Source organism: Adiantum capillus-veneris, chromosome 10 (genome assembly GCF_014529385.1).
Source record: "Adiantum capillus-veneris isolate H3 chromosome 10, ASM1452938v2, whole genome shotgun sequence".
In the NCBI taxonomy this organism is placed as follows: Eukaryota; Viridiplantae; Streptophyta; class Polypodiopsida; order Polypodiales; family Pteridaceae; genus Adiantum; species Adiantum capillus-veneris.
In genome coordinates, this window is record NC_140940.1 from 117,413,547 (window position 1) to 117,557,725 (window position 144,179).

The window sequence follows — 144,179 nt, forward strand, 5'->3', positions numbered from 1 at the left end:
TAACTGCTTCTTGACTATCTTATATACAAAATACTAGAATGATAGCTCATTTTCAGTATGATGTACAAAAGTAAATCAAAGGCTACCTTATTTTTTTGCTAATTATTATTCTTTGTATAAAGCTAGCTATCTTTTGAACTATTATGTTCTTTTGTGTATAAGCATGAGTTTAAAAACAGCAACACACATCCTAAAAACAAGGTTCTCCCAGAAAGCTGGGAAACCAGGACGCTAACTTTGAAGATTCTTAACTATAAGCTTTTATGGACCCATTGTGTATAATTCATTGTTAGATTGACAGGTGTAAAGGTGATGTTCCCTTGTCTATAGATCGGATTCTTGCTCACAATTATTGTAGTCTTTGATTTTGCTGGTTTTAAGTTACATGTTAATTCAAAATTACTTACCCTTATGTCATTATTTTGATTCTTATGAGTTCAAGAACATTTTACCTATAAACAAACTACTCTTGGATAGACAGTTCGTTTGAGGACTATCCATAGAAATTTGTTGAAGCATTAAATATTTCTACGACTCTCTATGAACAGCATCCATAATATTCTCTTCTAGCTAACAAAGCCTTAAAACTCCAACTAGAGTATAATCCTCTTTGTTAACATTGTCACTTATAGCTCCAATGAGACTCATTACTTTTCTGATATGATATAGCTCTTTGGCTTCAGACGGCTATTCTATTCTCATCAACTTGATGAGGTAGTAGGCCCATACTCAATGGGTCTACTACCTACTCATTGAGTATGGTGCCTGGGTTAGGGCAGGCACGTGCGCACGCACACACACACACATGTCACTTTCATGTGTGGCTTACTGTTCTAAGAATGGATACTTGCTGATATTTAACACTATTAGAAATAAGTTAAAAAGGTTTTAAGTAGGACATGGATAACACTTGATACGTTCGTTGACACTTGTAATATGTATTCAAAGCTAATGAATCTGTTGTCTTGTTTATATGAATGCCAGTGATGACAAAACTTTATAACAAAAAAAAATCAAAGCACGACATCATTAACACCATAAATTTGATTCAAAACACATTAAAAGAACATCCTCCAGAGGAAAAATCTATGAGGAAGAATGGTCTTCCATAATCTCCATGTGGCCAAGAGAGGAACATGTGCCCAAAAAATCATATGAAAGCTTCTCTATCTCTCACTCTCTCATTCACTTGTAAGACATAGAATCCAAAGACTTAAGTGAGGGATGGAAACACATCCATATCCCCAACATGCAAAGCCTCAGCAAGGTCACCGCCACTAGTCCCAGCTTGGGAGCCTCTTCAATCAACACTAGACGAGATTTACAGCAATCTCAATCCTAACCATTTATAAAATGGATGTAATATAATATAGTGGGCAAGATGTTGTAAAATCATAAAGTCCCAAGGGGGAAATAAACTCCCATACATACAAAGTAATAGCAAAGAAGTGAATGCTTTGGCTTAGGATTTCTATCCAATTGCTAAAAGAATCTAAAATGTAATAATTGACCTATTATCACGGAGGGTTACAATACTTACATTAAAAAAGAGGACCAATAGACTAATCAGCACAGGGAAGAAAAAAAACACGGTACTCAAACGGAACCCTTGCGGTATGGTAGTGTCATAGAGAGTTGGAGAAGATTCCATGTAGTGCAAAGGTATAGGTCCACTGTAACTGGAGAAGAAGAAAAATGAGCAGAGAGAGAGTCACAAGGCATTTTACGGCAACCCATACTCCTACTAGAAATTCAATGGGTGAATGTCCTCCCAAGTCCAAGCCATGCAAATTTGACATTGGAGTAAGACATTAGCATTGGGAAAATGACAAATGCCCTTCAAGTTTAGAAGCACCCACCCCTAAGAGTGGTAGGGGAGAATCCCACTAAGAGAGTTACCATCACCAGTAACTTATTACAGACCACCCAACATGGAGTAACTTATATTAATGGTAGGCGCATACTGGTAAGGCTTCAAATAAAATGCATTAGCTAGAAGATGCCGCAAAGATTCCTTCCGCCTCATTTCCTTGCCCTCACCTTCTCTGCCCTCGGGCCTCATCGCCTCAACCTTGCATCCCTGCTGCCTCCGATCCATCTTCAAAACCTCGACTTCTACTTTCCCTCACCAAATCGAAGAGATACATTCTGCGCCATCTTGCCCGCAATTCACTTCACATGGCTATGGAGAGAGAGAGAGAGAGAGAGAGAGAGAGAGAGAGAGAGAGAATCTACGTACACGACGTCTGCGTATAAGCGTTCCAGGTGAAAGCATAGGCGGTTGCGTTTGAGAGGGCCTTCACTTTCCACCGGCATGTGGTGTGCAGCCAATGTGAGAGAGAGAGAGAGAGAGAGAGAGAGAGAGAGCTCCATGCAAAAAAGCAAATGTCACCATGCAAAACAGGAGGGGGAGAGAGAGAGAGAGAGAGAGAATCTACATACATTCCATGTATGAACGATTTTCCCAAAATCGTTGGGACATACTAGTCACAAGAATATAAAATTGAAAAAGACAATAGTAGACAATATTAATCTTGGAGTGTCCAACCCAAGATGTGCTCAAGGTAAGCAACAAGATCAAATCACAAAAAACCAAGATCTTAACTTACACACTAGACATCTTTTGCAAGTTCAAAAAACATAAGAGATGGCAAAAAATTGCCAACATCCATGGCTCAAAGGCATCTGCCCAAAACATTGCCGATTTGCTGATCACTGGACCAAATGAGAGACATATTGCTGAATTTAAGGCTGATTTGAATGCTACTTTCAAGATGAAAGATTTGGGGCTGTTGATCATTACTTGGGTATACAGTTTAAGCAATGTGATGGTGGTATTGTCTTGTGTCAAAAAAGTTACATAGAGACATTGCTATGTAAGTTTGGACTTGAGGATTGCAAACCTATTGCCACTCCCATGGAAACAGGTTTGAAGTTGAGTCTACATGATGTTGGCGATCCTGCTGATGTCACTCTTTACCAAACTATTGTTGGCTGCCTTATTTATGTATGCAACACGAGGCCAAATAGTCAGTTTGCAGTCTCACAGGTCAGCAGATTTATGCATAGCCCAGGGTCTAAACATTGGCAGGCTGTCAAGAGGATTTTCCGCTACTGTAGTGGCACTTTACATCTTGGCTTGTTTTATCCCAAGGGGGGATCATTGCCGCCAGACTTACATGCTTTTTCAGACTCAGATTGGGCTGGTTGTTTTGACACGCGAGTGTCCACAAGTGGTTTTTGTTTCATGCTTGGCAGTTCATGTATATCATGGTTGAGCAAGAAGCAACCTACTGTGGCCACTTCGAGTTGTGAAGCTGAGTACAGGGCAGTCTTCACAGCTACGGTTGAGTGTGTATGGCTCAGACGCCTTATGGCTAATTTGGGTGTTGGACAGGACACTGCCCGCACTATCTACACTGACAGTCAGAGCGCATTGGCAGTTGCGAGGAACCCAGTTTTTCATGCTCGCACAAAGCACATTGAGGTGCATTACCACTATGTCAGGGAGAGGCTCTCAGCAGGAGAGATCAGCTTGGCTTATGTGCCCACACAGGACAACCTTGCAGATCTTTTCACAAAGGCATTGTCTCGTGAGAAGCTTGAAGCTTTCTGCAAAGCTTTGGGCTTACTCCCCTTTGTGGATTGATCATGTCCTTAGGGCATAGCACTTCCCTTTACTCATGTGCCAGCTCTCGTTCACAACATCACTCCAGGGGGGATTTGTTACCATATACATGTGGTAGTGATGTGTGTGAACACATTAGGACCGCTGGGGCATTTTTTTCCCTCTTTAGGAGGTTTTTTCCCCCGTGCATTGTATATACGCCCATCACTCTAGGGCTATCGATCTTTCCATTGCACACTAAGTAATACGCTCTCTATTGTGTGCCTTGAGCTTCCTTCGTCTTCTCCAAGCTGTGTGCATTTCTCTGCAACCCTAATTCCAACACAAGCTCGACTGTGTGCAATGCCTCTAACCAACATTCATGGCATGTTCGACCCGCACAAACCTTTAAGGGAGTGATCTCACTAGCTGCGTGGTGAGAAGAGCATCAATTTTCATTTCTACATTGCTACAAACTCATCACCATTTGCGGCGCTAGCTCTCTCTCTCCCTCGCTCAAATTGCTGCACACTATGGCCACCATGGGTTGAACTTGTTTTCACACACAAGGTCATAATATCTATTAAGTTTGGGCTTTTTGGGGTGGCAAAGGGTGTGTTCCCCTGTTGCAAGGTAGGTTCCTCAAACAAATTATACCATCCAATAAGCTTCGAACCAAGGTAAGGCGTTGTAGTCAAAATTTCTTGGGCCCAATTCAACAAAAACAGAAAATACACAACAACAGATGTTTCTTTGTTTGGCACTGGTCTTCGAGGCTTGATGCTATATATCCATATGATCTTTTCACGAACAAATACATACTAAATTTTTCAAGTTATCAAAGCTTGTCATAGTAGTAATCAAGGCAAGGTTTTCTATTTACAAAGAGACTTTCAACAAATTTTGGCAAGTGTATTTGAAAAATTGAAAGTACTACAAGTTCTAAGGGCTATCCAACAAGGTTATTTGGTGGAAAGGCCCTTTGGAGGATTTGTGACATTCGTAATTGCATCGGATACACCACATTTGGCACCAAATTCTTTATGAATTTCATGACAATCGAAGTGTAGGGCACCCAAGCATAAAGAAGACATATGCACTTGCATGACAATAGTTTTGTTGGCCAGGGTTACATGGGGATGTTCAAGACTATGTCTTGCATTGCCAAAAATGTCTAATGCAGAGCGCATAAAGGCAAGAGGTCTCTTGCACCCTTTCGAGATTCCCAATGGTAAATGCGAGTATCTCTATGGATTTTATTGTGGGTCTACAAACCAAGGTCATGAGTTAATATGGGTGATTGTAGATAGATTGACTAAATTTGTAAGTTATTCCAACCAAGTCCACCATTAAAACTCCAAAGTTAGCTAAGTTATTTGTAGGCAATTTGTATAGATTATATGGATTGTCGAGCAATATTGTGTGATGGTAATCCCAAGTTTCACAATCATTTCTAAAAGGCTAACTCTAAAAGTTCCTTGGGTAAAAAGTCTGCACCAACAAGAGGTGACAAAAACCTATTATTGACAATGTAGGTTCTTCAATAGGATCTATTCCAATTCCAAGATATCTGGTTTTGTATTAATATCCATATCATTCTTGTTGTATACTCATCACTAGAATCCCTATGGTTGCGAAGTTTTGTGGAATCATGTACTTGATTTACAAATATTGGCATTTTTCTCCTTGCCAAGCATTTTAGGCCTTCCACTTCATGCGTCCGAGCAACATTAGCAGCCTAATAAATTGTTGGCCTCGAGGATTGTTAGCACAACTTGCCACCCTGTTTTTTTGGGAATCTTGAACTTTATAAAGAAGATTCTACTCACATTGTGTTGAAAATATGTATGGTTCATGTGTTTTCTATAATGAATTTGAAAGGTTGACTAAATAGACACATGAGATTTTTTGTCCTATTGTAACATTGGTGCCTTTGTATGCAACAGAAAACTAAACGACTATCAAAATAACCTACCAATACACATAATTTATATAATTTAAGGTACACTATGGTATAAAAGTTCACCATCACCTACTTCCAATTAATAGCTAGTTCATATATAAGTGCTAGCCTAGATTGCACCAATATTGTTACAGCTCAATTTTCAAACCGTGCATAAGCTAAAGGTGTTGCACGACTCTTCTTAAGAACTTAAATCCTCCACTGGCTCTACAATCCCCACTCGATTGGAGGGCTTGAATATTTGGTAGAGGCCTTGGTTTGGGTACTTTTATTTTTGTTTTTGTCTACATACATCTATGGCTATTGGTGGTTGAATCGTAAGTCCTCAAGTCAGCCAATTCTTTTTGAAGAATCCGGATGCACTCACAAGCACATAGTTTGGTATGCCTTCCGTTTTTCGAGCTCCATGCCCATTGCACGATTCCGTAATCAATTTTTTGAATGAGCTAAACTTTAGGAGAAGCTTCACAAACGTTGATAGTTACTAATGAGTGTTGTATTGTACTCGAGTCCAAGGTAGTAAAGAAGACATACTTAACATTGACAAATGAGAAATTAATTATGTAAATATGCCAAAAAGAATGCATTACTCTGCACAATAATTTTGAAGATTCGAACTAATTAAGTTTATGCTTACTCGTAATAATTTTGAGGCTTTAGCTCGAAGAAGACTCTTGCGCTCATTGTTTCACCCGTCATTATCTTCATACCAACTATTACTAAGATCAACTGCCATCATCACCACCATTGAAAAAAGGGAAAATTACCTAAATGCCTAATTTGTGAAAATTTTCAAAATATCCCTGAAATTTCAAAAATTCCCAAAGTACCCCCATAATTTGTCACAAATTCCCAAAATAACCTTCAAATTTTCAAAATTCCCAAAATACACCTTGTTGTGAGAGTAGCTTTTCATAAGAAGAGTGATTGTCTACCATACAGGATGCTCAAACTAAAATTTGAGTTGGTTATGTAGGTTTTGGAGATGAATTGCTTCATTATTTTTAGACATCATAGCCTTTTTTTGCAAGGTAATTTGCGACAAATTACATGCTAAGCACTCAAAAACAAATCTCAATTGTCAAACAAGAACAAAGATTAGAAAATCTCGAAGAAACCAACAAAAACAAATACAATGGTATTTTGGGAATTTTTGAAATTTGATGGGTATATTGGAATTTCCACATATAAGAGGGGCATTTTGGTAATTTTCCCAATAAAAAAAAATTTACATTGAATTGTAAGCCGTATAGTTCACTTATTCTCACACCAACTTGCATGAAAACCATTTGAATTTTGCAAAGATTCTCATTAAGGCCTCAATAATTTGTATTCGTTTGTAGCATGTCATGGTCGATGGGTTTTATGAGATATAGATATTGGAATGTCCACTCATCTATTTCGGTTTATGGGCATCTTCAATCTCCACAAATATGCAATTGGTTCAAGAACTTCCTCAACTAGTAATCACACCTGCTATGTTTCTTATGGTCAATCATGGACAAAAGCCCTTGTGCCTCCCCATGAGTAACATTACATGACCAAGAAGTAACTCAATTGCTAAATGAATACCTCATAGCACCCACGCACCCCCTGGGTGATGTCTTTGATCTTCCCTTCAAATAATTGAGCATTAGTAAGAGTTTATTGAACAATCCTCTCCTTAATGGTTACACACTAAAGACCACAATATCAAAACCTCCCCTTGACACATGTTCCAAGAGGGTGTAGGATACACCATAGAGGATATGAGCCAATATGCCAAGGCATTATAAATCAGTCGTTGTATACTTTGATGTGTGTCCATACTTCCAACACCATAAATACAAATGTGGCATTGGATTTTGATTGCTTGCATGGACAACATTGCCTGTGTTTTGCAAGAACCTTGTAATGGTGAGCATAATCCATGGGGTATACATATCTTGTTTGACTCTCATTAGTACTGCTTTGGTTAAGGTTAAAAACCTACATCTTGCCACATAAAACCGGACCAACCAAACGGGCCCAATAATCTGAATGGGCACGGTCTCTACCAGTGCTTGATAACTGGCAACTGCCGGTTAATGGGCACACCCATTAACAGTCAAGAGCTTGTGAGTAACAACATTGAAGGGAAATTGCCAATGCGATTGTATCAATAGCCAAACCAAATGTGCAAAAGTTGTTGCCATGCAAACCCCAATCGTACTCCAATGTCCATGATAACCATAGCATAAAACAACGGGACAACAAACAATGGCATAAAGAAGCTCATCATCGACCCCTTAGTTCTAGCAAAATGGAAGTAGCTCTCATGGTGATGGACCTTGATTCAAACCCGTTAGTCAGCAAAGACAATACCTGAGACCATAAACAGAATCTAGAAATGTGATCGAAGGCCGATGGTGGTGCCCTTGAGCTACTTAGATGCCCTTGTAGCTAGCTACATGATAGCGAGAAAGATGAACTTGGTGCTTCCTACAAAATACATAATTGCAAAAGTTTGTCAAAGTAGCACAGCATTGCTTCTTACATATGACACCCATTTGTATGTCAGGATATTTCACTAAACAAACCAAGAAAAATCTATAGGTCCCACACAATAGTGCTATGCTACCATGCAACATGAAAACTCCTAGGAAGGTTCCTCCCACTAGCAATAGTAATCCAAAACCTTTAAACATATACAGGCTGCATGGTATAAAGTCCATCTATAAAGACACACACATGTATGTATGTATGTATATTATATTATATTTATCTATTTACTTATTTCTATTTATATTTGTATTTATACATATATAGTTAGCCAAATTGACATTTTGCAATGGATTTCTATACGACTTCTTCACTCGACATGCGTTCGACACACTTCACAATTTGTACCTAATCTTCTTCATAGTAGGATGCTTTAAAGACAGGCTTCCTAAGAGAACACAATGCATATCACAACACAAGCTTACAAAGGCAGCGGACACTGATTTTTGCATTGAGGCTATAATCTTACAAGAAAGGCTTGGGCCAAAATTTCCAATACTGCCATGTGAAAGGGGAAACTGACAGCTGACAATGATTGCAAGCTAATGATACATGTAAGGCGTTGATTCCTTATTTCTCTCCCCAAAAAAAATTGATCAACACAGAGCTACAGGATCCTATTTTGTACGAAAATCGTGCCGAAACAGTGTTAGATTTTGTGTGAATTTATCCCGGTTTTTGGGTTCTAGTGTTCTGGCTACATCATTCATTAACTTGTCAAAACATCCGGCTAGACGCTGCTGCTGATCAGGAGGCTGCATGGATCAACACAAGCAAGTTTAGGAGAAAAGACCAGTAGTGTTATGTTGAATTGTACAAGATAACAATTAACATGAACCTGAGAGGACAGAATTTGTGCTTTCAAATCATTAAAAATCTGCAATGTCAGTTGAAGAGCATTTTAATGATTGATTTAAAGCCTTTCAATCAAATCACAGAACAACGAGAATATAGAAAGAATACACAATCATGTCCACTGGGGAAGCATATGAAGGGAATTACATCACGCCAAGAGTCTAAACAGCCTGATAGGAGCCGAGTGCTGGAATCTTCCAGAGAGACCATGCTAGCAGAACGATGACAACCCGATTTCTCAAGAACCGCTAAGCAAGGATTTACACCTTTAAATTACGTGAGGAGCAATGGTGGCTTTGAGACCATGCCAGGGCCATATATGCCACATGCAACCCCAGGAGTCCCTGAAAGGATTCCTGAGGGACTACCTGAAAGAGCTGTTATGTCATACGATGGGCCTAATGTGGTGAAGTATGCAGCTGGATGTACCAAGATGTACTCACACATGTAAGTAAAGAGGGTCAAATAGTCTTATGGCAGTACAGGGGCCCTATAAAAACTAGAGACCATAAATCTTAAGAAGGTAAACACTAGGATAACCTATCAAATTTACTCTGCTTGAAAAATCAAAACAATTGGCAAGTATAGCTAAATCTCAGCTTTTTGCTAGATCACACATACTAAATCAATGCATCCAATTCATTGTAAACTTTTGACCATTACCTGCTCATTTATGAGGATAAGACTCAGCATTGGTCTACTCAAACTCCATTGATTAGCACAGTCTTCAAATAAAACAATTTCGAAAAGTGATTTTAATATCTGCAATACCCCACAACAGAAAAAGGAATAAATTAGAGACTTTTTTATTGAAAATTCTTTCCAATGGAATAAGAGAGACAAAATAACCATGATAGCAAATAGTATCCATTACTAAACTTGAAAAAGCAGGTGAAACAACAAATCTGACCTCAGGAAAAAGTGTAGGACAATCAGATATATGTCTTGCCATTTGCACAGCCGTCTGAGAGTTTGGATTCTCCCCTGATGTGATGTTGTTGAAATAGAATGCTGCCAGATTATCGACAGCAGATGCACACTGGAATGCCATAAAAGCATTTACAAGCAGTGCTAAAAAGCTTGCTTGATCACATTTTTCGACTTAAAAGAGATTTGCTCACTTGTGTTGAGATGCTAAGGTCAAGACACTTCAAGCCAGCCTCCAACGAGCCAACAATGCGTGTAAACGTCGAAGTTTCCAGCATTACAATCACACTCGTGTGATTATGGCATAACACCTCCAAAAGTGCAAAGTAGGCCCTGGCAAGCTAGCACACAAGTTGCAAAAGTCGGTCCACAGAGAAAATCATCCTTTGGCTTGGTTGCTTAGATACACACAAAAATTGCATGCATTCACCACCACACTCAACATGCTTTTACCTGAGAGAAAATAACAAACAAATAACCATATCGGAAAATCATAACGTGGAATGGGGAACCGAAAAGGCCATGAATTGCCATTCGCTGTTAAGGACGGGAAGTTGAAATGGGAACGGGGAACGCGAGCCTGAAAATGGCCATTCCCTGTAACTATCCAGATAACGTCCATACACACTTGTACAGATAATCACAGTCGTAAGTACAGTTTAGTGCCTTCTAGAATAGGACGTTTCAAGTATCTACATTCCTAGTGCTGCAAGCCCAGATTGCAAAATTAGGAGTTACAAGATTGTTGTGTATAATATCTACAAGTGTGTACAACTAGTTTCAAGGTTTCTAGATATTTGGTGATAAGTAAAGGGTCTCAAAGATTTACATTGGCCTTGACATAGAACTTTTCTTGCACAAAAGTGGTCTAATTATGTCACTGCGTATAGAACAAAAGAGCGAAAATAACTCTCAAGGTGGAAGAGATGTAACAATAGCCAGCAAGGAAGAGCATGCTTCCATCTAGGGCTACTACCTCTAAAACAATTGTGAGCACCCCATCTAGGTAAAATGTATTCTCCACAAAACTTCGCTGCCCTTCAAGAGAGAGTGAGAATGTAGAGCAGCTCCCCTGGAGGTGTGAGTAAGCTCCTCCCAGACCTCAGCTCAGTTAAAATATGCTAATAAGACCAATCTGCACCTGTCTTTCCATACACAGCCCACAACACTGAAATCCATGTTCACTCTCTGAAGGGTCCTCTGCCAAAGCAGCTAAAGGAATGCTACCCACATCCTCTAGGGCGCATATAGAATGATTTGGAATTCCTAGTAACATGTAGCACCTAGAGGCTAGCACAAAAGCGTCCCACCCAAATCTAGAATAACTCCCGCAAACAACTCTCCAAATCCGACAGGTGAAGTTGCACGACCAAGGATAATGATTCAAAATGGTCAAGAAAGCTGTAGGACACCTCACACACTCCCATTGAGTCCCCTTCTACGCTAGCCAGCTACCAACTGCCAATCCCTGGAGTGCAATCATCAAAACGTACAAGGAAGAAGTAAGCTTTCTCCACCACTATGAATCCGCCTGGACTAAAGCTCTGGAAGGAAAAAGAGACATTTTCTGTTCTTAAAGAGGACCACTCCCTCTGTTCGTACAGTACAACCCATCTCGCCATATAAACGAATGAAGCCATGGGATATTGAAGAAAGACAAACAGCTATATTAACACCTTTTGAAGACCAAAATGTCCATGTCACAATTTTTTTAAAAGCTCCTGAACCACTCTAGAGCTCCAGGCCACAAAGTGATAGGAGCAGTCTCTGCTCAGCACAGGATCTCCATCAAGGGTTGGCTTGAGAGACTCTCTCCAGAGTTGTCGTGTATTATTATTCCAATGGCAGGCTCATGATGACACGTCCTACATTATATTGTTTTTCCCACACTCGTTCTACTAACCTCCTCCCTCCTTTTTTTGCCTTTCTTTCAAAGCGCCTACCCCCCCCCCTTGAACAAAACCTCTCATGCTTTCTTCCTATAAGCAGCCCATTTTATGTGAAAAGAAAAATTGCCAAGTGGGGAAAAAAAGGGATCACAAATTTTCTGTACATCATTTCCACAACAAAAAAGTAGTGATATTTGACCATGAGGTGATATTAAGTTTGTAACTTTGAAGGAGTAATCTCCTACAAGCATATCCAAAGACCACTATCCTGCATCAAAGTAAATCAAACCACTTCGCCCAAAAAAATCTTGAAGTGCCTCAAGTAAACAGAACATTGAGTACACAGGTCCTGTTTGCCCAAGGTTCCATGAAGCTAACCTTGCGAAAGCCCATTATGTCTTCCAGCGGAATCCACAATGAGATTTTCAAGCCGATATCCAAGGCATCTGCAAGGGCACGGTCTCCATAGAGCTCAAAAACCCCAAAATTCACGTAGTTTCCTGCCAGAGCTGCATTCAAGACATTTTAAGCAGGTCAAGTTATTCTTTCAACCTCAATGAGCATCACCACAAAACAAACAGAACCACAATTAGAACAAAAGTATAAAAATCACATGTCTAAAATCAAGTGGCAGCCAACAGAACCACAATTAGAACAAAAGTAAAAGAATCACATGTCTAAAATCAAGTGGCAGCATTGTAATTTTTTCTCCATTTTCAATTTGAATTCTCATTTCCAAAAACACAAAATCATGTAACAGTGATGCAAAGGTAAACATTTGTTGGCCACATACCTCTTGTTAAGATTGTCAGCATTATCCATATTCCTTTGTACTTGAAAGAATAGGGATCACTTGGAGTCGGAAGTGCCATTATTCTGGTACCATAGGCAACGATCAGCTTGCTTACTTCACGGAAAAGAAGAATTCCATTTGGAGAGGAGGAATCAAATGTCAGCCGTTGACTTTTATTGAAGACAAACTCTGCCATGAACTTCAACAATGGTGTTGTCACCTGTTGCACAAATAAAAATTTCATAAGTTTAATTTAAAAATCCCTAAGTCAGATATAGACTAGCACCAAGGGTACCTCCATGCTCAAAAAAGTCCACCACACGAGAAAATCTTCTATTGAAAATAAACATCTCAAGGGCATAGCCTCAAGATAAAGGTACAAAGATCCGATCACTATAGAGGATTGATCTCATAGTAAATGACCAAGACCACTTCTTGGTTTTCAAAAAAATCCTCTCAGATCTCCTAGCATTTACATTCTTCTATAATCCAAGAGGAGGGAAGTTCTCAAACAGTGCCATACGCACGGCAAGAGGAACATCATCAATCATATCATTGTCATAAATACATGAAGGAGCAGGTGTATCCCCAAGTACTTCAATGGGCTCAAGAGAAGTAGGTAGAATCTATCGAGGAAAGAGGTGTAGTGGAATCTCTTGGACCCCTGATGGGTTCAAGAGATGTATGTGGTATCTCTGCTGAAGAAGATGAAGCCTAATGAGGTGGAACCCATAATGGCACCCTGCGTCTATAAACCTACATAACTGAAGGCCCCTTTTCCGCCTTCTTCTCCTCTTCTTTGCTTTTAAAGACGTTAATAAACCATTTCATTTCATTTCTCCTCCTACTTCTCTCAGCATCTGTCCTCATGGCACCAATCTTCTCTCTCTCCTGTACCAATGTTTGTTGTCTCTGCTCTGGACGCTCTATCCTCCTAGTACATCCAGCAGCCAGATGTCCTCTACCACAAACAAAACAGGTCCTAGTAAACCAATGAAATAAACTTTGTTGTGTATCTCCTTCACAGAAGGTAGGGAGATATCTGAAACGAGGACATGAGAGAGGGGTAAAGAATCAATCTAAGAGTGGGGGTAGATACAACATCGGACAACGCACCTCCCTCAACACCAAGACTACTGCCAATCTCTTAAATGTGCCGGTGAATGTAACAAGACGGCACCACGTGCCAACCGAAAGAGACTTCGCACGAGACGCGGAGTGGCAGAGTTCCACCACCAGAGTGAACTGGCCCCAAATTGTGGCGTCCCTTTCAGTATTTCTTTATATTGCCTCAACACGGTACAACACTGGCAGCACTGCTCTGCATCTCCTGCGGGTAGAATGCCAGAGCCCGGAACGTTTATTTAAAGGCCCTTGGCCTACTAAAAGTACTTACATGAAAAAAACACTTCTAAAAGCGTCTGGTCCCAAAAGCATGCGCCCCATGGGTTGTCTGTACAGTGTGCCACATCAGCACGTGTCACCACAAAACGCGTAGTCGCCCGTACAACCTGCCACGTCAGCACATATTGCGAAAATCCGCACAGCATGCCACATCATCAATCCTTTACACAAGTTATAATGTGGGTGTGTGTGCGCTTTAAGTTTAGGCATTGACGAGGGCTAAATAAGTTGTTGGGGGTTAACATTTTAATCCTAACCCATAGGCCACTCGGCGAGGATCTATAAGTTGCTGAGGACTTCTTCTTCTGCTGCTTCTACTAGGGTTTAGGCCCCTCGGCCGGGATCTGCAAGATGCACTAAGATTACGTACCCAAGCAATCTCATTCAAGTAGGATGGCACATCACGATGCAACACAGATGCTTACATATGCATGTTACAAGACACAGTCGCCGATGAGCATCACCATCCAAGTCCGGGTCATGAGCTATTCAACAACTCCCTCATCACTCCTCCCGAAAATAACCTAAAAAGGTATGGGCCATGAGATGCTTACATATACATGTTACAAGACACAGAAACATGTAGTCGCCGATGAGCACTCCCTCCGCAAATAACCATCCAAGTTCTGGTCATGAGCTATTCAACGACTCCCTCATCACTCCTCTTGCAAATGACCTAGAAAGGTCCAGACCATGAGATATAGAGACCTTTTACAACCAAACGCTCCCTAGACCGCAGCATGCGTCGCTTGGAAGTTCCAAGTGTAAATACTACTCAGACTATATCCAATGTCCTTTTTAATACTCCTTCCGGAAATAAACAACAAATGAGAAAAAACACCACTTTTCAATCATTGAATATTGCTCCCAAGAAAGCCCGAGCCATGAAATATTCAGACATTATAAAGCATCAAATCGTCTCTTCAGTATTCCTCTCGAGAAAGCCCGAGCCATGAGTAAAACACAACTTTACAATCACAATTTCCTCTTGAATACTCCGCGGAAAGCCCGAGCCATGAGTATCCAAAAGTGTTCCCCAAACCATTGAAACCGGTATCAAAACCAACATCAAGCAATCGGCACCAAAACAAGTTCAAAACAAATAAAATCCATTTCAAACAAATTCCAAACAATTTCTCAAGCAAATGATCCTCCTCATTGCAAAAGAGTGAATGTCTAGCTTCGTGCTCCCAAATGCTGCCAATATTGCCTTTGATTTGATAAAGCATTCAAACATGATTTTGACCCATTTTGCAGGAAACCCTAGTTTGCAACTAAAAATCCCTTGTTTTTCAAAAATCGTCAAAATCGAAATCTGATTGCCTCAATGTGTAGGGCTCGTCGAGAGGATCAACTTTGACTTCTATTGCATACTCTGCAACACAAAAACGATCTCCTCCTCCTTCTCTTGTCGTTTCTTCTTCATCCAACCCCATAGCTTCCACCTGTAGGTTCATATAGGTCCGGTTTTCTCGCCGAAAAAGGGAAAAAATTTATGTAGATTTTGGAAGCGTTGTCTTGCTCTATCTGCTCTTGATGGACCGGTATGTTTTGAGGAAAGCACACGCTTGAAGCTCTAATACCATAGGGCACTACGTACCAACGGAAAAGAACAAGCTGAACAATCTTTAGACGCTTCAAAACAACTGAACTGAAAGAGAAAGACTTCACACGTGACGCGGAGTGGCGGAGTTCCACCCCTAGAGTGCACTGGCCCCAAACTAAGACACCCCTTTCAGCATTTCTTTATATTGCTTCAACACGGCACTGCTTTGCATCTCCCGCACGTAGAATGCCAGAGAGAGAGCAAAACGTTTATTTAGAGCAGTTACATGATAAGCATACACTTCTAAAAGCATATGGTCCCAAAAGCATACGCCCCATGGGTTGTCCACACATTGTGTCACATTAGCAACTGTCAACGCAAAACGCGTAGTCGCCCGTACAACGTACCGCGTCAACACCTATTGCAGAAATTGTCACAAACTGCTGACGTGTGAAGTCACTAAAGAGCGGAGCCAACTTGCAAATCCTGGCCGAGGGGCTTAAACCCTAAGAGGAAGCAGCAGAAGAAGTTTTACCAACTTACAAAGTCTTGCCGAGTGGCCAATTTTTAAAGAAGAGTCTCCACCAACTTATAGGACCCCGTCTGATGGGACCCAAGTGACATAAAGGCATCAAAATAAAGCAAGACCACACACACACTCAATTCCTTGCGAGCAACTGATGATGTGGCACTGCTATACGGACAACCCAGAATTCACGCTGACATGATGATGTGGCAATAGTACGGGTTTTCACATTTTGCGCAGGCAGGTGCTGACGTAGCAAGTGTACAGATTTCCGTAATTCATGTTGGCAACTAGGCTCAACGTTTTTGGGTCTGATGCTTTTGAGTTTGTAGCTTTTCACGTAACTGCTTTGCATAGGCCAAGGGCCTTAAAATATGTGCCATGGGCTCGGTCTTTGTCACTCTTCCGGGTAAAGGTGCAGAGCGCGAGTGCCGGCATTGTACCGAGTTCAACAAATATAAAGAAATACCAAAAGGGAAGCCAAGGATTGGGGCCAGTGCTCTCTCAGGGTGAAACTCCGCCACCCCCATCTCGTGTGATGTGCACTCTCTGTTTCAGTTCAATGTTATTTGAAGTGCTAAAAGTGTTGAGTCTATTCTTTTCCATTGGCACGTGGTGCCTGTCTCGTGAGAGAAATCCGTATTGCAAGCCACTTCATCAGTCCTTCACGCAAGTTATAATGTGGGTGTGTGTGCTTTGAGTTTAGGCTCCATCGCCCAAGGTTCCATAAGTTGTTGGGGGTTAGGATTTTAATCCTAATCCATAGGCCACTCGGTGAGGATCTGTAAGTTGGTGAGGACTTCTTCTTCTTCAACTTCTGCTAGAGTTTAGGCCCCTCGGCCGAGTTCAACAAGTTGGCTAGGGTCTTCAGTGACTTCACACTTCAACAGTTTGTGACAATGAAACTCTAGCATTACTCTAGATCGAGACTAGCTAGATCTATCCCCTGCCAGCATCTGTATGAGTATCAATAAGATCTATTGAAGTTAAGGGGATTCAATGCCAAGCTAGACTAGCCTCATCTGACGTCTCATACTAGACCCTATAGAAACCTCTCCCGAGTGGAGAGACCATCACAATCCTAGGAATGGGTGGCCCGAGTAAAAAAGCTCTAAGGAAGTCCTAGCTACCTAGATACACGCATATCATTATTGTAATCCCTGACTATATAGTGTGGTACCCATAGGCTTAAACATTGGAGGAGCAAGAAATAGGCAAGGCAAGTGGATGGCGGTTGCGCAAAGCAGCTTGTGGCCCCCACACGGAAATGCAATCGCTCTAGTACTGCAACGTGAAGCCCTACCAAGGCAACAACATAAGAATTGTCAATTCACTGAAACCCTAATAGGGTAATCTACTTCACATGCGGTGACACAGCTCAAGCCCTTGGAATGGACTTGAAGCTAGGCGGTCATTGCTGCAAGCAAACAAAGGCTGATAGTGGTGAGACGGCAAGGCACACTGTCCAAGTGGTAAACTCGTATATATACCTCTTTCTCTCTCTTTCTTTCATCGTGTGATGTCCAGCAAACAAACGGTGATAGCGGTGAGACGACAAGGCGCAGTGTCCAGGTGGAAAACCTCTTTCTTTCATCACAATACTAACATCCGAAAGTACTAGCATTGAACGCTTATGCAAGTCAACCCTGAGTGAGTGAGGAGATCATGATACGCACAATTCAGCACATATGGTCTGAACAAAGAGCGGCTCCCACCTTTTCGATACACCCAGACTCACCATTTATGTGCATCTCATATAGTGAGACAAACCAGATCCTTAGAAAATATCTATGGCAATTATACATCGAAGAGACATGGATTACACCTAGACGGTCTCTTCCATCGCATGTGGTGTATTTCATACAGCACCGCATGACTATTCTAGAGGATGGATTCCTCCAACGGTGATGACATATGGACACATATATGTCACTTAGTGCTAGAGTGGCGATTGGACAACTCAAGGTCTCACCTCACAAACTAGAGATTGAGGTTGGGCGGTTAGGGCAGCAGCATAGATTGACAAAGACAGGAGGACATGGGAACTAAAAAGAAATTAATGATGTGATTTTAAAACTAGGTTTTACTTTATATTCATATTTACTAGCTTGTAGATGTTGGAGAACGAGAGGGAGAGCACACCTTGAATAGGTTTTAGAAGCATAAGAGAGGGGCATCATGCATGAGAGGGAGAGACTAGAGTAGAGAGCATGGGAGAGGATCCAAAACATTTAGTATCATGGATGTGAGTGAGAGTGACAGAGCATGTGCCATGAGTCAGGGTCCAAGGGTGATGGCTCAAGCCTCATACCAATGTACCATCGTGAGAGAGCATGAGAGTGTGACAGGAGAGCGTGAGAGAGTGGCAGAGATTAGATGCCCAAAGGGCATGGGCATCCAATGGTTCCCAAAGGCTAGACACTCGAGAGGATGCCCCAATGGTTCCCTTTGTGATGCCCAAAGGGCATCCAAAGCATGGCTTAGGCTGCCCAACCATTTGCAAAATGGTCATAGGTTGACTGCCAGTCAATGGTCAAGAAGGTGTTTCCACCAATGGTTACCTGCACCAGCAAGTACAAGAGCACAAAACAGGAACGAGAGCATGGAACGAAGTACGAGGTACGGGACGTTCCGTACCTGGTACGAGTGCAACACTGCTATGTACATTGTATATAGATGTCCAGCACATGAAAGCATACCGGACCAATAAACAGCCCTTTTCTCAGTACTGTAGGAATCCGTACTAAACATCCCTCAACGGCCACACTTAAGAGTGTTGTTGGAGTGGAGAGACCAGAGACAACTTCCTACTAGAGTGTCAGAGACAGAGAGTCTCCTCGAGTCACCCACACACACCAGTAAAGGGCAATAGTCACAGCTCGCTACTTCTTTCAGACAGCTGCCCAGTTCCATTCAGGGAGGGGTCACACTAGAACAAGCACAGATTGTTCGAGCCCATAGACGCCAGAGCACCAAGACAATAGGGCCAGAGAGTACACCAAAAGGCCATCTGAAAGTTCCGACTACAACCTGAACAGACTAGACAGAGGGAGATAGAGTGGGCCTTCTCAGACCCTGCTGCTATGCTGCGGGGACTCTTCACTCCCTACCTTCCTATGCATGCCATACTACACCCCCGGTTTGGTATTGGATGGAGCTAGCTAGTGCTTTGCATATGATGGTTATCTCCTCTATACATACAGTTCCACATCCATGAGAGTTGAAGCTCAATACCCCTCATTCTCATACACATGTAAACAGAACCCCATGTCAGTCTATTTTACTTTATTTTGTAGCAGGTTTATTTCAGCACTTCTGTCTTCTTTTCTGAATACACAGGGACACACATGTACACCATTTTGTCTTGTAGGCCGACTTTGGTCCCTAGAAGACATTTAAAAAGCTTTCTTCCGTTCTCTATACACCCTCACATCAGTCTATTTTATTTCGTAGAATGTTCATTTTCAGCACTTTTGTCCTTTTTTCTGGATATGAAGAGGGCACACACATGTACACCTTTCTGTCGCATGGGCCGACTTCAGCCTCCAGAAGACGGTAAGAAAGATTTCTTCCTTTCGCCCTTCGTTCACAGAACTCACTTGTAGAGTCCTTCAGCAGAATAGTAGGTCATCATAATAAAATAACCAAAATATTTGTCTCACCTCAGGTGTGTCAGTCCAGTGGCTGATAGCTCTGAGAAGCAAAGGCATATGTGCAGGATAAAGCCAATCAAAAAGTAGACCATGAGTCCTTCGACTGTAAACAACATTAAAGATCAATCATATATGAGCTATGCTAATTCAAGCTTTTGTGGCGCTTGTGCTTAGAAGCTAAACATAATAGTGTAATACCTATTTGTCGCCATAGCAATGCCTCTCAAATCACGCATCAGTCCAATCAATGTAAACTTTACCACGTCTGTCCTGAATGCGCTATCAGGGGTCGCTTCCAACGTCAACAAAACCTACTTACACAAAGAATAGGAAATCCGTCAGTGTCATTCCCACAGAGAATATGTTAAAGAGAAACAAAACTAAAATATGGGGAAGTGTCGCACAAGCAAGCGAAAAATTGATAAACCTCAAGCAAAAAAGAACATCTTTCTTTTGCCAGAAAAGCAGAACCGTATTATGAAGAGTACAAGGGGGGCCCACTACATAGGAACAATAGTCGGACACAAGAGGACAGAGCAAGCAGAAAAAAAAGCACCTTGTCACAACACGCACAAATACCAGGAATAGCACCAGTATGCAATTAAGGAAGAGAAAGTGTAGCATCAAAGACAAATGCAGGAAGAGTCACACCTGCTGTATTGGTTCCATTGCAGGCTTGAACTTTATAGGACTGTCTTCTGAAAAAAGCAGCCGTCCCAAAGTAGCGTAAAAAGTGGTTCGATTTTGAGAGCAGCTAAAGTCATCCAAGAATGGAAAATACTCCCTCTGCTCAACACGATAAACATCCCCATGTAAAAAAACGCAAAAATTATGACTCCTTCAACCTCTACAGTGACTTTGTCACATAGAATAAGTAAAATCATGCATTAAAATATTCAATCTGCCTAGTAAATACAGCAGAAAAGTTCAAGAGCCTGATAGGACCATCTACATCCGACAAAATTTGCAAATCCTTCAATATTTGTATTTCAACCCCATTCAGGATCTCAGCGATGCACTATGCCAGATTTCTCTGAGCAAGTTGGACACAGGCGAGGTACCAATGAAAGCTGCCGCCCAAGCTTCTCATTCATATGGAGGGCAAAGTGTTTTCACATCTTCGAGGAGCGGCCCGGGCCGTCTGGTGACTCTGCGGAGACTGTGCAAGCCTTCCAGGTTGAGCTGATCCACACACTCACAGAACAGTCTGACAACATCCAGGGCAGCTCAGACAGGGCTGAGAGGTGGTGCCAGGTATTCATTACTCTGCGGCTTCCAGGACCTACTTTCACGGCAGAGCAGTCTTTGCTCGCACCATAGGCCTCCTGTTTGGCTTTTCCCCTCTTTGTACAATGTCCCTTCATGGCAGGAGTGATGTAGCCCCTAGACAAGTTTAAAAACTAATACAAGGATTTTCTTTGTGCAAAAAAAATGAAAAGGAGATCTGAGGATTTGCGTCGAAGTTTGGCACTTTCTCCATATCCGTACCGGGAAAAACAAATGGCTAGTGTAGAGGATGCTAAAAATGCGATTCGCCTAATGGAAGGCTATGGCTCTAGCACCAGTTGAGATTGCTAGAGCGCTCATGGATAGAGAGAGGGAAAGCACAATATGAACGAATTGTAGAGATCTCATTACCTTTTGATTAACTCTAAAGCCCTTTAAATAGAATTGATACAAGGCATCTCGGACTTTCGGCTTCCAGCTCGCAAGGGTATCTTCAGTTACATCACATATGATATCATTGGGCTTACATCATGCTAGGTTGTGCCTTACCCTAGAAGCGGTTTAGATAGATTGACGATCACCCCAACGCGAAGGACCACCATAGGGTCTAATTAGAGAGTTCTTCTCAGAGAAATCCAGTACCAGCAGCATTCGAATGCTCCTCGTTAGGACATTCTATCAGCACCTTGCAGACAGAAACAGCCTCAGTAAATAGGGGTGTACTGTAGTAGTATGTGAGAGAAATGGAGCAGCTGCAGCCAGGGCTGTTGAGGTCTGGTAATTTAGGGAGAAAAGGAGAGGGTTCTGTTGCGAAGTAGAGGACATGTAAGGGTCCTTGTCCCTTAATTATGACTTCACACAACGAAGCCAAAGAAGAAAGTGACTAGCAATGATGGTCTTTCAGGGAGTGAAAAGAAAAGAACCTAGCACACAAATAGCAGTATGTCCATGGTCAAGGACATGGATACAAGCCAGAGTGAAGGGTCTGCTTTTATTCCAACAAAATATTACCGACACTCTTTGAGAAAGAGTGTATACCACTTGGTGCACATCTCCTGTCTCATTGCCCAAGCCATGCACTGACTACAGCTTTTCCTCAGCATCTTACTTACAAAAATTTGAGACAGGTTTTACTTACACGAACGAAAATACTGGCACGGCAGAAACTGAAACCTACCGGTGCCATTTTAAAGTTTTCATACCAAAACAAAGTGACCAATCATCAACATTCTCTACTAAACCAACAGCTTGTCCTTACTGTGTGATGTCCGAGGATAAAATTTACTGCATCTAGCTTCAGCAGCAGCTTCCCACTCATGTAACTGCATAGAAGCCACAGTCAAACAATACAATCAGAATTTTTCTCAAAGCTTGAATATCTTAGATATGACTCTGTTGATGAAACACAGCCCCGGTGGTTACCCAGCTGCCAGCTCTTGGAACAAGTGCAAAGTCTGCTCAATAACATCACTAGCCTGGGCACAAGGTATCATAATTTCATGACCATGTTGCGCCTTGTTCCTCATTTCACATTTAAAACCACAAATCAGGTTACCTGTGTGTAGCACTTCAGATTTGTGGCAATTTTTCCTACAATAACATTCAGAACAAGCAAATGATCTTGCAAACCCAGGAGCTCCGAAAGGCGTGCATACAGTTGCTGCAAGTCAAAGTCAAAAACAAGTCTTTTCAATTTCAGAGACAAAATGTGTGCCTAAAACATCTGAATACCTAGCATTAAGAATCCATACCACCTTGGATGAGTGCATGGCCTGGTCTCCAACATACACCTTTTGAAAGTTTTGAAAAAAGCACAGCATTGCCAAGTCAAGTCTCTGCTTACTTCTTTGGCCATAGCGCTGTAAACAATGACCTGGTATTAATAAATGGTATATTGAAACAAGAAAATTTGAATTGACTAGTTGCTGTTAAGCTCGTCTAACAGCAGATTATCCAAAACTCTGTACATCACGTTTCTAGCATATCCAAGCTGCAACTGCTACACTACCGTAACCTTCAAGATAAACGCACACCAATTTAAGCGCACACCTGAATGTGAGAGCCTGTGTCTGTCACTTGAATCAGCTGAAAAACACGAGCTGCAAGCTCCCCATCAATAATTTCTTGTGATTCTGCACTGCATAAAATAGTAACAATGTCAATGAATGTTCTCCTTGTATATAACTCTTAAAACAATGATGGTCTCAAGAACTTTTAAAACAATGATAGTCTCCAGCAGATTTCGTACCCACTATTGGAACTCTGCCTTCCCTTGATGATAGCACCGATAATATGTACTAGCCAAGTCAGGCGCCCTTCCATCACACTGAGCTCATCATTTCCCATGCTTGGTGTGATTTTGGCAGCCTCCTGCAAAGATAAAAACAGATTCTTTTCTTTATCGCTAACACTGATGGTGGATTTTCACAGAGCAGCCTATAGGTTACCGTGTAAGATTGCAATATAGGCTCCATTAGTTGTATTACATAGAGGCTTGTCTTCTCATACTGCACAAGGGAGCATACATAATTAGCTCCTCTGTCTCAAGGAATCTGAAAATGCACCTACAACAATTATAATAGTTCTCAGATCACTGGAAACCCAAAAACCTGGAAGCGGCATAAGTATGGAAGGCTATCCAGCTGATCTTGCAGAAGCTCTTCATTGTCCAATGGATCCTCACTAATACTGTTCTGCACTACAGCCTGACAAAAAACAGAGGGCTTAAGTACAAAGAAGAATGTTCTCTTACTTCAATGGTTTCAATAACAATCATACCTGCACTGAGTCAAATCTTGACGTGATGTAGGCTTCTGTTATTTTCGGAACGTAACCATCCAAAAATGTTGGAGAATCAATCTTCAAAAAAGGTACAGATGACACTAGCCTTGACCATAGGCCCAAAAGGTAATACACACTATTGCTAGCCCACTGTAGTCACACAAGAAGTACTTCAGGGTAAATCTTTTAAGTACCACAAACATGCAGCAAATAACCATATATCCCCCCCCCCCCCAAAAAAATATATTGGAAATATAAAAAAAACAGGGAAAAGGCTTCTACTTCCTCATCCAGCCATCATAGTTGCCTCACAGTCATTTCTTCCATGCCTTGCATGTAAATGCACATACTCTTGGTTGTTACCATATACATGTGGTAGTGATGTGTGTGAACACACTTAGGACCGCCGGGGCATTTTTTCCCTCACTATGAGGTTTTTTCCCCGTGCATTGTATATACGCCCATCATTCTAGGGATATCTATCTTTCCATTGCACACTAAGTAATATACTCTCTGTTGTGTGCCTTGAGCTTCCTTCTTCTTCTCCAAGCTGTGTGTGTTTTCTTGCAATTTTAATTCTAACAATTGGTATCAGAGCAAGTTGCGTCCTCCCGTGCTTAGTCGCCAGCAGCTCGAGCACACGCCTGCTCACTTTCTTTAATCTGTGTGAGCTTTGGCGAGCGTTCATAGGTCGACAAAAATTTTGGGAGAACTCGTACAGCTTAGTCTGCTCAGATTTCTGATTCGGGCTCCTTTCGGCCTCTCTTTCCACTACAGGCAGTACTACGCAAGCTATTTCGTCATTTTGTGCAGAAATTCTGTCAGTGCCGTTTTCTGCATAGTAGGTCCCTTACAGATTTCTAGGTTTGTGTTATATAGCACGTGTTGTTCTCGCTTTCTTTCTCCTCTTTTCAAGCAGTTTTCACATCAGGTGCAACATTTACCATGGCTGACAACAACACACATGTGTTCAAGATGTTTGCTGCTAAGAACAGATTGGATGGGGACAATTACCCTATGTGGGCTTACATGATGCAACATATTCTTGTGTCAAAGGGTGTCTGGAATATTGTGCAGGACATTGATGTACGTCCTGGTTCTGAGGATGTAGGCAATGTTGAGGATGTTGCAGGTCTTGCTGCAAGGATTGATGATTTTAGAGTTGTTTTGCCTACGGCTGAACAAGCTCGTTGGGATGTAAAAGATGTGCAAGCTCATGCATTGATTGCCTTGTCTCTGAAGCGAACTATTTCTCCTCACATTCATTCAACAAAATCTGCATGACAGGGTTGGGATGTTTTGGCTGGTCTTTATGCAAATTGTAATGAGGCAAAAATTGCATTGTTGCGTAAAGAGCAGGAGTCGAAGATTATGCATGACGAAGATGATATGGACGCTTTCCTTGCTCATGTCAAGGATATCAATGAGCAACTTATTTCTGCAGGTGAAGTTATTTCAAACAATTCCATGCCTCGCTAGATTCTAACGAGACTTTTGCTAGTACTTGGAGACTTATGACCCAAGGAAATCCTGAAGTTGTCAAGTTTGATGCATTATGCACATTGCTAATGCAAGAGTCGCTTTCCAGAAAAAATAGAACTAGACAGCGTACAGTTGAACGGGCTTTTATTACTGCTCAAAGAAAAGGTGGTAACAACAATGCAGCCACTTTCTATGGTTCTTTTACGAGTCGAAAATCACATGTTCCTAATGCTTCTGCTAACCGCAATTCGTTTGAAATTTCTAGTGATAAGGGCAAAATGAAGATGCGTTGCCATTATTGTAAAGCTAATGATCACTTGATCAAGCAGTGTCCTAAGTTGAAGGCCAAAGAGGCTAAGAAGAAAGAGGCTGGTTCTACTACAAATGTTGGTTCCACTACAAATGCAGCTATTGTTGAGTCTTCTGTGAAAGGAGACTGTGATGCTGATGTTGATGCAGAATGTGCTTTTAGTGCAGAGTGCACTTATAACCCTGCTTTCCATGATGCTTGCATGTCAGTTGCTGCAGATTCACAAGTGTGGTATTTTGAGTGGTGCTACAAAGCACATTACCTCACATCGTGAGTTGTTCACCGCTCTTGAGTCTGTCCCTCACGGGAATTCAGTTACTTGTGCCAACAATGCCTCTTATCCGGTTCAGGGAGTTGGAAAGATTGTGCTTATTGCTGCAAATGTCAGTTCTTTCACACTTGTTGATGCACTATGTACCTGGCATCACGAAGAATCTTTTGTCTGTATCTGCACTTGCTAGACTTTGTCTTGTAGTTAAATTTGTGGATAGCAGATGTACACCACATGATTCTCAATTTTGGTGATGAAATTGTTGCATCTAGCATTTTATGTCGTGGGCTGTATAAGCTCACTTTGTATGACAAGTACGGACAGAATTTTGCAAACGCAGTTGTGGATTCTAAGGCTATTTCAGATGCAAAACTTTGGTATGCACGTTTTAGACATCTAAATTTTGCCGGTTTGCTGCATTTGCAGAAATCTAATATGGTTGCTTCTTTGCCGCCTCTTGAAGCACCTGTCAAACATGTTTATGAAGGCTATATTTTGAATAAGATGCAGCGTTCGGAGTTTCCAAAGGATGGTTCAATTAGGGCCACATGCAGGTTGCAGTTTGTGCATAGTGATGTTTGTGGACCCATGCAAACTCCGTCCTTGGGCAATTACCTTTACTTTGTAACGTTCATTCATGATTATTCCAGGCATGCATGGATATTTCCGCTTAAAGCAAAGTCCAAAGTATTTGTGTGCTTCAAACAAATTCTAGCTATGGTTGAAAATGTCTCGAAATGTGGCACCCTCCGTTCCGATCAAGGGGGGTGGTATATGTCTCATGAATTTAATGCATTTCTAGCTAGACATGGGATAAAACACCAATGTACAGTGTCTTATACGCCTCAGCAAAATGGTGTTGCTCAGAGGAAAAGCATGTCACTTACAAAAATGGCACGATGTATGGTAAAAAGTCAAGCTTTGCCACATTCGTTTTGGCTTGAGGCCATCATGTGTGCCACTTATGTACTTAAACAGGTGTCCTACGAAAGCTTTGCAATCTATGATTCCATATGAAGCACGGCGTGACAAAAAGCCTTCTATTGAGCACATGCGTGTTTTTGGTGACATATGCTTTGGTACCACAAACACAACACAAAAAATTGGATGATAAGACTGTCAAATGTATCTTTGTTGGATTCTACGGCTATTTCAAATGAAAACTTTGGCATGCACGTTTTGGACATCTGAATTTCGTCACTTTGCTGCGTTTGCGAAAGTCTGATATAGTTGCTTCTTTGCCGCCTCTTGAAGCACCTGTCAAACATGTTTGTGAAGGCTGTATTTTGGGTAAGATGCAGTGTTCGAAGTTTCCAAAGGATGATTCAGTTAGGGCCACATGCAGGTTACAGCTTGTGTCATCCGCAAACAAAGCATATCTTGGTCTCACGGCATGTTGTGTTGGTGGAAGATTCTGTTCAGCCCTTGTTGTCATGTACTAGAGACACTAATGTAAGCTCGCACGACATTTATGACACTTTGTTGCCTCTTTTCACTGCTGGAAGTTCAAATGTAAATTCCAATGAGACAAAAGTACAGCCTATGGGGGTTTCTGAAAATGTTACAGATCAGCCTATTACTGATGCAAATGTACATGATGTACTTCACGAGGAAACGGCAGACAATGAGCAGGCTAGAGGTATGCCTAAATGGTTGGTGCATACTTTGCGTGACAGTAAATTGGATGCACCTTTTGTCTAGTCGTACTCGTTCAGGCTCTCACCATGCATCTTATGCAGCAGATTGTTATGCTTTGGCTGTGTCTAGCTTACATGATGTTGAGGAACCTCTATCTTTTGATGAAGCACACAATTTAAAAACTTGGACGGCTGTCGTGCAATCACAATATGATGCACTTCTAGAAAATGACACATGGACTTTATGTAATTTGCTTCCTGGCAAAAAGGCCATTGGTACGAAGTGGGTTTACAAGTTGAAACGCAAGCTGGATGGTAAGATTGATCACCATAAGGCTCGACTTGTTGCAAAAAGTTATGCACGGCATTATGCATAGCCTAGGGTCTAAGCATTGGCAGGCTGTCAAGAGGATTTTCCGCTACTTGAGTTGCACTTTACATCTTAACTTGTTTTATCCCAAGGGGAGATCATTGTCGCTAGACTTACATGCTTTTCAAGACTCAGATTGGGCTGGTTGTTTTGACACGCGAGTGTCCACAAGTGGTTTTTGTTTGATTCTTGGCAGTTCATGTATATCATGGTTGAGCAAGAAGCAACCTACTGTGGCCACTTCTAGTTGTGAGGTTGAGTACAGGGCAGTCTTCACAGCTACGGTTGAGTGTGTGTGGCTCAGACGCCTTATGGCTGATTTGGGTGTTGGACAGGACACTGCCAACACCGTCTACACTGACAATCAGAGCGCATTGGCAGTTGCGAGAAACCCAGTTTTTCATGCTCGCACAGCACATTGAGGTGCATTTGGAACCGGCCCGTGGGGCGGTAGGCTTTGGCTTTCACCCGAAATTCTTTACTTTAGACACACACACACAGAGCACTTTACAAAGGTAACCTGTAACGGGAATTAACACTTGAATACACAAACGGCTTGGAAGCTAGAGTGCCCCGAGCAGACGCCAACAACCTGTAGGCCCCAAAATTGGCGCCCTTTCAGTATTTCTTTATTCTTTGAGAGGGTAAATTACAAAGTAGAGTCCTGGGAATCCTTTACCTGTATCCAGCTAGATACCACCTATTTGGTCAAATTTCGACAGTATAACAACCCCAAAACTTGCGCGAAACCAATTCCCCTGCTGGAACTCACTTCCATTGGCATAAACCCTCTGATTCCAGCCCAAAAACAGTAAATTCAGCACGTTGTATTTACTGGTTTTTGACCTGTTTTCAGCTCCAAACAGTCCCCTAACTGTCCTCTGCCAGTGGGGCACTATTCCCAATGGTTCTGGCATCCGTATGGCTGAAAAACAGTCAATTTTCTGCGCATACACAGCGCTGAAATTGCACCTGTACGATGAGGTTATCACCCTTACCGGTGCCTGCTTTTGGAGTGTAGCAGTTAGCTACTCCTGTTCCTGCTCAAGGAGGCTCTTGCCTCAGCACAAAAGCATGAAACCACACAGCTGTACATCAGTCAAATGAAGAGCCCTTGTGGGGAATCACATAACTGCACGTAGGGGAGAGAGAGAGCAGTGTGTAGTGGTCATCACTCCCAGCACCACATTGTACATAGAGTGGAAAGAAAGCACTCCATGGCTCTTAACCTGTGACCGGTTGTCACAAAGTGATGACGTGGCGGACAGCAAAAACCCTAATTTCTGCCAAAAATCCTAAAATTCCTAAAATTCCTGCAAACCCTAATTTCTGCCAAAAACCCTAATTTCCGAAATCGCGGAGACTATTTTTTTTATTAAAAATTTTGGAAAAAGAAGAGCGACGCGAATTTTGCTTTTTTTTTTTTTTTTTTTTTTTAAAGAGAAAAAGACTCTTTAAGAGAGAGAGAGAACTGATGCTTTTGATTTTAAAAGCTTTTGGGGCTCTGCTTTTGGGCATCCCTTGTAACCTTTAAATTAGTGGTGACGGCCTCACTTCTCAGAGCATCTGGACGCAAAGTCTGAGAGTGAAACCCTAACCGCTCTCTTGTACTTTGATGATTGGTTAATACAAAAAGAAGTACCCAAAGGGGCGCCAGTCTTTGGGGCCAATATCTCTAAGCACGGAACTCCGCCGGGCCAGTGCAAATCTATTATGATCTGTGAATTGTTTTGAAGTGGTTATTTGGTGCTGTCGCTGTTGATTCTTGACTTGGCGTGTCCAAGTCTGTTACACCGGTTCTCAATGAAGCATCCCCCCAGCATAAATCGAGCGCCCCCTCTGCTGTCCTTGACCTGTAATCCATCTGTGAACAAATAGATGCAAAAAGGGGAAGATTTCCATGGTTGCCAAAACCTGCGTATCGCTAAAACCGCAGCAAAACAGCCCTGTCAACACGCATTTGATGCCTTCCAATGCTGAAAATGAGCTCCGTGGACCTAGGCAAAGTCATGGAAAGCTCAAAAATGGAGAGAAATGGCTGAAAATCAATGTTAACAGCCTCCAAAACTGCTCCAAAAAGTCAGTTACGAGTTCTCTTCTCCCAGACTTGGTAAATTGGCCAAAGAGTGCGACGTGGCACTCATACATGCAATTTCCCCGCATTGGGCTTCCTACTTAAAAATCTCTCAATTGGTGCATCAGTTGACTTTGCAACAGAGAAATAAAATGTTCCCCAGGTCATACCGAAGGTAATGACGCGAACACATTTCACGGCCCAAAATAGCAGTTCCCTAATTTTTAGGGTTCCGTTGGGCTCCCACTGGTCATCTGACCATCTATCCTCATTGGGACTGCATCCAAAAGTGCAATTTGGCCCAACTGTCGGATACTTTCTGTTGGTAGTCCCACCTTGACTTATGCCAACACAGGACAACCTTGCAGATCTTTTTGAAGCTTTCCGCAAAGCTTTGGGCTTACTCCCCTTTGTGGATTGATCATGTCCTCAAGGCATGGCACTTCCCTTTACTCTATGTGCCAGCTCTCGTTCATCGCATCACTCCAGGGGGATTTGTTACCATATACGTGTGGTAGTGATGTGTGTTCATAGGACCGCCAGGGCATTTTTTCCCTCACTAGGAGGTTTTTTCCCCGTGTATTGTATATACGCCCATCATTCTAGGGCTATCTAATTTTCCATTATACGCTAAGTAATATACTCTCTGTTGTGTACCTTGAGCTTCCTTCGTCTTCTCCGAGCTGTGTGTGTTTCCTACAACCCTAATTCCAACATTGGTGTCCAATTTCCACCATATTAACTCTAAAGACAGCTAAAAATTTCTTTAGACTTGCTCTTGCCTTTCCCCATCTCTCTTTGTGACTCAATCATCATCCACCTTTTTATTGGCTCGTGTGCTTAGATCCTGCCTGCAATGAGGAGGACGTGCGTTATGTGATAAGAGGCAAGTATTAGGGATCTCTCTTCAAACTTGCTCTTAATGTGGCAGGTAGCCTAGATTCACCTTTAAGAAGAAAGTGCAAGGTAGACTCAAGAAACACAAGAGCAGCAGGAGGAAGAGACCCTTAACCATCCGATGATCTATTTGAAAAGGCGATATTGAAGATTACGTACAGTGACGTAATAGTTGCTTTGATAAGAGGAAACACAAGAGCAGCAGGAGGACAAGTCCCCTGACCATCAATTTATTCATTGAAAAAGGCCATATCGTAGATTACATTCATTGACCTAAAATTCCTTCCAAGATGCATTGACTCAAATTTTGTGTGTGTGTGTGTGTGTCTGTGTGTAACAAACTTGGACACCCCAAGTCTGAATCTCTCGCAACACGATAGAGAGGTCACTTTAAACACTTCACAACTAAAATCATAGTTCAATTGAGTCGACACGGCCCGGTGTAGTTCCACGCCCAAAGAGATTGGCCTCAATGACTCGCGCCACTTTTGGTATTTCTTTTTGTATTAATTATTGAGCAAAGTAGAGTTTGCCCTTAGATCGCCTCCGCTCACCAGCTCCTCAACACGAAGTGAACCAAAGAGAGCCCAAGGGGCTTATTTAAAGGCCCTTGGCTTGATGAAAAGCAATACATGAAAAGCTTTCAAACCCAAAAGTAGTAGGTTCTCCAAAAGCAACCAATGCACAAAGCGGAAATCCGTACAATCTGCCACGTCACCTCAGCAGCACGTTCTGTAGAGATTCGTACTGACAGCCACGTCAACACCATCAGCACGTTTTGCGGAAATTTCCATACTACCAGCCACTTTGGTCTTTTGTATTTTGTCCTAGTGTCCCCAGGGCCCTGTCGACAAGTGCCCATAAGTTGGGACACTTGTTTGATGTGCCACGTCATCAGTTTGTGACATACCCCCCTCTTAAAAGAGTTGTAATCGCCCTCGATTATGCTTGCAAAACAGACATAGGCCATAAACCAGTTCAGTAGACACTGACTCTAAGTACCGACTCACTAGATCAACACAAATCTAGCACTTGCACAAAGACGATTCAATCAGTGCACATTCACATCATATCAATCACATTGAAATTGATTCCAGATCTAAAACCTTGATTCCTAGCAACGTATTTAGCAATCGCATCTAGATCCATCCCGGACCTCACTGATGTTGGATTAGCTAATTCTTATTGCGATCATGTCTATAGATTCTCAAGACCGAAATGTTGCAATCATTTCATCTTTCATTCCTGCACTCAAACAAAATCACATGAGAGAGTACACATCAATCAAGTTCAAGTTCGGGAATTCCCATTTTCAATACTCATAAAGTCATACAACAGAATATTGTCAGCACAGCAGTATCCCTGAAATGCAAAGGGACATCAATGACTCTATTTCATCCAGGTAAGCTGTGACAAAGGAGCAGAGTGACTCCCCTCTTGTGCAGTCCCGTCTGCACCAAATTCAACCCTCCTGATTCGCAGGATCTTTCAGAATAGACGCAGCTAATCAAAAAACCTCAAGATAAAGTTCCAAAATCTGAGAAGTATCTGCTAGGTCCTCGTCCTCCATCCACTTTGCATCCAATGTCGGATAGTTCTTAACTTTCACTAAGAACCGCCGAATTACTTTACCTTTCACTTTTCTTTGCTTATGTGCCAGAACCTGTTCTGGAATGAGTATCTCCTCACTCTCTTCCATTTTGAGTTGCTCATCAGGCTCCCCATCAATTGGCACCTCACCCTTAAAATCAAAAGACTCACATGAAACGCATTTTGAATCCTCCAAGTATCTCGCAACTTGAGTTTGAAGGATGCATCACTTATCTTTTCCTAAATCTGGAAAGGCCCATAATACCTCATGCTAAGTTTAGGAAAAAGCCACTCCTTTCCCTTTCGTTTCCTTAAGTGTGCCTTCTCAAAACGTAAGAACACCCAATCATCTTCCTTCAACTTCAAGTCGCGTCTATGTCGATCTGATGCCTTCTTGTGTCGTGCTTCAGACTTTTCTAGAGCCTCGCGAAACCTTGGCAAAAGCAATGTCCAAGTGCCTCGAACACTGATTAGCTTCAAAAATCTTGTCCTTGGTGCTTAGAAAAGGAGAGACCTTCTTAGGACCTTCGATCACCTCAAATGGCGCCTTCCACGTTGAAAAGTGAATCATGTTACTGTAGGCAAATTCCACCAAAGGCAAATATTTTTCCCATTGAGTCTTCTCATCCGAGATGTAAGACTTCCATAAATCCAAAACCACTGAATTGGCTGTCTCACATTGCCCATCTGTCTGCGGGTGGAATGATGATGAGAACTGCAATTGTGCCAATGTTCTCCCAAATAGCCCTCCAACACAAACTCATGAATCGGGGATCTCTATCGGAGACTATGGCCTCATGCATGCCATGTAGTGGAAAAATCTGAGCAATGAACACTCACGCTAAATGATCAGGCTTGACCGTTTTCTTTACTCGAATGAAGTGAGCTTGCTTGTTGAATCTGTCAATGACAATCCAAATGCCGTCGTGCCCACTTTGAGTCTTGGGGAGATTAAAGCTGAAATCCGTAGCAATGCTTTCCCAGGGGCGGGTGGGAATGGGTAAAGGCTGTAGTAGTCCTTGTGCCTTATGCCTGTCAAACTTGACCTTTTGGCATACTAAACAACTGCGAACAAAGTCATCTACATCCTTTTTGAGTCACGACCAATAGAAGTAACGCTCCACACCCTTCAAGGCGGTATCTATGATGCGGTGACCCGTAAAAGGTGGACAATGGCACTCTATCAAGATCTTTTCCCTCAAAGGCTGTGTAACACACAACATGGTTTTCCTCATCAAATAGCCATCCCGTATGGAATATCCTGAAATTCTCTCCACATTCTGTATCCAAGTAAAAATGTCCGCAAAGTCATGATTTGTGGCGTACTGGTCAACCATATCCTCGATCTGTGATGAATCGTGGAAATAGCCAAAACGAAGGGCTTCGGAGACAATGCATCTGCCACTAAATTCTATTATCCCTGAACATGGACAATGTGGAAGTGAAACTGTGACAAGATGTTAGCCCATCACATCTGCTTTTCCGAAAGTTGTTTCTGTCACAAGAAGTAGCGTAAACTCTGGTGATCTGTAAAGACTGTGAAATGGGCTCCGAGTAAATAGTGTTGCCACTGTGTAGAAGCATGGATCACTACCAATAGCTCTTTCTCATAAATCTGTGCTACCAATTCTCGTCATGAAAACATCTTGCTGTCATAAGCAATCACATGGCCTTCTTGCATCAAAACTGCTCCCAGACTACAACCACAAGCATCACAATAAACTTGAATGGCTTTTGCAAGTCTGGCAAAGCTAACACTGGTCTGGTAGTCAATTTTTCAAGTGTCTGAAAAGCAATCACCTCTGTCGGTCCCCACGTGAAAGGGACTCCTTTTTGAGTCAGCAAATGCAACGGTGAAGCTATCTCTGCAAACTTCCGAATGAACCGTTGATAATAAGAGCGTTAGCCCAAAAAGCTTCGAACTTCATGAACATTCTTTAGGTCAGGCCAATCGCGGATAATCTCGATTTTGGCCGGGTCCATTTGTAATCCTTCTGCTGAGACAATGTGTCCCAAGAAATGTATCTCTGGTAAGAAAACTCACTCTTTTTGGCATTGATAACCAATCTATGCTTCCTGAACGCTTGAAAGATTTGTGGCAGATGGTGTTGATACTCTGCTTCATTCTTGGAGAAAACTATAATGTCGTCAAAGAAAGTGCCGACCGGGTCCATCTGTAATCCTTCTGCTGAGACAATGTGTTTCAAGAAATGTATCTTTGGTAAGAAAAACTCAATGTTTTTCGCATTGATAACCAATCTATGCTTCCAGAACGCTTGAAAGATTTGTAGCAGATGGTGTTGATGCTCTGCTTCATTCTTGGAGAAAACTATAATGTGGTCAAAGAAAGTGTCCACAAAAGACCGATACTCTCAGAAAATCCTATCCATCATTCAATTAAATATTGTTGGAGCATTCATGAGTCCAAAAGGCATCACCAAATATTCATATAAACCGAAGTTGTCTAAAAGGCTATCTTGTGGACATCTCCAGAGCGATTCTGATATGATGATATTCACTTTTCAAATCAATTCTGCTCAAACAAGAGGATCCCTCAAGTCTGTCAAGAATGTATCAATCCTTGACATAGGGAATCTGTTCTTTAAGGTGATTTTGTTGAGAGCTCTATAATCAATGCACATTCTCTAGGATCCGTCTTTCTTTAGTACTAGCAAAACCAGAGAGCAAGAAGGTGATGTGCTAGACTGGATGAGACCCTTTTCTAGAACTTGTTTTACTTGGTTCATTATTTCTTCATTTTGTGCTCGGCTAACTCGATAAGGTGGCCGGTTCGATGGTGTACTTCCAAGAAACAAGTCAATCATATGGTTCTCAAGACGAGGTGGAGGTAACTCGCTTGGTACGCCTTCAAAGAAGCAATCAGCCTGTATGCGCAAAAATTCTTGTCGTTCTTTATCCAATTCAGACGTATTGGTTCTTTGTTCATCATTCAATTCCTTCAAGTAGATCGAGAAAACAAAAAGACTGGATCTTCAGCTGCTCTGGAGCTCTCTAGCCTATCTTCTGATTGTCCACGTTGTGTCTTTTTGGGGCAACTTGTAGAGATGTGTCCTTGTTCTCCGCAATCAAAATACTTCCCCTCTGAGATAATCTGTTCTCTGTTCCTCAGTTAATGGGGGTCGTGCATCCTTCTTTTCTAGAACTTCCTCTTTCTTCTATTGTCATTTGTTGAGTTATGTCCGGTCCTTGGGGTCGAAAGTTGAAACTTGATCAGTGGGGTAAGTCAAGTTACCCAAATGCATAGCAAATCCCCGCTTAGCATGCCCCATCAATTGTTGTATGGACTCGGACTTTTGCTCAAGGCAGTAATCTCGGATATCTCTAGGAAGTCCACAGCAAAACTGCTCAATTTGCTGCTTAAAAGTGGCATTCTTGAAAGCGAAGACCGGTAGAAAAGCATCCCAAAACCTCTCGCAATAAGCATCCAAAGTGTCATCCTTGGTCATCCGGAGATGATTCCAAGCGGTCATCACATCTCATTAGTACTCTTGAGTTAGCCAAGAAGAAATAAAGAGTCGTTGAACATTAACCACTTGGTAGGGGCTTCTTTCCGTAAAAGAAGAGTAGACCTTCACGTTCGTGCATTTCCTTTCAAAAATGATGTTGCCCTCTTGATCTTGGAGTGCTCTGAGTAGCGCCCTCCCGAGAATGCTATATCAAACTGTTGAATAAAGGCTAAACCTTGGGCGCATCTCAGAATCTTGAAAAGGATTCAAACTTTTGATTGTCCACCTTCCTTAAATTCCTTGGTCTTTTTGCCCTTGTCCTCGAGAAAGTCATATTGCTTGGCTCTGTAAAAGTGTTTCTTCTTCGCATAGAACATGTGATCATTGGAGTCCGAACTAAATCCTCAATAGAACTGTCAAGCGAGTCAAGATCTGCTCTTCTTTGCCTTCTTCTTGTTCTTTCCAAAACTTTGATTCTTGCTTCGCTTCTTGCCCTTTCTATCCTCCTCGCTTGAATCGGAAGAGGAAGAGCTATCCGAACAAGAAGAGGAAAAACTAGGTAGTCCTTCGAAACATACATGCTTCTTCTGTTCTCGTGCATTTGCAAAAGAAGATTGACGGCCCAAATAACCGAGGTAGTCAGTCCCCTTGTTACGCTTCTTCGATTGTTTCTTTGTCCCCAAAACTTGGAAGACTCGCCTTTCGACGACGTCATGTAATTCTTTTTTAGTAAACGTCCTTGGGATAGGAGGTTTCTTGAGGGCCGGTTTTATTGGTGAATCAATGGCTTTCTGCCAATGTGTATGCACTTCGTCAATCGTGTGCACGGTCAAAAATTTGGCATACTTGCAAGCAAGAGCATCTGCTTTGCACAACTCATCAACCTGTTGTTGGTGTTGCATCTCCATAAGTTGATACTACGTAGGCCGAGGTGACCCGTACTCGTGATGTGCTAATCCACTCAAATTCTCCGTACCGCCTCCCATTCCCGAGGTGGTAGGAGTCGTCGTCTAACTCTTGCCTGAATCCATGTGTGTCGCAAGAAAAGGGATCAGATTTCCCGATAGAAAATAACTCAACTGAGCTCTGATACCACAGTAACAAACTTGGACACCCCAAGTCTGGATCTGTTGCGACACGAGAGAAATCACTTTAAAACACTTCACAATTGAAATCACAGTTCAATTGAGTCGAAACGGCCCGGCGTAGTTCCGTGCACAGAGAGATTGGCCCCAAAGACTGGCGCCCCTTTCAATATTTCTTTTTGTATTAATAATTGAGCAAAGTACAGTTTGTGAAACCGGCCTATAGAGCGGTAGACTTTGGCTTTCACCCGAAACTTTACTTTACATTTTAGGACATAGAGGAACTTTGCAAAAAAAATTGGGACTAGAATTAACACTTCAAATGAGAACGGCCTGGAAGCTAGAGCGCTCCAAATAGATGCCGACAACCTGTTGGCCCAAAAAATTGGCGCCTCTTTCGGTATTTCTTTATTCTAATTGCAAAACTCGATCCAAACACTTTCACCTAACTCTCACCAAGCTGCCCAAACCTGTCCATGGCTGTAATTGCAGATTTTTGACCCAATTTTTCCAACATAACAACGCAAAACCCCTGTAGGTCAAAAGTGCACTTCGAGGACACTTTCCCTTGCGGTTTGGAAGCTTTCCAGTCAGCTACAGGTCCATTTCAGCATGTTGTAAATCCCTGTTTTGTCATTGTCAAGTGCCCAAAGCCTTGTTTACGCATCCCGAGGCTTTCCCGAGGCTCCCTGGCATTGCCCTACAGTTTAGGTGCGAAACCCTAAACCTGCAAAAAAACACAGCAAGATGTAATTCTTTGTTTTGGATCGTACAGGGCGGAGCGAGCACGCATGCGCGTGTCTCAAATGCTCCCACACGCAATGGGATAGTTCCCCTTTGAAATGGACGAGCTTTCACGCGAGGAAACTCCTCATTTTCGCAATCCCTCCCAATGGAGTTGTGCGTACCTGTGGAGGATTAGCAATTAGCTAATCCAGTTCCTGTACAGAAGGCTCTTGCCTTGGCAAACGCGCATAGAATCCCCTAAACTGTACATGGTCGTATGAGGAGCCCAACTAGCAGGGCATTACCATATGTGCAAAGGGGAGAGAGAGATGCACGAGAGCAAATCATCGCGCTACATAAAGCAAGGGAGAAGGCAAGCTTATTATTAAAGCTTCATCACCTGCACCAACTACTAACACACTCTGTAGTTACTTAACGAAGTCAAATCAACATCCTTTCTCATTTTGGGCACCCCTCTTCATGCAGATCAGGCAAATTCGTTTGGAGCCGCCATGTGTCCAGTTTGCCTCTTTAGTGTTAATTCCTAGTACCCACACACTTATAAGTGTAGCCAGGGGACCTAAATGACTTTGAGCTGAGCCTAGACACCCTTTTACTGCTCGGATTCCAATGTCGATCGGCCCGACCGACTCGTGGCGACAAGGCTTTCTCGTCTGCGGGTGAAACTCTCTGCCGTCAACTGTTTCATATTGGCCATACAATGTCCGGCCATTTGCAACTTCAAAAAGAGGGTCCCAAAAATAAAATAAAAATCATCGGAAAGAAACTAACAAATAAGGTTAGCAGTTGACACATCCTCGTGACATACCCCCCTCTTGAAATCGCAAAGGTCCTCGATTGCATGGCATATATACATGCCATTGATCATCTTGTGTTGTTAACATGCTTTTATCATCACATGTACCCGCAAGATAGGTCATAACACATAGATACAAATGACTTAATGAGACCTTCATACTTTTGTCATTGACTCATTTCCATTTATGATAGAAGTGAGCATAATACATTTAACACTTGAAGAGCGATGCACACTTCTATTGCACTGAATCCATATGTACGTTTGATGTGCTAGCTCCATCATTACCCCTTCTTTCAACACGTTGGGTTGGGGCATACGTAGGCTGTAACCCAAAGGCCTCAAGGTAAAGCTACAATACATTGGAGACTCTGACAGTTCATGCTCTTCCATCCACTTCGCATCCATAGATGGATAGTTCTTGAACTTCACAAAATAGCGTCTTGCAACCTGTCTCGGCAATGGAACCATGAAATCGGCCCGTAGGGCGGTAGACTTTGGCTTTCACCCGAAACTTTACTTTAGACTTTAGGACACACAAAAACTTTGCAAATAAAACATGATTGGAATTAACACTTCAAGTGAACACCACCTGGAAGCTAGAGCGCTCCAAGCAGACACCATCAACCTGTTGGCCCCAAAAATTGGCGCCCCTTTTGGTATTTCTTTATTCTAATTGCAAAAATCGATCCGAGCTGAAACCGGCCCGTAGGGCGGTAGGCTTTGGCTTTCACCCGAAATTCTTTACTTTAGACACACACACAGAGCACTTTAAAAAGGTAACCTGCGACGGGAATTAACCCTTAAGCACACACACGGCTCGGAAGCTAGAATGCTCCGAGCGTACGCCAACAACCTATAGGCCCCAAAATTGGCACCCCTTTCGGTATTTCTTTATTCTTTAAGAGGGTAATTACAAAGAAGAGTCCTCGGATTTCTTTACCTGTATCCAGCTAGATACCACCTGTTCTAGTAAAATTTCAGTAACATAACAGCGCCAAAACTTGCCCGAAACCAATTCTCCTGCTAGAACTCACTTCCACTGGCATAAACCCTCTAATTCCTGCCCAAAAACAGTAAATTCATCACGCTGTATTTACTGGTTTTTCACTTGTTTTCAGCCCTAAACAGTCCCCCGAATTATCGTCTAACAGTGGGGCACGGTTCCCATTGATATTGGCATCATGGCGGCTGCAAAACAGTCCAAAACAGCGCGTACACAACGCTGAAAACGCACCTGTTTGGTGAGGTTATGACCCTCACCGGTGCCTGCTTTGGAGTAGCAATTACCTACTTCTGTTCCTGTTCAAGGAGGCTCTTGCCTCGGCACAAAAGCATGAAACCACGCAGCTGTACATCAATCAAATGAAGAGCCCTCTTGTGGAGCATCACATAACTGCACGTAGGGGGGAGAGAGAGCAGTGTATAGTGTACAGGTCATCACTCCTAGCACCACACTGTACATAGAGAGGAAAGCAAGCACTCCATAGCTCTTAACCTTGTGACAGGTTCTCAATGAAGCATCCCCCCAGCATAAATCGAGCGCCCCCCCTTCTGCGCTTGACCTGTAATGCATCTGTGAACAAATAGATGCAAAAGGGGAAGATTTCCATGGCTGCCAAAACCTGCGTATCCCTGAAAACGCAGCAAAACAGCCGTGCAAACACGCATCTGATGCCTTCCAATGCTGAAAATGAGCTCCTTGGTCCTTAGTAATCATGGAAAGCTAAAAAAATGGAGAGAAATGGCTGAAAATTAAAGTTACAAGTTTTGTTCTCCCAAACTTGGTAAATTGGCCAAAAAGTGCCACTTGGCACTCATCCATGCAATTACCCCGCATTGGACTTCCCGCTTAAAAATCTCTTAACTGGTGCATCAGTTGACTTTACAGCTGAGTAATAAAATGTTCCCCTTGTCATTCTGAAGCTAATGACGCGAACAGATTTCATGGCCCAAAATAGCGGTTCCCTAAATTTTAGGGGATGCTTCTGTTGGACTCCCATTGGTCATCTGACCATCAATGCCTAATGGGACCGCATCCAAAAATAAAATGTAGCCAAGCTGTCAGGTACTTTCCTTTGGTGACTCAACCTTGACATTGTACCTTTATTAAGTTCACTTCCTACTATCCACCAACTTGCTAAGTGCGACGGGGGGACCCCTACATAATCTTGAATTGAGCCTAGACATCCTTTTACTTTACGAGTTCCAGTGCCGACCAACTTCCCGTCTACAGGTGAAACTACCGTTCACATTGGCCATACAATGTTCGACCATTTGCAACATTAAAAAGAGGGTCTCAAAAATTAAACAAAAATCATTGGAAAGAAACCAACAACTAAGGTTAGTTGTTGCCACGTCCTCGTGACATACCCCCCTCTTCAAATCCCAAACGTCCTCGATTGCATACCATAAATACATGTGACTGATGATCTTGTGTTGTTAGCAATCGTTTATCATCACATGTATCCGCAAGAAAGGTCGTAACACACAGATACAAATGACTTAATGAGACCTTCATACTTTTATCATTTCCATCTATTACACCGAATTCATATGTACATATGATGTGCTAGCTCTATCATTATCCCTCCTTTGCACACGTTGGGTTGGGGCATAGATAGGCTGTAACCCAAAGGCTTCAAGGTAAAGCTGCAATACATTTGGTGACTCTGACAGTTCATGCTCTTCCATCCACTTCGCATCCATAGGTGGATAGTTCTTGAACTTCACCAAGTACCGTCTTGCAACCTCTCCTTTAACTTTTCTGTCCTTATGTGCCAAAACTTACTCAGGTACCAGGATCTCATCAAGTTCCTCAACTTCTGGCTGATCCTCATCAGGCATATCTTGTGGCGCATCACCCACAAAGGGTCTTGGAAGACTCACGTGAAACGCATTATGAATCTTCCACGCATCGGGCAATTTCAGCATGTAGGCCACATCGCTGATCTTATGAAGCACTTGAAAAGGCCCATAGTAACGCATACTGAGCCTAAGAAACAACCGTTCCTTGTCCTTCATCTTCTTTAACCTTGCCATTTCGAACCTTAACAAAACCCAATCACCAGGTGATAACAGCAATTCAAGACGCTGCCGATCAACAGCCTTTTTCTGCTTTGCCTGTCACGTGACACATCCAACCCTATGTGTCCGTGGACGAGCTACAGCATGATCAAGGTTCAGTCACTCCAATCAGTCTCGATTTAGAGGTGATCTGGCACTTTTGTGAGTCTATTCGTAGACCGTGCATGCCCAGTCACTTAATGTAGATGCATATCCTCTGGTTGCACACAGCATGATCATAAGAATTCCCATCGGAATCCATCAGAATCCTTCGGGGGAATTTTCCAGTGCATTTAGCCTATTTTACCTCTTTTGACATTTTTCACTTATTATATTTAAGTGACTTTTGTTGGAAAGTAGGTAGGGCCAGTTGAGTAAGTTTGTATATAAGCAAACCTAGACTAGCACTAAATGGCAGAAGAGGCAACGTGAGCCAAGCTCAGCAGGCAACTTCTCCAACAAGACCCCTTGGTGGATTTCCTCCAAGCAAGAAGCAAGACCCTTGCCCTAACATTTTCTCACCAATAGATCACTCCGACGGAAGCAAGCTCAGACCTAGCGTTTCCACTCAGCATCATCGCCAGAACCCCCAGCAGATAGCGTTTTTGCAGAGCTTTGACATAGCGTTTTTGAGATCCACTGACCTAGCGTTTTTGCAAAGATATGCAGCCCTAGCGTTTTTGAAGACCTCAGTCTTTGTAGATTTTAGACATCACCATTTTCAGCAGTAGAGGACCATCAGGATCAGCCCCTAAAGAAGTAGCAGATTCAGCCTGGAAAGACCATCAGTTTTCAGCCTAAAGAGACCTCAGTTTTCAGCCCTAAACCTGCAGATTTTCAGCGACAAAAACCCACAGAAAACAGCCCCCAAATCAGCGTTTTTGGACTAGTCGCAGATTTCCGCCCATAGCGTTTTTGGACAGCAGTAGAAAGATTGCATATTTCAGCCCTTAGGTCGACTTCGTCATCACCGTCTTCATCGTTGACATAGCCTAGACTTGCATCAGTCACATGCATTCCATTTGTATCAGATTGTGCAATCATAAGTAGACCACTCTCGCCGACGAGAGCGGGCCTTCATGGGAGGGTTTTACGTTTCTAGTGTCGTATCTCTCTTCTCTCTCTATCTCTCAGTCTCATACACTTGCACGCACAGTATCCACTCACTTTGTTTGTGATCATAGCATTCTCTCATTAAGAACGGAAGGCTCTACCTTCGATAAGAACAAAAGGAACCTTGAGCATAGTTCGGAGCACTCATCTTGAGCAAAGCGCAAACATTCAATCCGCTCCACCTAACATTGGTATCAGAGCTTTGGCAGTGTTCTGTATCACTCAAGGAAAGAACCACAAGAATCACAAGTTTTTTTTTTACTTGTTGCGGTCACACGAACCAAAGTTCGCTTGGGCGTGTCGATTCCTAATCCTGTTTTTGAAGAGTGACAGGAATCCCAAGAAAGAAGGGCTTGTCCAGCCTCCCCTTGTGTCTCTTTTCACTCATTGAGAGCCGACCGTGCACTTAGCGGCCGGCCAATCGACGTGAGGTGGGAAAAAGCACCCACACGATCCACACATCAGAGTGGACCAACGAAGAGGCCCTTCCAGGATTTCGGATGTTAGTGGTGATCTCCCTCGACGCCATACAGTTTGGTACCAGTACCTCACTTTGAAAAGGAGGGGATCTCACGTGACACATCCAACCTATGTGTACGTGGACAAGCTACAGCATGATCAAGGTTCAATCAGTCCAGTCAGTCTAGATTTAGAAGTGTTCTGGCACTTTTGTGAGTCTATTCGTAGACCGTACATGCCCAGTCACTTAATGTAGATGCATATCCTCTGGTTGCACACAGCATGATCATAAGAATTCCCATCAAAATCCTTCAGAGGAATTTTCCAGTGCATTTAGCCTATTTTACCTCTTTTGACATTTTTCACTTATTATTTTTAATTGACTTTTGTTGGAAAGTAGGTAGGGCAAATTGAGCAAGTTTGTATATAAGCAAACCTAGACTAGCACTAAATGGCAGAAGAGGCAACAGGAGCCAAGCTCAGCAGGCAACTTCTCCAACAAGATCCCTTGGTGGATTTCCTCCAAGCAAGAAGCAAGACCCTTGCCCTAGCGTTTTCTCATCAGCAGATCACCGCGACGGAAGCAAGCTCAGACCTAGCGTTTCCACTCAACATCATCGCCAGAACCCCTAGCAGATAGCGTTTTTGCAGGCAACTTCTCCAACAAGATCCCTTGGTGAATTTCCTCCAAGCAAGAAGCAAGACCCTTGCCCTAGTGTTTTTGAGATCCCTTGACCTAGCATTTTTGTAGAGATATGCAGCCCTAGCGTTTTTGAAGACCTCAGCCTTTGCAGATTTCAGACATCGCCATTTTCAGCAGTAGAAGACCATCAAGATCAGCCCCTAAAGAAGTAGCAGATTCAGCCCGGAAAGACCATCAGTTTTCAGCCTAAAGAGACCTCAGTTTTCAGCCCTAAACCTGCAGATTTTCAGCGACGAAGACCCACAAAAAACAATCCCCCAAATCAGCGTTTTTGGACTAGTCGCAGATTTCAGCCCATAGCGTTTTTGGACAACAGTAGAAAGATTGCAGATTTCAACCCTTAGGTCGAAGTTTCTAACATCGTGCACAGTCTTCGAGTCTGGCCATGTCTTAATAGCTTCGACCTTTGTGGGATCCATTCTGACACCATTCTTTGAGACTATGTGGCGAAGAAAGTGGATCTCTTCCAGGAAGAATCGACTTTTCTTAGCATTGACAAGTAGCCTGTGATTGCGCAGCTCTTCGAACACAATGGTCAAGTGACGCCTATGCTCCTCTTGATTCTTCGAATAGACTATCATGTCATTGAAGAATGTCCCAACAAACTATTGATGCGAGCGAAAAATCTGATCCATCATTCTGTTGAACGTGGCAAGAGCATTTGTTAGCCCAAACGGCATCACTAGAAACTCATAAAGATCAAATGTCGTTCTGAACGCAGTCTTGTGCATATCCTCTGGCCTTATAAGAATCTGATGGTACCCACTCTTAAGGTCTATCCTGCTGAAAATTGAAGCACCCTCTAAACGATCGAGAATATCATCAATTCTAGGAATAGGAAACCTATTCTTGATGGTATTCTTATTCAACGCACGGTAATCAATATACATGCGCCATGAGCCATCCTTTTTCTGCACTAGGAGCACTGGGGAGCAAAAGGGTGAAGAACTAGGTTGAATCAGCCCCTTCTCTAATAACTCCTCAACCTAGCCCACCAAATAGACCTCCCTACAGGGTTAGTGCGGCGCAGCAGAAAGATATTGAACACTTTCACCTAACCCTCACCAAGCTGCCCAAACCTGTCCATGGCTGTAATTGCAGGTTTTTGACCCAATTTTGCCAACATAACGATGCAAAACCCCTTCAGGTCAAAAGTACACGTCGAGGACACTTTCCCTTGCGGTTTGGAAGCTTTCCAATGAGCTGCAGGTCCATTTCAGCGTGCTGTAAATCCCTGTTTTGTCACTGCCAGGTGCACAAAGCCCTGTTTACGCATCCCAAGGCTCCCTGGCATTGCCCTGCACTCTAGGTGCGAAACCCTAAACCTGAAGAAAAACACAGCAGGATATAATTCTTTGTTTTGGATCGTATTGGGCGGAGCGAGCACGCCCATGTGTGTCTCACATCCCGCACGCTATGGGATAGTTCCCCTTTGACACGGACGAGTTTTCATACAAGGAAACTCCTCGTTTTCGCAATCCCTCGCTATGGAATTGTATGTACCTGTGGGGGATTAGCAATTAGCTAATCCGGTTCTTGTACAGAAGGCTCTTGCCTTGGCAAACGCGCATAGAACCCCCAGAACTGTACATGGTCATCTGAGGAGCCCAACTAATGCATTACCATACGTGCGAAGGGGAGAGAGATGCACGAGAGAAAATCATCGCGCTACATAGAGCAAGGGAGAAGGCAAGCTTTCCATTAAAGCTTCATCATCTGCACCAACTACTGACACACACTCTGTAGTCACTTAATGAAGTCAAATCAATCTCCTCTCTCATTTTGGGTGCCCCCTCTTCATGCAGATCAGGCAAATCCGCCTCGAGCCACCATGTGTCCACTTTGCCTCTTTAGAGTTAATTCCTAGTACCCACCGACTTTTAAGTGTAGCGAGGGGGCCTCAATGACTTTGAGATGAGCCTAGACACCCTTTTCATGCTCGGATTCTAGTGCCGGTCGGCCCGACCAACTCATGGTGCCAAGGCTTTCCCGTCTGCGGGTGAAACTCTCAATCGTCGACTTTTTCACACTGGCCATATAATGTCCGGCCATTTGCAACTTCAAAAAGAGGGTCCCAAAAATTTAATAAAAATCATCGGAAAGAAACCAACAAATAAAGTTAGTAGTTGCCACGTCCTCATGAAAGTAATTGCCACTTCCTCGTGACAGTTTGCCCTTGGGTCGCCTCTGCTCACCGGTCTCGTCAGCACGAAGTGAGCCAAAAAGGGCCTAAGGGGCTTATTTAAAGGCCCTTCGCTTGGTGAAAAACAGTACATGAAAAGCTTTCAAACCCAAAAGCAATAGGTTCTCCAAAAGCAGCAAGTGCACAAAGCGGAAATCCATACAGCCTGCCACATCACCTCAGCAACGAGTTTTGTGGAGATCCGTATTGATAACCACGTCAGCATCGTCAACGCGTTTTGCAAAAAATTTCCGTACAACCAACCGCTTTGGTCTTTTTTATTTTGTCCTAGTTGTACGGAAATTTGGGACACTTGTTTGGTGCGCCACGTCATTAATTTGTGACTGTGTGTGTCTCATAGTCACAAGGGACACATTCTAGGACGGGGAACGGGAGACGGAGCTCAAATGGATTTTTAGTGTAAAAAAGAGGGCGAGACGGCCAGTGGGGACGGAAAAATGGGGATGGGAAGCCCGAAAAAGGGTGTCCCCTGTGACTATGGTGTGTGTCTGTGGGTGTTGGCAGGGCCCGGGGGAGGGCGCGGGGGGGGGGGGGGGGGTCTCACTAGCGCTGCTTCTTTTTGCTCCACCTACGTTTCTTTTGAAATTCATCAACACAAGTAGTTTATGTACAGTTTAATTAAACTTTATACTTTATAAGAAACTAAATCTAAAGAGCGTTCACTCTTGTGTCTTGATAAAAGTCATTTTCAATTTACTAAGGACCGTTTTATTGAAACTCTTCCGAATAAGCTAACTAAAACGACTTGGACACTCCAGGTCGAGAATCTACCACGACACCACAAATAATCACTTCAAAACAGTTTACAGTTCACAATTGATTTGACACTAGCCCGACAGAGTTCCGTGCCTAGAGATGTTAGTCCCAAACACTGGCGCCCCTTTCGGTATTTCTTTTTGTATTAATCTGCAACTCAAAGTACAAGCGAGTAGTCGGGACTCAATCTCAGACTCTGCGTCCAGATGCTCTGAGAAGTGAGAGCCCAGACCACCAATATAAAGGTTTACAAGGGATGCTAAAAGCAGAGCCCAAAAGCTTCAAAAGCTGTGTATTTTAAAAGCCTTTAAAATAAAGCAAGAGTTTCTTTCTCCCTCTCTCTACCTTGTGTAAAATAAAGCAATGAACTTGCCTAGCCAAAACAGCCCACACAAAAAGCAAAAAGCCATGCTTTCCGTACGCTCAGCCAATCTGTACAGCTTCCGTGAAGCGCGGGGACTGTCGTACAGCATGCTACGTCATCATTTTGCATAAGATGCAGCGGCAATCAGATTTTCTCATGGGAGGGCTGTCCATGCCAAAGGGTGTATGTACGGGGCAGCCAATTTGGAGTAGACTATGTTCAACCAAAAGCTTCAGACTCTACCTTCAATAAGAACAAAAGGAACCTTGAGCACAGTTCCGAGCACTCATCTTGAGCAAAGTTCAAACATTCATTCCGCTGCACCTAACATTGGTATCAGAGCTTTGGCAGTGTTCTGTATCACTCAAGGAAAGAACCACAAGAATCACAATAATTTTTTTTGCTTGTTGAGGTCGCACGAACCCAAGTTCACTTGGGCGTGTCGATTCTTGATTGTATTTTTGAAGAGTGAAAGGAATCCCAAGAAAGAAGGGCTTGTCCAGCCTACCCTTGTGCCTCTTTTCACTCATTGAGAGTGGACCGTGCACTTAGCGGCCGGCCAAGCGACGCGAGGTGGGAAAAAGCAATCTTGGTGTGAGTGCAAGGCCGCCAAGGGGTGCACCCGCGAAAAAGAGAACAACTCGGGTGAAGAGAAGATCCTTCTCGAACACAGATTGCAAGCGAAAGAAAACCCTCAAGACCCTCAAGAACCCAAGTTCCTCGTGAACTTAAGAACCCTACACCCACAAGAACCCAAGTTCCTCGTGAACTTAAGAACCCAAGATCACAATGTATGGTCATCACTCGAAGCAGAATGGATACTTCGCTTAGAGGTGATGAGCAGGAGAGAGACGAAGAAGAATTTTCCTCACCAAGAGGTTTTTCCGACTCTCCCCCTTCCCCATCTACCTCAAGGATTGCACTAACTCCTATGGAGGCTTTCGACAAGATGGTGATAGTAAAGAAGTTAGAACGCGAAGCAAGACACGTAGAAAGAAAAGCAGAAATGGATCGCAGACACGGCAATGCAGAAAGAGAGGCAACCAAAGCAAGACAAGAACAGAGCGACCGACACATGCAACAGTTCTTGCGACTCTTTTCTCAAGTGCAGGCAAGGATGCAAGAGATTCAGGACACGAAGACTCTCTCAGTCTCTACTTCTCCAAAGCATGACACACAAGGTTTGCATGATGATTTGATGACAATGATAAGCATGATGATTTGGATGATAATGATGAGCATGATGATTTGCATGATCAAGATGTGATTTCTCATAAGCATGATGATTTGCATGATGATCAAGATGTGATTTCTCACAAGCATGATGAGTTGCAGGAAGATGATATGATTCTTCACAAGGATGATGTGTTAGTTGATACTTTTTCTAGCGAAGCTAACCTCGTTGCAGATTCGATCAATCACGAAGGATCGATCTTGGCTCTCGAGCCTAGGTCCAAAGAACCCTCACAGGAAGTACTATGTGTTCGCATGATTCATACGCACGCATTGTTCGAGTGTTTCATTCGTGATCGGTTCTTGTATCTTCGTCATAGTCTTTATGTGATCCCTTTTCTTAGGCATGACATATTGTACGTTGAGCACGTTTCACTCATTAAGGAGCACAAATGTATGCGGATTGTTCATGAAAAGTATGCATTCAAGGACGTCACATTCCATGTCTCTTCCTTGGCACGACACAGTTGTAGAAAGAGCACATGAAAGTATGAGCACCAAGCATGGGCATTTCCGTTGTGAATTGCCACAGTTGATTGCTCTAGATCATATTCGATCTCATTGTTTGCATGTGTTTAATGAACGGTTTGTCACTCCGTCTCTATGTTCATCTACATTGCATACACAGTCTTTAGAGAAGACCAGACTTTTTCCACTCACTTTACATTGAATCGGTATGTTCATGGTTTTGTGTTGGAAATGGTTTCAAGAATTTTCAGCCATGGAGATTCTTGAAGAAGAAAGAAGCATGACTCTCGACGAAGTTGAAGCATTGAAGGAGCCACAAAAGACTTTGTGTCGCTTTCGGCGCAGCCCAAAGAAGCAAGCGTTGCAGACCTTTATGAAGTTGAAGTACCGCACGACCCACACATCAGAGTGGGCTGGCGAAGAGTCCCTTCTAGGATTCCGGATGCTATTGGCAATCTCCCTCGACACCATACAATTCGGTACCAGTATTTCACTTTAAAAAGGAGGGGATGTCACGTGACACATCCAACCCTATGTGTCCGTGGACAAGCTACAGCATGACCAGGGTTCCATCAGTCCAGTCAGTCTAGATTAGAAGTGCTCTAACACTTTTGTGAGTCTATTCGTAGACCGTGCATGCCCAATCACTTAGTGTAGATGCATATCCTCTGGTTGCACACAGCATGATCATAAGCATTCCCATCAGAATCCTTCAGGGGAATTTTCCAGTGCATTTCTCCTATTTTACCTATTTTTGACATTTTTCACTTATTATTTTTAAGTGACTTTTGTTGGAAAGTAGGTAGGCAAATTGAGTAAGTTTGTATATAAGAAAACCTAGACTAGCACTAATTGGCAGAAGAGGCAGCACGAGCACCTTGCTAAACATGCAACTTCTCAGCAAGACCAACCCCCGCGACTACTCTGGCGTTTTCTCCACAAAAGACCTAGCGTTTTTGCATCAAATCAGCCTTCGCGATTTGCGCACAGTAGATCAGCCCCGGCATCGTCAAGACACAGAAGATCAGCCTAGCATTTTGCATTTGCAGAACATGTAACAGACTTGGACACTCCAAGTCCAGAATCAACCGCGACAGCGACAAAAAAACCACTTCAAAACAAGTCACAGATCACAATAGATTTACACTAGCCCAACGGAGTTCCGTGCCTAGAGATATTGGCCCCAAAGACTGGCGCCCCTTTCGGTATTTCTTTTTGTATTATTCAATCATCAAAGTACAAGAGAGTGGCTCGGGGTTCACTCTCAGACTCTGCGTCAAGATGCCCTGAGAAGTGAGGCCCTCACCACTAATTTAAATGTTACAAGGGATGCCCAAAAGCTTCAAATCAAAAGCAATTGCTCTCTCTCTCTCACAGAGAGTCAAAACTTGAAAGCAAAAGCATTCTCTCTCTCTCTTTAACAATAGGTAGAGAAAAAGCAAAATTTGCGTCACTTATATTTCTATAAAAAATTAAAAAAATTAAAAAAAATTATTAAGCGTCCGCGATTTCTGGAAATTGGGGTTTTTGGCAAAAATTAGGGTTTGCAGGAACTTTAGGGTTTCTGGCAGAAATGAGGGTTTTTGTTGTCCGCCACGTCATCACTTTGTGACATACCCCCCTCTTGAAAGCATTGTAATCGACCGCGATTACGCCTGCAAAACCGACAAAAGCCATAAACCGTCTTAGCAGACACTAATTGTTAGTACCTACGTACTAGGAACACACATTTAGCACATGTACAAAATCAACAGTCACATCACACGACATCACAGGACATCCCCAGACATCACAGGACATCACATGACATTCAACATTCATTCGGATCTTAGACCATGATTTATCGGCAATGTAGCTAGCAATCACATCTAGGTCCAATCGGGACCTCATCGATGTCCGATTGACTAACCCCTATTGCAACCATGTCTATTCAAGAGGAATCACACCAAAATGCTACAGTCATTTCGGCTATCAGTTCCTGCACTTACAAGAAGTCAAGAACAAATCAGTATCATTATCAAGAATTCCATTTCATAAAGTCATACAGCAGAATACTGTCAACTCTCAGTATCCCTGAAGCTCAAAGAGACTTCAGTGACTCTAGTATCTAAATCAAGGCATCTGTTGAAAAAGGAGTGGGGTGACACCCCTCTTGTGCATCCCACTGCACTAGATCTCCGGCCAAGCTGAATTCTAGTTCCATTTGGAGTAGTCTATGCTAAACCAAAAGCATCGAGGTAAAGTTTCACAATCTCAGGAGTATCTGCTAGATCCTCCTCCTCCATCCACTTCGCATCAAGTGCAAGATAATTCTTGAGCTTAACCAAGAACCGCCTTCGGACTTTACCCTTATTCTTCGTATCCTTATGTGCCAAAATCTGTTAGGAACAAGGATCTCCTCGTTTTCTTCCACTTCGGGTTGCTCATCAGGCTCCTCATCATCAAGCACATCACCTTTAAAAGGTTTCAAGAGAGTCACATGAAATGCATTGTGAATCCTCCAAGTATCTGGCAGTTTCAGTCGGAAGGAGACATCATTTATCTTGTCAGTGACATGGAAAGGTCGGCGTGCCTTCTCAAAACGTAAGAGCACCCAATCATCCTCCTTCAATTTCAAGTCGCGACGATGGCGACTTCCGCTGCCTTTTTCTATCGTTCTTGAGACTCCTGCAAAGTCTTGCGAAGATTGGCAAAAGCCGATCCAAATCTCGCGAATATTCATCCGCTTCAAATATCTCATCTTTGGTACTGAGGAATGATGGAACCTTCGCAGCACTTTCAACAATCTCAAATGGCGTCTTCCCCATCAGAGAGTGTATCTTGTTAATGGCGGCAAATTCCACCAAAGGTAAGTTCTTTTCCCATCGAGTCTTCTGATCCGAGATACAAGACTTCAATAAATCTAAAACCACTGAATTTGGCAATCTCAAATTGCCCGTTAGTCTACAAGTGAAACGATGACGAGAACTGCAACCGCGTGCCAATCTTCTCCAAAACTGCCTTCCAAATCAAACTCATAAATCTGGGGTCTCTGTCGGAGACAATCGTCTCAGACGTGCCATGTAATCCGAAAATCATCTGCCACCACATTCTTTTGTCCCTGCACATGGACAATCTGGAAGTGGAAATGTGACCAGATGTTCGCCCACCGCATTTGCTTTTCCGAAAGCTGCTTCTGTGACAAGAAGTAGAGCAAACTCTAATGGTCTGTAAAGACAGTAAAATCCGCTCCGCGTAGGTAATGCCGCCACTGAGTAAGAGCATGGATAACCGCCAAAAGCTCTTTCTCATAAATCTGTGTTGTCATCTCTGGCCTAGAGAACAAACGGCTCTCGTAAGCTATGACATGGCCTTTTTGCATCAAGACCGCACCCAGACTACGACCACAAGCATCACAATATACTTCAAATGACTTCTACAAGTCCGGCAAAGTCAAAATAGGTCACGTAGTCAATTTCTCTTTCAATGTCCGAAAGGCAGTCACAAGAAGCTTCTAACTTCATGGACATTCCTCAAATCGGGCCAATCACGGATAGTCTCTATATTGGCCGGGTCCATTTGCACTCCTGCTGCTGACACAATGTGTCCCAAAAAGTGTATCTCTGGTAGGAAAAATTCACTTTTCTTTGCATTAATCACTAACGTGTAATCTCGTAATGCCTGAAAGACTTGAAGCAGATGATCTCTGTGTTCTGCCTCAGAAAGTGCCAACAAATAGCCTCTACTCTCGAAAAATCCTGTCCATCATTCGGTTAAATGTCGCAGGAGCATTGGTTAAGCCAAAAGGCATCACCAAAACCTCAAATAACTTAAAAGTCGTCCGAAAAGCTGTCTTGTAGACATCCCCTCGCGCTATCCTGATCTGATGATATCCACTCTTCAAGTCAATCCTCCTAAAGCACGAGGATCCCTGTAACCTATCGAGTATATCATCGATCCTAGAAATCGGAAATCTTTTCTTGATGGTCATTTCGTTGAGAGTGTTATAATCGAAGCACATTCTCCAAGATCCGTCTTTCTTCAATACCAACAACACTGGAGAGCAATACGGTGAAGTACTAGGCTAGACAAGACCCTTTTCCCAGAGGTCTTTCACTGGTTCATAATCTTTTCATTCTGTACTCTGCTCACACGGTAAGGTGGCCGATTCGGTGGCGTGTCTCCCAGTATCAAATCAATGGTTTGATCTTCACGCCCTCTGAAAAGCAATCGGCATGAGTGTGGAGAAAAATCTTGGCATTCTTTTGATCAGGTCAAAACATATTCAACCTTTATCCATCGTTCAGTTCTCTCCCAAAAGAATGAGTAAAAAACTGAAGTTCATCAAGTACAATCTTTAAGCCCTTCATTTATCAAAGTCGCTTTCTCGATCTGGTAGTCAACCACGGCCTAGTTCTTGTGGTACCAAGGGATCCTGAGTAGAACGTCACTCGCGTGCCCTGAACACCCCTATCATTGCAAACGAAGTTTGCCAATGCTCAGTGTAATGGCAACATCCCATCCAGGTGCCAGTCGAACTACCTCCGCCTGTGGCGTCAGTCTGTTGGGCGTAATTCCAAATCAAGCCGCCAATTCCAAGTGAAAAGAAGTTGGGCTTGGCTCCTTCAAAAGAGCTTCCTGATCCTTCACTTTGCCCCAAAAAGCGGCAAAGTTTGTACTTTCATTCATTTGATTCGGTGCAAGTGCCACGCCATGTGGTACCAATTCTGCTTTTCTATCTGCCTTTTCTGCCACGTCCCTCAGCTGCTCTCGAACTCTCAGGCCTATCGTCGTTCTCATCATTTTGTTCTTTCTGTGAATTTTTAGGGCACTTCGCGGAGATATGTCCATGTTCCCCCCATCCAAAGCACTTCCCCTCTCTGATGAAGCGAGCGCTCTCCTCAGGAGTAAACTTGGGTCGTGCATCCTTTTTCTCTAGGTTGCTCTTTTTCTTTCTAGTTTCATTCCCAGAAGTCTGTTCGGCTCGTTGTGTCATGGCCTCATCTGTGGGGTAGGTCAGACTGCCAAAGTGAATGGCAAAGCCCCGCTTCGCATGACTCATCAACTCCTGAATAGAAGCTGACTTCAGTTCCAAGCAGTGATCTCGGATCTCTGTAGGTAGACCCAAGGTAAACAGCTCAATCTGTTCTCTGAACGAGATCTTCTTGAATGAAGAGGTGGATAGAAAAGAGATCCAGAATCTTTCACAGTAAGCATTGATTGTATCTTTCTTGGTCATCCAAAGATTGTTCCAAGCAGCTCGTATATCTCATTCATATTCTTGCGTCAACCAAGAAGAAATAAAAAGCTTCTTAAATTTCAGCCATTTAACTGGTGCAGTCTTGTTTAAAAAAAGCGTGGACTACCAAGTACGAGCATTCCTCTTAAAGTAAGAGGCAGCTCTTCGAATCTTGGAGTGCTCTGAATAGCGTCCTCCCATGAAAGCGATGTCAAACTGCTGTATAAAAGACAAAGCCTTCGAAGCATCTGAGTATCCTGAAAAAGTATCAAACTTGATCGAGTGGCCACCTTCCTTAAACTCTCGGCCTTTCTTGCTTTTATCTTCGAGAAAGTCGTACTGGTTGGCTTTGTAAAAATTCTTCTTGTTCGCATAAAAGTTTCCGTTGTCAGAGTCTGAATTGTCCGTAGACGAGTCCTCTGTAGAAGTGTCACTCACTGGGTGAGACTTAGACTTGCTTGCCTTTTTCTTGCCCTTTCCCAAGCGTTGTTTCTTGCTTCGCTTTTTGCTTTTCCTGTCTTCCTCGCTCGAGTCTAAAGAGCTAGAAGAACTGTCAGAAGAAGAAGAAGAAGAACTGGGTAGGTCTTCAAACTTGACGCGCTTCTTCAATTTTTTTCCTTGTCAAATGTCGACCGACGACCCAAATATCCCGGAAGTCAGTGCCTTTCTTCTCCTTTTTGCCGTGCTTTTTGCCTTTCTTTTGCACGTCGAGAAGCTGAGCAATCCGTGCATCAACCACATTCTCTAGTTTCTTCTCCGTATATTTCTTGGAGGCAGAAGGTTTCTTGAGAGCTAGTTTCGGGAGTGGTGTTGTGGTTCTTTGCCACTCCATCTATACCTCTTCCAAAGAGGTCTGGTTCATATATTTTGCCATCTTCGGGTCCTTGGCAAAATTGAGCATCATCTTTGTTGCATCGCCAATCAATTGACGACGCTCCATCTGTCTTTGCTCCGCCTGAGAAGGCCGAGGCGGGCCATACTCTCTGCCTGAATCTTCGTTGTGATCCCAGCCCACATCTCCAGATGCAGAGGGAGTCGATTGATCATTGCCTGAAGCCATAGGTGCCGCGGAAAAAAAAATTCGGGGATCGGAGTTCCCGTAGAAGAGAAATCGATTGTGCTCTGATACCACTGTAACAGACTTGGACACTCCAAGTCAAGAATCAACCGCGACGGCACCAAATAACCACTTCAAAACAAGTCACAGATCACAATAGATTTACAGTGGCCCGGCGGAGTTCCGTGCCTAGAGATATTGGCCCCAAAGACTGTCGCCTCTTTCGGTATTTCTTTTTGTATTAATCAATCATCAAAGTACAAGAGAGTGGCTTGGGGTTCACTCTCAGACTCTGCGTCCAGATGCCCTGAAAAGTGAGGCCCTCACCACTAATTTAAAGGTTACAAGGAATGTGCTCAAAAGCTTCAAATCAAAAGCAATTGCTCTCTCTCTCTCACAGAGAGTCAAAACTTAAAAGCAAAAGCATTCTCTCTCTCCTCTTTCTCATTAGGTAGAGAAAAGCAAAATTTGCGTCGCTCATCTTTCTTTTTTTTCTTTTTTTCTTTTTTTTTAAAAAAATTAATAAGCCTCCGCGATTTCCGGAAATTAGGGTTTTTGGCAAAAATTAGGGTTGTCAGGAATTTTAGGGTTTCTGGCAGAAATTAGGGTTTTTGTTGTCCGCCACGTCATCACTTTGTGACAGAACAACCGGTGACAGCAGCAGATTTTCAGCCCTAGCATTTTTGCATCTGCATTACACCCCGGTGTTTTGCAGATTCTCCGCGGCGGAACCTCAAGAACCATCAGCCAGTTTTCAACCTTTAGACATCGCAGAAGAAGTCCCGAACCTCCCAGATCTCACCTTCCCGCAACAGTTCCTCGCCACATGGTCAGTTTCCGCAAGGTTTACAGTTTCAGCCCGGAAAACGCAGATTTTAGCATCTGTGTTTTCAACGCGTCGTCGTCGACATCGTCACCGACAATGTCACGCGACACATCCAACCCTATCTGTCCGTGGACAAGCAACAAAATGATCAGGGTTCAGTCAGTCCAGTCAGTCTAGATTAGAAGTGATATGGCACTTTTGTGAGTCTATTCATAGACCGTGCATACCCAGGGACTTAGAGTAGATGCATATCCTCTGGTTGCACACAGCTAGATCATAAGCATTCTCATCAGAATCCATCAGAATCCTTTAGGAGAATTTTCCATTGCATTTAGCCTATTTTTCCTATTTTTGACATTTTTCACTTATTATTTTTAAGTGACTTTTGTTGGAAAGTAGGTAGGGCAATTTTGCTAAGAAAATATATAAGCAAGCCAAAGCTAGCACTAAATGGCAGAAGAGGCAACAGGAGCCAAGCTCAGCAGGCAACTTCTTAGCAAGACCAAGCCTTGGTGGATTCCCTCCAAGCAGGAGATCCCCCCATCCTAGCGTTTCTTCATCAGCCATTGCCTGGCGTTTTTGCATCAGCACATCATCGCAAGAAGACCCCAAGCATAGCGTTTTTGTATCAACACCGTCGCCAGCAAATCCCACAGCACCTAGCATTTTTTAAGAAGCAGACAAGCTAGCGTTTTTGAAAACCAGCAGCCAAGCGTTTTTGGTTTTCCCCAACGTTTGCAGATTCCAACCTTTACAGCCCTTCAACCGGCGATTTTCAGCATTAGAAGACCATCAAGATCAGCCCAAAGAAAGAGCAGATTCAGCCCGGAAAGACCATCAGTTTCAGCCCTTAAGTACCTCAGTTTTCAGCCCTAAGACTGCAGATTTTCAGCGTCGAAGACCCACCGAAAACAACCCCCAAATCAACGTTTTTGGACTAGTCGCAGATTTCGACCCATAGCGTTTTTGGACAGCAGATAAAGGATCGCAGATTTCAGCCCTAGTGTTGGCCTCCTCATCCCCGTCGTAGTTGTCAACATAGTCTAAACTTGCATCAGTCTCATGCATCACCATTGTACCAGATTGTGCAATCATAAGTAGGCCACTCCGACGAGAGTGGGGCCTTCGGAGGAGGGTTTTACGTCGTCTCTGGTGTCGTATCTCTCTTCTCTCTCTATCTCTCAGTCTCATACACTTGCACGCACAGTGTCCGTTCACTTTGTTTGTGATCATAGCATTCTCTCATTAAGAACGGAAGGCTCTACCTTCCATAAGAACAAAAGGAACCTTGAGCACAGTTCGGAGCACTCATCTTGAGCAAAGCGCAAACATTCATTCCGCTGCACCTAACATTGGTATCAGAGCTTTGGCAGTGTTTTGTATCACTCAAGGAAAGAACCACAAGAATCACAAGAATTGTTTTTTTGCTTGTTGCGGTCGCACGAACCCAAGTTCGCTTGGGCATGTCGATTCCTAATCGTGTTTTTGAAGAGTGACAGGAATCCCAAGAAAGAAGAGCTTGTCCAACCTCCCCTTGTGCCTCTTTTCACTCATTGAGAGCGGACCGTGCACTTAGCGGCCGGCCAATCAACGTGAGGTGGAAAAAAGCAACCTTTGTGTGAGCGCAAGGCCGCTAAGGGGTGCGCCCGCAAAAAAGAGCAGAACTTGGGTGAAGAGAAGATCTTTCTCTAACACAGATTGCAAGCGAAAGAAGAACCTTGAGACCCCCAAGAACCTTAAGAACCTCAAGACCCGCAAGCACCTCAAGAACTCAAGAACACCAAGAACTCAAGACCCCCAAGAACCCAAGTTCTTCGTGAACTTAAGAATCCAAGACCACAAGAACCCCCGACTTTAGAATGGTCATCACTCGAAGCGGAATGGATACTTCGCTTGGAGGTGATGAGCATGAGAGAGGCGAAGAAGAATTTTCCCCACCAGGAGGTTTTTCTGACCCTTCCCCATCTACGACAACGATTGCACTAACTCCTATGGAGGAGTTGGAGTTGATATTTCTGGAACAGAATTTAGAACGCGAAGCAAGAAATGCAGAAAGAATAGCAGAAATGAATCGCAGACACACAGAAATAAAAGCAAAAATGGATCACACGCACGCAGAAGGCAAAGCAAAAAGAAAGGCAAGACAAGAATAGCGCAAGCGACACATGCAAGAGTTCTTGCGACTCTTTTCTCAAGTGCCGGCACAGATGTAAGAGATTCAGGAGACGGAGACTCTCTCAGTCTCTTCTTCTCCCAAGCATGACACACAAGATTTGCAAGATTGTGAGCAGCATGATGATTTGAATGGCAATGATTTGCATGATGATGATTTGATTGACAATGATCAGCATGATGATTTGGATGATAAAGACAAGCATGATGATTTGCATGATCAAGATGTGATTTCTTACAAGCAGATGATTTGCATGATCAAGATGTGATTTCTCACAAGCATGATGAGTTGCATGAAGAAGATGTGATTGTTCACAAGAAGGATGAGTTAGTGGATACTTTTTCTAGCGAAGCTGCGAAGCTGCGAAGCTGCGAAGCTAACCTCATTGCAGATTCGATCAATCACGAAGAACCGATCTTCGCTCTCGAGCCTAGGTCTCAAGAACCCTCACAGGAAGTATTATGTGTTCGCATGATTGATACGCACGCATTGTTCGAGTGTTTCATTCATGATCGATTCTTGTATTTTAGTCAGCGTCTTTATGTGATCCCTTTTCCTAGGCATGACATATTGTACGTTGAGCACGTTTCACTCAATAATGAGCACAAATGTATGCGGATTGTTCATGAAAGCTGAAAAGTATGTATGTAAGGAAGTCACCTTTCCTGTCTCTTCCTTGGCATGACATATTTGTAGAACGAGCACATGGAAGTATGAGCACCAAGCATGGGCATTTCCGTTGTGAATTGCCACAGTTGATTGCTTTAGATCAAAAGAGAAAGATTCGATCTCATTGTTTGCGTGTGTGTAGTGAACAGTTTTGCACTCCGTCTATTTGTTCATCTACATTGCATGCACAGTCTTTGAGGAAGACAAGATTTTTTCCACACACTTTACATGGAATAGGTATGTTCATGGTTTTGTGTTGGAAGTGGTTTGCAGGAATTTTCAGCCATGGAGACTCTTGAAGAAGAAAGAAGCAGGACTCTAGACGAAGTTGAAGCATCGAAGGAGCCACAAAAGACTTTGTGTCGCTTTCGGCGCGGCCCAAAGAAGAAAGCGTTGCAGACCTTTATGAAGTTCAAGTACCGCACGACCCACACATCAGAGTGGGCCGGCGAAGAGTCCGTCCCGGATTCGGATGTTGTTGGCGATCTCCCTCGACGCCATACAATTCGGTACCAGTACCTCACTTTGAAAAGGAGGTGATGTCACGTGACGCATCCAACCTATGTGTCCGTGGACAAGCTACACCATGATGAGGGTTCAGTCAATCCAGTCAGTCTAGATTAGAAGTGATCTGACACTTTTGTGAGTCTATTCATAGACCGTGTAGACCGTGCATGCCCAGGCACTTAGAGTAGATGCATATTCCGATAGTACCACACAAAATCCTTTGAGGTACATGGAGATGCTTCAAGTGATTGCATTAGGTGCAATGCTTAACCAAGAAGCCCATGCAATGGCTTTTGAAAGTAGACGGTGTAAGGATTCCAAGTTGCATGCCTCGATCTACAAGAAGAAACTTATGGCTATGATTCATGCCTTGGCTACCTGGGAACATTATCTTTTAGGAGCAGACTTTGTGATCCAAGACAAATCATCCTCTAAGATATTTCCTTACACAACGGAAATTATTTGAGAAGGAGATGAGGTGGGCAAACTTCCTATTCATATTTCATTCCAAATCCTTGATACGGCTAGAAGTAAAAATGTGGCTAAAAACGCACTATCTAGACAGCCAAGGGTTCATACAATTACTTCTGTATATCACAAAGAACTTGAATCACTTCCCAACATGTATCCAAACGACTCTGACTTCCCCTCTATTTGGAGAAAGCTACACAACGGTGAGAACGAGTATACCTACTCAATTTGTGATGGTTACCTCTACCACCACCAAGCCATTTGGTGGCAGCACCATTGAATAAAATCATGGATGAAGTACATGCTTCGTCTTATGCAGGTCACCAGGGTGTTTTACCTACGACCTTAGCATTAAAACGGCATTTCTTTTGGCCAAACCTAAAAGCAGACATCAATCAGTATGTCAAGAAATGTTAAAGCTCAAGTGCGATCGGCACAAGTTGCATGGGTTACTCCAACCTTTGTATGTGCCTAATCAGTCTTGGAAGAGTATTGCCATGGATTCTATTATGAATCTTCCTACGACTCAAACTGGGAATGATGCAATTTGGACCATTGTAGATGGATTCAGTGAACAAGCTCAATTTATTCCAATCAAGAAAATGATTAATGCAGATCATATGGCTGGAAATTTTACAGCGCAGATTTTCAAGCATCATCGAATGCCCAAGTCCATTGTGACTGATAGAGATCCTCGCATGGCAGGAAACTTTTGGCGTGACTTGTTTGATGACCTTGGTACGAAGTTGAGTTTTTCGTCTACATATCATCTGGGCAAAGTGAGATTGCCAACTCTATAGTGTTGGATTTATTGAAATCCTATGTGTCGGACAGACAGTCTCATTGGGAAAAATACTTGCCTTTTTTCAAGTACGCGTACAACAATACCGTACATTCCTCTGCGGAGGAAGCTCCTTTTGAGATTCTTTATGGTAAGCCTTTGCTTCCACCAATCCTTTTAACTAAGGATAAGATATTTACAGCACATGAGTTCGTCCAAGATTTGGACACTGTCTATGGCAAGTTAAGAGAGCAAATTTATGCTCTGACAAAAAACATAAGAAAGTTGCGCACAAACACTGAAAGAATTTAGACTTGACAATCAGTCAATTGGTCTTACTCAAGTTTTAGAAGACCAGGCAGAAGAAACAAGAGACTCGTAAGGGGAAGGTGGTTAAGCTTTCCAACCACTACTATGGGCAGTTTCAGACAAATGACCAAGTGAATGATGTTACATTCCGATTGGAGCTACCACCTAATTGGAGGATCCATAATGCTTGCCATGTCGGCCACATGTGGGACCGCCTCCGAGTCAAGCTATTGTTGAGGAGCCCCTTGAGATTGAGGAAACAGGAGAGATACTCCAACCAGAGCAAATTATTCACCATCAGGAGCAGCCACTTAAGTCCGGAAAGATTACACGGAAGTATTTGGAAAGTTCAAAAACTACCACAGCACCTCACCCTAGGATTCAAGATGGATATGAGCAAGCACTACACTTGAGGACAACTAATTAGAAGCCACGGGGATGTTGCTACATTGACTATTTTCTTATTTTCTAAGTAATTTATATTCACTGAAATTAGGATATTTAAATTTGTGTACTTGACAACTATCTAGTTTAAAACTGTAGATCTACAAGAACTAAGAAAGCCATTAGGAACGGACATCTCAGATGCATCATATGATGGGTGACTAAAAGCATCGCAAAGGAGTTGTTTCATAATTTCGATGGGAGAGACCGGGTAATGGACATTCTCAATGCGTCACAAGATGGTTAAAGGAATATTCCATGGTCTGAGGAGGAAATCCAAACTAAGTAAGAGTTAACGCGTAAGATGCAAGCACATGAATGAAGATGAGTTCTAAGAAGCTTTAAAGAAATGCAAATGGTTTCTCAAAAGCGAGCTACTTTTTGAGTGCTTTCCGAGAAAGAAGATTCCACGAAGGAGTCTATGTCTCCATCGCATTTGTACATGAGATTGCATCCAAGCAAGCGTGGGGTAAGCATTCTTTTCAGCTCATAAGTTTTTAATGAGTTTTGAGCAAGTTCAAAACGTCTTTAAAAATTATCCGACCGCCCACTTAATAAGTGGGCAACCAACTAGCAAAAAAAGCAACAAAATCTAGGCAACCCCCTCTTCTTACACTCCTCTCTCCCCCTTTTTTGGCGTGTATGGCGTGTATCCCAAGGCAGCCTTGTTGCTCCTTCCACCTGGCCAAAAGTGGCAGGATTGACCTCTTTTCCCTTTTCTTGCCATGCACTCCAAGGCAACCAACAGCTCTCTATTTTCAGCCTCTTGCTCTTTATTCATGTCGGCTCTAGGAGTTTATTAAAAACACAGCTAGCGCCCCCACTTCAGCCATTTGCCGACCTAGATACTAGGCGCCACTACTGGAGGAGACACTGAGGAGATTATACCGCAACAACGCCGCAAGTTCACGCGACGAGTTTGCAATTGGAAGTTGCTTTCTGTGCCAGGAGCAACAAGTCATGATTTGCATGTGAGTTTTACCAGTGTTTGCTACTGTGTTCGTATTTTGCAGGTACTCGTACCTCTAAGAATGGAGCAAGAGGCTTCGGTCTGCGCTCGAGGGATTTTGGAAACGGAATCCGAGATCATTTCCAGAGCTCTCGTGCTCTGAGAGCAAACCAAAGGAAGACCAAAGGTAGCTTGTCTCTAGAGTTCCCGAACGAGAAGGAAACTACCATAGAATCTGAGATCTAGAACAAATAGGTTCGCTACGGATCTTGTGCTTGTAAAAGATTCTCCCCGTTAATAAAGATTCTCTTTTGGGGGAGTGCACGCCTAATCCATCTTTTGGTCCCCAATATTGTGTCGATCTTCTCCCTTGTCTCTTTCCTTCAAATTCTATTTATTTTCAGCCTATTGATTGTTTGTGAGCGCTCCCGTTTGTGACACTTGGCTTTCGGCTTACCGATAGATGGAATTTACAAAGATTTGTTAGACAGGCTCCCTTTGAGTGCTCTACTTTATGTTGTGGCTACTCATGCTTTGCATACATATTTGAATCATTTGTCAACTTCCAGTGCACTTCGCTAGATGGTGTAGCATTTGTAGCACAAGCTTGTGTTGATGATTCCATTTTTATACCACGCAACATTCAATAAGATGTACAAAGGTCAATGGAAGCTCAAAAATTGGCCAATGGAAGCTTGGGAATTGTTTAATGTGCAACCCTAGCATACTTTGATTTGGCCAGGTGAAATATTGGTCGCACGATCAAATTCAAAGATTTCGCCCAATTGAGCACGCCTAGCATATTTCTTTACTGTGGCAGGGTCACTAAAGCTGGCGCCATCTAATTCGCCACCGAAAAAGTCTACGATTACACCCACTTGCTCAACATTGTATTTTGATTCCGCTCGTCTGAATGGTACATTAGCTCTTACGACACCTTCTCCATCTACCAAGACGATCGGAAATGTTTCAACGAAGGTCGGCATACGGCGTACAAACAACTCACGTCCTTCCCTATCCTTGAAAAGGGCATGACCTAACCAACCGACAGCTATGCCATCTCCGTTGTCCATTGCACCCGCCCTAAACAATCCACCCTTCGCGGGTGAAATATCATCATCTCATGTTAGCAAATGACTCGATGGGTGATGCAAAGGTTAAATCAAAAGCTTGATTACTAGAAACTTTCTACATGGCCATTGCATGTTTATTTACGGATCGTGCAAGCTATTGTCATGGCATATATTCAATTCTTTTTGCCATTGATAGTGTGGAGGAAAGTGGTCATAGATCGTTTTATGTCATCAACCATGGATATTATTTAAAGAATTAAACATGGCTTTTCACCTTATGTTTGTCAAGAGGCTTTGTTGTACTAAATAGCATGGTGGTTTCAATACTCTTAACATACACTTTCATGCATTGGCACGAAAGACCTGTTTGTAGCTCGGGTTAGTATCTCAGACACAACCCTTAGCTATTATGTTGACAAGCATGTGTGTTTAGATGTCTTCTACATCTTTTGGCAATTGGATAATCACACATTAGGATGCGGTGTTTGATCGTTTTGATGGCAAGATTGATGGTTTTTCCACTCTCTACAAAGCTGATTTTGGCTTGGAAAAAGCGCATACAGTTTTTTTACTGGACTAATTCGCTTAGTTTGGAAAGTAATCATTGGAGCAAAGTTTTTGACGAACCATTGGCTGTCCAGAAACCTAGGAGGGCTTGCAAAGAAAGGTGTCTATTCCATTAAAGATGTATTGGATGATAGAAGCTAAGTGCTATATTTTGCAGACGTGTCTGCTAAATTTGGCCTCAACTATCATTATCATCCTTTATGAAGAAAGATTTAGAATTTATTGGCTCCTTTTGAGCATATTCCTCCTGTAATCACTTCTGGTGAGTGATCGGACCGAAACACAAAGATAACTGCAATCTACACACTTGGCAACACTTCGGCACCTTAAAACACTAGAATAAACGAGAGATTAGACGACACAACGCGGCGGAGTTCCGAGCCAAGACGCATTGGCCCTAAAGACTAGTGCCCCTTTCGATATTTCTTTATTATAGATTCGTCAAGTTACAACTCCCGAGGATCCAACTCTCTCCAAGACTCTACGTCCGTATACTCCCCAAGAGTGGCCCTTGGGACACTTAAAAACAATACGAGGGATGCCAAAAGCAGAGCCCAAAAGCTTAGGTTCTAAAAGCACTTGATTCCCAAAAGTATCTCCATCCAAAAAGCTAGCGCTGAAATATATCCAAGTTGCAAATCCATACAACATGCCACGTGGTTGAGCAACGCAAAACGCGGACGTCTATACAATCAGCGTAATTCATGGGATTCCATACAGCACATGCCACATCAGCAAGTCTACACAATCCTTCTTTTATTATGCTCTAGGGTCCCTTTCTATAATTTAGGCCCCCTCGGCAAAACTTTATAAGTTGGAATTTCTTTGTTTCTTCTTCTTCTTCTAGGTTTTAGGCCCTTGGCCGGTTCGTGCAAAACTCGGTCAAGTTAGTTCATGACCCAAAGGTCACTCAGATGTCCTAATATCATGCAGATGGCATCAAATGTAGAGAGAACTGATCATGGCACATAGGATTCCGGCTTTGACCAAGAGATTGGCATAAACCACCTTCTTAGGGAAAGTGAGTCTGGGGCAAGCCAAACGAATGCATTGGGCCGATGCGTCTATGACCTCGACGCAAAAATCCTAACCCTAAAACCTGTCACACCTCCACTGGATGAGTCGAAAAGATTGGTGGATGGGAGCCTATATGGGGCCACCACTACTCGTGGTCCTTTGTCTCTACCTCATTCTATACGCATTCGGTTTATACTTTCCTCCTTCCTAGATTATGGGTTCATGATTATGCAAATAGGATTTGGAAAATGCATAAGCCTTTCTACCAATGGAGAAAACGACTCAGGATGCTATGGAGTAGTAAGATGCCTTTAAAATGTCAACTTTTTGATGGCGCGGCTTGCATGCAGTTCTTCCAATCCAGTCTTTTCTGGCAAGGCGCCATGTGACATCCTCTCTTTGTTACATTTGTGGTGCACCTGTGGAAACACTTCCTCATGTATTATAAGCATTGGCTCCGATACTCGGCCATGTAGATGATTTGGCAATCGAAACATCAGTCTATTTATGGTGAGTCGCCGATTCAGGCTTTTCCTTTTTCACACAATCTTTGTATCAATCTCATGATGATTGTTTATCAGTATAGGAGATTGATCCATCATTGTATGCCCCTTTCTCAGATGTGCTTTGACTATGCCTTTGTTCAATATGAACTTCGGCATTTGCTCTGTATAATAGTTTTTGTGGGCGTTCCTTCTTTTGAGGTTTCGCACTAGTACTTCAAAGTGACAAAGTGGTAGTGCAATAATAAGACCCTCACAGATTTCTTGAATCAGTCAAACTTTTCTGATTTCAACTATTACTATTATGAAGGAATTCACATAGAAGAAAACAGCAAGTAGCAGTGGGGTTGAATTACCTGCCAAGACTGCAAGGATTTGATTGTGAATTCTGCAACTAGCCGGATCCAATCGTTGTATCCTTCCACACTAACCAGCTCTGAAAGCTGTGGCAATGCACATGCGTTTGTTACACACACATTAAACTAATCAAGTAGCAAAAACACTGAAAATTACCTGATAATTTATCTTGAGCCTATCCAGAAGACGGCAATACTCATGATAATTATCATGATCAGCAAGGCCTGGAATGTCAAAAAAGCTTGAATCTCAAACGGAGAAACTTTGTTCCAAATTACACTAAACTGCTTAACCAGAAGAAATAACTGCTGGACCTAAATTAACAAGTAATCAAGGAAGTCAATCTTGACTCATGCAAAATCCTGACTTGCCTTTCCATTTCAAACTTTCAGAGCCTACATCTAGATAGAAATAATGTCTAAATCCGCATATTTAGAATCTACACTCATTTAACCTTTCAGCCAACTCGCCATTGTTACAGTGTAGTTAAAATGAGCAGGAGTTCTTGGAATATGTTTAGAAGGTAATCAAACCACGGTCCATGGCATTAGCACAATCAAAGTAAACACTAGGGTTGTGATTCAGCCGTTAAAATTAGCAAAGTCCTAGGACATGAAAAAACATTTTGGTATATAATACATCTGTCAACAGTGCAAAATAAAAATAACTGATTTCTAAAAATTTAATAAGAAACCGCAAAACCATATTTTAAAGTTGAAATCATATGCATTTATAAATTACTAACAAATCACAGAACTGGCTTTTAGCATATGCATTTTTAGAGGCCGAAACGAGTTGACAATTTTCTTTCCAAAAATAGTATGTATAGAGTCTCATCGCACACTTCCTTTTATATTTAAAGAAAGTTATGCTTTAAAGAGGCCCATATGGATATCATAAATATCCGGCACTTTTTGTTAGATTGTATATAAAGGATGACCGTTGAAAAATGGCATTCTCATAAGAGAAAAATTCTATTTTTGCCAAATTCCTGCAAGCCTCGAGGACACTCATTGGAATGTTGGGGAAATTTGGGTTTTATCAACTCCATGAATTGGTAACAAATCCTACGGAGTTTTACAAGCCTCTTCTTTGGTTTATAAGAAATGGTAGTTCTGAAAAGGTTGCTTTTAGCCACAAAAGTGGCTTGTACTTACACAGCCCCACTGTTTTAAGTGACCAAGAGGTATGGTGATGTTTGAAAGGGAATCAAATCACAACATTAAGGTACTGCTGTATGTTTAGAAGGTTATCAAATCACAACATTAACCCATCAAGAGCAAATGACAAAGCTCATTTCTTGAAGTCCAAATAGAAGGGCAGATGCCTGCCATTTGTTTGCGGTTGATCTTGAATCTAATCAGATGATTATGCATCAAGCTTTGATAGCGCGCCCGGAACCGGCAAGCATTTGTTGATACCGTATTGCACCTACTGACCCAGCACTAAAAATAAATGAGGCTCCACGGACTTAATTTTTTACCTTTTGAGTTTTTTCTACTATCAAGTTGGCACACAAAAACCTCTATGAGAGGTAAAGAGGAAAACATTCTGTCTTTGAGGATGTCAACTCCTGCTAAAATGGAGGCTAAAGAAAATCAAGGCAACTAATCTGTGACCATATTTGCACGTGTGCCTAGTTCTGTAAATACCAATGCTGGGTAGGCATGGAGCAATAATTATATGCATAGACTGCTAGATAAATGCCACCTGGCAACTGAGAGCCACCCGTACGTGGCAGATCGAAGATTTTCGGCAAAAAGATTTCCACATTTAAGGTACGCATACAAGAAAACTATCGCTCTTCTACAGGTGAAGTTGTGGGGGAAAGTCAGCTATGCAAAGAAAATGAAAAAACTGCTAAATAAGCTCCTGACATCAGAGAGCTGCAAGTACTTATAAAATGAAAAAATACTATACATGTTTGCAGGCGTCTACCTTGAGCTTTCTGTAGAATATCCTTTGTACCATTCATCAAGTGAGTTAAAAACTTGGAGCGTTCCGTTTCTCCTGCGAAAAGGGACCTGCGTACTGAAGCCAGCCGTATCAGGCACTCAAGTGCCTGAAAATAAGAGACCATTAACTTCTCGCTGTAAGTAACGAAAACATGTTATAACAGTTTGACTTCACGTAAGGCATCTAAATTCATACCTCTTTTGAAAGTGGTGGCTTTGTTGCTGCATAATAATCAAAAAACAATTGCAATGTTGCAGTATCCTCCAAGATAGGCCTCCATGATGATGGGATCTAAGGCAATCTTAAAGTTAGCTTGTGCTGCTAGTGCAGCTATAATTTTGTCCTTTTTCACATATAACTCAATATTACCTGGATTGTACCGAGGTCTTCCGAACTCTCGTCTAAAGATGTCCCAACAAAATCATAAGACAAACATTTCAATGCCAAGTTAATGGCTTGCTCTTTCAACCTCTCATCAGCTGCAATATTCATTAACTAAAATGCTTAGATTCCTTGCTTCCAGCAAATACACATGTAAAATTGGACTCACTTACTTCCGTCACCGTTCAGCTGGCGTAAAGAAGTGAGGGAGATCTGAAATATCTGAAAAAGTGCGAGGTCTCTGAATGAGCAAGCAATTTTGCGATGATGCATCAAAGGCAGTCCTCCGTTTGCCTGAAAATCAGCCCCAATGACAAGATGGTTAAACAACTATAAAGCTCCCCTAATTTTTCATGATATGTCATCTTTATTGTTGAATTACATGGTTTCTGAAAGTGCAAATAATGCAATTAACGAAGAGTACACAAGAATGCATGTATAAATGTGCTGGTATTTGTGCTGTTCAGAACTGTCACTTTCCCCTACGGAAAAACCTTTCCTAAAAACTATTCATTACTACTGGAAAACCCTATCTCGCAATAAGAACACACTATGTACCGCACACTACCAATAGGAATAAGGCAGAAAGAAACCTCCTAACCCAAATTTATACCTGATTCATTTCTGCCACAAGCTGGTTAAAGATTTTTAGACCAATGTAAAAATGTTCGGTTGTGGCCTGCATTATAATAAGAAAGATCAGAGGGTAAAAACTCTCACTTCAAAATAAACACGCCCAATACTTTAAAGAGACTAAAGTCCTAGATAGTAAGAACTTGAAAATGTAGTGAAAGTGTCTCAAGAATTTTAAATTAAGGTGAGTAATATGAAAAGGAGAATGACAACCGATGGGGTCCCAACCAACCCTCTCGAGGGCCTCCCACACCGTTGCCAATGTGGAATTTGCTTTTGATTGCAAAAATGGATTGTAGACACATGCAATAACTCAATGCAAACTCTATTGACTCGAGTGGGGAATGTCGCCGCGGTAACTCTTCAAAACAAAGCATCTCCCGGGCTGATTTGATGCACCTTTGGATCCGTCTCGATGAGGGGTTGGTTAATGGCCACCACAGGGTAGATCTGGGGCTGAATTGCACTCCTCATGTGAGAGGAATGAAGGGCTGAAATGCAGATGATGATGGAGCCGATAATAGACAGCAATGGGAGCACTGGATGCGGTGAGGAAATGGCCGGCAAGAAGCTCACAGCTCCCAAAGTACCGGCTGCAGCACAGAGGTTAGCAACTTAGCATTAGCAGATCCAAGCAATCTCCAACGAGGGTAAGGGCTAGCTGCTGGCTGATCCCTGCGATGTGGAGCAAAAACGCTGGGTTGATTTGCTGGCAATGGCATGCAAACTGGGCTGATTTTTGCTAGCACTACACTTATGAACCAAAACGCCAAGGGAAGGTGCTCCTTATATAGGGTAAAAATACTGCTTATGAACCCCTCAGAACTTAGGTAGGGCAAACTTAGAAGACAAATTAAAAAAATCATTTGAAATGATTTATTGATAAACTTGACTTTGCAAAGTTTCTAAGTGAAACTTTCGCACATCTACCAACCTACGAATCCAATTGACGTAGGGAATGGCTCGTTGGATTCCTCGAACCTAAAACTTCATGCACGGCATGCCAGATGCCCACCGTAGTGTAACAACATCTGTCAAAACGCTTGTACAAACCATTCATGCAAGAGGGTTCCAAAACTCGAAAACATAATCTAATAAACTCGTACGAGCATGCAGAAGCTAATGTACGCTTGTGCAAACCATTCATGCAAGAGAGTTCCAAAACTCGAAAACCTAATCTAATGAACTCGTCCGGACATGCAAAATTGGCTCTGGAAGTCGACAAAGCTGGACTACTCAATCAAGCAATATACAGTATCGAGAAATGAGCACACACTAATAGGGGGCAAAAATGATGAGTCATCCCATGAACTCTCGCATAGACCGCTGCAACATAGCACCAATCTCCTCCATGGTGAAAATCCGGGGAGGTCTCAACAAGTCTATCACGGGGACACGCACCACGTGCCAACGAAAAATAACAGACTGAACAACTTTAAGCACTTCAAATAACAACTGAACTGAAAGAGATGCACAACACACGAGACAGGGAGTGGCGGAGTTCCACCCCAAGAGAGCACTGGCCCCAAACCTTGGCGTCCCTTTCGGTATTTCTTTATATTTGTTCAACTCAGTACAATGCCGGTACACGCGCTCTGCACTTTCACCCGAAAGAGTGCCGGTGATTGAGCCCTCTGCACATATTTAAAGGCCCTTGGCCTATGAAAAGCATTTACAAGAAAAGCATCAAACTCAAAAGCATATGGCCTCAAAAGCTGGCGCTGAAAATTGCCCAACATAAATCACGGAAATCCGTACAAGCTGCCACATCAACAAGTCAACACAAAATGCGAAAATCTGTATAGACTACCACGTCAGCATTTACAGCGTAAATTTCGGGGTGGCCATATAACTGCCACGTCATCAGTTCTCCATGCAATTCTATGAGTGTCTGAGTGTGTGGGTCGTGCTTTATTTAAATATCTTTAGATCACTTGAGTCCCATGGGACGAGATCCCATAACTTGGTGGGAACTCTTTTTAAAAATAGGCCACTCGGCAAGACTTTGCAAGTTGGTAAAACTTCTTCTCCTGCTTCTTCACTAAGGGTTTCGGTCGAGATCTGCAGGTTGGCTCCGTTCTTCAATCGTCAACAATTTGTGACACGATCTCAAGCGATGATACCTTGTGTCTTCATGTGTGCATGACGCCCATGCGGAGGCCTCGGGCATCTGAACAACCAAGTTGGACGGCTCCATCAAGATGTAAGGTGCAGCGGAATGAATGTTGTATTTTCTCAAGATTAGTGATCTTTATTGCTCAAGGTTCCTTTTAGTTCTTAGGGAAAGAGAGAGCTTTCCGTCTGTAGAGTGTTGTGGTCACGAACAAAATGAGTGGATATTGTGCGTGCAAGTGAATGAGACTGAGAGAAGGAGAGAGAAGAGATACGACACCCGAGAGGTTGTAAAACCCTCCTCCGAAGGCCCCACTCTCGTCGGCGAGAGTGGTCTATTCTTTGATTGCACAAAGGTGTACAATGCGTATGCAATGGACTATGCAACTTGGTCTATGCCAATGACGACGACGACGATGACGATGATGAGGACGACGATGACGATGACGACGATGGCTGAAATCTGAGATCTTCTAATCGCTGAATTTCGGGACTGTTTCGGGGGCTGAAAATGACTGTTTTGGCTGCGTTTTCTTGGCTGAAAATGGGGTTTCTTAGGGCTGAAAACTGATGGTCGTTACGGGCTGAATCTGCTACACTTTAGGTGAATGATGCCGGTCTTAATTTGCTGCTGAAATCCAAAAACGCAAGGGGCTGAAATTGGTCCTTCTGTCGCCGGGGTTCTGCAAATGCAAAAACGCTAGGCTGATCTGCTGTGTCATGATGACGCCGGGGCTGATCTGCTGTGCACAAATCGCCAAGGCTGATCCGATGTAAAAACGCTAGGTCTTCTGTGGAGAAAACGCCAGAGTAGTCACGGGGGTTGGTCTTGCTGAGAAGTTGCTTGTTGAGCAAGGTGCTCCTACTGCCTCTTCTGCCAGAAAGTGCTAACTTGGGTTTGCTTATATATTAACTTAGCAAAATTGCCCTACCTACTTTTGTTGGAAAGTCACTTAAAAATAATAAGTGAAAATCCCAATAAATAGGAAAATAGGCTAAATGCACTGGAAAATTCCCCTAACTGATGCTAATGGATTCTGATGGGAATTCCGATGATCATGCTGTGTGCAACCGGAGGATATGCATCTATACTAAGTGACTGGGCATGCACGGTCTACGAATAGACTCACAAAAGTGCCAGATCACTGCTAATCTAGACTTGACTTGACTGACTGAACCCTGCTGTGGTATAGCTTGTCCACGGACACATAGGGTTGGGATGTGTCACATGACACAAGAAATATACCATATCAAGCAAGAGAGAGAGAGAGAGAGAGAAAGAGAGAGAGAGAGAGAGAACTTTAAGTAACGTCTTCTAAAGGTCGAATTCGGCCATGTATCACAAAGTGATGACATGGTATGACTAGCTGGAAGAGAAGGGCCGAGTGGACAAGAGAAACTGAACCTAAACAAACTTCAAAGCACTGGCAGCGGCGCCTAAAACCGTAAATACCAAAAGCTTGGCCTCTAGAAGTGATTTTCGAAAATTGCGCTAGATGTTGATATGGCAAGGTGTACGGAATTGCTAACGTGGCACACTGTACAGATTTCCCTGAATTGGTTGTACGGATTTCCACATTTTGCGATGCTAGCTACTGGCCGCTTTTGGAGGAGCTTTTGAGAGCAAATCCTTTGGAGGTTCAATGCTTTTGAATTGATTGCTTCTGGGGCTCTACTTTTGGGCATCCCTTGTAAAGTTTATAAGAGCCCTTGGGCCCTAACTCTACAGAGCATCTCGACGCAGAGTCTGGGAGCAGAGGACCCTCGGGAGTTGTACCTTGTTGTAATCAATAAATAAAGAAATACCGAAAGGGGCGCCAGTCTTTGGGGCCAATGCTTATGGGGCGCGTAACTCCGTCGTGCCGTGTCGACTCTCTCTCTCTCTCTCTCTCTCTCTCTCTCTCTCTCTCTCTCTCTCTCTCTCTCTCTCTCTCTCTCTCTCGTGTGGTAGATTAGTTATGCCATTTCCCACTTGAATAACAGGTCTTGAGTTCAACCCCTCGTCGGCTAGATCTTTAAGGTCTCTTGGGATAGTTTCCTACTACGTTAAAACTCTCTTCTTCTCGGGTGTGTGGGTGGGTGTGTGTGTGTGCGCATGTGTGTGCTAATAAAAAGAGGAAAATGGTATAACCTTTCTATCACCCAAGTGTGGTAGACTGGTTATGCCATTTCCCTCTTGAATAACAGGTCTTGAGTTCAACTCCTCGTCGGCTAGATCTTTAAGGTCTCTTGGGATAGTTTCCTACGACGTTAAAACTCTTCTTCTCGGGTGTGTGGGTGGGTAGGTGGGTGTGTGCGTGCGCGCGCTAATAAAAAGAGGAAAATGGTATAACCTTTCTATCACCCAAGTGTGGTAGATTGGTTATGCCATTTCCCTCTTGAATAACAGGTCTTGAGTTCAACTCCTCGTTGGCTAGATCTTTAAGGTCCCTTGGGAAAGTTTCCTACGACGTTGAAACTCTCTTCTTCTTCTTCTTCTTCTTCTCTCTCTCTCTCTCTCTCTCTCTCTCTCTCTCTCTCTCTCTCTCTCTCTCTCTCTCTCTCTCTCTCTCTCTCATGTGCAGGTGGTAATGCCAGAGATTAGAGCGGCAAGGGAAAAAGGTAAGACTGCTTTTTACCGAGATGGAAGAGTGATGATATTGGAGCCACGCTCCACATGACGGTGTGAGGCCTATGGGACCACACTCAAAGTTGCTACCTGGAATTGTAATGGATCTATGCGTCTTGATGTGGATGCTATTGAGGAGTGTTTTACCCGGAGAGACATCATCTTCTACTCTAGGACACATAAGGCCCCTAGGCAATCTATGCCTCACACTAGTGGATACAGATGGGAGACAACCTGTAGACAAGAGACACGATCAAAGCACAGAGGGCGAGGCTCAGGAGGAGTGGCAGTATTATTCAAGGAGTTGCAGCCATTGATACGTATAGCTCGCAGGGGTGAGCAAGCTAGGTAATGAGGTAAGATTGAGAGCAGAGACTGGCAGATATCTTTACATTGGTATTTGCTACTTTCCCCCGAGTATGTCAGTATATGCACCACCCTTCTCTATTTTGGATGATGACATATGGGAATTCTCTAGAGATGATGACATTATCATTCTAAGGGACTTCAATGCTAGGATTGCCCATCATTAGACAGTATTTTATGATACTTCAGAGGAGATGCTAAGAGAGTTGGATGTTGCAGAGACGGGCCTATCGAGACTATCACAGGATGGGGAACATACTCAGTATGGACGGCGCTTACTAGACATGGGGACTGCACATGGATTGGCCATCTTGAATGGCCTACAGAGATTTCCCACGACGGGAGGTTTCACATGCTTTCCACACAGACATGGAGCCGGCACATTGGATTATGTCATGGCACAACTGAGCCTCATCCCTAGTATCCAAGATCTCATAATTGGGCCCAGACCCTATTGGGCTGGCAGTGGATCATGCTATTGTGTCGTTGACCATCTGTTTTTAGTGTAGCACACAGTCGAGGGGTAGCAACCCCTACTCGCTACACCTTCACGCGGGAGACGAATTCTGTATACATAGAGGAGATCTACAGACGCCTATGCACTAAGGAGCCAAGGCGACCTCTGGAGGAGCTTACTACTATACTGACACAAACATTAGATGCAACAGCAGAGGGATACCCACACCCCCAGCCTCAGCAAAGACGCCGTTCTGGGAGCATGCCTCAAGACAGCTGGTATGACGCGGAATGCCGCCATACTAGAGCTAGACTTCAGAGGGAGGTGCTTTTGGGGGACATCACGCACAGACAGTCACAAATTGACTTCCGATGCCTAGTGCAACGGAAGAAGAGGGCATTTTTGGCTCAACTAGAGCAGGATCTATACCAGCTATTCTTGAGTCAGGACTTGCATGAAGCATGGCGGCTCTTTCATGAGATGTCCCCCCCCCGGCGCCATTACCTCTACAGAGACTTGGGGTCAGTACACATCATCTTTGTACACAGTTTCTGGACCCCCCCCCCCCCCCCCCCCCCCCCCCCGATCCATGCCCACACATGCTTTTTTCACTGCTAAGATGGTGAAGAAGGCCATTGACAGGATGAGGGCTAGGAGAGCATATGATCATGATGGTTTAGTGGTTGCGCATTTCATGCATGCCAGAGATCTACTAGCAGAGCTTCTAGCAGTTATGTTTAACCGTGCCATGTGTGAGGGCTTGCCTGATACTTGGAGCCTATCTATGATTGTACCTATCTTCAAATCAAGAGACCCTATCGAGCCTGGGAATTATCGCACTATCATGATTGGACACACATTGGCACGGTTGTACGCATCCATTCTTGAGCAGCAGCTGAGTCGATGGGCAGAGAGGGAGGGAATGTATGCAGCTGGCCAGGCAGGGTTCAGGAGAGGTTTTTCTACTGTTGACCATATCTTGACACCCAGGGACATCATCGAGGAGGGCAGATCCCGTGGGAGACGGATCTATTGTAGCTTTGTGGACTTCCACAAAGCATTTGACACAGTACCCAGAGCTAGATTGATGCACAGATTACAGGAGATGGGAGTACCCACAGAGCTCATTTGGGAGATCATGGCATTGTACAAATCAATAGTAGGGCATGTACGCACCTCAGAGGGTCTATCTACACTGGTTCACTCCACCATTGGGGTGAAGCAAGGCTGCCCGCTCTCTCCTACTCTATTTGGTATGTACGTGGATGAGGTTTCTGACTACATTGAGAGAGATGGTGATAGAGGTGCACCGCTGGCAGGGACATGGATTCCGCTATCGTTATATGCTGACGATATTGTGTCAATCTCCGACTCTCCGGAGGGGATGCATCGTCACTTGAATGCTTTCCATTGGTTAGCCCATAAAAGTGGCTTGTCTATCAATCTTGGTAAAACCAAGGTCATGGTATTTAATACCACCCCACAATGGATCAGGAGGTCAGCGCCCACATTCACATACGGCCAGGAGACGGTATATATAGATGCTTACACTTACCTTGGAGTGGTTTTTGGTGGACCAGCGTTTTCATTGAGGAGAGCAGCACAAACTAGATTGACCAGAGCCCATTCGGCATTGGGTAGATTGAAGAGGATGTGTTCACAGGTTCAGTTTCAGGAGCCTCGACGACGCTCTGGCTCTTTGACACTTTGGTGGCTTCTGCATTGCTCTATGGAGCTGAGATATGGGGGCCTTCATTGGATCATCATGGGAGAACAGGTCGCACTTATGGATTGGGGAACATGGAGAAGCCTCTGGTCTCTATGATCTCGCGGCTCATTAGAGCCAAGGCTTCATTACCACGTGCCACTATCCAAGCAAAGCTAGCTGCCATGATCATAAGTCTGTTCTGGCACTTTTGTGAGTCTGTTCGCAGACCGTAGCATGTCCAGACAATTAGAGTAGATGCATATCCTCTCGTTGCACACAGCATGATCATCAGATTTCCATCGGAACCCATCAGGAGCATCTTTATAGTGCATAGACCTATTTTCTCTATTTTAGCCAATTTTCACTTATTATTTTTAAGCGACTTTTGTTTGGAATTGGGTAGGGCAATTTGAATAACCCAATATATGAGGAAACCTAGCGCTAGCACTTTCTGGCAGAAGAGGCAACAGGAACTAAGGTTCAACAGGGACCTTCTCAGCAAGGACCCCCCCGGCAGTCAACACAACATTTTCAGCCAAAGACCAGCCTAGCGTTTTGCAGCAACCTAGCGACAACAGAACCAAGCAGAACACATAGCGTTTTGCAGCAGACCCCAAATCAGCCCCTAGTGTTTTTGAATCAGCAAGCACCCTAGCGTTTTTGCAGATTCGTCGCGACAGAATCAAGAATAGCACCATCGTTTTCAGTTTTCAGCATCAAGACTCCGCACCGCAAGTCCCGAACCTCGCAGAGCTCACCTTCCCGCAGCAGATCCTCGCCGCACGGTCAGATCCAACGCAGTTTGCAGAATCAGCCCGGAAAACGCAGATTTCAGCATCTGCGTTTTCAACGCGTAGTCATTGCATCGTCATCATCGACATCGTCATCAACATAGAGTCAGAATTCAGCAGATAAAGATTTGCAGATTTCAGCCCTTCGCGTTTTCAGATTTCAGCCCGTCTCGTCGTCGTTGACATCGTCGGCAAGTCCAAAGCATTGTAGAGATTTGTGCAATCAATAGTAGACCATAGAGAGTGGGGCCTTCGGAGGAGGGTTTTGACATCATTCTGGTGTCGTATTCTTCTCTCTCTATCTCTCAGTCTCAACACCTTCATTCATAGTGTCTTCCACTTTGTTTGTGATCACTTGCACTCTCTCATTAAAGGAATGGAAGGCTCTCCCCTCCGTAAGTAAAAGGAACCCTTGAGCACAATTCAGAGCACTCATCTTGAGCAAAGTTCAACATTCACTTCTGTTGCACCTTACACAGGAGATGGGCACGAAGATGGCTTTCTACACAGAGCATCTTCTCCAGCTTACGGTGGACGGTTTTGTAACGAGGCCCAGATACATGGACACTCACTTGTCTCATGGGATACGGTGTGCTATTGGCCAGATATGCACATCTTCACACCAGCTGCGGATCGAGACTGGGAGATACAGCGGAGTACCAGTAGAGGCCAAGACATGCCTTCTGTGTGACATGGAGCCTGAGACAGAGTTACACTACACATGCCACAGCCCCGTCTACTACGAGATATGAGGCCGCTTCCACTGCTTGTTCAGAGAGGGCTTTGGACCACTCTCCAAAGTCATGAGGTACGAGGATCAGAGATCCCTGGGTTTCTTTCTGCTCAAGCTGCGTACACACACAGAGAGCCTAATGAGAGGAGAGGCCAGCCAGTGTCAGACACGTCACAGACTTCTTTAGAGCAGATACTAGACACCCGGAGGAGCTACTACCACAACAGATCTTGTCGCCTCACATCAGAGGCACACTGATCGACCCAGCGGCTGAGCTGGGGAGATCCAGACGCCCACGACTGTAGAGGACTACACAGCATCGGCGAAGGCTACATCAGAGGATTCGGATCACTTTGGCCCGACATGCACGACGCCCAGTCAGACTGCTGACCATGGAGGAGATTGATGAGATCCGCCAACAACCGATGCTCGATCTCTTATGACTTGTCATTTAGCTATCACAGCTAGCTGCTTAGTTCACACCTACCAATTTTAGGATTCCATAGTATAGTTATTTTATCGTTTTGTCATTTCATTTTGTTACTCTGACTTTATATCAAATCCACCACATTGTAACGCTCTCGTCTCATAGGTCATTTTGGCCTTTTGAAGACGTTAATATAACATTTCATCTCTCTCTCTCTCTCTCTCTCTCTCTCTCTCTCTCTCTCTCTCTCTCTCTCTCTCTCTCAAAATTAAGTGATTTTGAAGTTTTTCTTCATGTGTTGCTATTGATTTCTCGCTTAAGAGTGTCCAAGCTTGTTACAGTGGTATTAGAGCTCATAAAGATTCTTCTTCTATGAAGAATCCGATCCCTTTTGCAGTACATGCAGGTTTTTGTGAAAGAATCTTCATGCCCCGACGCCAGACTTATAAGCCACTCCCTCCCTTCGTCCATCGTACATCGGGCGCAATACCGTCTTCATCGCTCTGTCTTAAAGGGCATAAGCCAAAAAGATCCCGAGATTACCCATAAGTTTTCTTGAAGAATCTGACGAGGATAACACCTCTCAAGGGGGAAGGCGAATAGAAGTGCAAATCTGGTGCAAGAACTAAAGAAAAGAATGAAGATTTAGGTAAATTTTCGGCGGAGAAGTTTGCCAAAGCGGAGTACAAGCCTCCATTGCAGGTTGACACATATGTGAAAAGACTGACCAAGTACTTCAAAGACCTAAGATTTGCAACACCCCTGAAGAATTACCCGATTGACGACATTCACTCAAGATCGCATGAGGCCATTGATTCTAAGTCGCGAAGAAGGCTAAAAGGACAGACTAGTGCAGAAAAGTGCAAGCTATACTCGAAGAAAGAGCTATACAGAGCTCTTGACCAGAAGATGAACCACATAATGAAAGACTTGAAGCACTCTCGAGAGAAGAGGAAAGCGGTGGATTTCCCCGGTTATTTGGGCCGGAAGTCGAGTTTTGAGGTGGCAAGCAGACCAAGGAAGCGTGCTCGTTTCGAGGATGACTCGGACTTTTCTTCATCTTTAGAGAGTTCCCACAGTTCGTCCTCCTCTAGTTCAAGAGAGGATGAGAAAAGGCAAAAGAAGCGGAGAAAAAGCAAGAAAAGCAAATTTTTTGAGAAGTCTACAAGGCAAAGAAGGCCATCTAGCAGTTCGGAGGAGGAGAGCTCGTCCTCTTCTGATAGTGAGTAGATGAGCAAGAAGACCAAGAAGTTCAAGGAAAGGAGTCAGGCAGTCACAATTGAAACGTTGTCATGCCGTGGCACGTGCATAATGTTAAAATAAAAATATCTACCTCTCTTAATGTTCTTGATGTGTGGGACCAAATGCTACAATGTACATAGTGTGATATATGCGAAAACGGATGCCATGGTTGCAGGCGTGTACATATCTTGTCGCGCAGGCGAGGCAAGGGACATGGCACCATTGCATGTTTTACCACATTAAAGCGTGCGTAATTTGCTTTAGGAATGTACAAATGTCAAGTGTTTCGAAGTGGCACGCTCGTTTTGCCTAGAAAGTTCAAATACGAGCGATCTTGGACAAAAATAGCAGATTTCGTGTGCGGACATAAAAGACGTGTCCAAAGTGCTTACCAAGTGGGAAAATGAGGTTCAACATGAAATTTGAGCCCAATGGGATTTTTCCACAAATTTAGGGATTTTTCCCAGCTCGTTTGGACATTTTACGGACAAGAAGGGGCATTTTTGGGAAAAAAAAAAAGGCTAAAAATAGCCATAAAATGGTCAAAAATAGCCCAAAAATAGCAAAAAATGGCTCAAAATGCCACATCAACGACGATGCCGTTGTTGGTCAAGCTGTAACAGACTTGGACACTCCAAGTCAAGAATCAACCGCGACAGCACCAAATAACCACTTCAAAACAATTCACAGATCACAATAGATTTGCACTGGCCCGGCGGAGTTCTGTGCCTAGAGATATTGGCCCCAAAGACTGGCGCCCCTTTCGGTATTTCTTTTTGTATTAATCAATCATCAAAGTACAAGAGAGCAGTTAGGGTTTCACTCTCAGACTCTGCGTCCAGATGCTCTGAGAAGTGAAGCCCTCACCACTTATTTAAAGATACAAGGGATGCCCAAAAGCAGAGCCCCAAAAGCTTTTAAAATAAAAAGCATCAGTTCTCTCTCTCTCTTAGAGAGTCTTTTCTCTTTTTTTATAAAAAAAAAGCAAAATGGGCGTCGCTCATCATTTTTCCCCAAAAAAAAAAATCTAACCTTCGCGATTTCCAGAAATTAGGGTTTCTGGAAGACATTAGGGTTTCTGTTGTCCGCCACATCATCACTTTGTGACATACCCCCCTCTTGAAAGCATTGTAATCGACCGCGATTACGCCTGCAAAACCGATAAAAGCCATAAACCGTCTTAGCAGACACTGACTGTTAGTACCTACGTACTAGGAACACACATCTAGCACATGTACAAAATCGACAGTCACATCACACGACATCATAGGACATCACCAGACATCACAGGACATTCAACATTCATTCGGATCTTAGACCATGATTTATCGGCAATGTAGCTAGCAATCACATCTAGGTCCAATCCGGACCTCATCGATGTCCGATTGACTAACCCCTATTGCAACCATGTCTATTCGAGATCGAGTAGACCAAAATGCTGCAGTCATTTCGTCTATCAGTTCCTGCACTCACAAGAAGTCAAGAACAAATCAGTATCATAATCAGGAATTCCATTTCATAAAGTCATCCAGTAGAATACTGTCAGCTCTTAGTATCCCTGAAGCTCAAAGAGACATCAGTGACTTTAGTATCAAAATCGAGGCATTTGTTGAACAAAGGAGTGGAGTAACTCCCCTCTTGTGCATCCCACTGTACCAGGTCTCCGGCCAAGCTGAATTTTGGTTTCCGTTTGAAGTAGACTATGCATCTGCTAGGTCCTCCTCCTCCATCCACTTCGCATCAAATGCAGGAAAGTCCTTGAATTTAACCAAGAACCGCCTTCGGACTTTACCTTTCTTCGTATCGTTATGTGCCAAAATCTGTTCAAGAACAAGGATCTCCTCGTTTTCTTCCACTTCGGGTTGCTCATCAGGCTCCCCATCATCAGGCACATCACCCTTAACAGGGTTCAAGAGACTCACATGCAATGCATTATGAATCCTCCAAGTATATGGCAATTTCAATCGGAAGGAGACATCATTTATCTTGTCAGTGATCTCGAAAGGTCCGTAGTATCGCATACTAAGCTTTGGAAAAAGCCTCTCCTTTCCCTTTTTCTTTCGTAGGCGTGTCTTCTCAAAAGTAAGAGCACCCAATCATCCTCCTTCAATTTCAAGTCACGACGATGGCGACTTCCGCTGCCTTTTTCTGTCGTTCTTGAGACTCCTGCAAAGTCTTGCGAACCTTGGCAAAAGCCGTATCCAAATCTCGCGAATATTCATCCGCTTCAAATATCTAATCTTTCGTGCTCAGGAAGGATGGAACCTTCGCAGCACTTTCAACAATCTCACATGGTGTCTTCCCCGTCGAAGAGTGTATCGTGTTATTGTAGGCAAATTCCACCAAAGGTAAGTTCTTTTCCCATTGAGTCTTCTGATCCGAGATACAAGACTCAATAAATCTAAAATCACTGAATTGGCAATCTCAAATTGCCCGTCAGTCTACAAGTGGAACGATGACGAGAACTGCAACCGCGTGCCAATGTTCTCCCAAATTGCCTTCCAAAATAAACTCATAAATCTGGGGTCTCTGTCGGAGACAATCGTCTCAGACGTGCCATGTAATCGGAAAATCATCGTGATCATTCTGTGTTCTTGGGAGATCAAAAATGAAATCCATTGCAATATTTTCCCAAGGGTGGGTGGGTATGGGTAAAGGCTGTAACAATCCTTGTGCCTTATGCCTGTCAAACTTGACCTTCTGACATACCAAGCAACTGCGCACAATCTCTTCCACATCCTTTTTGAGTCTCGGCCCAAAGAAGTATCTCTCTACCCCCTTCATGGTGGTAGTAATGCCGCGGTGACCCGTAAAAGGTGGACAGTGGCATTCAGTCATAACCTTATCCCTCAACGGCTGTGTAACGCACAACATAGTCTTTTTCATCAAGTAGCCTTCCCGAAGGAAGTATCGAGCTATTGTCTCCCCATCCCGTATCCGTGTGAAAATATCTGCAAAATCTGTATCTGTGGCATACTGATCGACCATATCCTCGAAGCTCCTATGATGTATCGCAGAAACAGCCAGATCCAACGGTTTCCGAGACAAAGCATCTGCCACCACATTCTTCTGTCCCTGCACATGGACAATCTGGAAGTGGAACTGTGACCAGATGTTCGCCCACCGCATCTGCTTTTCCGAAAGCTGCTTCTATGACAAGAAGTAGCGCAAACTCTGATGGTCTGTAAAGACAGTAAAATCCGCTCCGCGTAGGTAATGCCGCCACTGAGTAAGAGCATGGATAACCGCCAAAAGCTCTTTCTCATAGATCTGTGCTGTCATCTCCGGCCTAGAGAACAAACGGCTCTCGTAAGCTATGACATGGCCTTCTTACATCAAGACCGTACCCAAACTACGACCACAAGCATCACAATATACTTCAAATGACGTCTGCAAGTCCGGCAAAGTCAAAATAGGTCCCGTAGTCAATTTCTCTTTCAATGTCCAAAAGGCAGTCACCTCTGTGGGTCGCCACGAAAAAGGTACTCCTTTCTGTGTCAAGGTATGCAAAGGGGAAGCAACCTCTGCAAACTTTCGTATGAACCGCCTATAGTACGAACACAGTCCCAAGAAGCTTCTAACTTCATGAACATTCCTCAAATCGGGCCAATCACGGATAGTCTCTATCTTGGCCGGGTCCATTTGCACTCCTGCTGCTGCTGACACAATGTGTCCCAAAAAGTGTATCTCTGGTAGGCAAAATTCACTTTTCTTTGCATTAATCACTAACGTGTGATCTCGTAGTGCCTGAAAGACTTGAAGCAGATGATCTCTGTGTTCTGCCTCATTCTTGGAGAAAACAATGATGTCGTCAAAGAAAGTGCCAACAAATAGCCTGTACTCTCGAAAAATCCTGTCCATCATCTGGTTAAATGTCGCAAGAGCATTGCTTAAGCCAAAAGGCATCACCAAAAACTCAAATAACCCAAAAGTCGTCCAAAAAGCTGTCTTGTAGACATCTCCTGGCGCTATCCTGATCTGATGATATCCACTCTTCAAGTCAATCCTGCTAAAGCACGAGGATCCCTGTAACCTGTCGAGTATATCATCGATCCTAGGAATCGGAAATCTGTTCTTGAGGGTGATTTCGTTGAGAGTGCTATAATCAATGCACATTCTCCAAGATCCGTCTTTCTTCAATACCAACAACACTAGAGAGCAATATGGTGAAGTACTAGGCTGGACAAGACCCTTTTCCAAGAGGTCTTTCACTGGGTTCATAATCTTTTCATTCTGTACTCGGCTCACATGATAAGGTGGCCGATTCGGTGGCATGCTTCCAGGTATCAGATCAATGGTTTGATCTTCAGGCCCTCTGAAAAGCAATCGGCATGAGTGTGGAGAAAAATCCTGGCGTTCTTTTGATCAGGTCAAAACATATTCAACCTTTATCCATCGTTCAGTTCTCTCCCAAAAGAATGAGTAACAAACTGAAGTTCATCAACCCTTCATTTATCAAAGTCGCTTTCTCCGCCCGGTAGTCAACCACGGCGTAGTTCTTGTGGTACCAAGAGATCCTGAGTAGAACGTCACTCGTGTGCCTTGAACACCCCTGTCATTGCAAACAAAGTTTGCCAATGCTCGGTGTAATGGCAACATCCCATCCGGGTGCCAGTCGAACTACCTCCACCTGTGGCGTCAGTCTGTCGAGCGTAATTCCAAATCGAGCCGCCAATTCCAAGTGAAAAGAAGTTGGCCTTGGCTCCTTCAAAAGAGCTTCCTGATCCTTCACTTTGCCCCAAAAAGCGGCAAAGTTTGTACCTTCATTCATTTGATTCAGTGCAAGTCCCACGCCATGTGGTACCAGTTCTGCTTTTCTATCTGCCTTTTCTGCCACGTCCCTCAGCTGCTCTCGAACTCTCAGGCCTATCGTCGTTCTCATCATTCTGTTCTTTCTGTGCCTTATTAGGGCACTTCGCGGAGATATGTCCCTTTTCCCCGCATCCAAAGCACTTCCCCTCTCTGATGAAGCGAGCTCTCTCCTCAGGAGTAAGCTTGGGTCGTGCATCATTTTTCTCTGGGTTGCTCTTTTTCTTTCTACTTTCATTCCCACAAGTCTGTTCGGCTCGTTGTGTCATGGCCTCATCTGTGGGGTAGGTCAGACTGCCAGAGTGAATGGCAAAGCCCCGCTTCGCATGACTCACCAACTCCTGAATAGAAGCTGACTTTTGTTCCAAGAAGTGATCTCGGATCTCTGTAGGTAGACCCAAGGTAAACCGCTCAATCTGTTCTCTGAACGAGATCTTCTTCAATGAAGAGGCGGGTAGAAAAGAGTTCCAGAATCTTTCACAGTAAGAATTCACTCTATCGCTCTTGGTCATCCGGAGATGGTTCCAAGCAGCTCGTATATCTCGCTCAAACTCTTGAGTCAACCAAGAAGAAATAAAAAGCCTCTTGATTTCAACCATGTAACTGGCACAGTCTTGCTTAATAGAAGCGTGGACCACCAAGTGCGAGCATTCCCCTTAAAATAAGAGAGAGCTCTCCGAATCTTGGAGTGCTCTGAATAGCGTCCTCCCGCGAAAGCGATGTCAAACTGTTGTATAAAAGACAAAGCCTTCGAAGCATCTGAGTATCCTGAAAAAGTATCAAACTTGATCGAGTGGCCACCTTCCTTAAACTCTCGGCCTTTCTTGCTTTTATCTTCGAGAAAGTCGTACTGGTTGGCTTTGTAAAAATTCTTCTTGTTCGCATAAAACTTTCCGTCATCGGAATCTGAGCTGTCCGTAGACGAGTCCTCTGTAGAAGTGTCACTCACTGGGCGAGACTTAGACTTCCTTGCCTTTTTCTTGCCCTTTCCGAAGCGTTGTTTCTTGCTTCGCTTTTTGCTTTTCCAGTCTTCTTCGCTCGAGTCTGAAGAGCTAGAAGAACTGTCAGAAGAAGAAGAAGAAGAACTGGGTAGGTCTTCAAACTTGACGCGCTTCTTCAATTTCTTTGCCTTGTCAAATGTCGACCGACGACCCAAATATCCCGGGAAGTCAATGCCTTTCTTCTACTTTTTGCCGTGCGTTTTGCCTTTCTTTTGCACATCGAAAAGCTGAGCAATTCGTACATCAACCACATTCACCAGTTCCTTCTCCGTATATTTCTTGGAGGCAGAAGGTTTCTTGAGAGCGGGTTTTGGGAGTGGTGTTGTGGTTCTTTGCCACTCCATCTGTACCTCTTCCAAAGAGGTCTGGTTCATATATTTGCCATCTTCAGGTCCTTGGCAAAATTGAGCATCATCTTTGTTGCATCGCCGATCAACTGGCGACACTCCATCTCTCGCCGCTCCGCCTAAGTAGGCCAAGGCGGGCCATACTCTCTGCCGGAATCTTCGTTGTGATCCCTGCCCACATCTCCAGATGCAGAGGGAGTCGACTGATCATTGCCTGAAGCCATAGGTGCCGCGGAAAGAAAATTCGGGGATCGGATTTCCCATAGAAGAGAAATCGGTCGTGCTCTGATAACACTTTAGCAGACTTGGACACTCCAAGTCAAGAATCAACCGCGACGGCACCAAATAACCACTTCAAAACAATTCACATATCACAATAGATTTGCACTGCCCCGACGCAGTTCCATGCCTAGAGATATTGCCCCAAAGATTGACGCCCATTTCGGTATTTCTTTTTGTATTAATCAATCATCAAAGTACAAGAGAGCGGTTAGGGTTTCACTCTCAGACTCTGCGTCCAGATGCTCTGAGAAGTGAAGCTCTCACCACTTATTTAAAGATACAAGGGATGCCCAAAAGCAGAGCCCCAAAAGCTTTTAAAATAAAAAGCATCAGTTCCCTCTCTCTCTTAGAGAGTCTTTTCTCTTTTTTTATTAAAAAAAAGCAAAATGGGCATTGCTCATCATTTTTCCCAAAAAAAAGAAAAAAAAATCCAGCCTTCGCGATTTTCGTTTCTGGCAAAAATTAGGGTTTGCAGGAATTTTAGGGTTTCTGGCAAAAATTAGGGTTTCTGTTGTCCGCCACGTCATCACTTTGTGACAACAAGCTGAGGGGGAAGTTTTAGAGCCAAGAATGAGCTCATTTGGACATTATATATGCAAGGAGATACAACCATTCCAATAGAGGGTACTAGTGCAGTCCCGTGCTGCTTCCACTACCTACATGTTCGAGGTTGTGAGGTCTTCAATAAAGGTTTCCCCTCTTCTAATAACTACTTGGGCTTTTCCAATGAAGTTCTGAAGCTTCCATGAAATGGTCACGACGAAGAATCGAAGCGCTAATTTAGGGTTTTTAATAGGCCGAAAGAGCACTGCATCTATGCAATTGGGAGCGAGGCTACACCTAATCTTCACACATACAAGAGTTTTGAGTTAATCTTGGTTCCTTTTCAAAGTGTAGCTTCCATGGCTGGAGTTTTGTTCTTTTTGAGTGTTGTTTTAGCTTCAAATCATCTACGCCTTGCTTGATTTTGCTACGAATCCTCACAGTCAAAGGCCCGACGCTTTCTTAGCCGCACTGCGCACTTCTTGACACATTTTTGGTGAACCCGACGCGAAGTAGGCTAGGGTGAGGATTCAAAAGCTTCATTGAAGGTTTCTAATTAAAGCTTTAAAGCTATGGAGCAACAAGAGCAACAAGGGGTTCGGTTTGATCCAGTCACAATGCAAATGTTTCAAGGTTTTGCGGTGTTTATGCAACTGCAGCAAGCTGTTGAAAGAAGGGAGCTTTCCTCAGCCAAAGCGCTTCAATCTGTAGTAAAGAAAATGGACCAATTCAATAGTAAAGATGTAACAAAGTATCTTTGTGGGTATATGAAGGAGATGGAGCTACATCGAGTGCCCGAAGCAGAGACGGTGCAAAGTTTTGAACTAGCTGTGGTTCCCGAGATCAGAGAGCATGTAAGGCGAATTAGAAATGAGCATGGGGCAACTTGGGAAGCATTAAAATTAGCCTTAAAAGAAGAGCATTTAATGGAAGACTCCAAAAGGGTGACAAAGAGGACTTTTTTAGAGTGGGTAGTTAGGCCAAAAGAGTGACTTTCGCCTACCGAACTGCTAAGGGAATTTGAACCCTGCTATGATCAACTTTCAAGGACTGAAAAGGCTACCCTAAACTTGGAGAAGACAGAGCTATTTTTGCATGCAATAGGTAAAGAGATTCAAGAGAAGCTAGAGTTACTACTTAAGGACAAAGATGTTGAACAAGGCTTAAAGACCAATTGGAATGAGGTCGAATACCATTTCACTGCTAACTAAGCAAGAACGACGAAGAGACAAGATTATAATCAACCCTACTTAAGTCCCAAGTGTTCCCGAGAGTCCTATAAAGCCTGTGATTGTGGTTCCAAAGAGTGACAAATCCATCCTCGATGATATTGTTAAAGGAATGCAAGAGCTAAAGTTAAAGCTTACAAAGCTAGAAGCGAAGGGGCAACCATCAGGTCAACCTGCAAGGCAACGACCTCAAAGCAGAGAAGGTTTTGTAAATAGATGCATATGGTGTGATAGTACTGACCATGCAAGGAGGGATTGTGAAAGTTTTAAAGACGCTTTGACAAAGGAGCTTGTTTTCTTTAAAGATGGGAAAATTCACTTAAGTGAAACAGGTAAGCTCTTGGGAACAAACTTTGGCAAAGGTGGGATGGAGAAGCTAGTTGAGGACATGGCTACTAGCCATTCCATCTCAATGGTTGAGGCAGCCGCCTATGGGTTGAAGGTGGAGCCTATTAAGCAGAGAGGAGTCCAGGTTGGAGAAGAAAAATCTAATGGGATTGGAGAATTATGGCCATGGGCAATAGAATCCGCTATGAAGGGTAAGATGACTAAAGAGGTTTTACATGAAGTTGGAGATTGCATTCGGCTAGAAACAAGTTGGAATGACCCCGTAGACAGTGCATGCTTACATTGCCAAATGTCAAGCCAATGAGGCCATTGTCGAAGAGAAACACAGGTGCGAGAATATGGATGAAGGGCCTTGAAAAAACGGGCCACGAGGAATGGAGACAAAAATGACATAGTGCCTCCTAGATCAACTTCCCCACAACAAATGCATGTCCTCGAAGTGCCTATGCAAGAAGCCTCTAAAGAGAAAAAGAAGGAAGCAACAAAATCCAAAGCAAAGGGTTCGGCCTACAAACTCCGATCCAATATAAAGACAGCAACGCATCTCAAAAGGGTTTTGGAAGAGAGGATTTTGAACAGTAAGGTGTAATTTACCTTGGGTGAGGTCCTTGGTATAGCAAAGCGGGAATTCCACGAAGAAATAATTGATATTATAAAGAGAAAGCGACAGTCTCTTACTGAATCTATCCATGTACAGAGTGAAGGAGAGACTGTAAATGCACAGGGTGTACAAGTCTATGGCGAGCAAGGTGAAGAAATTGTTGTTGGATGCTACAAGTCTAGGGGAGGAGTAAAACACGTTTGCTTCTTGGATGATGAAGATGAAATCGAGACCACTCACAAGAGTTACTACTTGAAGAGTCATTGGGCAAGAGAAACTACTGAGACCTGGTAAAAGTGGGAGGACTTAGAAGAGCCATACATTGCATTGATAGATCATGGGTCAGATATTAACCTCATGTCAAAGAGTCTTTATCAAAAAGGAAAATGGCCAATTGATATAAATCATGGATGGATGATTCGTACAGCAAACAACTCATCAGGGGAGCTATACGAAGCTTCTCCAAATGTAAAGGTGACTATAGGGGATATGAAAGATGACCAAAATTTCTTTGCGCAGGAGATGTCTACATACCCTCTTATCCTTGGGCAGCCATACATCACTGCTACTCGCATGGAAACCAAGGTGACGGATGATGAGTCAGCTTATGCAAGGATAAGGAGCAGGGATGGGAAGCGTGCAGTACAGTTCTTTACTGTTTGTGTGGACCATGAAAGGAACCGTGAAAGTCTTAGAGAGAAACCCTTGCCAAAGACAAACAAAGAATTCAAGGACTACAGAGATATGAGGGGTTTTGGCCATGTACCATCGTAGAGCGGGATGGCAGTGGTACAAGAAGAGAAAAGTTCTCGCATTATGTATATGCAAAGGAAACAATTTCTACAGGTTTTGTAGGATTAACAGACTATGGATCTATTGCTTTTACAAAGTGTGAGGACTTAAAGCAAGGTGAACGACAATATGTAAATAGTGTACAAAGAGGTTTGAAGATAAATGGTTTGTTAGAAGATGGTGAATGCATTTGTAAGGTGCAGCGAAATGAATGTTGAACTTTGCTCAAGATGAGTGCTCCGATCCGTGCCTTCAGTGAGAGAATGCAATGGCTACAAACAAAGTGAATGGACACTGTGAATGAAGGTGCATGAGACTGAGAGAGAGAGAAAGAAGAGAATACGACACCAAAGATGTTGTCAAACCCTCCTCCGAAGGCCCCACTCTCTATGGTGAGAGCGGTCTACTTATAATTGCACAAATGCTTGGACTTGCCGACGATGTTGACGACGATGAGGACGACGACGAGACGGCTGAAATCTGAAAACGCTAATGGCTGAAATCTGCAAATCTTTATCTGCTGAATTCTGACTCTATATCGGTGACGATGTCGATGACGACGATGCGACGACGACGTGCTGAAAACGCATATGCTGAAATCTGCGTTTTCTGGGCTGAAACTGTAAACTTCGCGGGATCTGACCGTGCGGCGAGGATCTGACCGTGCGGCGAGGATCTGCTATGGGAAGATGAGATCTGCAAGGTTTGGGACTTGTATTGCGGGTGCTAACTGCTGAAAACTGAAAACGCTGGTCTTCTTGTGGCCTTGTCGCGATGGAACTGCAAAAACGCTGAGGTCCAGGCTGATCCAAAAACGCTAGGCTGATTTGGGGTTCTGCGGTGGAAATCTGCTAATGCTAGGGCTGATATGTTGTTGTGGGGGAATTTGCTAACGCCTGTTGTCTACTGTCACCATGAATCTGCAAGTGCAAAAGCGATGGCTGATCTGATGCAAAAACGCTAGGCCTTCTGCAATGCTGAAAACGCTAGAGTTGTCGCGGGGGTCGGTCTTGCTGAGAAGTTGCTTGTTGAGCAAGGTGCTCCTGCTGCCTCTTCTGCCAAAAAGTGCTACTAGCTCTGGTTTGCTTATATATTATCTTAGCAAAATTGCCCTACCTACTTTCCAACAAAAGTCACTTAAAAATAATAAGTGAAAAATGTCAAAAATAGGGAAAATAGATCTATGCACTGTAAAAATGCTACTGATGGGTTCTGATTGTAATCCGATGATCATGCTATGTGCAACCAGAGGATATGCATCTACTCTAAGTGTCTAGTCATGCACGGTTTGCGAACACTCACAAAAGTGCCAGATCACTTCCTATTCTAGATTGACTTGATTGAATTGAACCCTGGTCATGTTGTAGCTTGTTGTCCACGGACACATAGGATTGGATGTGTCACGTGACAGCATTGCAAGTGTTTGATGAGTGTTCGTTTGTGGATATTATGCAAGACTTGGAGTCTTTAGTGGATTGCAATTTGCATATGGGAAGTGAGGTCGTGAAAGTATGCTCAATAGAAATGTACAAAGTCATTGAGGATTTCAAAAATTCTCAAGGTGTTGATGTACGAGTGGAGACCAAGTACAAGTCTGTGGCAAAGAAAGTGAAACCAGTGGCATTACCTCTACCAAAAGACTGTACGGATAAGATGGATCAAGCTGCTTTAAAACCTAGTCTTCATGAGCCGAGCAAGATTGGACATAAGTTCACGTGATACTTTGAAGGAGTTAAAGATTGGTTGCAAGGACAGTTTGACAGATGTTGAAAGAGTATGCTTTGAAGGAATGCTTGCCAAACATGGAAAGGCTTTTGCATTTGAGCCGCATGAGATAGGGTGTGTTGATCCATCCATTGTTTCTCCTATGGTGATCTTCACTATCACTCATGTACCTTGGAACTTGAGGCCTATTCCGGTTCCAAAGGCCCATTTGCCAAAACTCATTTAGTTGCTTAATGAAAAGATCAAGATGGGTATTTTGGAGCCTTCTTGTGCTCCATACTCAAACAGATGGTTCATAGTTCCAAAGAAAAATGGTTCTTTACACTTTATACAAGATATGCAACCTGTCAACAAGGTTACAATTAGAAATGTTGATACAGGGCCAATTGTAAATGAATTTGCAGAGGCATTTGCAGGAAGGGCAATATATTCTATGGGAGATTTGTACTAAGAATATGATCAATTCCTACTAGCAATGGAAAGCAGGGACCTCACTACCATGAGGACACCCTTGGGTTTGGTAAGGATGTGCACCTTACCTCAAGGAGAAACTAATTTAGTTGCGCATATGATGAATGGTATGAACAAAGTCCTACGTGACTTCATACCTCAAACTACAATGCCTTGATGATGTGCCAATCAAAGGATGTGATGTAAGCGATATAGATATGGCTCTAGACTCGAGGGGGTGCCGCAAGTATGTGGCGAATCATATCAATGATTGTATGAGATCTTGTCAAGGTTGGAAGAAGTGCACCTTACCTTGTCTGGGCAAAAATCAGTGTTTGGTGAGAACGAAGTTCTTATTGTTGGACATGTGTGCAGGCCATATGGTAGAAGGCCTTGTCCAGCAAAGATTGATGTGCTTCAAAGAATGAAAGAGACATGTGTTAATGTAACTTTACCTCGAAGCTTTTGGTTTAGCATAGTCTACTCCAAATGGAACCCAGAATTCAGCTTGGCGCAGATCTGGTGCAGTGGGATGCACAAGAGGGGAGTTACTTCGCTCCTTTGTCAACAGATGCCTTGATTTTAGAATACTAGAGTCACTCAGTGTGACATGAAACGTTTCGTGGTTTCGGTCGTTTCGGGGTTTCAAGGTTTTGAAACGTTTCGTTTCATAGCGTCAAAAACATGAAACAAGTTTCATAAACAACATTAAATTATATATTAATAAAATATGATAAATATGTATATAATGTAGCACACATGACTCTAGGCTTTAATGTCCACGAGAGAGAGAGAGAGAGACGTACTCACTGCTCAGCGCTCACTGCTTAGAAGCGACTTCAAGCGAGCACGATCAAAGAGATGTTCAGTATTGATGAAAGTTAAAACACAGCCACTAGTTTCATGAATCATAACTGATGCATCATTGATTCATTTAGCAAAGTACTTCTATTGAACAAAGTTTTTGGAAAAAAAGCCCCAATTTTAAACGTTTCATAAAAAATGCATGTCCGTTTCATGCGTTTCGGCAAAACGTTTCATAGGTTTCGGGGTTTCGGGGTTTCATCCGCATGAAACGCGTTTTTATGTCACACTGGAGTCACTGATGTCTCTTTGAGCTTCAGGGATACTGAGAGCTGACAGTATTCTGCTGTATGACTTCATGAAATGGAATTCCTTAATATGAAACTGATTTGTTCTTGACTTCTTTTAAAGTGCAAGAACTGATAGACGAAATGACTGCAGCATTATGGTCTAATTGATCTCGAATAGACATGGTTGCAATAGGGGTTAGTCGATCGGACATCTATGAGGTCCCGACTGGATCTAAATGCGATTGCTAGCTACATTGCCGATAAATCATGGTCTAAGATCCGAATGAATGTTGAATGTCATGTGATGTCCTGTGATGTCGTGTGATGTGGCTGTCGATTGGTACATGTGCTAGATGTGTGGTCCTAGTGCGTAGGTACTAACAGTCAGTGTCTGCTAAGACAGTTTATGGCTTCTATCTGTTTTGCAGGCGTAATCGAGGGCGATTACAATGCTTTATGTCACAAACTGGTGATGTGGCTACATGGTACACACACTGCCGGCTGAGATGCTCACTCCCGGAATTCCCGCCGCATGGTGCGCTAGCAGAAAGGGTTGACGTGGCTGGCTGTACGGACACCCGTGGGGCTGTTGACACGTGGCAAGAAAAGCACGGAATGCAGCGGCAGTGTTTGGCGATGCTTTTTGGGCTACATAAAGCTCAGATTTTGCCTACGCTTGCAGTTTTTTAAATTGCTTTATTAAAGTTGGGATTGCTTTATTTTTTTGAAAGCCTGTAGAGGCAGGTTTTATGGGCAACCTTTTGAAGAAGCTTTTGGGGCTCTGCTTTTGACATCCCTTGTAATCTTTAAATAAGCGGGCTTGCCCCTCACAACTCAGAGCATCTGGACGCAGAGTCGGAGTGTGAGCGCCTGCCCGCACTCTTGTACTTCGAACTCAGATTAATACAAAAAGAAATAACGAAAGGGGCGCCAGTCTTTGGGGCCGATATCTCTAGGCACGGAACTCCGCCGGGCCAGTGTTGAATCGATTGTAAATTGTGAACTGTTTTGAAATGGTTATTTGTTGCTGTCGTGGTAGATTCTCGAATGGAGCGTCCAAGTTTGTTACAATAGCAGATGCAAAAACGCAGATAAGACCACGAGAAAGCAGCGGACGCAAGCGTGGAGAGAAAAACAAGAGACGTCCAACAGCTATTCTACATGTGAGAAGACCTCACCATTGAGGCACAACTAGTGACTTATAAATGGCTACACGCTCGAATACAAGTACGGCTGCTAACACCACACAAGCTTCATCAACATCAGTAAGGTAACAGCACGGAGTGGCTTTATCTTGTACAGGTATCATGCTAAATCGAGCATAGGCACTCAGTTGAGCGAGACACCCACCGCCCACCCTAGAGGAGAACCAGACACCCCCATCATAGGCAGAAGAAAGCAATTATTGAGCACCAAAAGAGGAAGATGCCAAGGCATCTCAATCATGCAGAGAGACATTTTCCCAAAGAGAGATTGATTGAGACACGTTTTCCCATGAGAGAAAGAGCTTCGCACTAATAGCTTGTATATTTGGGACCATGAATGTACTTTTAGATAGGCAGTTGTAAGCCTTTAACTTCAAGCTAATTTCTATATATCTCTTGCAAAAGAAACACATTTCAATGTATGTATTGGTTTCATAGGCCACGTTGGCCTCTTTGAGACGGTAATATAGTCTTCCTTTGTTTTTCTCTCTCTAAGATAACCTTCACCTCTCTCTGTCTATGTATATATATCTCTCTCCCATTCACGTTAAAAAACGTCTTTTTTACAAGTGAGAAGAAAGAGTTTAAATTTCAAGGTGTAAAACTGCAGAATTGCAAGTACATTTGAATTGTGCTTCACCATTTAATTCTGGACAGTAAAATTGAACTAGCCACGTTTTGAAGTTTAAAATGGAAATGAAACACACAACCTCACTCAACGCTTGCCTACGTGAAGTAGTTAGCTAACATATCTTTATAAAATTGTGGCAACAATGCCAGCTATGTTGCCAGCACGTACAAATCCAACCAATGACCTAGATGTCAGTATTCCTTGCATGTCAGCAATAAACAGATTGATTAGGAATGCAGACTTATTTTCCTGTCATACTTCACTCCTTTCATGCACATTCTTGCTTTGAACTAAGTCAAGTTCACAATTTTTAACACCTAAGACAATAAGATGCCAAACCAAAACAATGCCCATTATATATGTTACTTGAATTAATGTAAGCAAACAAGTAATTTGACAAGCATCCCAATTATGTATAGCAATTAAAGTATTGTAAGCAAACAAATAACTGGATGGATGTCCCCACACCTGGGTAAGAAAGGTTGTTGCCTCCTTCACAATTTCCCGAAACCTGTCATCATCGTACCATGCCAATTTTGTGATGCGGCATAGCAGTTGAATCAATGAGGTCGTTACAAATGATTGCAACTCCCTGCCTCTGGTTCCTAGATAGCTCACAACGTAATTTCCTGTGGAAAAAAAACAGCTAAAGGTGAACCATAAATATGTTTTTGTTAGACAACAATACAAAAAAAGATGTTTCCGCTTACGAATATCAAGTCGCAGCGGCAAAGACAATGTATGATCAGTAACTTGTTTCAACAGACTGGAGCTAGCCAACATTTGGGCGTAAGGAGATGAGGTATTGTTTAGAATAAACTGACATTGTGAGATATACTCAGTGTTCACAGAAAAACACTGTAAAGTGCTCTCTGCATGAGCTCGCTCAGACGAATCTTGAGAATTATACAGCCTCTCGCATAAGACTTCCAGCTGGGCAAGGCTTTCCATGTATACAAACAATCCAGCTAGCCACGCTCTGGTCCAAGTTCAAGAAAAGCGTTGACAGAGATCTCTTCTTTTAGAACCTGATGTATCATCCATTTGGTCCCAGCTGACACACAAATCTGTGTACTCTCATGCTGGGTCAGCTGTACTTCAACTAAAAATTAGGCAAAACGATGGTCGTGAGCTCGTAAGGACAACCAGTGTCTAAAGCTCCTCAATAAGGATTGAAACTTGTCGGTTCCGGCAGCCTTTTTTTGATAACGGTTATTAATGCTTCAGTTCCTGCGAGCACCTTCTACGCAAAATCCAGTAGCCTGCACCGTCACAGTATTTGTGAGCTTAAATTATACAACAAACCTAAGGTAATTATAAACAGCAGTAGAATTGAAGCAACACAGCTTTCCATATCAAGAAAGCATCACTACTCGATCTTAACAGCTTGAAAAGAAGTAGGCCTGCATACTACAGAAAAGAGCAAGGAAACAACATACACACATCTTTATTGCATCCAATTGACTAACACAATGGCAACCCACCTTGAACAACATCTTCACGAAACTCAAGTGCTAAGCCTTTCTACACAAAACTTCACAATCATAAGTAATGGGGAACCGAGGAAAATAAGAGCGGCAGGCCTACAAACAAAGGGCCAAGAATGAAACATATCAAGGAAGGACCCTCTAAATATAGTTGATCTTTCTGTTAAAACAAGCCAAAGTAGCCACCTAATGCTCATAGCCAGGATTTGGAGACAATCCACCACGTAAAGCAGATTACAAGCTCAGTTCCTGAGAAAAGGGCTCTTGTAGATCCTTAAAATTCTGAAGATGTTAAACCACTTTAATACACAACTGTAGACCCATGTAGGCAAAATAGAACTTCAAGACACAGAGACCCCCATTAAGTCACCCATGAAATTAACATCAACGAACAGTCAAATAGAATCAAGTCACCACCCTCACTAACACCCCATTCCCAAAAATTAAGAAATAGACCAAATGAATCAGGTTCTTAGGGCCAAAACACACAGGCACTGAACAAATTTAACATACATAACACCACACCATCCCATCTATTAGCAATAGGTGCTCGTAGTTTCAGATGAGTTGTTTCAAAGCAAAAACGACACCATTACAGGCACAATGAGACAATACAAGATGTAGATCAAGACTTTGGTAAAAGTACATTTTTCCTGCAATCAACACCAACCCTGAAATTGAATCAGTAGATAAGACATAGAAAGATATTATTTGCATGGCGAGGAGACTTGAAACTTGGAACATGAAGCATTTATCAGCACATCACAAGTAAAGCCCCAAGAAAGCTAGGCAAGTGCCTCATAAAAAAAGTAGTACAAAAAGTTTGAAGGCAACTGGCCTTCACTCAAGAGATAACAAAAGCTAGAGATAGCAACATCATCATCATACTCGGACTCTCTGTGATAAAGAAATCCTCCTCCACAGCTTTCACCGAGAGCTCCTTGAGCCCACCACGACAGCTTATCGGAACTTGTCACCCTGAAGGGTACTTGACACGCAGTCGACCAATCTCCTCCAGCTGCATCTCAAGATTTCTGAAAAAAACAAATCTTTTCCTCAGAGACCAGTCTTTCTGAACCTCTGAGAAAGTCCAAGCTGCTCAGATTCGATGCTTCAAGCCTTTTCTGAACCTGATTTGGAACGAAGTGTTAGAATGGACAAAAACACAAACGAAACACAGCATGACTAGCAAAAGCCAATGCAAAGAAAGGCTACTCATCTAGCTACAGATTTAGAACATTGGCGAGCTAAACAAAGATAATAAACACTCTGCATGTATGATTGACCAAAAAAATCCTCCCGAGATCACCAAATTGGCATTCCTAAATCAAACACTGAATAACAAAGCCACTATCTGGTTGGCAAAAAACGCTCCTTATCACTGAGAAGTGATTTTTCCAGGACCAAAAGATTGCATAAACTTCCATTCCTTATCCTTTTTCACCTGTTATCAGAAGGAAACCTTTGTGTCCCCCTATATGTATTATCTAGGATGCCTACACGTCCAGCATAATTTGTGCATCTGGGACATTAATAAATCTAGGTAAAGCAGAATTCAATGCATCACTTGTCTTCAAAGAACTATGCAACAAGCCTTAATCCTGAAGATAGTGATAAAATATGAGCTGTAGTACAATCAAGTATTGGGCATCCTTATTTCTTCGAACCAGCCTGCAGATTTCCAGTACATTGTTCGTAGTACCCCATGGGATATGCTCTATAAAGCATGGAATCCAATGGCCCTACTCCCAGTTCATACCAAGATGACACCCTCACATAAATTATCGAATGGCTTCAGAGGGGTGAATGTCTCACACATGCAATATAATCATCATCCATCCATGCCTTCCATTTTATACAAACCATTTGGAAAACCCAAAAAAAAAAATTGCATTGCTCTAAAATACAGAACTTTGCTTCAATTGAACATGTGAGCAATGCAAGCGTCGTCATCCTCACGGTGATAAATTGACAGTAGCAAAATCCTGCACAAATAAGAATCGCCTGATTCAATTACATGTAAGAGAATGCGAACAACTTGACCTTTACGGTGGTGCTAACATTGACATAACCCTATTTGTTCACTTCTGCTTGCATCTGTTCTGTACAAGGTCACAACAATCCCTGGCAAAGTGGCCATGCACCCAAGAGATACAGCCTAAGTAACACCATCTGGTGTTGACACAATTTTCAACCCCTCCTCTTCAGCACCTGATGGATGGTGCAACACAAGCACCTTGAATTTGATGACCCAAGTGGGCCAAGGTCCCAAGGAAGCGACTGGAAATAGCCACAAGAGTATTCTTGATAGGAGAACACTTGAAGCTAATATAATACTGAACCAAGTGGAGTAGATGAGAGTTGGAGATAAAGATGCAAGAAGCTGCTTTGACAATAGAGTCAAGGGGTTGTGCCTAGGTGGTAGAGGCTCCAATGTATGATTTTACTCATTGTAAGACATCCCGCTGTCATAGCCTCATACAGATGAGAGGGAGACAGCCTCCTCTACAAACATTGGATCAACCAGATCCTGTGATTATGACATCAAAACATAACTCGCAAGTTTTGAATTATAACTTCACAAGTGACTCGTAGTATCTAGGCCCCTTGGCCGGGATCTGAAGGTTGGCTCCGTTCTTTAGTGACTTGACACGTCAGCAATTTGTGACATCCCCCCTTCTTGAAAGAAAGTAATCGTCCGCGATTAAAGCATATCTGCAAAACAACTCAAGTTAGCTCAAAAAAATTCGGGGGTCAATCCGAAAGAAATCAATTTGCTCTTTTTGTTAAGGTGTTGGCTTCTCCTTTCAGCTCTTTTGTTAAGGAGTAGGCTTCTCCTTTTGTCCAAATCGGAACTCTTGATATTTGGGCGTAGTAAAATTAGCCATCACACCCAGACCGCACTGATCTTCCATGGGTGTTTTGATGCACTAAAATTACATACCTAGGCAATCTCATCCAATTAGGAAAATTCAGTGGTTGGCACATCACAATGCAGCACAAATGCTCACATATGCATGTTATAAGACATATAAACATAAAGTCGCCGATGAGCACTCCTCCCACATAACCTAACAAGGTCCAGGCCGGGAGATATTTAACGACTCCCTCATCACTCCTCCCGCATAACCTAAAAAGGTCCAGGCCGGGAGATATAGAGGCCTTTTACAACCAAATGTCCCCCCAAACGCAGCCTGTGTCGTTTGGAGGTGCTTAGAGTAACCACTGCTCAGACTTCTTCATACTCCTTTAGCATAACCCTAGAAGTAGGAGTTAGCTTGTCCACATGCACGTAGGTTAGATGTGCGAGTGACAATAATGCCTTGGGGGAACACTCTCACTCATGTTAGTGTTGAAGGCAAAGTTTCTTCTCGGCAATCGTACCTTGTGAAGATTCAATAATAAAGAAATCACGAAAGGGACACCTAGTTAGGGGCCAATGCTTCTACGATTGGAACTACGCCACCCACATCTCATCCCGAGTGTGGAAATATTTTTGCAGTTTGAGTGTATTGCAATACTAATGTTATTTCCAGGAGTATTTTATGTTGGCACGTTGGCACGTCACACGTGGTGCCCTAGCGGTTGTAGTGGTATCAGAGACTTGAGCAGACACGTTTTCCCACGCTCTCTACGCTATGCACGTTTTCTCTCAGATTACTTCCACATGGGATTCTCTTTTCGTAGACTGGCCATTGCAATGCATACACTTTTACTCTATGCAAATGCATTTTTTCTCAGCAAAGCAAATGTCATGCCTCTTTTCGAACACAGATCTCTTAACTCATACGCCATGATCCACTTTATTGAAATCTCAAGCCTCGCCAAGTTGGTGCGCTTGTTCCCACACTACATCTACCTTTCATTCATAACTTGAACGAGAGTGCTTTGCAACGCGACTCAAACAGCATCGTTTCAAGATGGATCCACTATGCTTGAACCGCATCACTCTGACCATTTGAAATCGACATTGCAAAGTAAAATATTGTATTTTTTCATAACATGATGAACCCTTGACTATGAATATGTCTTCCTTGATACTCACAAAGCTACCAAGACCGGATACTATGTTACTTGTAAGGCGCTACACTTGCACATTACAAAAGCAACATTGGACTATAATGATCTAATTGCAATGCAAAGAATCGCTCTTTCTTCACCATAGCTAGTACAACTGGCAAGACTCCTCATATGCTTCATTCAAAGAAAGGCAATTCTAGCAAGATAGAGGCATCATGGCACTCCTTTACAAATTTGGACCCGTTTGTCGGAGTTTAACTCTTTGATGTTTGAACTTGTGTGTTGAAGTTCAATGCACATTCCATTTGGCACGGAAACAACTTGACAAAGACAACATTTTTCAGGTCTACATCCACCTCCCTGGCGGCGGTTGTATATATGTGATCAACGTAGAAGTACCATGTGGGGCGCTTGGCTTAAGGGCCAATGCATCTAGGTGGAGAACTCCACTCCACTGTGTCTCGTCTTTGATGCTCTTTTCAAGTTCACATGTTTGCTGTCTCAGTTCAGGGGTGGGTCTCTTGTCGATTCATAGCCTTGTCAATGACTTGCCAGTTACCCCTTGAGTGCTTAGAGTTTGATCGCAATCAAGCTTGCTTCCCACACACACACAACACCACTTACACACACACACACACACACACACACACACACACACACACACACACACTCACTCTATCTCTCTCACACATACATGTGCACACACATACATACACTACACACATAAACACATGCACACAATCACATACGCACCAACAACGCAAACACACGGCACGCACAAGAAGGAAAAAGAAGCAAAGAAAATGGACATCAATGCATCGACAAAAAAAGAAGGACCAAAAACATGCGATGGCGACATCAAATCAAAGAACGAGGCGAAGGCATGCCCTAGCCGGCACCATAATTGACGAGCACGCTACACCAACACACTAGTAAAGCCTAAGATGACTCTCCCACATCTCATCCATGACGCACCTCCAAGATAAACTTTGTAAAAAAACCATTTTTATATTCCACCTCTCTCTAGGTGATGGTCACAAAGGCCCACCTAAGAGAATATCATTTTCTTATTTCTCCAAAACAAAGCACCAGTCAACCATCTGGGACCCGGCTGCCTGCTTTGTCTCTATAGCTTAGTGCCCTACACCTATTTAGTTTATACTAAAATACAGTAGTTTGCACCTATAAAAGAGCACTTAGAGGTCACTATCGAAGAGTCAGCACTTGAAAGAGAGGTGATGCACATACACTCACTCCAAGGGTCACTACACACAGGAGTAGGATCTCCGCACACATGAAATTTCCCTAGAGAACGCACTATAGTCTGTGTGTGTGTGTGCAGCAGTGTACTGTGTTAGTGTTATTTGAATCACTGTTGTCCGCATCCTAGCTGCTCAAAGCTAGGTGGTGCCCCCCGCTGTTCACTCCCTATGATGAGTTCTACATGAACGCACTATAGTCTGTGTGTGTGTGTGTGTGTGTGTGTGTGCAGCTGTGTGTTGTGTTAGTGTTATTTGAATCACTGTTGTCCACATCCTAGCCGCTCAAAGCTAGGTGGTGCCCCCCGCTGTTCACTCCATATGATGAGTTCTACATGAACGATCCTGGCTTAGAGGCCGTTGGGGTCTGTTTTGTGCCTGCTCTTTTCATTTGGTTCCCCCACAGAGGAGGGATTCTCCGAATCCTTTAGTTTAAAATGCTAAAAATGATGCACGTTGTCGACCATGGAGAATTCTCCAATTGGAGAATGGAGGTGGAAGAAATTGAAGAAGCAGTAAGAGCCTGCATCTAAGAGCCTTCATCAAAGTAATTCTACCGGAATACAATGTTGTCAATACCCAGGAAGTAGGTTCTCCATCTTGCATCTCTCATTCTAACCGTGAATCAAGAGCCACCAGAGAGAGGACAACACGCTGCTCTCATTGTCGTCACCCACCGCAGTCTATCAAAATGAGCGACATCAACGAAAGTAAAGGAGAAGCAGAAATACTCTACATGGACGTCCATCGTAAAAAAATGAACCATATTAAGGAAGGAAAGAGGTTAATAAAGCCTGTCTTTCCCAAGGAATCTGAAAATAAAAGTGTAGCCTCGGCTCCTAAGTGGCCCAAAGGGGCTGCTCCTGCCAAGGGAAAAGGAGGGATAGGCCAATCCTAAATCACATGACCCCCAAGGAAGCAGAAGCACTTGGCCACACTAGTGCTTCAACTTCGGCTTTGGAAAGCAGAATCAGGCCTAAGCTGCCAAAAAGAAAGTCATCCAAGGTAAAGCGGCGGAAGATCGCCTACTATCGATTTGAGGCGAGTACTTCTAGTTCACTTCGACAACCCCGAAGTGAAGGTGATAACAAGGTTTCCATGCCCTAGAGAAGAGTGGTTTAGGCTACACCCATTGTTGTTTTGGAAGGCAAGTAGAGGGCCTTCCTTCTCTCCCTGTACAACTCATTCTAGAGAAACTGTCCATCACGGGTGAAACCGAGTGGGCCGAAGATAAGCTACAATTAAATGGTGTGGAGTTCATGCAATGAGCCGATTACGATAACTACTTGCAACTGCTGCTAGCTAAAAAGCCAGGAGTGGTCAAACACGTCGCCATTACTCCATATGTACTGAGCAATGAAGGGAAGGTGGAGCCTATGAAGGGGCGATGACCTGTACTGAGCAATGAAGGGAAGGTGGAGCCTATGAAGGGGCGATGACCTGTACTGAGCAATGAAGGGAAGGTGGAGCCTATGAAGGGGTGATGACCTGTACTGAGCAATGAAGGGAAGGTGGAGCCTATGAAGGGGGATGACCTCCTCTAGATGTTTCGACTTATCACACCGGCATGGTAAGGGTATAAGTGAGTACTCTACACTCTATGCAACATGGAAACCGGACAAACTACATTTTTGTTGTTGTGATGTTTCACTTTCATAATGTGAAACTACAATATCTACCTCACTCTCATTGATTTTGTTATGCGGGACCAATTGCTATGATGTACAGTGTAATATATGCGAAAACGGATGCCATGGTTGTAGGCGTGTACATACCTTGTGAGGCAGGCGAGGCCAAAGATGTGGAACCGTTGCATGTTTTAACGCATTAAAGCATGTATAATTTTCTTTAGGAATGTACAAATATCAATTGTATCGAAGTGGTACGCTCGTTCTTCGTAGAAGGTTCAATGCGGGCAATCTCGGCCAAAAATAGCAGGTTTTATGCACGGGCATAAAAGACGTGTTCAAAGTGCTTACCAAGTGAAAAATTGAGTTTCAACATGAAATTTGAGCCCAACAAGAATTTTCCACAAATTTGGGATTTTTCCGAGCTCGTTTGGGCTTTCTACGGACAAAAAGGGGCATTTTTGGGCTAAAAAATGGCTAAAATGACCTTAAAATGGTCAAAAATAGCCTAGAAATGGCTCAAAAAATCTCAAAATGCCACATCAAGGATGGTTCCATCATTGCTCAAGTTGTGTGGGAAATTTTAGAGCCACGAATGAGCTCATTTGGGCATATGACCAAGGAGATATAACCATTCCTTTATAGGGTACTAGTGTAGTCCCGTGGTGCTTCCACTACATGGTCGAGGTTGTGAGGCCTCCAATTAGGGTTTCCCCTCCTCCAATAACTACTTTGGCTTCTCCAATGAAGTACTAAAGCTTCCATGAAATGGTCATGACGAAGAGAGGTTTTAACAGGAAGAATGAGCACTACGTCTGTGCAATTGGGGAGCAAGGCTACACCTAATCTTCACACAGACAAGAGTTTTGAGTTGATCTTGGTTCATTTTCAAGTTGATATTTCATGGCTGGAGTTTTGTTATTTTCTAGTGTGTTCTTGGATTCAAATCATCTACACCTTGCTTGAATTTACTATGAATCCTCACAGTCAAAGGCCCGAGGCTTTCCTAGTTGCACTGCGCACTTCTTGAACATTATTTGGTTAGCCCGATGTGAAGTAGGCTAGGGTGAGGGTTAAAAAGCTTCATTGAAGGTTGAAAAACAAAGGTTTAAAGCTATGGATCCACAACAACAATAGAGGTTTCGGTTTGATCCAGTAAGAATGCAAATGTTTCAAGCCTTTGCAGTGTTTATGCAGCAACAACAAACTGCGGAAAGGAGGGAGCTTTCCTCAACCAAAGTGTTCCAATCTGGTGAAATGGAAAAATTTAAAGGTAAAGATGTAACAAGGTATCTTTGTGATATGTAAAGGAGATGGAGCTTCACCGACTGCCCAAAGCAGAGACGGTGCAAAGTTTTGAACAAGTTGTGGTTCCCGAGATCAGAGAGCAGGTAAGAGGAATTAGAAATGAGCATTCAAATTATCCTTTTGAAGGAAGATTATTTTATGGAGGACTCCGAAAGGGAAACAAAGAGGACTTTTCTAGAGTGGGTAGTTCGTCCAAAAGAGGGACTTTCGCCTACCAAACTGCTAAGGGAATTTGAACGCCGCTATGTTCAACTTTCAAGGACTGAGAAGGCTACCTTAAACTCAGAGAAGACATAGCTCTTTTTGCAAGCCGTAGGTAAAGAGATTCAAGGGAATTTAGAGCTACTACTTGAGGATAAGGATGCGGAACAAGGCTTAAAGACTAATTGGAATGAAGTTGAAGATGCCACTTCATTGCAAACTAAGCGACACAACAAAGAGACACGATGATAGTCAACCGTACTCAAGTCCCAAGTGTTCTTGAGAGTCCCGTAAAGCCTATTATTGTTGTTCCAAAGAGTGACAAGTCAATTCTAGATGATATTGTCAAGGGAATGCAAGAGCTCAAATTAAAGCTTACAAGGTTGGAAGAAAAGGGGAAACCATCAAGACAATCTACAAGGCAGAGACCTCAAAACAGAGAAGGCTTTGTAAATAGATGCATATGGTGTGATGGTACTGACCATGGAAGGAGGGATTGTGAAAGTTTTAAAGACAGTTTGACAAAGGAGCTTGTTTTCTTTAAAGATAAAAAATTTCACTTAAATGAAACAAGTAAGCTCTTGGGGACAAACTTTGGAAAAGGTACAATGAGGAAGCTAGTTGAAGACATGGCTACTAGCCATGCCATCTCAATGGTTGAGGCATTCGCCTATGGGTTGAAGGTGAATCCTATTAAAAAAAAGGGATCAACCATGATTGGAGAAGAGGAATCTAATGGTATTGGAGAGCTACGACCATGCGCTATATAATCTGCTATGAAGGGTAACATGACTACAGAGGTTTTACATGAAGCTCAAGACTGCATTCGGGTAGAAACAGGTTGGAACGACCTTGTGGACTCTTTGTCAGTGCATGCATACATTACCAAATTTCAAGCAAATGAGTGCATTTTTGAAGAAAAACGTAGGCATGAGAATGGGGATGAAGGGCCTTCAAAGCGGGCCACGAGGAGTGGAGGTAGAAATGACAGAGTTCCTCCAAGATCACCTTCCCCGCAACAGATGCCTGTCTCTAAAGTGCCTATGCAGGAAGACTCTAAAGAAAAGAAGAAAGATGCAACAAAATCCAAAGCAAAGGGTCCGCTCTACAAACTCCAATCTCGATATAGAGGCAGGAACGGATCTCAAAAAGGTTTTGGAAGAGAGGATTCTAAAGAGTAAGGTGAAATTTACCTTGGGTGAAGTCCTTGGTATAGCAAAGCGGAAATTCCACAAAGAATTAATTGATATCATAAAGAGGAAGCTGTAGTCTCTTACTGAATCTATCCATGTACAAGGTAAAGAAGAGACTTTAAATGCACAGGGTGTACAGGTCTATGGCGAGCAAGGGGAAGAAATTATTATAGGATGCTACAAGCCTAGGGGGGGAGTAAAACATGTTCGCTTCTTGGATGATGAAGATGAAATGGAGATCACTCACAAGAGCTACTACTTGAAGAGTCACTGGGAAAGAGCAACTACTGAGACCCTGGTAAAAGTGGGAGACTTAGAAGAGCCATACATTGCATTGATAGATCATGGGTTGGAAATTAACCTCATGTCAAAGAGTCTTTATCAAAAAGGAAAATGGCCAATCGATATAAATCATGGATGGATGATTCGTGCAGTGATGCGAACAACTCATCGGGGGAGTTATACGGAGCTTGTCCAAATGTAAAGGTGACTATAGGGGATGTGAAAGATGACCAAAATTTCTTTGTACAGGAGATGTCTACATACCCTCTTATCCCTGGGCAGCTATACATCACTACTACTCGCATGGAAACCAAGGTGATGGATGATGGTAAGCTTATCCACGAATAAGAAGCAGGGATGGGAGGTTGCCAGTACACTTCCTCACTTTTTGTGTGGACCATGAAAGGAATTGTGAAATTCATAGAGAGAAACCCTTGCCAAAGACAAACAAAAAATTCAAGGACTACAATGAGGGGTTTTGGCCATGTACCATTGTACAACGGGATTACACTGGTACAAGAAGAGAAAAGTTATTGCATGATGTATATGCAAAGGAAACATTTTCTACAGGTTTTGTAGGATTATCAGACTATGGATCTATTGATTTTACAGAGTGTGAGGACTTAAAGCGGGGTGAATAACAACATGTAAATAGTGTACAAAGAGGTTTGAAGATGAATGGTTTGCTAAACGATTATGAATGCATTGCAGGTGTGTTTGATGAGTGTTTTTTTTGTGGATACTATGCAAGCTCAATAGAAATGTACAAGGTTGTTGAGGATTTCAAAAATGCTCAAGTCATTGATGTACAAGTGGAGACTAAGTATAAGTCCGTGGCAAAGAAAGTGAGACCAGTGGCATTACCTCTACAAAAAGATTGCACAAATACGATGGAACAAGCTACTTTGCAACCTAGCCTTCATGACCCAGGCAAGATTGGACACAAGTTCACACAGGATTCTTTGAAGGAGTTAAAGGTTGGTTGTGAGGACAGTTTGACAAAAGCTGAAAAGATATGCTTTGAAGACATTCTTGCCAAACACGGAAACGATTTTGCATTTGAGCCTTATGAGATAGGGTGTGTTGATCCATCCATTGTTGGTCCTATGGTGATCTTCACTATCCCTCATGTACCTTGAAACTTGAAGCCTATTCATGTTCCAAAGGCTCATTTGCCAAAAATCATTGAGTTGCTTAATGAAAATATCAAGATGGGTATTTTGGGGCCTTCTTGTGCTCCATATTCAAACAAGTGGTTCAAAGTTCCAAAGAAAAATGGTTCTTTACTCTTTATTCAGGATATGCAACCTGTAAATAAGGTGACAATAAAAAAATTTGGGTATAGGTCCAATTGTCGAGATGAGTTTGTAGAGGCATTTGCAAGAAGGGCAATATATTCTATGGGAGATTTGTACTCAGGGTATGATCAGCTCCAACTAGCAATGGAAAGCAGGGACCTGACTACCATGAGGACACCCTTGGGTTTAGTAAGGATGTGCACCTTACCTTAGGGGAAACAATTTTACTTGCACATATGATGAATGGTATTAACAAAGTCCTACATGGCTTCATACCGCAAACTACAATGTCTTTCCTAGATGATGTGCCAATCAAAGGATGTGATGTAAGCGATATAGATGTGGCTCTGGACTCGAGGGGTGCCGCAAGTATGTGGAAAACTATATCAATGATTGTGATGCGATCTTGTCAAGATTGGAAGAAGTGAACCTTACCTTGTCTAAGAAAAAAATTAGTGTTTGGTGTGCGCCAACTTCTTATTGTGGGACATATGTGCGGGCCATATGGTAGAAGTCCTTGTCCTACAAAGATTGATTATTTCAAAGAGCAAAAGATACATGTATTAATGCAGCTGAGGTTCCAAGGTTCTTGGGTGCATGTGTGTGCTGTGTTATCTCGATTCCACATTATGCGCGTGTGGCAGAACCTTTGTATCAACTTTTGAGAAAGAAACAAAAGTTTCAATAGGAAGAGATGCATACACATGCCATGAGGAAATTAAAGAAGTTGTTGCTTATGTCTCCAACTTTGCGGAAATCAAACTATGAATGTGGAAGATATGTAATTGTGACAGTGGATACTAGCCCCACAGGAATTGGATGGGCAATCGGACAAGATAATGATGATGGCAAGGGATATGTAGTGAGATTTAGAGTAAAAGTCCTAAGTGATTGTCAACACAACTATGCACAGGTAAAAAGAGAAATATGGGGAGTACTCGGCTTTGAGATGTGACAAAGAGTATTTGATAGGAGAAAGTGTAATAGTGGAGACTGATTGTCTACCCCTTCTTGGAATGATCACAAGTTGCTCAACTCCAGACATTTTTATGTTGAGATGGATTGACTACATAAAGTCCTTGAATCCAAAGTTTAAGCATATTGCAGGGAAAGATAATCCAGTTGCGGGTATGCTTTCAAGAGAAAGGTATGAAAATGAAGAAGACATGGTTGTCGAGGAGGGCGATGATGTAGGCACACAGGCCAAGGCAATCATGTCCATCCATTTGTGACAGCTAGTCTTGATGATGCAGAATATGCACATGGCGCAGGGGAGGCGAGTACAACCAGGTTTGTGCAGATTTCATCAGCGTTCGGGCGTCTCATGTACGACCTGTTAGTGTCGAGGCTCAACCTAGCAGCTGTAGTGGGAGCATTTGCAACAAGGATTGTTATTCGTGCAATGACTGACACTAGCATGATACATAGTGGAGTTTTGTAAACCATACATAGTAGACAGCGAGATTTATATGCAGGCTCTAGCATGGGTACGCATGCTTGCCTACCACCAGAGCCAATACGACTACATATAGATCCACTGAACAAGCCAATGGGCGTAGGTTGAGAGAGTCTCTCACCTGTTTTCCTGTACATACTAGCATTTTAGCTAGTAGGACCCACTTATCGATACATTCGCCTTTAAGTGGGAGATTGTTGGGGTACAGGCGCATGTACCTTGCCCAATCGCTCAGGTTATGGGCGCTCACCCACTGGCACCTTATTCTTGTGTACATTTACGAAGAATAAGGGGCAGCTCATATGAGAGTCTTGCTCCACACACACACACACATTGTGTACTCTCTCCTTCTCTCCTTCCCACACGCACATTGCACTACGCACGCACGAATCTGCGTACACGCAGTCTTCTAAAAGGCCACCACAAATTTTACAAGGTTCTCTTTTCAACACGAACCTCTCTCTCTCTCTCTCTCTCTCTCTCTCTCTCTCTCTCTCTCTCTCTCTCTCTCTCTCTCTCTCTCTCTCTCTCTCTCTCTCTCTCTCTATCGCTTCCTGCTTCCTAACCCTAACTCATCTCCTCTGTGTCTCCCCCTGGGTGAGGGTAGCTCTGTGGCGGGGCGTCAACTTATAGCCTCGCCCTAGGACCAAGCAAATACGCTTCACATCTCTTCTCCCACTCCTGCCACAAACACGCAGGCCTACCCGCCCCTGCAGATCCACGACCTGCTGCCCTCTCGCAAGCTTTCACAGTGTTTTGACCTTGCTCATGCTGTGGACAGAAACTCTCTCACCCAATACTGCTCCTACAGACCCACGACCTGCTACCCACAAGCTCTCATAGTGTTTTTCGAATGGTTCTACTTGGTAGAGTAGAATGGCATTTTTGAACCTTAGTGGCATTTTTTCAACCTTAATGGTGTTTCCCACACAGTTTTCTTAACTTTGATTGTCAGCCATCCATTCTTTGCCATTCTAGAAAAGAGAAAGCCCAATGTCTTCCTTGAGCACCCCATTCGCACGCAGAAGCTTCCTCGTGGTGGCAGCTGCACCAAAAAAAGATCCCTCTAGTCGCCAAGAAGCAAGGACTACCGCCCTCAAGGCACAAATCCAAGAACTCATCGGAGAGAACGAGAAACTCAAGCTTCGCCTGCTTAAGCTAGAGGAGGCGAAGGAAGAAGAGAGCCAAGCTTTACTAAAAAAAGCCCAAGGTGTTGAAGCACCCCTTACCAAAACCGTCAAGGCAGTGAAGGAAGTTCGTGAAGCAAATCATAGGAAAATTGACACAAAGATACAAGCAACTCTACAAGAGTGCCGACTTCAAGAATCCCTGGCCTTAAGGTCCGGATTAGAGGACCACTCACCATGGTGTGCTGGTGAGGACACCCTTGAAGAAGCAATCGTCAAGCTCAATGACATCCTTCAACCTATCCACATCAAGCCTAAGACCATTTCTTGGATCAACACACACATAGACAAGTGCCGCTCGAGCATTGCATCCTCACCTTCAAGGACAAAGACGAATGGCAGAAGCTATTACGCCAATCCCACCTCCTCAAGGGAAAACCATTTTGGATCGTTGAAGAATTGGCCACAAATCAACTCAAAGCTAAGGCAAGCAAGCTCAAGAAGGTACACGAAGCTCGCAAACAAGGTAAATGGGCAGTCTACCGAGGTGGAAAAGCCATCATTCAAGAGTTTCAAAATCCCAAATGAGCTCTTCCCATAGCTGACCCACCACCCTAGGTTTTGTTTTCTCTTTTCCTTTTTCCTTCTTACCCTCTCGATGGACCCTTAGTCCTTAACTGATATGTATCGTCGTCCTCTTCTTAAACGTAATTGTTGTAGTGTTTGTTTTTGGTCCCATGGGTCACATATGGCCTCCGTGGACAATAATCAATCTATGTCTCTCTCTCTCTCTCTCTCTCTCTCTCTCTCTCTCTCTCTCTCTCTCTCTCTCTCTCTCTCTCTCTCTCTCTCAGATTATGATTTTTAGGGAGGCAATATTAATTAAATCTTGTTTTTCTAGACTTGAAATTTCCTCCTTCCCTACATGTTCCTCTCAAACTCTACTCAATCTTCTGCTCACATTCTAATATATGGAAAAATCATGCATGTGTAACTTTGCTTTATGTGTTACCTATAGTATTTTTATGAAATATAATTCTCAATTTTTATGAAATATAATTCATTGTCATTTTTGCCAAGAGTTCAATCTATCATACAAATGTTTTTGGCATGTCTTAAATGGTTGAAGCATCATGAGAATGAATACCTTGTAGTTCATGCAAAAAAATTGAAGCCAAAATCAATGTAGATATGTGTTAGACCAAGCACATAATTAAGAAGGGATCCTAAAACCACAAGTGAAAGGCCCTAGCCCCTTTGCATGACCTCAAAGTTGAATCGCACACCTATTACTCCTCTCAACCACTCTTATATAGCCAACCTTCCTTGCTATAGATAAAACCCCTTAATTGATGTGCACTCTTGGAATAGAAACCCCCATAGGCTCCTAGTCGCAAAGGCTCTTAGCCACAGGACCTTTATCTGGACATTACTCCTTTATGTTATCATCCTCAAAAACATTTCATACGAGCACCAATGTTTTCACAATCCAAACCTACGCCGGGTCTATTGGTCCGCTAAAACTTGTACTCATACAAGCTTCTAACAAAGATTAAACATTCGTAATAGAAGATGATTGCAATCAAATAACCTCAAAGAGACTTCTGCCAAGATCTCATACTTAGAGAAAAGTCTACCTCAAACAAGATGCTCTAACTAAGCAAAACTTATTGCTCCTACTCCTAAGCAACTCCTTCCAGAAATTGGAATGCTCATAAACTAGTGCAAATCAATCAAACAAATGTAAGTAGTTAGATTTGATTGTGACACGTAAAAAAGTATGGCGCCCTATGTCTAAGGATAAATTTAATCTCCATTTGCTAAGTAAATCCCAAAACTTGTGATGTTCCCCATTAGAAAAGAAGAGGCTGGTGTGGAGTGCCTCTACTAAACCAAATGAAATTCCTAATCCTTCTTAACTCCACAACTCGATTGATGCACATTGTGCCCAATCATGTATGCAATAATTAAACTTACATCCCTATGCTTAACAATATGTGCCCAAGTGGCTGCACAATTCTTTCTAAGTCGAGTAGCCAAAGATGATCCTACATGTGATCAAGACTAACTTCAACCTCCGCTCTCATATTGTCCTAATGTAGTGAGGATAGCGGTAACATTTAATGGTCTAGTAACTTGTGTGTAGCGGAAAATAGCATGAACATTGTGAGCATTTCATTAGAATAGCTTCCTAATGAGAATAACAAGAGTGCTTGGGTGGAGAGAGCAACAAAAAGTATAACACCTAGATAGATAGCATGAACAATACTTCAAAAGAGAGAGAAATTAAGCAATTGACAACAGTTGAGGACCGGATTTGCATGGAGCCGGTCCCCCCTCCAAAAGGCTTTGTATTATGGTTTCTCCCATCAAGAGAGACATTTTACAATACAATTCTTTGTGTTCCTTCAATACTAGCCAGTGCAACGAAGATGGAAACTTCATGCACTAAGCAAAACACTTATCAAACACAACATCAATTCCCTCATGGTCTCAGACCCAAGACCTCACACACCTTCGAAGATGGTGAGAGCTAGCGGGGTATGAGAGTAGATTGAGAGGAAGAAGGAGTATTCTTACGAGAAAGATGTACATCTCCTCACATAATCACTCATATTAGCATAGCTTAGCTTAGTAATTAGCATGGTAGAGGAGATGAGCATGCATTGAAGCTTGGCTCTTGGTTGTATTTGCATCACAAAGCCAAGAGTTGTTGGTGTAGGCCTCCCTTCTCACAAGCTTGGAGTAGGTGGTAAGCTTTCCATTAAAGCTTGAAAAGGAGAGAGAGAGAGTCTTTTTTGATTCACACATGAGATTGTGTGAGCGCATGTGATAATTCCTTGCAAAAATTAGCCCCCTCTCTCTCTTGGTCGACCCCTCTTGCTATTTGCTCATCCTCGCACCTCATTGGACCTCCCCAGGCCTAGCCAATGGAAATTAAGCAGCATAAGTGATAGTCTTCTGACATGTGTCCCCCTTTCCCCTTTTGTGAGAGCTTTAGTTAATTAATTAATTCAACTAAACTCTCATTGGACCCCTTTGCCTCGTGGCCGATAGGAATCAGGCAAGCCATTGAGCTGTTGAATGCTCATTGGACCCCTTGGGAGACTCTCCAATAGTCTTCTAGAGAGCTTAATTCTCATCGGTTCTTTTATTAAGTGTTTTTAAACTAATTAAACTAGATTTACTCTAGCTTAATTCTCATTGGTCCACTTCCAAGGCCATCCAATAGGAATTGAGTAGACCTTGTGGGCATTTGGGCTAGGGAGCTGACATGTGTCCCTCATTCCCTTTGTGTAAAGGGAGCTTGTGTGTGTGTGTGTGCGCGCGTGTGTTTCTCTGTCATCTCCTACTTCTAGGGCTCGCCCCCTCCTATGTAGGGATGGTTGAAGACTTTTGGGACGCACACAAAGCATCCAATGTCCCTAGACTTTTGACCTTTGGACAGAACCTTTGAATTTTGGAAGTCTTAATGGGCTGAACCTTAGGGTCTTTTAAGCCCATTGGTGCACATTGCTCTTTTGCAGATGGCCCCCCTTTTGGATCCCTATTTTCCCTCCTTTGGATCCCTACTGTGGCTGGTCTGCTAGCTTAACCAATATTCTAGCTTTTTCTCCCCTAGCACTTCCCCATATTAAATGATCATTTTAACATGAGAAAATCATTTAGGAGAATTAGATATTGATTATTATGACAATACCTCTCTCTTGAAATCATAGTCGTCCTCTACTATGGGGTAGAGAAGATAAAGCATATTCATTAGTCCTTTTTCCTAGAGGGTAGAGGATCCTTATGTTACCCTACGACATCATTCCAGAATGGATGACTAGTCCATTTGGCTCTTCAGAGCCTAAGCTGCCGCAAGCATGTCTGCACATTAGTCCTATCAATCTTCCATAGTCGAGTGACAAGCTCTACTTGGTGTTTGGGAGACGTTGTCTCCGCAAACTTGATCTAAGCATGCATATTACTTCATTTTTGTGCACAATAAAAAAAAAAAAGAGTCTTATAAGACAAAAACTTTGTTCATTTTTAACATTTGTACATTTGCTTACTCTAGGAAGCATTGTAAGCATTGACAAGGTTTAGGTTATCCTTTAACTGTATGCCTTGCATCCACCTAGCATCTTCAAAAGGATAATTCTTAAACTTAATAAGATATCGTCGGATAGTCTTACCACCTCTTAGTACCTTGTCTTCATGTCGGAGAATGGACTCGGGTTGCAACACCTCTTCTTGGTCCTCAATCTCCGGTGGGTCTTCAATAGTTGGTTCTTGAGGTGGCTCTCCTTTGTAAGGCTTTAGTAGGCTCACATGGAAAGCATTGTGTATGAGCCAATGGTTGGGCAACTTGAGTTGATAGGCCATCTCATTGATTGGCCTAAGAATTTGGAAGGGACCATAGTACCTTTTTGCTAACTTAGCATAGTACTTTTGGTGTCCCGTAGGATTCTTGCCCATCGTGTGCCTTAATTGAGCCTTGGGAAATTTGAGTAAGACCCGATCATTTTCTTTAAAGGCTTGTGCCCTTCTGTGCTTGTCAGCAGCAACAGCCTTTTGCCTTTGTTGTGAGATAGAGATAACATCCTTAATCTTTTGGAAAGATTCTTGTAGGTCTCGGCTATACTCATGTGCAGCGAAGATCTTCTCGTGTACCTTAAGTAGCAAGGGACTTTTTGATCTTCCCTCAATTACCTCAAAAGGTGCTTTTCCCGTGGAAGTATGTACAGTGTTATTGTAGGCATACTCCACTAAGGGTAAGTACTTCTCCCATTGGGATCTTTGATGTACTTCCGTTATATAGGCTTTTAGTAGATCGAGAAATGTTAGGTTAGCTATTTCACTTTGGCCATCCGTTTGTGGGTGATAGGCCGAAGAGAAGTTTAGCCTTGTTCCTAAATTCTCAAAGAGACCCTTCCAGAAATTATTGGTCATTCTAGGATCTCTATCCGACACTATGGACATTGGCAAGCCATGGTACTTGAAGATTTGTGAAATGAAGAGGGTTGCCATTTGATGGGCTTTGATAGTCTTTTTGACAGGTATAAAATGAGCTTGTTTATTGAATCTGTCTACTATCGACCATATTCCCGTATTCCCATGGATAGATTTAGGAAATCCAAAGATAAAATCCATGGATATGCTCTCCCATGGTGAATTAGGGATTGGCAAAGGTTGAAGCAATCCAAGTTGCTTCCCTCTATCAAACTTTGTCTTTTGGCATACCACACATTTAGAAACATACTCTTGTATGTTTGCTTTCATGGTAGGCCAATAGAAATATGTTTCAATCCCCTTTAGGGTAGACCAAATCCCTCTATGCCCTGCATAAGGAGGAGCATGAGATTCATACATTACTTTCTCACGTAGTGAGCTAGTAACGCATAGTCTATTGCCATAGAGAAGATAACCATCTTGTAAAGTAAATGGTTCCTCTTTCTTCCCTAGTGCAAGGGCTGAAATCAAATCTCTAAAATGAGGATCAATAGCATACTCATCTATCATAGAAGATAGATCATTGTGAGTTGCTATGGAAACAACATTCACTCTCGGCCGTCTTGAGAGTGCATCGGCTACTTGATATACTTGCCAGCAATGTGAGCAATATGAAAATGAAATTGCGAAAGAATGTTTGCCCACCTCATTTGTTTGTTAAAGAGCTTGGTCTGCGTCATGAAGTACTTAAAGACTTTGGTGATCCGTTCGCAGAATGAAAGGAGTCCCCAATAAATAGTGCTTCCATGAGTCTAAGGCATGTAGAACTACAAGGAGTTCCTTTTCATATATGCCTAGAGCTTGCTCAACAGGGTCGAGCCTTCGACTTTCATAGCCTATGGCGTGCCCTTCTTGAAGCAAAACAGTTCCAAGGCAATCACCACAAGCATCACATTGGACCTCAAATGGCTTTGAGAGATCCGGTAGTGTAAGCACAGGTTGAGAGATAAGCTTTTCTTTAAGCTTTTTGAAAGCATTGTTCTCCTTGGCAGACCATGTGTACCTAACGCTTTTCTTTGTTAGGTCATGTAATGGTCCTGCTATTAGTGAGAACTTTTCGATGAAGCATCTATAGTATGTGCACATACTTATAAAGCTTCTTAACTCATGAAGATTCCTTGGTTTAGGCCATCCTTTTATTACCTCTAACTTTGATGGATCCATTTGGATGCTATCTTGAGAGATAATGTGACCTAAATATTGAATCTCTTGTAAGAAAATTTCACTTTTCTTTCGATTAACATAAAGTTTATTCTATCTTAGAACTTGAAATGTTACCTGGAGGTGTTGCTTGTGTTTGTCTAATGAATTAGAGTAGATGATGATATCATCAAAGAACACTCCAGCAAAGGTTTGGTGAGGCCTGAATAGCTTCTCCATCAAGCGGTTGAATGTGGCTGGTGCATTGGTCAAGCCAAAAGGCATGACAATGTATTTGTAAAGACCAAACGTAGTGTGAAATGCGGTCTTTACAATGTCTTGATCAACTATCCTTATTTGATGATAGCCACATTTTAGGTCAATCCTACGGAAGTAGGTGGACCCTTGTAGCTTATCAAATAGGTCTTCTACCCATGGAATGGGAAACCTATTCTTGATAGTGATCCTATTTCGTGCTCTATAGTCGACACACATACAATATGTGCCGTCTTTCTTTTGCACTAGTAGCACAGGAGAACAAAATGGAGCTGACCTAGGCCTAACCACGCCCTTCTCAACCAACTCATGCACTTGCCGCATAATCTCCTCTTGTTGAGCTTGAGAAACTCTATAAGGAGGTTTGTTAGGTGGTGAACTTCCTGGAAGAAGTTCAATTGTATGGTCATCATTGCCTCGTTTAGGAGGTAGCTCACAAGGGATGTCGTCAATAAAGACATCTTGAAACCCCTTGAGAAAATTGGATAACTCTAATTCCTTTTGATTGTGTATATTTTCTTTTGCTAAAACATTAGGTTTATTTTGAGAATCTTTAACAAAAGTCATGTACACGAAAATAGAACTCTTTATTGACTTGTTGAAAGCTTGTGTATGTACAATGGGTATAGTGTTACCCATTTCCTTAACATCTATATACATATCTTTTTCCCTAAACTTAAAGGAGATTCTCCTTTCAGGGAATTTAACATTGACAGCCATGCAATCAAACCATGGTGCCCCTAGGATTACATCCTCATGCTTGAGAGGAGAGATAAAGAAGTCCTCTTTGTCCACATAGCTTTGGACATGGAGCCTCAACTTCCCGATTAAGGGAGTGACTGAAGCTTCTTGCCCCTTGAAAGCACCGTCTACGGGTAGGACATCTCCCATCTTGAGGCTTGTTTGCCAAGCTTGGTGGCCAACTCTATAGATATAAAATTGTGAGTAGAACCAGGGTCAAAGAGAATAAAAGCATCATGTTCTCTTACCTTTCCCCAAGCATGGCATAGAGGAGATCGTTTGTGGTGAATTTCCTCCTCTTGGATTTCGACCAGGGTTGCTCTAGGAGGTTCATGGCGGGTGTTCTTTTGGGGACAAGCGCGGTATGCATGCCCTTGCTCGCTGCACTTGAAACAACGGTTATCCTTGCAATAACGCTCAAGCTCTTCAGGAGAGAGTTTATTTTTGCCTTTATAAACTCCCTTCTCTTTAGCTTTGTTGGAGTTGCCCTAGGAGACTTTTGGACATTGTCCTTCCCCTTAGGCTCCTTGGAACCCTTGTTTTCAGTGGGCTTAGAATTTCTTTTAGCCCCCGTTTGGAAATTGATTTGAGAGGCCACCATAGTATGGTGTATAACCGTCGATATGGTGCATGGCCTTTGGGAGTTAATATACTCCGCCATTTCTTCAGTTAAGCCTGCACAAAATTGTTGCTTTTGCTCTCCAAAATTCAACTTCTTGAAGATAGTGGCTTTGAGTTGTAAATCCCAAAACTTGTCTACATATTTGTGAATGGATTCGTAGGGCGAGAGCTTCAAGCTTCGCCATTCAGTGAGTACTTTGTCTTTGGCATCGGTGGCCAAAAACTACTTCATAATGGAAGCTCTTAAAGCTTTCCATGTTCGTGGAGCTTCACCGTTGGCCCATAGGCTAGACCACCATTGCCTGGCGGACGTTTGAAAGTGTATAGCTACGTGGCATAGCTTAGAGGACTCCGTGAATCCCTCATCTCCAAACGCCACATCGAATCGTTGGATAAAGGCCAAGACTTTGTTCGTAGCACCAAAAGTGCCATTATAGGTAAGGAAAGAGATGCTCTTCCCTCCCTCTTTGAATTTCTTGAGCTTGGACGACCTCTTCCACATGGCATAGGATTTTCTATGGCCTCTTCTTTTTGATGGTTCAAAGGTTGCACCATCACTTTCTTCAGAAGATGGAGAAGAGGGTGACCTCTTTCTCGCCTTTGTCTTTCCTTTATCTTCTTTGTCTTCACCATCAATTTCATAAGAGGAAGAGGATGACGAAGATGGAGAAGAGGTGTCCTCTTTCTCGCCTTTTTCTTCTCTTGCTTTTTGTCATCCCTCTTTAAAGTATGGTGTGGAGAAGTATGCGATGGTCTTCTCCATTTTGGAGGTGATGGAGAGCGTTTAGCCCGCCGTCTTCGTGGAGCCATCTCCGCCGAGGTGGCAGGAGACTCACTTCTTTCTCGTTCCTTTGGTGGAGGCTCTTGAATTCTCCTTTGAGAAGGAGATGCGTCAGCAAGGAGCAAATTTCTGAGTCCTTCATATGGATCCTCTTAATCTTCCCGAATCGGAGAGAGGCCTCTTTTGGAAGTCTCTCAAGGAGGCTCCTAGGTGCTCTCTCGTCATGGTGGGGAGCTTGAAATTATGATTGCAATTCACGAAAGAAAAGCTATATTTTGACAATATTAGCTAATTTCTCATTGAGGAGGAAGCTATCTTAGTCTCCCAAGGCACACTTTGAAGTTTCAAAAGGTGACAAAGGCAATGGCGAGTTTGACGAGGTCGGCAAATACAATGATTCCACCCAAGACATCAATATGGTGCACATAGCACTAGCCACAGTGGTCAAGGATCTTAAATCAGAGTTTGGTTGTGGTTGCCGCAACATGCTTTAGCCAAAGAAATGCACATGAGCACAATAGAGAGGGGGAATTGGAGCTCCTATACTTGATTTGGACCTGTGTGTCGGAGTTCAAAATATTGGTGTTTGAACTTGTTGTTAGAATTCAAAGCACATTGTATTTGGAGCGGAACCACATGATGTATACAAAACATTATTGATTAAGTGCATGCAATCCATTCTTGTTGGCGGGATTGAGGGGATAGTTCTCCCTTACATTCTTTGCTAATCTATCTCTCTAACTATCTTGCTCGATAATCACCTATCCTTCTCTACATAAGCCTCTACCTCTATCTCTAGCTATCGGCCATAACCAGATCCTTTTCTATATGCTTATATTATCTTAAATGAATAACCCACCCAATGCCAAGTTTCACCCTTTTCGCAATGTACAATCTCCTAGGGTTAATTTGTGTTTAAGTCAAAAAATTCACTTCAAACAAAGAATTGTATTTCTTTTTGGACCTGAAAGACTATAAGAAATTCTTTTCTCTCCACTCTTCATTATTCTACCACTCCTAGACTATTCTAAATCATTCGATGTGCACATATTTATTTTGCTCTAGAGGGTGAGTCTTGATAAATTATGAGCCATGAAGACTTATATACACAACTCATTCCAATCGCTAGGAAAAATACATACATCTTTGTGAGTACAAAATTACAGTTTCAAAGAACAATTCACGGTTTGTTTGGAAGACAAAGATTAGCCGCTATAAATGCATCAATAAATCCGTTCATCCTACCCTTGATTAGAAAAGATCAAAGCTTAGATGTTTTCATCTTTGTCTTATTTTGAGAGTTCTATGTGTACATGAGAGGGTGAGAGAGAGTGTACATGAGAGGGTGAGAGAGTCTTCTACGGCTACACTAAGTATTCACCACCAAGCACCACACTTCATGGAGTGAATTCTTGCTACCTCCTCACAAGCTCTCACATCCAAAGGTCCAGTATCTTCTTGGCAACCATGCTAACTTTTTGACATATTTTTGGTGAACACGATGCAAATCTGCCAGGGTGATAGTTTGTGGGTAACCATGAGTGATCATGCGGAGCAACATGGTATGCACTTTGATCTAGCATTAATGCAAATGTTTCAAGCATTTGCCTCATTCATGCAACATCAACATGCTTTAGAAAGAAAGGAGGCCTCAACAACCATAGCTATTCAAGCGATTGTCAACAAAATGGATCGGTTTGATGGGAAAGATGTGACAAAGTGCCTTCGCAGATATGTGAAGGAAATGGAACTGCATCAAGTACCAAAAGGTGAGATGATTCAAAGCTTTGAGTTGGTTGTGACTCCTAAAATGAGGGAGTATGTAAGAGCAATCAGGGAAGGGCATGGGGCAAGTTGGGAAACATTAAAATTGGCCTTAAAGGAGGAGTATTTCATGGAAGATTTAAAGTGAGTGACAAAAGGAACATTTTTGGAATGGATAGCCAAGCCAAAGAAGGGACTCTCTCCAACAAAGTTTCTCAGGGAATTTGAGCGACACTATTCTCAACTAACAAGGACAAAAAAGGCCACACTGGAGTCAGAGAAGACATAGCTTTTCCTATGAGCAGTAAGAAAAGAACTTCGAGAAAACTTGGAGCTTCTACTTGAAGACAAAGATGTTGAGCAAGGGCTAAAGGCTAACTAGAATGATGTTGAAGATGCAATCTCACTACTTGCAAAGCAGCAAAGAAGAAGAGACAAGATGGTAATCAATACTTCTACGCCGACCTCCTTGGCTCCTGAAAAGATGGTAAAACCTTCTACTATAGCTCCAAAGGTTGATGAATCTGTGCTAGATGATATTGTGAAAGGCATGCATGAATTAAAGATAAAACTTGCTAAGCTTGAAGAAAAGGGACAACCATTAGCACCGCCTTCAAGGCAAAACATCAAACCAAAGAAGGGTTTGTTCATAGATGCATATAGTGTGATAGCGTAGATCATGTAAGAAGGGATTGTGATAGTTTTAATGATGCTTTAAGAAAAGATGTTGTGTTTTTTAAGAATGGTAAAACCACTTGAGAGAGAAAGGTCTACCCTTGAAAACTAACTTTGGCAAGGCGGGAATGCAAACCTTAGTTGAAGATATGGCAGCTGACCATGCCACCTCTTCAATTGAGGCATCTACTTAATGGAGTGAAAATTGAGTATGTTGTGATGAAGAGGTGAATGATCGCCATGGTAGACTTTGGCCAAATGTCATGGTGTTAGCTAAAAATGGAAAGCTTACAAAAGAGATTCTACATGAAGCAGGTGACTGTATACGTCTAGAAACAGGGTGAAGTGATCCAGTGGACTCAATGTCCATGCATGCCTACATTACAGACTGCCAAAACCATGAAGCTATTGTAGAAGAAAAGCGTAGGCGTGAAAATGGTGATGAAGGGCCTTCAAAAAGAGCTACAAATAGTGGAGGAAGGAATGATGCAACAACTTCGCAAGAGCCACCTTCACCAAAAGTGACCATGGAGGAGTCTACAACAAGGAAGAAGAAGGAGCCAACAAATGGTAAGTTAAAAGGACCAGCTTACAAACTACAATCTGACATTGAGCTTGCTACAAACTTGTTGAAAGTGCTAGAAGAGAGAATTTTGAATAGCAAGGTTGAGTTTACTTTGGGGGAGGTGCTTGGCATAGCCAAGCATGAATTTCATGAAGAAATTATCAACATCATCAAGAGAAAAGAGGCAAACACTTGGAGAGGCTATTCGCCCACAAGCTGAAGGCGATACTGTGAAGGCACAAGGAGTCCAAGTTCAAGCTAAACAAGGTGATGAAGCTATGGTGGGATGCTACCAATGTTCTTGGAAGGTAGGACAAGTGAAATTTGTTGATGATGTGGAAGAAGCTCAAGGCATTCCTAGGAGCCACTATTTTAGAAGCCACTGGGCACGGGCTACTACAGAGACATTGGCCAACGTAGGTGATCTTGAAGAACCATTTGTTGCCTTAATTGACCATGGTTCTAAAATAAATATAATGTCAAAAAGTCTTTACAACCAATGCAATTGGTCAATGGTTGGATGGTCATAGTGGAAAATAATTTATCAAGTGAATTGTATGCAGCATGTCCAAGTGTAAAGGCAACAATAAGTGATGTAAAGGTTGAACAAAACTACTTTGTACAGGACACATCTTCATATCATTTTATCCTTGGGAAACCCTATATTGTGGGAGCTTAAATGGAAACAAAGGTAGTGGATGATGGTTCAGCTTATGATAGGATACAAAGTTAAGATGGTAAACATGTTGTTCAATTTCTCACAGTTTGTGTAAACCATGAAAGAAATCATGACAACCTCAGAGATCATCCTCTACCAAAGGTGAGCAAAGAGTTTCATGATCATAGGGAAACGATGGGTATTGGCCAACTACCATTGAAAAGCAGGATTGCAATGGTACGAAACAAAAAAGGTCCTCGCTTGATCCAAAAATGGGTGAAACTTTTCCTACGAGCTCCTTGGTAACAAGGAACGGATCAGCATGCTTTACAAAACTTGAAGATTTGAAGAGATGTGAGAAGAAATATGTACATAATGTACAAATAGGCATGAAAGAGAGTGGATTGTTAGAGCCTACTGAAAATGTTTTGGGTTTGTGTGAGCAAGTTTCTTTTGTAGACACTATGGGCGAGCTTGATGCTATAATGGAGTCTAGTTCACATCTTGAGAATGAAGTCGTGGAAGTATGCTCTGTGGAAATGTATCAAGTCATAGAAGCCTTTAACAAAAACCAATGTTTCAAGCAAACACTTGGCTCAGAAGTCCATGTCGAAACTAAATACAAGGTTTAGCATAAAAGGTGAAACTAATAGCTCCACCCTTACCACTCAACAATAGGGAAAAAGTTCAGCAGGTTGCTTTGCAACCAAGTTTGAGAAATCCTAAAAAGATTGGGCACACCTTCAAAAAGGATTCTTTTCAAGAGTGGCAGATTGGCTGCAAGGAGTTTCTAACGCAAGAGGAGACAAGGTGGTTTAAAGAAATGCTTTCAAAGCATGGTAAGGCTTTTGCATTTGAGCCACATGAGATAGGACGTATTGATCCTTCTATTATAGCTCCTATAGTAGTTTTTACCATACCTCATGTACCTTGGGATCTACGACCTATTATGGTTCCAAAGGCTCATTTGCCAAAGTTAGTAGAGTTATTGAATGAAAAGATCAAAATGGGGATTTTGGAGCCTTCTTGTGCTCCATACTCAAAAAGGTGGTTCACACTTCCAAAGAAGAATGGTGCTCTACGCTTCATCCAAGATATGCAGCCAGTGAACAAGGTGACAATTAGGAATGTAGGTACATGTCCAATTGTGGATGAGTTTGCAGAGGCGTTGGGCAGGGAGGGCAATCTACTCAATGGGGGACCTTTACTCAGGGTATGATCAATTACAATTGAAAGCAGATATTTGACAACCATGAGAACACCTTTAGGTTGGTAAGAATGTGTACCTTGCCAGAGGGGGCAACCAACTCAGTTGTACGATGAATGGGATGAATAAGGTCTTACGTGACTTTATTCCTCAAATCACAATGCCTTTCATTGATGATTTGCATATCAAAGGATGTGAAGAAGGTGAGAATGATGAAGCTTTGGATCTCAAGGGGTGCCGTACGTTTGTGTCAAATCACATAAATGATTTGATAAAATTTTGTCTAGGTTGGAAGAAGTGAATCTTACTTTGTCAGGGGAAAAGTCTATTTTTGGTGTCAATGAATTTCTCATTGTGGGGCAGATGTGTGGGCCATATGGTAGGAAACCTTGTCCAACAAAGGTAGATCCCATCCAAAGAATGAAAGAAACATGCACTAGCATCACTGAGGTCAGAACGTTTCTAGGAGCATGTGTCTTTTATATTATGCACATGTAGCTGATCCTATTTATCAATTGATTAGAAAGAATCAAAAGTTTAAATGGACAAATGCACATGTAAAAGACATGAAAAAGCTAAAGGAGTTACTCCAATCAACACCAACTTTGAGAAAGGTAGACTATGAGTGTAAAAGGCCAGTAATTGTGACATTAGACACCAATCCTACAGGAATTGGATGGGCAATAGGACAAGATGATGAAGAAGGACATATGTATGTGGTGAGATTTAGAGCAAAGGTACTTAGTGCTTGCCAAAGAAACTATCCACAAATAAAGAGAGAGTTATGGGGTATGGTTACAGCCTTGAAAAATGGGAAAGAGTACCTAATTGGTGCATGTCTGGTTGTAGAAACAGATTGTCTACTACTTCTTGGGATGATTACAAGCTTCTCAACACCAGACATTGCTACGTTGTAGTGGATTGGCTACATAAAGTCCTTAAATCCCAATTTAAGCACATTGCAGGTAAAGACAATATAGAGGTAGATATACTATCAAGGGCAAAGTATGAAGATGGGTCACAAATGATTGATGAGGGAGATGATGTGGGCACAAGGTTCTATTCTATCTCTCATGTCAAAGGTAACAATGTCTGCATGTCTAATCCACTTGAATTGTTCTTGACGGAGCTTATTGAAGGTGATTGGATTCTTATTGGATGCTACTTGAGTACTCTAACAAAATAGGATGATTGGTTTGAACAAGAATTCAAGAGGATACGCATGAAATCATATGGGTACTTTTTGAGGGATGGTTACTTGTGGAAGCATCCTAAACAAAAGAGTGTTACGCCACAAAGGATTATATATAAAAAAGAGACTCAAGTAAAGCTCATGCAAGAGTCTCATGAGAGTCTATGGGCTAGAACAGAGGTGTGCAGGTAACTTTCTCCAAGTTAAAAGAAAAATACTGGAGGAATGGTATGTATAAAGGTGTATCTCAATTTGTAGAGTCGTGTGTGTAACTTGCCAAATGTATTCAAATGTCCAACATCGTGATGGGTTGCACCCTACATATCCACTAGCCATGCACTATAAAAGGGTTGTGGATCTAGTCCCAATGCCTTTGGGACTCTAGCAGATGAGATACTTAGTTCTTGCATGAGAGGACCTAATCAACCAGGTTGAAGGGAGAGCATTAAGAGCAAAACCACAGAAGCTGTATGCAAATTCCTTCTTGATGAGGTGATTTGCCATTATGGTTGTGTGGGAAAGATCACTACATACAGAGGTGAACTGGATGTTGAGGAAGCAAGGGAGTTCTTTTCCAAATTAGGAATCAAGCTTTCCCTTACTACAACTTACAACCCTGAAGGCAATGGAAAAGGTGAAAGAGGGCATCCACCTATCATCAAAGAATTTGCCAAGGCTTATGAAGTAAGAGTTGGTTAGTGGTCAAAATTGTTTCCATATATGTTGTTAAACCTCACGACTCATGGACACCCTATCACCTACGATGGACCTTGTATTATTTACTTGGTAAGAGTCAGGTACCGGGCTTGTCGGTCCAATAGGAAAAGGGTAAGAGTGATGGCCGATGAGAGGCGCACTCTAACTGGAACATTCAAGGGATTAGTTGGCTAAGCATGGGCACCCAAGTGTGAATAAGGCGAGCTCATATAAAAGTCAACTAAACCTAAAATTCACTCACTCTCTCCTTTGTGCAATTGAAGAGTGCTCTTGCTCCATCTCCATCTTCTTCTTCTTCTTCTTCTTCATCTCCTTGTGTATGTGTGTATGCAAGAGAGAGAGAGAGAGAGAGAGTGCGATCGAGCATTGCGGCGGCACGACGGCGGCGAGGCGGTTGAGCACGGCGTATCGGCGTCTCCCTCTTCTTCGCGGTGAGGAATCCTCCACGACAGGAAGCGTAGAGCGGTGAGTGACACACCAACTCCTACTAGTTTAGGCTTGTTGTGTGCTTGGAGCCATTTGTGGCTCGCACACAGTGTATCGGCAAGTTCCTTGCATTGACACGTGCGAATGCCATACACTAAGCTTGAATGGCACTCTCTGCTTCTTTTGTGGTGCAATTTCAATTGTAGGAAAGGTAAGGAAGGAGGGTGTGTGTGTTGAGAAGAAGGATTTTGTGTTACTACTGTGTATTTTTTTGGTAATGAAGTTTTGAAAGGTTACTGTGTTTTCTTTGTGTAAGGTGTTAGTATTAAGGTTGTTAGTTATGTGTAATGTAATGTACAGTAAGTAGGAACTAGATCTTTGAGAGCTAATAGAGTGTGTTAGTGTGTAATAGTAGGTGTATTAGTTGGAAGTAGGTAGGTAGAGTGCTCTCGCGCAGACCGCGGCAACCTTATCCTTTAAAATAAAATATAATAATAATAATAATAATAAATAAAATGATTTTTCTTAAAAAAAGATAGGACCGAGATCGGGAATATCTCCCAGACCCAAGCCTAAACTCACGCTCAGGCTTAGGCATCTATCGCCCTTTAAAATTACGAATTTTAGTTTCACACGTAGCTAAAAATCGACTTTTTTGAGGACCAACGGAGCTTCAGGTGACCGAACGTTGTGCTGTAAAGCACATCGCGACCCTCTGAGTGATACGCTCGTTTTGAGCTATCACACACTTTAATAAAAAAAAACCGATCATTAAAAAACATAAAAAAAACCGAGTGAAAACGAACGCCTAAAAAAGTAAGCGGTTAACCTTCGAGGTTATTCGCCGACGCTTGTAGGGTGTCAAAAGCACATGTATCTGCGCTCTGGTCGTGTGCTAGAGACGGAGCAACTAGAGAGAATTTCGACTTACGTGAGTTCTCATTATCCACCTACTTTAGGTTACGAGCCCTCGACGAGGACCCAAGGTAGTACAAACCAAGACCCGAACATAGCGGCTAGTGACTCTTCCTCTGACTACGACGTCATGGAGGGTTTCCCAATGCCTAATCCCAATAGCTCAAGCCAAGACATGCATGCCATGGGCCCGCAGTCCGGGCAGAGCGTGCTTAGCCGCTTGAAGGAAACCTTTAGTAGAGCCACTCGCTCCGAACATGGAGTTAATGATGTAAATGAGGGAGGTGGGGTAAATTCTCCATTCATGACCAACGTAGAGCCTATGTCCTTAGAGAAAGTGCACGTGAATACTTCATTCACTGCACCTCCTGAATCTTTAGAGCTATTCCCCACCGAGGTCATATTACCCGATGGTAGAATCCTTGCCGAAGTGCAAGAGGTTGAGCGGTATATCCTTGCAGCGAGGGAAAAGGAAGTCGAGAGCTTATGCAAGGCGGAGCAACGAAGAGAGTTCAAAGCAAAAGCCCCTATGTCAATATCCTTGCTAAGAGAGCAATCAAGTGCTCCTGACTTAGCAACCGCTAAGGGCCAACCCCTAGAAAGCAACATTGCATCTAGCTCAAAGGACACCCCTAGCACCTCAATCCTAGATGGAGCATTCTTAAATGAGAACTAGGACTACGAACTACAAACAGAAACTATGACCGACCTATACACAGGTCACACCTATCACGTGGGTTGGTTAGATGTCCTACAATCCACAATGGATGCTACTAGTGTGGAGGATCAACAACAAAGAGTTTGTGAGGTCATCCATAGGGTCATTGAGTTAGAGAGACAGAACAAGGGGATCAACATGCCTTCAACGGGTCTCATGAGATTCTTAGATATAGCAAAGGCTAAACAACTTACCTTATCGCAAATAGAGACTCCCTCGGTAAGTCCGATGGATCCTCCATATGTTGTTTTGCCAGGGGTCTCGGTGCAATCTGAGCCCACAAGTGATAGCTTTACCTTTCCAAGTCTAGCTCATCTTTCCCTTGATGACACCATGACTACCATGCCTACCCCAATGATGGGCATGCCGAGAAACACCATGGACCTCATTTGTTAGTAAAGCACCGCTACATGGTAGCTCAATGCCTGCAAACAGTACCTACAAGTGTGTACCAATCGTATGCACCTATGGCTCATCGTACTCATGTAGTCCCTACCCCTCCCATTGTTTCAACAACCTATGCTCCACAACCACAATACCCAAGTTCTTATTTCCATGGGACCATACCGGCTAGGGTTAGCATGTCACATTCGACGTCTGCTATGCCTAGGGCCACACATATGAACTTTGGCACAACATCGTACCCAATGTGGAACCCAAGGGCTTCCTATGCGCCAACCCCAATGCCAATACCTACTCCACATGTAGTCTCTAGAGCGCCTTCACCCACAGTGCATGCTCACTTAGGTGACTTGGCAACATTTGCTCAAGCTATTGGTCGATCTATCGCTGAGAATATGCGTAACACGCCTGATAGAGAACCTAGAAGTAAGGCAGTACAATTAGCCAAGCTCACACAAAAATTTAGTGGAGACGGAGATGTGAGAAAGCATATCGAAGTGTTTGAACAAATATGCGATTCTCTAGGAGAACACAATGACCTACATAAGAGTAATGCTTTAAAGCCTAACCTTAAGTGGGAAGGCAGGGGATTGGTATAGAACCCTAAGGGTGGAAGAAAAAACGATTTACTCTACTCTTAGGAGACCGTCCTTGAAAGAATACATACGAGAGAGAGTGCTTTGGGGTGTAGCCTCTCAGCTACAGAAAGCCCAATGAGAGGAAGGAGAGTCGGTGAGAGACTTTATTAGTCGCTTGAAGCATTTGAATTCTTGTTGTAATCCAAATGAGCGCTTCAATAATAATCAATTGCTTGATAGATTCATTACGGGATTACGACATGAGGATATCTACAATGGCCTAGTCATTAGAGGTATCACCACTCGGGAAGCAATCACCACCAATTCGATCCAATTGGAGGATAATTTAATGATTCAAGGAGAAAGAGTGTCTGTTGAGCCTAAATCTATTAGCTCGCAAGCATCAGGGCATCGGCCAATGACCTTAAAGCCTATTGCTAAGGAGCCAAAGATATCTGAGATGACTTTAGCAAATCTCACCAAGGCTATTCAAGAGAGTCTTAGAGACAATCGTGCTCCGCAAAACAATCATATGTATCCAAGAAGGGAAGAACAATGGTGCTCATTATGCTATGGAGAGCATAGTACCAGTGAATGCCTTACTTTTAGAGTAAAATTCAATGGGAACTGCAATGCCTGTGGGAGGTAAGGTCATCAAGCCAAGGATTGCATAGTATTTAAGCGCGCGATGGCCAATAGACCAACCTTAGCATGGACAGACACACCTCGAGTGCCTGCATTGATGCCGGCCCCACCTCTTGAACAAACAACACAACACATGGTCCCTAGGGCCCAAAATGTTGTTCAAACAACACCCTTACCACCTCCATTACTAGGACCGCAACCACCACATCCGAGAATCACTTCTGTGAATCAAGTGGGTTGTGAGTCATCTATTGCTTGTTTCGAAGGCTGTGAGGAAGATATACACCCTAATATTGCCTATGGGATGGATGTGCTTGAAGAAAGTCAACAATACTATAGGGAGGACTATTGGGGACAAGTCAAACCTGTATATTGGGTAGTTGCTCTTGCTGCCAGAGGCCAAACTATCAATTACACTCCTAAGAGACCACCTCTTCAATGCTATGAGTGTGGAGGTCCACATCGTGTAGCCGAGTGTCCTATTAGGCTACAAAAGAACGCCACACTAATGCAAACCAATCAAGCGAGCACGTCTACAATGCCGATACTCATGTGTAATCGATGTGGCATAGATCATTTGATTGCCCAATGTCTAAATAATCCAAATGCACTGAAGATCACGCCATTGAACTTGATTGAAGTTACCGAAGACCCAACACAAAGTACACATGTGGTACCAGTAAACGTACTCACACAATCGATGCTCCAAAAACAAAAATATATTCTTGAGGAAAGAGACACGGCATCAATTGCCCAATCTCATAAAAAGAAGAAAACACGAAGGAAGAGATCGCAAAAAGCAGCGAAGTGAGACCCCAATTCAAAGACCAACATAGGGACTGGTGACGACCCCGTATATATGAACGACGCTGAAGATTCTGATTTAGGTGAAACCATGGAGACCAAAACGACCACTAAGATAGAAAACAACAAGGAAGATCTTCATGAGCCACAATGGCCAGATCCAAGAAGATGATAGGAACTTATCCAAACCCTACAGAGGAGATTGAGCGAGTCAAGCAATTAAGGAGGTTGGTAGAAGATACCCAAAGGGATCTAGAACCAGCAGCTAGGTAGATCCAGATTACAGACACCGTGTTCCCTACTCAACAACAACCTCACCAAGTCCATAGACCCTTAGCTATACCTAGTGTCATCCAAGACGAAAGTGACTTAAAGTCATGGGAAAGTGGGCGTACTCATTTCTTGATGGAAAGAATGTTTACAAAGGGACTACTTGATCCTATCGAAGAAATGGAGATCCCATCGTACCCACATCAAGGGACTGAAGCCCAAAAGGTGTTGTTAAACATTGCCAAATTGATGGATTTCATGTCTTCAGAAGTTAGAACCACCATCATGTCCAAACTATATAAAGACCCTGAGCTAGTCTCAGCTCTTCGAGCCTTCCTCAATGGAGAACTAAAGTTTGGGCTACTACAATTTGCACAGATGGATGGAGTTGGGGAGATGCCAATAGAGGAGGAACACTTAGATCCACAACCCAACCGAGATGAGAACCTTGTAATAGAAATACATGTTAACAAGTTGGGACAATACTTTGAGGGTGATGAATCCAATGGGACCATACCAATCACTACTAAGGGATTATTTGTGAAGGGAATCATAGATGGTGGCGCTGGGGTTAGCATTGTGAATAAAAATTGTTGGGAAACTATGGGAAGACCTCACCTTGCGACCACAACCATTGTAGTGAAGATTGCCAACGGGGCTATCGTTAAACCTATTGGGATGCTAGAAGATCTCAAGATCAAGGTCTTTGGACATAAAATAAGGATTACCTTCATTGTTATGGATTTCTCCAAGCACACTATGGCATCAGAGATGATCTTAGGACGTCCTTTTATGAGGGAAGCAAAAATGGTGCATGACTGGTCTAAAAACCATGTCTACTTGTAGTTCCAAGATTCTGTCATTGGAGTGGATATTGTGACTGGTCGAGCACATCCTCTAGGAAACACGTTCATCCGGCCCCATTGCAGTATTGTTACACGTGTAAAGCAAACACTGATGTTGGGGAAGATTCTCCTTATATGGACGTACTACCTGGGATGACTGAGTCAGACGATGTGGATTGGGTTCACCTAGCAGCAACCATAGACACTTGGGGAAATAGGGGACGAACTGGGTAACACCTGAGGGGGATGAAATACCACCACTTGTACCCTTAAATATGCTAGAAGCAATGCATATAGCTTCTGATGATCTACAAGATGAAAGTTTGACTGGCATTGGAACCAGTAGCGCCTCACAAGACTATAGCCCACACGATTTGGGGTCAGAATCATCAGTTGAAATTGACTATGAGGACGAAGAATCTGAGTTAAATCTTAGTGCAAATGTGGGGACAAACCATTTAGGGCCCAGTGGTAACCTAGATGACAATCTATCCAAGGGAGCAGAAGACACAAGTAGTGATTCATCTAGTGACTCTTCACTAGAGATCGGCCGTAATCGAAAATTAAACAAGAAGAGTAAGAGATATAAGAGGCGAAGATATCGAGCAAATGTGCGTGCTAGAATAAATGAAAAGAAATCTACCGCAGAATGGCTTAATTATATAGGGGTATGTGATGCTCATCGGAAGTTGGTAGATAACAGGGGTGAATACCTTCAAAGTGTTATGTGGTGTAGTCCACAACCCATTGACATTGCACACCTAGAGGCTACAGAGAAGCCAAAGTTGAGCCGTACTATAAGGAGACGAAAAAATCAAGAGTTAGCTGAACAACAAAAGAAATCGGAAGTGAAATCACACTCCACAGAAGAACAGGACCCCACAGACTTACACCCTGCACCTGAACATTTCAAATCCTATTCCATAGAGGAACGTAAGGTTGTGTATACAAAGGCTCAAAGAAAACCTATCGATGGGAGCAATGGAGTCTATGACGGTCGAACGATAGTTAGAGTTAGCAGACCCAGGAGAAGAGTCCAAACCTGTTTTCATTGCCCAATATCTGACAGAGACTGAGGAGTGTGTACTTAAAGAACTTTTCAAGGAAATCAGGGATATATTTGCCTGGACTTATCATGATATGAAAGGTGTTCCACCTTTCGTGGTGCAACATACAATCCCCATGAATAGCATGGCTAAACCAGTTCAGCAACGACTCTACCCAATGAATCCTAAATATGCAAAAATCGTTCAAGAAGAGATTGAAAAGCTTGTGGAATGCGGATTCATATACCCTATTGAGAACTCAAAATGGGTGTCTCTAATAGTGATTGTGCCAAAAAAGAATGGGAAACTCAGAGTGTGCGTGGATCTCAAGAAGGTCAATGCCGCCACTAGGAGGGACCATTACCCCTTGCCATATTCAGAACACGTGCTTGAAAGAGTTGCAGGGAAGGAAGCTTATAGCTTTTTAGATGGGTACTCTGGCTACAATCAAATCACAATTGCGTTGGAGGAGCAAGCTAAAACAACTTTTATAACTGAATTTGGAGTGTTCGCATTTCGTGTTATGGCTTTTGATTTAACCGATGCCCCGGTTACCTTTCAAAGATTAATAAACACTGCTTTAGAGAATATTTGAGGGAGTTTTGTGAAGCTTTCTTAGATGACCTTTGTGTTTATTCCTCTTGGAAAGAACATCTATCATGCTTACGAAAAGTGTTTGAGAAGTGTAGATTGTATCGCATCTCTTTAAACCCTTTCAAATGCCAATTTTGGGTTAAACATGGAGTCATTTTAGGGCATATAGTGTCCAAAAATGGGATTTCCACAGATGAGAGCAAAATTAAAGCCATTGTTGAATTGCCACCACCTACAAACTATAAAGGAGTTCGAAGGTTCATGGGCCATTTTGGTTATTATCGACGGTTTATTTTAAACTTTGCCGAGATAGCTCGTCCTTTGTACAAGCTTCTTATTGAGTTCCAATGGACTACGGAGTGTGACCATGCTTATGAGTCATTGAAAGAGACCTTGACTAACGCTCCTATTCTACGAGTGCCCGATTGGAATGTAATTTTCCATGTGCATATTGATGCATCAAAATTTGCTATTGGGTGTGTTTTAGCTCAACCAGGAGAACGTAAACTAGACTACCCCATTAACTTTGCAAGTCGTCAATTGAATGATGCCAAGAGAATATACACCACTACAGAACGAGAAGGTTTAGGTATGATTTATGCAGTGAAGAAATTTCACTGCTACCTTCTGGCCAACAAGTTTGTGTTCTATGTTGATCATCGAGCCTTGTTGTATCTAGTAAATAAACCTTGTTCCACGGGAAGAATTGCACGATGGTTGATAATTCTCCTTGAGTTTGATTTTACCGTTGTGGTGAGACCTGGTAAAAGACATGTCATGGTAGATCATTTGTCTCGCATACCCAATGGTGAAGCCCCTACTCAAGTCGATGATGAGTTGCCCGATACTTCTCTATTCCTAGTCGAAACCATACCTGACTGGAGTGAGAAGATTGTGAACTTTCTAGTTAATGGTTTTCCACCCAAAGAGCTTCGTAAAGACATAGCTCGAAAACTGTTAAAAGAATGTGAACCTTACTCTCTCATTGCAAGAACTCTCTATAGGCTAGGGAAGGATGATATTCGTAGACGTTGTGCCCGTGAGCTTGAGTATTTATACATACTGCAAGAATCCCACATGGGTATAGCCGAAGGACATTTCTCAGGGGAACTAACAGCCAGAAAGGTGTTGCAATCACGCTATTGGTGGCCAATCTTATTTAAGGATGCATCACATTTTGCAAAAGGATGTGATGAATGTGAACATTATAACACAACGAAAGGATAGGATGCCCTTACATCCTGTTAAAGTGACTCAACCATTTGAAAAATGGGGTTTGGACTTTGTAGGCCCAATTAGTCCGACAGCTCGTAGCACTCAATCTCGATATATTATCGTTGCCACTGACTATGTGACAAAGTGGGCGGAAGCCAGGGTGACACATAAGGCTGATGTGAGGTCAACTGTCAAGTTTATCTTTGAGAACATTATAACAAGATTTGGTTGTCCCTTTGAGATTGTGAGTGACAATGGTACTCATTTCATAAATGGAGTAATAAAATAACTCACTACCAACTTTATGATAGCTCACCATAAGTCCACACCTTATTATCCACAAGCAAATGGCCAAGCTGAGAGCACCAACAAGACCTTAATCTCTATTTTAACCAAAACGGTGGAAGCTCATCGCACAGATTGGGATTTAAAGCTTACATCAGCTCTATGGGCCTATTGTACCACGTACAAAGTTGCAATTAATTGCACACCATTTTAGATGGTGTATGGCCAAGAAGTGGGTATGCCATGGGAGTTTGTCGTTCCTAGTCTTCGAGTAGCTCCTCAAGAAGGTTGGGACAGTAACCCCTTAGTTGAGCAATTATATATCCTTGAAAGGCTAGATGAAGAGAGGCAATTAGCTGTGCAAAATTCACTTGTGGAGAAAGATAGGAGGAAGAAATGGTTTGACCGTCATCTAAAACACAAAGATATCAATGTTGGTGATAAAGTCCTTATGTATGGAGTGCGTAACGAAAAGAAAAAGTTGAAATATGCGGGAAAGGGACCATATAGAGTATGTGAGATCACTCCACAAGGAACCATTCGTGTGGAGACTCTTGATGGAGTTGAAACCATTGGATTCCTCAATGGGAGCAAATTTAAAAGATACTATGATCCTTTAAGCCAAGAGGAGGTACATGCCATCCATACCAAAAAGGCAGCCAAGGCACAAATAGAATTGAAGAAGATACAAGTTAAAGCTGAGGCTAAGGAGCGGCAACAACGCATAAGATGAAAACGAGAGGCTAACCTTGGAGTCACACATGCATTCCATGTTGAAACCGACGAGGATTGGTTGGACTCTGACACACCCTATTGAGCTAAACAGCACCTATGGAAAAGTGCTATATAACGCCTTATTGGACACGGATGCTAAATATAATCTGCTATCATATGGGGTGTGGTGTCAGTTAGGGAAGCCACCTCTATCTAGGAGTATTATCCAAGTCAAGGGTGTCAACAAGAAAAAAATTGCGGTTTTTGGAATCTGGCACACTTCTGTCAATTATGACAATGGGGTTGTAGCTCAAGACTTTTTGGTCATGCCTGTTGGAACTATGAAGGGTAATATAAACCTAGGACGCATGTGGATGATAGCCACCAAATGAACTATTGATTGGGAGACAGGGGGTGTCACAACACAGAAACCAACTCTTAGCCCTGCCACTCAAGCCATAGTCCCTGAGATATTGCCTCTTAAGGAAATAAAACCCAAAACATTGCATGTCCAAGAGGTTGAACCATATGTCCCCATAGCCCAACTCTCTAGAGGTTCAACTGATGTAGCTGAAATAAAGCTTGAGACACACAAGACCCATCCCAATATAACAAAAAAAACATACAAGTGGGTCCCTAAAGCTTCTTTAGCGACCATAGCCAGTGCTAAAAGACAGGAGCCTGGTAAGAGACGTCCCATTCGCCCCAAGAAATGTTGCGTTGGATTCCTAAAAAACTATTGGAAGCCCAATGCTACTATAAAGGAAATGATCAAATCTGGGTGCCAAAACATAAATTGTGCTCTTACTTGTCACCGGGCCCATGTGAGCTCAATCCTGTGGCTCCAAAATAGATTGAAGATCGTGGAAAGAAAAGAATCATGGAATGCTACACACCTGCTCTAGAGCTAGTTTGGGTACCAAAGAAAGGACGATTTGTTCCACCTAGCTCAGGAACAGGGAAATCAAATGAACCTTCTTGCTCTTCATGTAGTTCCTATATGGAAATAGAAGCTTCGACACAACCTCCACCTACCATTGTACATATCCATGCAAGCAAGAAAGAGTTTGCACCTCCCGTTGTAAGTTCACCACCTACAACAATGTTGCAAATAGAATCATGGGAGAGTACCTTACCACCCTTGCAACTAGATGAAACGCATAGGGTGGTCGAAAACTATTGGTTAAAGCCTTCACCCATAACAACTTGGAATAATTGATTTGAAAAGGTGTCGACATCATTTCAAAAGGTACGATCTACCCAAGGACCCTAGGGGGGAGTGTTTGCTGACATCCATCATTCACTTGCTTCCCTCTCAACCTTCCTCCCTGAATTCTTAATCTCCAATCTTAGGGAATGTATATATAAATCCTTATACTCACAAAAACCAGATAAAAAAGTAAAAGAGCAAGAGCCATAACACAAAATCATAAAAACACATTATGCACAAGAACACGACCCTTGTAATATTTGCACTCTAACCATTATCTATTTGCGTGTACAGATATGGCTAGTACGCTAGAGTCATCCACTCCTACCTTGGGTGAGAGGTACCCTCGTTACTTTTCACAAATGTTTCACATGGTCTTTCCGATGCTTGCATGTGAATGGGATTTGGTAGGTACGCTAGCATGTGAGAGGAATTTCAAGGAGTTAGAGTGGCTGATACGTCTCTTGACCATGACTGATCCATACTTAGTAGAGAGCGTTTCTCCCATCGCACGAGCCTACCCTTTTGACCAAGATGACTATAGGCGTCTAGTGACCTTCTTAGTAAACATGGATACCTATGATGAAGAAGAAGATTTACATGACTACACGGATGGCACATATGGTCTCATGGATGATGACTTTGTTTATCTCGATGATGAGGATAGGGGTTTAGCCTTAGGGTTTCCCCCCAATCTCTACAATATCCTATTCCCTTGACTCTCTAGGGGGAGTGCAAATAATTAGGTTAGGGTTCCTTATGTTTTTTTTTAAATTGTGTTAAATAAGTGTTAGTACCTTTTCCCACTGATGTGCCTCCTAGAGGTATTCTTTGTGTTTCCTAGTGTGTACAGGAACGTGTTGCTGTGGTTAGGATTTGGACCTTCATGGGATCTTTCTCTCATTCACACTTCAAATCAAGCGCGACCATCAACACAAACAGGTGTTTCTTGTCCATTAGCATTGCCCCTTATCTTTTTTGCATCCATGTTTGTCTGCTTTGATTATGATTGGTAGCATAATATTCAGTGCCTTTGCTTAGTATCAAACATTTAATTCAATGTAATCTTTTGTCATAATCACTTGTCTAGGTTTAAAAATCAAGCAGTCCGACTAAGCTAGTTTGACTAAGCTAGGTGTTAGAGATCTTCTCTTAATACCACGGGGAATGCCTTCCTAATAATTAATGGTTACTTAGGTTCTTAATCCGATTTAGGCAGCATTGTGTGAAATGTACTAGGGCTTTCTAGTAGGCTTAGTTCCTATTGACCTTTAGCTTAAGTATTATAAAGGGAGTTTACTAGTGTGATGATCCTGGGGAGGGTAACAGTGTTATATGACCCCCCAAAGTTACAAAATTAAAATCTGGAACATTCAAGGGATTAGTTGGCTAAGCATGGGCGCCCAAGTGTGAATGGGATGAGCTCATATAAAAGTCAACTAAACCTAAAATTCACTCATTCTCTCATTTATGCAATTGAAGAGTGCTCTTGCTCCATCCTCTTCTTCTTCATCATCTCCTTGTGTGTGTGTGTGTGTGCGTGCGCGCGAGAGAGAGAGAGAGAGAGAGAGAGAGAGAGAGAGAGAGAGAGAGAGAGAGAGAGAGAGAGCGATCGAGCATTGCGACAGCACGACGGCGGCGAGGCTGTTGAGCGTGGCGTAGCTGTGTCTCCCTCTTCTTCGCGACGAGGAATCCTCCACGACACGAAGCATAGAGCGGTGAGTGACACACCAACGCCATCTTTGAGCTTACTAGTTTAGGCTTGTTGTGTGCTTGGAGCCATTTGTGGCTTGCATACAGTGTATCGGCAAGTTCCTTGCATTGACACGTGTGACATACGCGCACATATGCTTTATGGGCTGATTGTACAACACATAGTAACTGGCTATATGCTTGTGGAACTGATGTATGGTCAAAAGCCAATGATGCCAATTGAAGATACAATTCCCACATGGAATGTACTACCTTAGCAACAGGGGCTCAGCAGGGAAAGTCTCCTTGCATTGTATATAAGGCAACCAGAGAGAAGACTTGGAGACATTGAGACTACGAAAGAGCAACTGAAAAATGCAAGGTTGAAAAACAAGGATTACTTTGATAAGCGACATCAGCTTAGGAGAAAAGCAATTGACAAAGGTGATTGGGTTTTTGTGTATGATAGTAGCCTTGGTAACTAGCACACTGTCATAAGTAAGTTCTCAAAAAGATGGTTTGGACCATATGTTGTAAAGCATGTGCATGAAAATGCTACTTACATCTTGTTTGAACTAGATGGTACAGAAGTAAAGGTTTCCATTGCAGGGAAAAGGATCAAAAAGTGAATGTGAATCATTGAAATTTGTTAATGAAGATGAAATCATGGAAGATCTACAAGAGGACTGAACCTGTAGAAATTCAAATGTGGCCCATACTAGAGGATGTGCAGGTTTAGAGGGGGTGGATATCGTGTTGTGGCACGTATATAGTGGGAACAAATGTCAAGAAATTTATTTTGTGACTCTTTAGATACATAAGTATATTTTCCATAATGTATATATCCATATCTAAGTATAATAATAAGCTTTATATCCCATCATATTATTTATCTCAAGGATAACATATACTTACTTTACCGTTAGAAGTAATATGGAAAAAAGTGTCAATAGCTTCGTCTCTTTAACTCGGAGCAAAAAACTATTGATTCTTTCTTTCTACTATCTCATTATCATCTCACACTCTAGCTAGGTTCTATACCTAGGGTAATTTCCAATATAAATATTATGTGTATTTTTCTCATATTCTTTTTTTTTATTAGGTACAAGGAAGGTATCAAATCCTAGTGGGACACTACCTTGCATAATTTTCAAAGATGCACTTGTTTTAATGCATTATTGAGAGGATGGTTACAAAACTTTGTCAAGGAGCACTGTCATGCTTTCATATAGCATGAGGTGTCCATTGGAATCAAATGAAAGTCTAGGGAAAGGGGACCACAAGAAGACTTTTGCAGCCAGAAAGATACCCTATTTTGATGATTTTTTTGCACATGGTTCCAATCAAAATTGGAAAAGTGTATAAAATGGGAGTCGTCGCTTATGAGCTGAATTTTTTTCCCCTAGTTTTATTATATTATTTGGATCCATGGTTGAGGAAATCTATGTATTCATGATCACTGGTCAGGGCTTGATAACAAGTTGAGTTTAAGCTAAATATATGTCAGATATGGCTTTAAAGGGCCAAAAGTTGTCTTGTTAATGATTAGAATTGCAATACTTGAAGTGCTCTATAGGCCTACCTTTACGGATCATTAATTGGAGCTACCACGAGGAAGTTATGTGAGTTTGAGTTTTGAGTTTTGAGTTTATTTGTAGCTTCAATAGATATATGATCTAGCACATCCAAGCCATCTGAAGCCTCATGTATTTGTAGAGCCTATATATCGTCATTCTTATCCAATGGCATAACTGGATTTGTAGAATATGGAATCCCAAGCTTTACATAAACCATCTTTGCGATTCCTTGATCACCTGCAATCTGCAATAACTTGTCATTTTCAAGCAGACACTCATCTACAACAGCTTCAAGCTTAGCTTGGATTTCTTCAGAAACATTTGCATAGGTAGGCATGTCAACGTTATCTCTATCTTCATCTAAATCCATGCAAGAATCAATGATGGAAGTAGCTTTCAGGCGAGTAGCATTTGAAAAACTTTCACCAATGGTTTTAAGATGGAATTCATTATTTACCCATGTTAGGTTACTTGAAGCATGATCCTCTAGTGCTAAATGAGATACTTGCAAAGTTGCATCTGCTTTAGCTTTACTTGGTGCATGAATTTGCTCCCAAAATTCATCATAGTTGATTGTTGTTGCAATTGATCTCCATCACCTTTACTGAAAGTAACCTGCTTCTATTGAGTCATTTTCTCTACTTCCAAGGCACCCACTTGTACAACTGCTTCTTCAAATTTTACCCATTTATCTGGATACATAACAATAAGCTCTTGTATTTGATCAAGTAATACTGAAGCTACTAACCGGTCAAACTCCTTAATCATATGCTTAGTTGGAATACCCATAAGCTCCATCTCTGACCTGTAGCATGCAAGATATCCATCACTATCATAACCAATGAATGTACCTCTTTCAGCATAAACCTTGTCCAATGCTTCTTCCACTTTTGCTTGCTTCATCTCGGCTTCATTTCGAGCAAATCCTCGCAATAAATCTTCTTGGTTTGAACCAAATTGCTCATAAGTAACCTGATGTTGTTGTTGCTGCTGCAAGAAAGTATCAAATAGTTGCATCATTTCTACTTGCGACGTAGTCGTCGTCCTCTCTGCCAAAATTTCCCACCCCATCTCCTTTCGCGTCGGATTCACCAAAGATGTCAGGGGATTTTATTTTTGCGAGTTCAGTCAGGTTAGCGAGGCTGCTAGCTGTGGGAAACGGTGAGAGAGAGAGAGAGATGACAACAGAATAATATTTCGGAGATACAAGCCGCACTTTAAATCTCAAAATCTTTTGTTGTCAATTTAAAGTTCGATCAAAATTGAATTGCAACCAATAAATCCAAGAAATACAACTAAATGCTCAAACACGAACAAATGTACAAAAGCGATGCCCTTTGTGGATAGAGCAGAAGAATAGTTGTATCTCGCCTTGCTTTTCCTTTAATGTGGCACTATCCGTTTTGTTGACTTCTGTTGCTCTTTTTATTTTTGAAAGAAATCTCGTAGAAACGTTAACTCTGCTAAACTAGATGCTTGTTGTCGATCTTGATGCTCATTCGACACCCTTGGAAAACGCTCGTTGCTACTCTCCTTCGACTTACTATTGTACCCCTTTAGATTTGCTTGCCTTCCAATAAGAACCCTCAATCACTTCAAGGATAGCTCATGTGGATTTTGCATGAGAACGAGCTCTTGTTGTCTTTAAAATAATCAAGTTGGTTTTGAATAAACCTCATACTCCACCTTGGCTCATCCTCGCTGTCAACTCGGCTAGATGTTGTTTGTAGCGCAAATTCGAGGAGAAGCCGTTCGTATTCTTCTTTAGCTTTCTGAGCTCATTGGCGGCACCTCCCTTGCAGCTTCAATGCTGCTCCTTGCCCTCAATAAATCACCCTATTGATATGACGATGAACCTCCTACCCCACAACAGGTCCCAAGAGCCCCCCTAGCTCACAACCCCTCGTAGGCAAGATCCGTCACTTTCTCTGTCTCCTCTGAGAGCCTTCCTTTCTAGTGTCCTGCTATGCATAAGTCACTATGGCTCGCTTATAAATAATTAGCGAGAACTCACCCTTTCCCTTGATGACGCCACGGCTACCATGCCTACCCCAATGATGGGCATGCCAAGAAACATGCCATGGACCTCATTTGTTAGTAAAGCACCACTACATGGTAGCTCAATGCCTCCAACAATACCGACAAGCGTGTACCAATCGTATATACCTATAGGTCCTTGTACTCATGTAGTTCCTACCCCTCCCATTGTTTTAACTACCCTTCCATGGGACCATACCGGCTAGCATTAGCATGTCACATCCGACGTTTGCTATGCCCAGGGCCACCCATATGAACTTTGGGCCACCACATGGCACAACACCGTACCAAACGTGGAACCCAAGGGCTTCCTATTCGCCAAGCCCAATGCCAATACCTACTCCAAATGTACTCTCTACAGCACCTTCACCCACTGTGCCTGCTCACTTAGGTGACTTGGCAACATTTGCTCAAGCTATCGGTCGATCTATCACTGAGAATATGCATAACACGCCTGATAGAGAGCATAGAAGTAAGGCAGTACAAATAGCCAAGCTCACACAAAAAATTTAGTGGAGACGGCGATGTGAGAAAGCATATCAAAGTGTTTGAACAAATATGCGATTCTCTAGGAGAACACAATGACCTGCATAAGAGTAATGCTTTAAGCCTAACCTTAAGTAAGAAGGCTGGGGATTGGTATAGAACCCTAAGGGTGGAAGAAAAAACGATTTACCCTACTCTTAGGAGACTGTTCTTGAAAGAATACATACGAGAGGGAGTGCTTTGGGGTGTAGCCTCTCAGCTCCAGAAAGCCCAACGAGAAGAAGGAGAGTCGGTAAGAGACTTTATTAGTCACTTGAAGCATTTGAATTCTCGTTATAATCCAAATGAGCGCTTCAATAATAATCAATTGCTTGATAGATTCATTAGGGGATTACAACATGAGGATATCTACAATGGCCTAGTCATTAGACGTATCACCACTTGGGAAGCAGTCACCACCAATGCGATCCAATTGGAGGATAATTTAATGATTCAAGGAGAAAGAGTGTCTGTTGAGCCTAAGTCTATTCTCTCGCAAGCATCGGGGCATCAACCAATGACCCTAAAGCCTATTGCTAAGGAGCCAAAGATATCTGAGATGACTTTAGCAAATCTCACCAAGGCCATTCAAGAGAGCCTTAGAGACAATCGTGCTCCGCAAAACAATCATATGTATCCAACAAGGGAGCAACAATGGTGCTCAATATGCTATGGACCGCATAGTACCAGTGAATGCCCTACTTTTAGAGTAAAATTCAATGGGAACTGCAATGCCTGTGGGAGGTATGGTCATCAAGCTAAGGATTGCATAGTATTTAAGCGCGCGATGGCTAATAAACCAACCTTAGCATGGAAAAACACACCTCGAGTGCCTGCATTGATGCCGGCCCCACCTCTTGAACAAACGTCAAGGGCCCAAAATGCTGTTCAAACAACACCCTTACCACCTCCAATGCCAGGACCGCAACCACCACATCTGAGAATCACTTCTGTGAATCAAGTCGGTTATGAGTCATCTATTGCTTGTTTGGAAGGCTGTGAGGAAGATATGGACCCTAATATTGCCTATGGGATGGATGTGCTTGAAGAAAGTCCACAATACTACATGGAGGACTATTGGGGACAAGTCAAACCTGTCTAGCAAGTAGCTGCTCTTTGTCATAAAATCTAATATCTAACTAACCCAAATGATTTTCTCATATTAAATTGATCACTTAATGTGGGAGAATAAACGGGAACAAGTGTTAAGATATAGGTATGTGCTTTTAGATCTATCTCAACACGGGGCCAATGTAAAGGGGCCCAAAAGGGAGATGGTCTATCAAAGAGCAAGGCTAACCAATGGAGCATAAGACCTTAGGGTTAGCTTCATTGAAGACCTCCAATAAATGTGTGTAAAAGTCCTTTTGACCTTAAGTAAGCTAGGGCTGAGCTTGAGGTGGGAACCCGGCCCAAGCTCGAGGTGCTTGTCCTGCTTGAGGTGCTTGTCATGCTTGAGGTGTTTTTCATGCTTGAGGTGCTTGATTAAGATGCTTGAGGTGCTTGACTGGCTCCATGCTTGAGGTGCTTGATTAAGATGCTTGAGGTGCTTGACTGGCTCCATGCTTGAGGTGCTTGACTTGCTGCATGATTAAGGTACTTGAGGTGCCTTGAGAAGCTTGCCTGAGATGCTTGTGGGAACACCCCCTAGTTCAAGTGCTTTGTCATGCTTGATGAGTAAGGTGCTTGATCACCTAAAGTCAAAATCATTCCTACAAGAGGGGGGGCGAGCCCTTTTCCTAGGAGCTAGAGAGAGAACACCCACTCACACACACAAGGGAAGCCCCAACTTGAAGAGGCAGCAAGGACACATGTCAGGCCCCTACCCATGTTACCTTCATGTGTTGCTTGAAGCCTATTGGCTAAGCTTCAAAGGGGTCCAATGATAAATTACATGAATTATCTAATTGTTTTAGCATTTATCAAGTCCTCTCTCTCAAAGGGGAAAGGGGGACACTTGTCCCAAGGCTACCCATGCTGCTTGTAATGGCTCCTGCTTGTGATTGGCTAGGCCTGGAGGGGTCCAATGAGCTTCAGGCATGAGCTACAAGGGGGGGTCGACCCAAGCAAGCTAGGGGGGTGCCTAGGGGGTATACTCACCCACACACACTCACAAGCACTCTCATTGTGTGATATGCAAAGTGCAAGAGCTCCCTCTCCAAGCAAGTAGAGGTTGAGAGCCTACACCAACACTCTTGGCTATGGAGTGCAAATCCAACCAAGAGCCATGCTTCAATGCTTAAGCTTGCCATCTCCTTCTTCTTCATTACTATGCTATTATGTATGCTAGCAACAAGAGTATGATAAGTGAGGAACTAATTCTTTCTCCTACGAAATGTTTCTTCTTCCTCTTCCCTACCCTCATTCCCTGCTAGCTCTCTCCACCTTCGAAGGTGTTTGAGGTCTTGGGACTGAGGCTTGGGATAGTTAAAGCTTTCTTCAAGTTTATGTTATGTTTGTGGTGCATGAAGCCTTCCATCTTCATGGCATCACCTAGGTCACAAGGAACACAAAGACTGTATTGTAACAAGTCTCTCTTTATGGGAGAAATCATAATACAAATGCCTATTGGAGGGGGGACCGGCTCCACATAAATCCGGTCCTCAATTGTTGTCATGTTCTCTAAACTCTCTCTCTTGCAAAAGTATTGTCTATGCCAAGTTAACTAATTGCTATGATTATGTTGCTATCTTCAATTATGTCTACCCGCTATGCTCACAAAATCATTTCTTGAAAGTACTCTCATTAAATTCCGCTATTCTCAAATTGAATAGGCAAGTTCCATTACATCTTGCTGCAAGGGGCCAAAATATCAATTATACTACTAAGAGACCACCTCTTCAATGCTATGAGTGTGGAGGTCCACATCGTGTCGTCGAGTGTTCTATTAGGCTACAAAAGAATGCCGCACTAATG

The 144,179-nt window shown here is 42.8% G+C and overlaps 1 protein-coding gene across 2 annotated transcripts; it reads right to left on the reverse strand.

Moving 5' to 3' along the window:
* Positions 1-7,028: 7,028 nt before the first annotated feature.
* Positions 7,029-96,812, reverse strand: LOC147449513 (ARM repeat superfamily protein). Of its 2 annotated transcripts, XM_086521952.1 has the most exons (29): positions 96,550-96,811; positions 94,885-95,436; positions 94,643-94,803; positions 68,654-68,719; positions 68,214-68,334; positions 68,029-68,138; positions 67,855-67,950; positions 67,642-67,765; positions 65,860-65,927; positions 65,703-65,789; positions 23,689-23,841; positions 23,520-23,615; positions 23,358-23,417; positions 23,159-23,280; positions 22,960-23,047; positions 22,665-22,769; positions 22,466-22,570; positions 22,333-22,385; positions 22,169-22,232; positions 20,335-20,469; positions 19,882-19,994; positions 19,693-19,786; positions 12,555-12,774; positions 12,140-12,270; positions 10,067-10,213; positions 9,856-9,984; positions 9,609-9,707; positions 8,929-8,967; positions 8,512-8,845 (listed from the first exon to the last, which is right to left on the reverse strand). In XM_086521952.1, the coding sequence occupies exons 2-29, from the start codon at positions 95,123-95,125 to the stop codon at positions 8,708-8,710; spliced, it is 3,165 nt and encodes a 1,054-aa protein (XP_086378078.1). In that variant the 5' UTR covers positions 95,126-95,436; positions 96,550-96,811; the 3' UTR covers positions 8,512-8,707. The 2 variants fall into 2 exon arrangements, with proteins under 2 accessions (XP_086378079.1, XP_086378078.1); XM_086521953.1 differs by lacking the exons at positions 8,512-8,845; positions 8,929-8,967 and adding an exon at positions 7,029-8,030 and having other exon boundaries at positions 96,550-96,812.
* Positions 96,813-144,179: the final 47,367 nt, after the last annotated feature.

Coding starts and splice junctions, on each gene's coding strand:
- LOC147449513 (XM_086521952.1), bottom strand. CDS start 95,125: ATGGAAAGCCTTGCCCAGCTGGAAGTCTTATGCGAGAGGCTGTATAAT. Junction 22,571..22,664: donor AGGCCATGCACTCATCCAAG/GTGGTATGGATT, acceptor TTTGACTTGCAG/CAACTGTATGCACGCCTTTC. Junction 9,985..10,066: donor ACCTTAGCATCTCAACACAA/GTGAGCAAATCT, acceptor ATGGCATTCCAG/TGTGCATCTGCTGTCGATAA.